This window comes from Erigeron canadensis, chromosome 2, assembly GCF_010389155.1.
Source record: "Erigeron canadensis isolate Cc75 chromosome 2, C_canadensis_v1, whole genome shotgun sequence".
NCBI lineage: Eukaryota > Viridiplantae > Streptophyta > Magnoliopsida > Asterales > Asteraceae > Erigeron > Erigeron canadensis.
In genome coordinates this window covers 7,995,369-8,122,431 of record NC_057762.1, presented here as the reverse complement: position 1 = coordinate 8,122,431, position 127,063 = coordinate 7,995,369, and the positions used below count along the sequence as shown (strand labels likewise).

General features: G+C 33.2%; 12 protein-coding genes and 1 long non-coding RNA gene across 21 annotated transcripts; 6 read left to right on the top strand and 7 right to left on the bottom strand.

Annotated features, from left to right (window-relative positions):
- Nucleotides 1-6,485: 6,485 nt before the first annotated feature.
- LOC122586756 (chloride channel protein CLC-a-like) lies at nt 6,486-10,248 on the top strand. Its single transcript, XM_043758744.1, has 6 exons — nt 6,486-6,861; nt 6,957-7,157; nt 7,238-7,415; nt 7,676-8,208; nt 8,654-9,797; nt 9,917-10,248. Exons 1-6 carry the CDS (start codon nt 6,671-6,673, stop codon nt 10,022-10,024), a joined length of 2,355 nt encoding a protein of 784 aa, XP_043614679.1. The 5' UTR covers nt 6,486-6,670; the 3' UTR covers nt 10,025-10,248.
- A 40,968-nt stretch (nt 10,249-51,216) lies between these two features.
- LOC122587457 lies at nt 51,217-52,818 on the top strand. 3 transcript variants are annotated; one of them, XR_006322149.1, is made up of 3 exons: nt 51,217-51,256; nt 51,390-52,063; nt 52,377-52,818. It is a non-coding gene; the product is annotated as an uncharacterized LOC122587457 (long non-coding RNA). The 3 variants fall into 3 exon arrangements; XR_006322148.1 differs by lacking the exon at nt 51,217-51,256 and having other exon boundaries at nt 51,274-51,767; nt 51,903-52,063; XR_006322147.1 differs by lacking the exon at nt 51,217-51,256 and having other exon boundaries at nt 51,274-52,063.
- Nucleotides 52,819-58,898: 6,080 nt separating this feature from the next.
- LOC122587639 (protein ALP1-like) lies at nt 58,899-60,269 on the top strand. Its single transcript, XM_043759811.1, has one exon. It carries the CDS (start codon nt 58,899-58,901, stop codon nt 60,267-60,269), a length of 1,371 nt encoding a protein of 456 aa, XP_043615746.1.
- A 954-nt stretch (nt 60,270-61,223) lies between these two features.
- On the bottom strand, nt 61,224-62,263 carry LOC122587638. Its single transcript, XM_043759810.1, has 3 exons — nt 61,969-62,263; nt 61,483-61,867; nt 61,224-61,386 (listed from the first exon to the last, which is right to left on the bottom strand). The coding sequence occupies exons 1-3, from the start codon at nt 62,261-62,263 to the stop codon at nt 61,224-61,226; spliced, it is 843 nt and encodes a 280-aa protein (XP_043615745.1).
- Nucleotides 62,264-63,275: 1,012 nt separating this feature from the next.
- On the top strand, nt 63,276-67,543 carry LOC122587455 (F-box protein CPR1-like). Of its 5 annotated transcripts, none has more exons than XM_043759633.1 (3): nt 63,276-63,617; nt 65,372-66,573; nt 67,191-67,543. In XM_043759633.1, exon 2 carries the CDS (start codon nt 65,428-65,430, stop codon nt 66,535-66,537), a length of 1,110 nt encoding a protein of 369 aa, XP_043615568.1. In that variant the 5' UTR covers nt 63,276-63,617; nt 65,372-65,427; the 3' UTR covers nt 66,538-66,573; nt 67,191-67,543. The 5 variants fall into 5 exon arrangements, with proteins under 5 accessions (XP_043615568.1, XP_043615570.1, XP_043615569.1 ...); XM_043759635.1 differs by lacking the exon at nt 63,276-63,617 and having other exon boundaries at nt 64,715-66,319; nt 66,413-66,573; XM_043759634.1 differs by lacking the exon at nt 63,276-63,617 and having other exon boundaries at nt 64,728-66,573; nt 67,279-67,543.
- A 1,129-nt stretch (nt 67,544-68,672) lies between these two features.
- On the bottom strand, nt 68,673-69,564 carry LOC122588536 (blue copper protein-like). Its single transcript, XM_043760670.1, has 2 exons — nt 69,259-69,564; nt 68,673-69,147 (listed from the first exon to the last, which is right to left on the bottom strand). Exons 1-2 carry the CDS (start codon nt 69,440-69,442, stop codon nt 68,783-68,785), a joined length of 549 nt encoding a protein of 182 aa, XP_043616605.1. The 5' UTR covers nt 69,443-69,564; the 3' UTR covers nt 68,673-68,782.
- Nucleotides 69,565-69,899: 335 nt separating this feature from the next.
- Nucleotides 69,900-73,966, bottom strand: LOC122588535 (triacylglycerol lipase 2). The gene is made up of 9 exons (XM_043760669.1): nt 73,598-73,966; nt 73,402-73,515; nt 71,562-71,702; nt 71,349-71,459; nt 70,904-71,047; nt 70,780-70,820; nt 70,606-70,685; nt 70,432-70,527; nt 69,900-70,345 (listed from the first exon to the last, which is right to left on the bottom strand). The coding sequence occupies exons 1-9, from the start codon at nt 73,793-73,795 to the stop codon at nt 70,023-70,025; spliced, it is 1,248 nt and encodes a 415-aa protein (XP_043616604.1). The 5' UTR covers nt 73,796-73,966; the 3' UTR covers nt 69,900-70,022.
- Nucleotides 73,967-84,978: 11,012 nt separating this feature from the next.
- LOC122588504 (uncharacterized protein At3g27210-like) lies at nt 84,979-89,081 on the bottom strand. The gene is made up of 3 exons (XM_043760636.1): nt 88,737-89,081; nt 86,112-86,192; nt 84,979-85,637 (listed from the first exon to the last, which is right to left on the bottom strand). The coding sequence occupies exons 1-3, from the start codon at nt 88,882-88,884 to the stop codon at nt 85,219-85,221; spliced, it is 648 nt and encodes a 215-aa protein (XP_043616571.1). The 5' UTR covers nt 88,885-89,081; the 3' UTR covers nt 84,979-85,218.
- A 6,366-nt stretch (nt 89,082-95,447) lies between these two features.
- LOC122587111 (ribulose-phosphate 3-epimerase, cytoplasmic isoform) lies at nt 95,448-100,002 on the top strand. 2 transcript variants are annotated; one of them, XM_043759191.1, is made up of 9 exons: nt 95,448-95,606; nt 95,714-95,847; nt 96,703-96,707; nt 96,814-96,876; nt 96,965-97,071; nt 97,157-97,254; nt 97,408-97,500; nt 97,596-97,637; nt 99,666-100,002. In XM_043759191.1, exons 1-9 carry the CDS (start codon nt 95,450-95,452, stop codon nt 99,819-99,821), a joined length of 855 nt encoding a protein of 284 aa, XP_043615126.1. In that variant the 5' UTR covers nt 95,448-95,449; the 3' UTR covers nt 99,822-100,002. The 2 variants fall into 2 exon arrangements, with proteins under 2 accessions (XP_043615126.1, XP_043615127.1); XM_043759192.1 differs by having other exon boundaries at nt 95,694-95,847.
- A 1,701-nt stretch (nt 100,003-101,703) lies between these two features.
- On the bottom strand, nt 101,704-102,817 carry LOC122589964 (calcium-binding protein CML38-like). Its single transcript, XM_043762292.1, has one exon. The coding sequence runs from the start codon at nt 102,664-102,666 to the stop codon at nt 102,232-102,234; it is 435 nt and encodes a 144-aa protein (XP_043618227.1). The 5' UTR covers nt 102,667-102,817; the 3' UTR covers nt 101,704-102,231.
- A 7,977-nt stretch (nt 102,818-110,794) lies between these two features.
- Nucleotides 110,795-112,534, top strand: LOC122588646 (probable adenylate kinase 7, mitochondrial). The gene is made up of 4 exons (XM_043760802.1): nt 110,795-111,198; nt 111,566-111,706; nt 111,876-112,010; nt 112,106-112,534. The coding sequence occupies exons 1-4, from the start codon at nt 110,887-110,889 to the stop codon at nt 112,256-112,258; spliced, it is 741 nt and encodes a 246-aa protein (XP_043616737.1). The 5' UTR covers nt 110,795-110,886; the 3' UTR covers nt 112,259-112,534.
- A 1,003-nt stretch (nt 112,535-113,537) lies between these two features.
- LOC122590076 (epoxide hydrolase A-like) lies at nt 113,538-116,595 on the bottom strand. The gene is made up of 3 exons (XM_043762410.1): nt 116,122-116,595; nt 115,414-115,658; nt 113,538-113,846 (listed from the first exon to the last, which is right to left on the bottom strand). Exons 1-3 carry the CDS (start codon nt 116,584-116,586, stop codon nt 113,600-113,602), a joined length of 957 nt encoding a protein of 318 aa, XP_043618345.1. The 5' UTR covers nt 116,587-116,595; the 3' UTR covers nt 113,538-113,599.
- A 503-nt stretch (nt 116,596-117,098) lies between these two features.
- LOC122587411 lies at nt 117,099-123,592 on the bottom strand. 2 transcript variants are annotated; one of them, XM_043759574.1, is made up of 9 exons: nt 123,433-123,592; nt 123,083-123,165; nt 121,045-122,323; nt 120,683-120,959; nt 119,541-119,765; nt 119,281-119,454; nt 118,487-118,675; nt 118,289-118,402; nt 117,099-117,791 (listed from the first exon to the last, which is right to left on the bottom strand). In XM_043759574.1, the coding sequence occupies exons 3-9, from the start codon at nt 122,265-122,267 to the stop codon at nt 117,465-117,467; spliced, it is 2,529 nt and encodes an 842-aa protein (XP_043615509.1). In that variant the 5' UTR covers nt 122,268-122,323; nt 123,083-123,165; nt 123,433-123,592; the 3' UTR covers nt 117,099-117,464. The 2 variants fall into 2 exon arrangements, with proteins under 2 accessions (XP_043615509.1, XP_043615508.1); XM_043759573.1 differs by lacking the exon at nt 123,083-123,165.
- Between the last annotated feature and the right edge of the window lie 3,471 nt (nt 123,593-127,063).

Below are 127,063 nucleotides of genomic sequence, written 5' to 3'. Positions count from 1 at the left end.
GTCTTATTGTTCTACACTTGGAATTTGGAAAATATCTATCATTATGAAGATGATAGTGCATCTTTCATTTTGATAAGTAGTTAATACTCTCTAATTAATTTACTTAGGAAAATATAATTAATGGAAGATCGAAGCAATAGAACCAATAATTATGATATATCGTTGTAAAAAGGACTAAAGGAGTAAGAAAGCCAAACTAGGATGGACCAACTCGTAGTAAAAAGGACTAAAGAACTAAAGGAGTAATGAAATACAATTTGGAGGTGTCCCAACTCATTACAAAAGAAAATGGATCATGTACTTGGAAGGGGGACTCATCAGGTGTATTCTCTGTTGCCTCCAGAGGCGAAACTAAGATTTTCGGTTAGCGGGGGTTGGGATGATAAATTTTGTCTTAACATTTTTAACATGTAAATTTATTCATATTAATATAATTGTAATACACATTCAAACATATACTCAAAATATAAAAAACTGGCAAAAGGGAGGGTTTATATTAAAGTTTTGAAAAATATAAGGTTGTAAGCAAAAACTCAAAATTATATATCAGTACAACACAAATAGGACCCACAAATCAATGAGTCATTGTCTCTATCATTTCATCTTCTGATTTACTGTATTTCAATTTTCACCATTTTTTCTTTTAAAAAGCTCTAATTTTTACCATTTTTTGATTTATTGAAAGGGGCTAAACTATATAAAACATAACAAATCTTGGACTAGACTATAGAACTTTCGTTATATTTCTGGCTATTGGGGGAGGCTTGGCACCCCCCAGCCCCCCTTGTCTCCGCTCCTGGTTGTCTCGGCAAGACATGCTATCATTAACTCCTCTGCCCGGACCAAAGAATTCCATCTCAAATGGAGTAAATGGGTTCCTGGCAAAGTTAATATCTTTGCTTGGAGAGCAGAAATGGACCGTTTACTGACTAAATCTGCACTTGCCAAAAGAAACATCCAGGAAAAGAATGGGAAAAACCAAGTCATTCATGCAATCATTCTCATGGTTTGTTGGTGTTTATGGAAAGCAAGAAACAAATCCCGTTTTAACGGTGTTACCCCCTCATGGCGACGAATAAAAGAGGAAGTAAAAAGTCTTAGTTTTCACTGGATTAAAACTAGAGCAAAAATTCAAAATTTAACATGGGAAAATGGTGTGAATCCAAGCTATAATCATGGTGATTTCCAATGTGCTAATACATAATGGCAGCCATTTTGAGTGAAGATGGGGAGTGTTTTATTACATTTTGTATCTTGTTATGGGGTTTTCTTATCTTGTGTTTGGGACATCATCTTGGTCCGGATTTGTACGGGGAACTATCAAAAACGAGCTAGGGTGAAAACCAGTGGCGCAACCCCTAGTCTCGGGGATTTTTTCCTAGGCCGCTAGGTTTTTTTCATCCTTTTTAGTTCCCTCAGAGTTAAGTTCCGGACAAAATGGCGATTATTTGTAGATCAATGGTGGCTAATTTGTAGTTTTTTTATCTGTATGTATTTTTATCATCCGTGTGTATATATGTACCATGGGGCTATATAGCAACTTGCTTGTAGTCTTCTATTAATAAATCGATATATCTCTCGGCCTTAGAAAAAAGGATGGACCAAGGTAATTCAAAATCTCCGAATTTGATGTAATTATTTTTGCTTTAGTTGAGCTCTTTCAATTGGTTTAATTAATGAAGTTTTGTGGTACTTCTGATTATAGTTAGTGATTGAGCAACGACTTTATATATTGGAGGTTTTGAGTTCAAAACATGTGAATGACATTTGAAGGATTTTCACAATAAAGTCTTACAGTGAAGCAAGTTTGAGTCCTACAGAGAGGGCAGAGTTTTATCTTAATTAAATGTCGTGCCTTCGGGCGGTTTAGTTGGGAGTTTCTCCTTCTACTAGGTATTGAGGGTGAGGGGGCTCTCTAGCGCGGACCCGGTTAAGATAACGTAAGCTAGATCTCTTGTTACGAGTAAATGATCCACACCTTTCAAAAAAAAAAAAAAAGTTTTGAGCAAAAAAAAAAGTTAAATAAACTTTATTATAGTAGAAAATAAGAGGAGGTCTAATAACATGTTTTATGTTTGTCCTAAGACCAATCTACCACTTGCAATTCATGTTTATCCAAAGGTTGCATCAGAATGATTAAGAAAGCTAATATAATAAGTTGTTGTATAGATCTTACTTTTGATAATTTGATTAGTAACTTTCCCATAATTAACATAAGCATCAAGCGCATATCTGTCACTTATTTATTTATTTTTTTTTATCTTGTTTTGACCTTAATGACAAAGATAATGCAAGTAACTATTAAAAATGGGAGATGATATTAGTACCATCTAATTTGATAGATCTACTATATACATGCATTATTTACTTGTACAATGTGCTGTTTTATTTGTACAGTACGGTAACTTAATCAAAATCTATGATACGAATATCAATTCTTATTAAAAATGGAAGCTTTCATCAAAGATATTTTGATTAACATAGTAAACTAATCTTTATTTAACCTTTAATAATTAGGTCGGCTACTTTTAAACATTTTCTATACTTGTCTTTATTGAAAAAAAAAACTATTAACAAATGTCACCATCTCCATTGTTGTAGTTGCCAATCAATAAAGTAACATCATAAAATATGACCAGACTAGTCCCTTTAACCAATATTCCAAACTACATCAAGTCATCAATCCACTTAATTAATTAAGGGTAAGAGTTCCTCCAACTCCATACACTTGTGTAAATTTGTTACCTTGGTAACCTCCAAAATTCCTAATATGAGTGACATGTTGGGCAACATGATCATTTTCGTTTTATCGTTAAATTCTGATAAAAACTAACCCGATCCATTAAGAATAACGTTGTATACTTATATTAATGTATTATATACTGGCTTTTGCTAATATATGTTGTTACTTAGTTAAATCAATAAATAAGGAAGGGCGGAGACATAGGTCATAAGTTCGATCCTCATCCCATGTAAAGGTTGTAGGGTCTTTTCTACCATTTAAAAGTTATACCAATGAAACATACATTTAAAACAAAATCAATTCATATAATTTTCAAGGAATAATCTATAACACAAACAAAAATATTTATGGTCAAATTTCGTAAAGTTTGACTTTGAAAATTTAAAAGTGGACAAGATTAGTGGGACGGGGGAGTAATAAATACTTTTCAAAAAATAAATATAATATAATAAACAATCTTATTTGATAAAAGATAATTATCATTGAATTAATTAAAAAAAAACTTATTACTTGACACTTTTTAATAAGTTATTCATTATATGTTTTTCCTAATAAATCTAAAAGTTGAAATTTAAGGTCTCTTATAAGATTATATTATGAACTTTCAAATCTTAATTATTGTATTATAATTTGCTTTTACATAAGTTATGTTAATTAAAGTAAATATTAAAAGTTTAAGATTTTAATTTCCTAAATATTTTAGTTTTTAAATTTGTTACATAAATCCAATATTTGTTTCAAATATTATTATTATTAATAATAAAATTCAACCATGATTTTAAAAAAATATTGTGAAAATTTCTAAAGATTTAATTATAAGTACATATTTCGAAACCTCAATATATTGATGTGAAATTAATTTTAAAAATTTCAAAAGGTTAACTATAAACACAAAAAGTAAACTCTTAAACCTTAAGGAAATCTATCAGGGTATAAATCACACTTTCGAAGTTTGTATGAGTGGATAATTAAGAGGGTTTTCAATAATACTAGGTTTCATCTCAGACATGCGTGGTTCAAATGCTAACTACTTTTGTTTTGTTAAATTTTCTTTATATGTATATTTATATAAACATTAAACTACGTGAAAATTGTAAAAAATGACTAATATAGTTACACTAATTAAAGAGAAGTCAAATCTATATAGAGCTCTTATTTATATTCCGCTAAACAAATCTGTTTATATTGAATTTCAAACTATCACTTGACACAATAATTTGAAGTGTTACTAATTGTTTATAGAAACATAAAATCATGAAATTTTATGTTTTTTTTTCTATATAAAGACATACATTAACAACAAGATACTAATTAATTTACAACTTTGGCACCATGATACTAATTATTCTATTTTCAACATTTTTTATATATGGTTGTCAATGTATGATATTATGAAACGATAACTTGTCACTAATTAAATATGTTATTACGCATATTACGCGGGACAATAATCTAGTATTTAATATATGAATGAATGCTAAAATTCATTTGTTTTGATTTCTTTAATATTAGTGTTAGAAAATGATTTAGGATTATGTGCTATCCATATTTAATCTAGCACAAGACTCGTATATGTATATAACATTATTATCTGAGATCCTCAGTCTTCGGGTTTTGTTCATTTCTTTCCTCTCTTATCACAAAAAGGGAAATAATCCACCAGATGTCAACACAAGATGTACACATGACATAAAAAAGAGTATTATTCAAATTCAAATGTCAAAACATGATGACAATAGATGATATACATATCTTTCAATATCTAAAAAGGACCGGATATGGCATTTTTAGCGTGTTCTTGCTTGTGGGTATAACTTACAATCCAAACTTCCTCTACGCATCCTCATTGACTACTCTACAAACAAAAAACAAGTTAATGATAGTACCAACAAACACGAGAAAAGATCTGAGATTTATCCTTGTATAAACATAAAAGAACCATATATATCTAGGTCATATGTAAGAGATCATAGATTGGAAACTTGTTATCAAAACCTCTTTGAGGGCCAGGAAAAGAATTTGAAAACAATCACGAGATATATTGATAAGACATATATCTAAATAAAATATCTTTCTTTTTAAATAACATGAAAAGGAAAAATTCATATGTGTCTAAACGAATTTGTGTAAACATAAAAGAAGTTCCTCCAAATGAAATTTGTTTGTTTGTATAAAACAATACCAACATGTAAGGAGGTGGTGTTTATTTTGAGAGTTTTGATATGACAAAACGATAATGAAACCATAACTAAGTGTTTGTTTTATTGATATATGTTTTAGTAAACCTTTAAAACATGGATTCATGTATACCCATAATGAGTGGCGGATTTGCTTGCCGAATAATTTCATGATACTTAATAGTGTAAAATTATATTAAAAAATTAAAATATATCATTCTGCGGTTGTTAATTACCTTTAAACTAAGAAAATACCTAAAAATAATACTAAAAAATAAAATTTTATAATATTTGTAAGATTGCCATGACACCACCTCCGCCACTACACATAATATATGATAGGTTGTATCAAACCAACCACCATCTAACATCACAAATTTTAATTAGAAACCAAGGAAATAAGGATAAAAACAAATATGAAAAGGTCCGATGATTATATGGTCCAAGAAAACCGATTGGATGATAAATATGATCCTCATGGGAAATTAAATTCAAGCACAAAAAGTGGGCCTACTTTAGGCGGCCACGTGGACCAACAGCAGGATACATGTTCTAATCATATCTGTCTTGATTGAATCTGTAGCTACCTGAAAACGATTAATTGTTTAAGTTCAAAAATGTGACCTTCCATATTCCCAAGAGCCGTTTTTCCCTAGCCATCCGATTTCCCCATCAAGATCAACAAGATCACAATAAATCTCGGATGATTTCTTTCATTTGCAAGCAAAAATGTCCATAAACATTATTGACTAAGCAAAATGTTTTTGTATCAATGACTAAGCATATCTCTATCCACTTTGGTTCAGTTTAGTTCTAAGATGTATGTATTTGACCAATATATCATGCCAAATACGTTTAGTTCTAAGAGCTACATTCATCATTTACTCCCTGAATCACCACATCACGAGACTCACAATGGTTTGGGCACGTGGTTGAGGTACGAACCATTGCGTCCTTGCATAGAGTCGTTATAGATGCATGTACTTAGAAAACATATTTAAAAGCATGTTGTTTCATATACACAATCCCAAATCAGATCACCCACTATGTTATTGTGGAGGCTTATCAAGAGCTCATCTTTTAGCTGAAGTAAATAGCCATTGAGAAAAAAAGACCAAAATTATACGATATAACAACTATTATTAACTAACATTAACAATTAACAAAAGAACATTTTTGAAAATAGAGCAAAGTTGTAGCAACTCATAGCTCAACAAGCCTGCATGTAGTGTTCCAAAACTTTGGGAACAAATGCTTAGTATACCATAGTCTTAACATATGTAAAGTACCAATTATTAAATTGAATACATACATACACATACACATGGTGGAGTGTCCTAGAAGTGCCAATATACAATTCGTTTGGATTATTAGAGCATTATGTAAATAAAAAAAGCCACTTTGCTTCACATATTACCAAAAACTTGAATCAAAATCAAGTGGTACATTTGGACCCATAATTGTATATTTTATAGATACACTTGTATTTGATGTTACAAATTTCACTACCCCTTATCCTTAGATCTGATTAAAAAGGTTCACCTTTTGGTACCAAGTCTATAGTCACAAAACACCCATGAGGCCAACACATGATGACTGCATTATATGCAATTCATTATTATAACTCATTCAAACCTATAAATAGCACATTCATAGAGAGACTAGTCTGATTAGAGCAGAGGAATACAAATAGTGTCAGAATTCAAACTAAATCTATACCTCTGCAAGACTGCAACTTTATTTAAAACCAATGGAGAAAGATGCAGAAAAAGTGGCAGAGAATTCCAAGAAAACAGAACAAGCAACAAATCATCAACAAGAAACTGACCCAGAGAGCAATTCTCTCCAACAGCCACTTTTAAAGAGAAATACAACTCTTTCTTCAAGTCCATTAGCTCTCATTGGCACCAAAGTTTCCTATATCGAAAGCTTGGATTATGAGTAAGTGTCGATAACGATTTTCAGGTAAAGAAATTCTTGAACAAGAAAAAAAAAAAGGACTAACCATTTACTTTGTTGTTAATGTAAAATGGCAGGATCAATGAGAATGATCTGTTCAAGCATGACTGGAGAACCAGATCACAAGCTCAAGTGTTGCAGTATGTATTCCTTAAATGGTTATTTGCTTTCTTGGTTGGGCTTTTGACAGGTGTCATAGCCACTCTCATCAATTTGGCTGTTGAGAACATTGCAGGATACAAATTACTTGCTGTAGTCCAGTATATAGATGATAAGAGGTATACTACCTTTATACAACATATATATATATATACACACATATGTATAGGTAGAGGCTCAATTATGATTGTGATTGCAGATACATGATGGGGTTCTTGTTCATGACTGGGGTGAATTTCATTTTGACACTAAGCGCAACTCTTCTAGTTGTGTTTTTTGCACCAACTGCAGCTGGTCCTGGCATTCCTGAAATTAAAGCTTATTTAAATGGTGTTGACACTCCAAATATGTATGGTGCCAGCACAATGTTTGTTAAGGTAAACTTATATATTCTACTACTTGTTCTTGAGTAGAAATACAATTTCACTAATCACTTACGAAGTTACGATCATCTAAAAGTTGAGACCTTTTTAGATAGTTTTACAGATCACTAGTGAATAAGTCGAAATCAAAAATGAAAAAAAGAGTAATCATGCATGTTGTTGATCTTAGTATTGGGATATACTCATATACTTTTATGTACTTAGCTTAAGTTAATAATATATTTTCCTTTCGTGGTTTTGTATGAAACATATAGATCATTGGAAGCATAGGGGCAGTGGCTGCAGGGTTGGATCTAGGAAAAGAAGGTCCTCTGGTTCACATTGGTGCCTGCATTGCTTCTTTACTAGGTCAAGGTGGCCCGGACAACTACCGACTCAAATGGAAGTGGATTCGTTACTTCAACAATGATCGTGATCGAAGAGATCTCATCACTTGTGGGGCATCTTCAGGGGTATGTGCCGCTTTTCGGGCCCCAGTTGGGGGTGTGCTTTTTGCGCTTGAGGAAGTGGCAACATGGTGGAGAAGTGCTCTTTTGTGGAGAACTTTTTTCAGCACAGCAGTTGTGGTGGTTGTGCTTAGAGCTTTCATGGAGTACTGCAAATCTGGAAACTGTGGCCTTTTCGGTGAAGGTGGGCTGATCATGTTTGATGTAAGTGGTGATTCAGTGAAATACCATGTTATTGATCTCATCCCTATCACTGTTATTGGAATCATTGGTGGAGTTTTAGGAAGCTTGTATAATTACCTACTTCACAAGGTCCTCCGTCTTTACAATCTCATTAACGAGTAAGGCTCTCCATACTTTATATCATTAGGTGTTTGGAATTGCGTTTTGGAAGTGATTATTGCGGCTATAATAGGTTTTCAATGTTTGGATAATCTGTTTTTGATTATCTAGATAAGCTGCAAACCGATTATCGAAGAGTCTATCTATCCTTTTAGTACAAATTTACTCCCAATTTCAAAAGAAGTTCTGTTCTTTTTTTTTTTTTTTTCTCACAGAAATTTTTATTTCATTCCGTGTATACACTTCACACAAATCACAGTATTTGATTACTAAAACTTCAAAGAGCAAAAATACATCCAAACACTATCTTTGCAGTCAACTTGATTCTGCTGATTAGGCAGCACTTACTTACCTTCAAAGTCGATAGCATATAGTCAAATACCCTCTAATTCTAGCCTCAGTGCAATTAATACTCTGTTCTAACTTTGTCATGTTATCTTACAGGAAAGGGAAATTAGCGAAAATCTTACTGAGCCTCTCAGTCTCATTGTTCACATCTGCATGCCTATATGGACTTCCATTTCTCGCCAGCTGCAAACCATGTGATCCATCCATGGTGGATTCCGTATGCCCAACTACAGGAAGAATGGGAAACTTCAAGCAATTTAACTGCCCGAAAGGACATTACAACGACCTTGCGACTCTCCTGCTGACAACAAATGATGATGCAGTACGCAACATCTTCTCCACCAACACTCCCAGTGAATACAATGTATTTTCCTTGGTCATTTTCTTTGCACTTTATTGTGTATTGGGACTCGTCACATTTGGTATTGCAGTCCCCTCTGGTCTCTTCCTCCCTATCATCCTCATGGGCTCAGCTTATGGCCGTCTGCTTGGCATGGCAATGGGATCCTACACAACCATTGACCAAGGTCTGTTTGCCGTTCTTGGTGCAGCTTCATTAATGGCGGGTTCCATGAGGATGACGGTTTCCCTTTGTGTGATATTTCTCGAGTTGACTAATAACCTTCTTTTACTCCCTATAACAATGCTTGTCCTACTAATTTCCAAAAGCGTTGGAGATTGTTTCAACCCAAGCATATACGAAATCATACTAGACCTTAAAGGGTTACCATTCTTGGAAGCTCACCCTGAGCCATGGATGAGAAATATAAACGTCGGTGAGCTAGCCGACATCAAACCACCAGTGGTTACCCTATCTGGAATTGAGAAAGTGGGTCGAATAGTTGACGTTTTGAGAAACACTACACACAATGCTTTTGCAGTTGTAGATAATGTATTGGTGCCAAGTGTGGGTCAGGTAAGTGAAGTGCATGGGCTTGTTTTGAGGGCTCACCTATTGTTAATACTGAAGAAGAAATGGTTCTTACAAGAGAGAAGGAGAACAGAAGAGTGGGAAGTTAGAGAAAAGTTTACATGGGTTGATGTGGCGGAAAGGTGGGGAACGATTGAGGAGGTTGCGGTGACAAAAGAAGAAATGGAAATGTATGTAGACTTGCATCCGATTACCAACACAACACCTTATACAGTAGTGGAAACCATGTCGGTTGCCAAGGCATTGGTGCAATTTAGACAAGTGGGGCTTCGGCACATGCTTGTTTTACCAAAATACAACGGGGGCGGGGTAAGTTAGCCTGCCATTTCCTTTAACAGCGCATAAACATCGTTGAGTAATATAATGCTTAAATCATAAATATTGCAAAGAATATTGTGTCTCACCTGATGTTATCGTTCTTCTTGCAGGTGCCACCAGTGGTCGGGATCTTGACAAGGCAAGACTTGAGAGCCCATAACATTTTGACTGCATTTCCACATCTTGAAAAATCCCATGGGAGTAAAAAGGGTCGCTAAAAATGGCAGTGAAGCAGATCGGTTGATATGTCCGTGTACTTTCTAGTACCAATTTTGTATTCTTTGATCAAACTTAAAGAAGGTACCATACGAATGTAAAATGTCTCCATTAGTAACATTAAAAGATTGCGTTGTTCAGCCCATTATACATCAAATAAGTTATTCTTGTAATCTTATAAATTTTGCAGTCAGTTATTTTTAGCTAACATCTTTTGCGTTTGACACATATCTTCCCAGATAAGTAATTGATCCTCTTGCATTTGCTTTTGACCCCACAAAGAAAGAAATTGATCTTAAGGGAAGCTGTAGACATTGCAAACAGTAAAGTCTACAACTTCATTATACTATTTCACATCACCAACATTGTTATTGGCATTGTTCGTTAATTGAGTCATAAAATGAATTTATATCTCCTATCATGAAAAACGGTATTATCATAGATAACCACAGGCAACAACGTGAAATAAATCAAAAACAAACCTGGAGTGACAATCCAGTTCTTTCATATTTGATCCAACTGAAGTGCCTAGTGGAATTTAACTACACAACACAAGAGTTTTTGGCTATGTTTATAGTCGACAAACTTCATGTAAATTAAGCTAAAATGTGTAGTGAACCTTTAGGTCGAAGGGAATGTAGGTATTTAGAGAGAATATAGGTATTAGAACATGCAATAAATAATTGGTCAAAAGGTTAATATTTCATTCCATGTGGGGGTTTATATATGCTTATAATTTGCACATAAACCCCTTAATTAATTACAAGCAAGTACATGACTAATTACAAGACAAACCCCTTAATCTAAACATTCTAAACACTAAGGACATAACAAAGTCTAATTTACAAAACATGCACTACTCAATATAAAGTTAACAATCTCCCCCTTAGTGCTGTTTTGTAAAGGATCAACGATTGGCTCTTTTCTTCTTCCTTTGCCGTCTATTTCGCTTTTTTGTTGATGATTCGGGTTTGTCGTGTAGAAAGGTTTGATCTTTGAAAGCTCGTTTTTCGTACTTGTATTTTGATTCCTTCCAGTATTTGTAACACCCCGACAGCGGCGGAAAACTCGGGATGTAAGATAAAGCACATGTGCACATGGATGTTACATAGGAATACTAAATGAGTGCATAGAATAACCATAAATAGTCAAATTCATAACCAAACAAGCATAGTAGTAGTCATCACACACAAGTTCAACAAAAGTAATCAAATCAAGTACGATAAGTTCCCACGCAGGGGAAACGATTAGGCATATTGCCACCAAGCATAAGTAAAAGCATGTGAACTCCAATCCTAAATCCTGAAGTCTGCTAAGAGTCCCATGCTACCAATCCTAGCCACGATTAGCTTGATTACCTGAAAGGAATACTTAAACGTGTCAACACAAAGGTTTGTGAGTTCGTAGGTTTGAGTATAAACAAGTAGTAAAAAAGCGTTTTATGCCGTCAATAGAATTCAATTGTAAAGTAGTATGTAATGGCTAAAGATCAACTTGCACATAAGTAAGCGAGCACACACAATCCTCAACAGGACCGGCTAAAAATATCAATCGAGCACACACAATCCTCAACTGGACTGGCTAATAGTATCAATCGAGCACACACAATCCTCAACAGGACCGGCTATTAGTATCAATCGAGCACACACAATCCTCAACAGGACCGACTAACAGTATCAATCGAGCACACACAATCCTCAACAGGACCGGCTAATAGTATCAATCCAGCACACACAATCCTCAACAGGACCGGCTAATAGTATCAATCGAGCACACACAATCCTCAACAGGACCGGCTAATAGTATCAATCGAGCACACACAATCCTCAACAAGACCGGCTAATAGTATCAAGTAGTCATATAGCCATGGAGTAGTAAAAGCAGTTACGGCATATATAAAAGCATAGATAGTATTCCTTTCACCCCAAAATATAAGTATGGAAAATGGGGCTACGAAGACTCACAGTGATCTGCTACAAGCGTAGTTCTACAAGCACAGAGTATGAGCACAGATATAAGTAAGATATATCTATTTGAATCCAAGTATGTCTTGATGTCAACCTAATCACAAATCATTGAGCATAGATGGATACATGTATTAGTTCTTGTGATTAATTATTCACTGAGTTATCCTTGATGAACTGATGATTTGGTCCCTTAAAGATCTTTGAACGTTTTGACTCAAAAGTGTTGTACATGAATTGGACCCGAAATGAATGTCTTTGAACTCACGCATAAGTACTTATCGTAATAATGAGTTGTATGAGCCTTTAAATAGTGAACTTTAGACTTAAGAACTCAATTTAGTTGTTCATAGAATTTGTATTTTAATAATCAAGATAAAACATGTCTTTATTGTACTTTAATTAGGGTTTGCACTTCGTACGTTGCCTTAGATCGAATTAGGAACTAGCCTTGGTGTCAATGATCAGCCCTTGAGGTGTTAAATCGAGTAATGATGTTGTTATGAACTGTTTTGATGTTAAAGGATAAAGTGTGGAGTGATATAGAACAAGCTCAAGTTGTTTAAGGAATGAACAAAGTCGTTCTAGTGTTTGGAAGGCAAGATCGTCCCTCTGACTAGCCAAGATCGTCCCACTGGCTAGCCAGGATCGTCCTGGATGTTCCTCAAGATCGTTTTAGGTGCAAGGGGGGGGGGTCAAGATCGTTTCTCAAGATCGTTTTGGCCACCAAGGATGAAGATCGTCCCATTTTAAGGACATGAACAAGTCACAAGATCGTTTCACGATCAAGTGTTTGAGCTAAACCAATCCAAAGGATCGGTTACCCATTAAACATTCCAACACAACACAACATCACACAAGAACAAACGATCACGAAACAAGAATTGAGAAGGCTGCCAGGACGATCTTAACAAGATTGTCATAGGAGATCGTCCTAGGAGATCGTCTTAGTCTCCAGGACGGCTGAAAACAACACTTAATCAATACACGAAGATCCAGATCGATTCCGGGACTTGTTAGAACATCAAACTAGTACATATATACATAATAACACTAACCATTAACACTTTTAACGATTTCAAGACCATCTATAACACAAATAAGACGTGGCACATTATGAACAAGTTTTCCCTCATTTTCAAAAATGGGTTTTGTAGATTTAAGCATGTTATGACCCAAAATTCGTGCATAAAAAGGTTACTAAACACATTTAGACACAAACCCATTAGCTTTTAACACGTTTTTCATATCAAAAATGGACCAAATCATCAAGAACATAAACTTGAAAAAGTACACTTTTATTTTGATCAAAAACTCAAAATTTGTTGTTGTTACTTGAAATTTGATGCTAGAAATATGTTTTGATTATCACAAGGAAGCTAAAAGTACAAGAAATTTTGGTTTAACAACCCAAAATCAAGAGATGGATTTTGTGTGTGAAAATGGTGGCTGCAAGAGTGTTTTAGAGAGAGAGAGGTGAGATGAAGAAGATGGGAGAATGAGTTTCTCTCTCTAAGATATTCTATTTATAGTTTTCCAATATTAAATGAACCTAATAAATGTAGGGACTATTTGTGAACATTTTTGGACTAGAACTTTCTTAAATACGATCGTTTACGACTCGAATTCTAATATTTTATCATAATAAATCATAAACTCGTCTTATAATTCATGATTTAAGATTGAATTGACCTTCACGTGAGTACATATCTTAAGTCTAAGGCACGTCAAGAACTTAGATAAACTTTGTGAATTTTATTTACTACATTTCTAAGACGGTTGTTACAGTATTTCTTAGGCACAAAGTGATATTTTGGGTCATCAGGACGATTGGGTGGTTCGATGATATTGTCGGCAAAATTAACTGGGGGCATGTTGTGAAGACCTTGCTCATTATTTGGTGAATATCTGACCCAAGTCCCCAGTGGATAATGAATCACACCTTCTTGTACTTTAGGCCATCTTGCTTCTTGAATTCGTCTTGACCTTGTTCTGTGATCCAATCTTGTTTTTATCTTCTTGATCACCCTTTCAATTCTCTTCCTTTCTTTGACATTATCTTCAAACTCAATGAGGCTTTCAAAAACTGTGAAACACTGTCTCAACGTCCCATCAGAGTACTTACAAAGTTCTTCACGTCTGATGAAGATTTTGTGTCCTTGATCACTAATGAATACAAATCCTCTCGGATTATCAAATATAGCACCAGTATTGAAATTCTCCAGATTGATTCCTTGGATTCTTTGATTGGGCACAGTAAGGTTAACTTTCTTTCTCCTCTTTTCAATTGCCAATTGGAAGTCATTTTGAGTCTCACTAAGGACAAGACTGTCCATATATCTCTTGACAGCGTAATAAGCTTCTTGATTCTCAGGATCCTGTTGAACAAGCTTACTTCCAAAGTGGTGAAGGAGAAAGATCAAGTCATCAGCAGACAGTAGATTAAGTCTCGCTTCTCCGAACATGTACTGACGCCCGTCTTCTCGTCTAACAATAAACCACATTAGCCCAGGAGGTCTAGCAAACCCAGGTTCATGCCATTCTTTGAAGTGGAAACCAATTACTTCAACAATTTTTAGCTTGAACTGGTTTTTCCACACTTTGTTTGCTTTGTGGATTTTGGCTTTCAAGAGATCTTCTAAGTACTTATTTCTTTGATGATCAAACTCGTATGCTCTTCTTGCTCTTAGTTCATCAATGTTGATCTTTTTCAGCTCTTGTTTTTCAGAGAAGATTTGAGAAGCCTTTTCTTCAAGGAATTTTGTCAATTTGAACAAATGAGGATGAATGGTAAGATAGTTGATTCTACTTCTTTCATTTGATCGAAAGCCTCCTTCATTATTTCGGACTTGTGATGCTTTAGGGTTGATATGAATTTGAGGGTGATTGAGATGATGAATGATTTGGTCAAAGTTCAATTGATTGAGTGAAGGTTTTGGTTGAGGGACTTTTGGATAATTATCAAAGCTTGGGGGAGGATAATAACTGAGGGATCAAGACTGAGGCCTCGAGACTGAGCATCATCTCTCATATCTGAATCACGAATAACATCTGTTGCAGCGCTAGCTCCAGCCACTGACTCTTCAACATTAACTTCTTCCGTATGTTCAATGTTCTCCCCCTCGTGTTGATCCTGGTCATCAGGATCATCACGCTTCCGATGAGATACTGCAGCTGTTCTACAAGAAGCTTCTAGGTCGGTTATTTTTATAAGTGTCGCTTCGAGTTGTGCCTCTTTTAAAAACAGATCTTGAGCTGCTTGATCTTGAATAAGTTTGAGTTGGTGCATATGATCAAAGCGAGCTTGAATAGAGGCTTGGATTGCAAGATCGTACGAGTCGGTTTGTCCATCAAGAGAAATAAGGTTAGCAAGAAGAGAATCATAGAGAGAGTCAAGATTTGCACGGCTTTCGGGAGGCATAGGACCAGAAAGTTTCTTAGGTAGTGAATCGAAAGAAGAGGAAGAAGGTGATGAATGAGGCGAAGATGGTTCAAAGGGTAACGTTGGTTTTGGAGGGCGAGGATTAGTATGTCTTTGATGAAGGAGGCCTTGAGCATCTAAGGCTGCAACAGCTTCACGCTCTTCTCGATTAATCGGAATATTAACTCTTTCGGAGATAACTGGGGGCTTATAGCGTGAAACAGAAAGAATGGCGGCAGCTTTACCTTTTTCAATGCGGAGCACTTCGGCTTGTGTTTCGGGAGACAGAGGAAGACCTTGAAAGACCGACGTAGATGTCGTTGTCACAACTATAGGCTCCGTTGGGTTTATAGTGTGGCCTGAATGGTGTGAGCCACCAGGGCTTCCCAATGATTTATGAAGCGATTGCTCGACATTGGTTGTTTCAGAACGAATTGACTTAGCACGAATGCCGAGCACAATGTTCCGGTTGGTGGGACTACCGGAGTCTCCTAGAGAGCCCGTTGGATTGGGAGTTTTACATCAAAAATGCAAGGCATGCCTTGCTTCTTCAAAGCTCAACTCCGCAGCGCCTGTCAAGGTTACTTGTGGTATGAACACATAAACAGGACTTCCAGACACTCCTTGAGACGGTGGAACCACCGACTCTCGGTCTGTTCAAGCAACATTCAAAGAATGTGCGTGCGCAGAAGTATGTGTCCTAGGGGATCTAGACTCAATTGTGTGAGCAAATGAAGTTGGGAGAGAGGCAGAAGTCTCCACTGCTTCAATATCAACATCCTCCGAATGAGAAGTCGATAGTGGATGCAGTTGGTGCTTGTGCAATGATGAAACTGGATCCTGTTGAGAGGATCCAGAGTGGCGAGAAGGTGTAATATGCGAGGTTGGGGAGTCCTCGGCTTCTATCCTAGTGGTGGCATCCTGGTTAATTGGTTCAACTATCGGAGGGCCATCGTTTTCTTTATGCCCTATGCTTAACCCGGACCACACATTCTCTCCATTATGTTTTTCAACCTCACCCTCAGAACCACCTTGTTCCTCTGGAATATCAAACAAAACCTCATTCAAAGGAAGATCATCATACATGTCATCATGATGTGATGAAGATTGTTCTTCATGAGATTCCTCAGGAATAGGGAGAAGAGGAGTTCTCACACGGACAATAAATTTAGGAATTGGGTAGAGCCTTTCGGTAGATGAACATGAAGATGGTGAAGAAGGAGTTTCAGAAGACGAAGATGAAGGAGTAAGTGGGGAAGGAGCAGTGAAAGCCGGAGTTGTTGTTGATTTAGATTTTGATTTGGAAGATTTGAGGCGACGAGACTTATGTTTCTTACTTGGTGGAGCAAATGATTCAGGTATGTTGGTTGCAGAAGAAGAAGATGAAGGAACAGATAAGCCAGGTGCTGAAACATCTCCAGACCCCTCTTTTCTTTTCCTAGACCTATGACCCTCTCTTGGCGACCTATGCGGGCGTGGGGAAGGCACAGCTCGGTGTTGAGCAGCCATACGCTCGTCTAAATACTCTCTGTAAATCCTGAGATCAGGATTATCTAATGGCACCTGGCGAAGCAGAGGTTCAGGGATAGGCATGAAATCAATGGATTCGATCCTGTTATTGGTATATACACTTCGGAAGCTTGAAATGAAAGCACGTCTTGAGGCGGGAAATCGTTGAATGTTGTCGTTGTTGTTGACAAAGTGCTCCAAAATGACAGACAAGAAACGGATGAAAGCAATGTATTTCTTGTTGGCCGTGAATTTTCCATTTACTTGTAGTCGGAGATGATCAAATGCAATTGCAGCAAAGTCCAGATGTACATCGAAAGCAATTCCAAAAAGATATGCAAGTGTGGCCCTTGTGAAATCATCCTGACCTTTGCGAGATGGTGACAAGCAATTGTTGATGATGGAGCATAGTGTGTGCCATAGAGGATGAAAGTTCTTCTTTCTAATGTTACTCAGTGAAGAAATTTCTCCATCATAACCTAAATCATGAACACGATGTAGCATCTCAAATGTTGGTGGAGTTTCAACAAAACTTGTTTCTCCAGGTCTAGAATCAGCAGCAGGAAATTGTAAAATAGTACGGAAATCATTAAGATTGAATGTAAATTGCTGAGAAGCACCATCAGTAGTTTGGAGAGAGAAACGGAAGAAGGGACAAACTCTTCCTCTTGTGGGAACGAATTCGATGGTTCGCCACATTTGAAACAGGAGTTCCTCTTCAATGCCTTCGGCGGTGATGGTGAAAACAATAAACATTGGGTGATATGTAAGCATAACCGGGATCATTCCATATGACATTTAAATGGAATCATGAGACGAAAATTATTTGTCATTTGTTTTGTAGCACCATCTTGAAGAAACTCCATTCTGAAATTAACAAGAATATGAATGGGAAACATTGTTTCCAAGGTTAATTTAATCACAAATGATTCATCTTACACTGTTTATTCACAAAAGATGTAAAGGTAGTACAACAAGGCGTTCGATACCTTACTTCTTAAGGAAAAACAATGTAAGATAGTGAACAGTTTAGTTTATTGAAGTAGAAAGAAAAATAAATTGATCATACACCCTGTTTTACAGAAGATGCAAAGACAGTACATCAAGGCGTTCAATGACTTGCTTTTAAAGAAAACCCGATGTATGACATAAGTATGTTTGAAAGATATGAATGATTATACAACCTTTTTCACAAAAGATGTAAAGGTAGTACATCAAGGCGTTCAATACCTTACTTCTTAGAGAAAAAAGATGTATAATCAAAAATATAAGCAAGAAGAAATGTGGCAACCAATATGTGTGAACTCAGATAGATTTATGAACATTAGATTGATCAAAAATGAAATGATGTGAGAACACAATGATGTGAATATGGTGAAATCTTATGAAGAATAAGATATGATGATGGAAAATCATTTTATTGATATATGTTTAGAAAAAAAAAATTGGACAGAGTAACATTTCATAAAAATGAATATTTTAAGAATCAATACCGCTATGATATACCGGTATTTTGCAAAGCATCAAGATATCAAATAAAATACTTGATATCGATGCACTTGCGGAGATAGACAATCCATATAATACAGACAAAGCACGATATAAGCAGATAAGCAATCATAAATGATAAATACGCATGTAAAGTAATTATTGCACATAGAGTAATCACATAACAATTAAGCATGAAGTAAATCAGAAATGAAATAGGAAAAATAAGATACCAAAATACGCGACTAAGATAAATGACACAAGAAGAGCACGTAAGAGTCAAGTAATCACCCCTGGAAAATAAAATCATGAAAAACTATGAAAAACCGGTAATAAAGTATCAAAGGATATGAAAACCGGTTTTACAGAATCAAAAGATATAAAAAAAACCTGTTTGTACAATGGATTAGGTTAAAGGATTTGGAAGTGTTTGATGGGTTGGACGGCGATTCCCTGTTGGTAGGAGTCTTCCTCCCTTGTACGCTGGTTTAGATATGTTTAGATCTCTTAGGGTTTTGCCCGTGGATCTTGTATGTGTTTCTTTAGGGTTTTTCCCGTAAAGAGTATGATGATAATGATTAGGGTTTTTCACATGATGATCATGATGATGATCATTTAGGGTTTTTGGTATTTAGGGTTTTCCCCCGTCATAAAGATCATGTCTTCTCTCCTTTTTTCCTCCTCCTTTTATAGTGCAAATATGACTTGGAAGGGAGGAAATAGGATCAGAACGAATCTCTTATTGCTGATGGAGATTTCCTCTAATTTAGGAAGTGATATGACAGCCTTTATTCGTGCTTATCCTTCCAGCTAAGGTTCTGCGCAGCCTGGGTGTAGCACCCTGCGTGTAGTCTGCGTCTAGGTGTCTTTCTGGGTAATGATGGTCTAGGTGGGCACATCATCAAGCCCCCCAGTCTAATGGGGTGACTCTGCAAAGATCGCCGTATTAGACTCCTAGCCTGACCTCATTTCCATGCTCTTGCAGTCGACTAGTGCAAAATAGAACTCCTAACCCCTTAACAAGTAAGCTAGGGTTTCAGAGATCTTATAAGGCAAGTAGCTATAATATCACCAGATTTAGTTTCGTGGTGTTGCTTTGGTTGTATAATTTGTAACCTGGATGAGTTGTGAGAGTCATGTCTCCGTGTCTCCTTGAGCTTCGATCCCAGGTATTCAAGGTGTATGGTTGCATAACTTGGTTTGCAATCCATGTTGCTTTTCGTATGATTTTGTCTTTGAATAATCCATCTATCTTTTGACAGGCTTCGTTCTTTTGGCGCACCGGTTCCATATTGTTCTTTCGTTCGTGACGAAGGTGTTTTCTCCCAGGGTGACGAACCTGGGGACCCTGGTTATATCTGTGTAATTCGATGCAAAAATGTCAGTATTCTGCTACAATAGCTTATGTAATTTCTTCTTGATGTCTTCTCGCTTTCAATAGTGATCAACTATTTAGAAGAGGTTGGGTTTACAAGTATCTTGTTGTTATCTTGTGTTTTCCCAGGCTGAGGTGGTTGCTGGCTTTTCTTCTGGGGTTCCTTTGCTTGATCGGATCATAACTTTCATTAACTCGTCTACCTCATGCAGCTTTGTCTTCGTTTTTTCTGGTTGTGCCAACTTCATATTTTTTTGCTTATTAAGGTGATATCTTGTGATGAATTCTTGTCTCCCCAGGGTGAGAGTCTGGGGAACTCCAGCCATGTCTGCGTATTCCTAGGCAGCAGATCGATGTAATATCGAGAAATGTCTTCTCAGCAACCACTGGTCGTCCTCAGTAAGAAGTGCAACTCCACTTTCTTGTTGCTTAACAAGCATGAGTTTATTCTGATAGTAAGTAGAGTTCTTCTGCTTTGGTTTGGGGCAATGGATAGCAAAGTATCCTGTTTGACCACAGTTGAAACATTTCTTTTCTTCAGGTTTCTTTTCAAGTATCTTCTTCTCAAATGACTTTGGAGCGTCATATTTCTTTTCAGGTCCAGTATTCTCAGACGGAGTGTGAAACCTTGGAGATTGATTGTTACGAGCATAAGAGGACACTGATGATGTACGAAGTTGATTATTTGTAGGTTTCTTGTTGAAATACTTCGACTTGAAAGATCGGGTGAAACATGCCAAATCATTATACATTTGTTGTTCTTTGTCATCCAACTCAGAGGCATTGATATTACAAGAATCAAGATCTGGAATGATATCTCCTGCATTTGAATTGAAGAGTGGATGTGTCATTCTGTTAGCAACCAAAGCAAGAGGATCTGGAATGAGTTTTTCACATGATGAGGCTTGTTTTGCCATGACATCACAAACATTGAGCTTCAACTTCTCATATAGAGTGTGAATGGTAAGATCCTTAAAATCTGAATGTTGGTTAAGTTGAGTACCATACTCATGCCAAACTGGATCAAGGTAGTTCAAGAATTTGATTTTCAATTCCATCTCAGTCTTCTTAACCTTCTCTTTTCTTAGAGCATTGATGACAGTGCAGAAACGTGTGTAGGCATCTAGGAGAGATTCACCCTTTTCTTGTTTGAAGGTTTCATAGAGATGAAGGACATTAGAGAGACGAATGGTGGACGATAGATCAGATCCTTGAAGTTGTCTTTCTAGTTCATCCCAGATGTCTTTTGCAGTGTCATATGAGTCTACATTACAGTAGATATCATTTGGAAGGGCCATGTAGAGATGATGTAAAGGAAGACTATCACCTTGAGATCTATTTCTTTGAGTAGTATTCCAACTCTCAGGTGGAAGAGGTTCTTTGGTGACTGGATTGATGTGTTCAACTGGACCATCTTTGATTGAAGCGAGAATATCAGTTCCCAGAGATTGTTTCTTAATCTAGTTCAAGAATCTGTTCTTCCAGAGTGGGTAGCAATCACGATACAAAACAGGAGGCCTTGATTCATTACCAAGAATTAAAGAGTCTTGAGTAGCCATTGCACAGTAAAGAAAAATGATTGTAAAACTGAAAAGTTTGGGCAGAATAACTTTTACAAGAAATAGATGAAAAAAGAGCACAAATACCAGTTTTGAAGTAAATCAGGTATCTCAACACACATCAACACAACATAATGTCAACAAAAACCGGTTTTGGGTAATAACTGAACTAATACCGGTATTTGATATAGAAGAACAAATACCGGTTTTCAAAGGAAAATTTGAGCAGAAACACGGTTTATCAAAGTGAATAATAGAAGAAAAAATATCGGTTTTGGAGTAAACAAGGTATTTACACTTTCAAACTCAACAACACAGTCACAACCTTTACTAATACCGTTATTCAGTGAATAAGAGCACTAATACCGGTTTTCGAAAAAAACACTTCAAGATTTTGACAAGTTAACTTAATGATGAATAGAAGAACAAATACCGGTTTTGGAGTAAACCAAGTATTATTAAAGGTAAAGTAGATAAAGTATCTAATCAACTAACTGATACCGGTATTCTGATGGTCTTCAGAAAAACCGGTTTTCGAGAGATTAGTTATTGATTATGAGGAGTTATTTATTATTGATGAATAAAGTAACTAATACCGGTTTTGGTGTAAACCAGGTATTGTGATTAAGATCAACAAGTACAGAAGGGTAAGGAAAACCGGTAATGAATCCCGGTTTTAGAACATGCAAACCGGTAATGAATTCCGGTATTATAACTGCTATTAGGGAACCTGGAAAACCGGTATTGAATCCCGTTTTTCAGAACAGTGGATAAAAACACAAGTTAGCACGAACAAAGAACAAAATCAAGCCATGAATCTTTCACACGATGTGATTTTGCTCTGATACCAAATGTAAATTAAGCTAAAATGTGTAGTAAACCTTTAGGTTGAAGGGAATGTAGGTATTTAGAGAGAATATAGGTATTAGAACATGCAATAAATAATTGGTCAAAAGGTTAATATTTCATTCCATGTGGGGGTTTATATATGCTTATAATTTGCACATAAACCCCTTAATTAATTGCAAGCAAGTACATGACTAATTACAAGACAAACCCCTTAATCTAAACATTCTAAATACTAAGGACATAACAAAGTCTAATTTACAAAAATGCACTACTCAATATAAAGTTAACACTTCAAATAAAAAAAAAGTTGGAAGGTAACCAGGGAGCTACAGGGCAGAATATATCATTTCGGATAAAGTGAACTCGTAAAAGAAAATTGGAATTGAACATATCTGTTTGCATAGCAAGTAAAAAAGGTTTGCCGCACCCAAGATAACCCATTTCGCTTGCAAAGCATCATAGGTACACCGTCCCCAGAAGCATATCAATTGCAAAGTATTCTCCAATATAAAACAGTACAGGGGAATGGGACACGGTTGAAGGAATACAATCACATAACAGGTTCAAAACCAATGCCACAACAAAGGACCCATAACAATGTGATTCGGACACTATATAAGTACCATTTGGTTTTTCTTATCAGTTTCACAATAAACTTATATATATATATACATATATATATATAGGGGGACAATCAAATAAGAACAGTTTTAAAATAAGAACGGTGAGAACACCTTAAAATCATCATTTTGATGCATTAAAAGTCCATAAAACTGACATAGTGCATGATTATCATTATTTAAGTGTTTAACAACACGTTGATTCATCAAAAACGAAAAAATCACTTTTTTTTGTTGGATGCATCATTCTGATTAATATGCATCCAAGATGGATGCACAAAACAAAAAACATGATTATTTCAATTTTGACGGATGAATGTGTTGTTAATCACTTAAATAATGATAATTAGTTATGCACTATGTTAGTTTTATGGACTTTTAATACATCAAAATGATGTTTTTAAGGTGTTCTCACTGTTCTTATTTTAAGAGTGTTCTCACCGGAGTGTTACCCTATATATATATATAGGGGTGAGATATTTTGAGACCACCTCTTATTTTAGGACCAACTAGGACCATTGATTTTTGTACACCATCATCATCTACTACGATATACAAGACTTTTTTGTAAAAACACTAAGATTTTCCAACGACGGACCCACAGAAAAATCATGTGTAAGTTAACTTACACATCATGTGTAAGTTACTTACACATGTGTAATGATTTTTCTGTGGGCCCGTCGCTGGAAAGTCTTAATGTTTTTACAAAAAAGTCTTGTATATCGTAGTAGATGATGATGGTGGTGTGTAAGTTACGAAAATCAATGGTCCTTTTTATGATTTTTTTTAGTTGGTCTCAAATTATCTTTCCTCTGTATATATATCTATAATATAACTAAAAGAGGGGGTTGAGGGTACACTTGGCACCCCTAATCCCCCTCTTTTAGCCTAATCCTCCATCCTATATAAGTATATATATATGAAGTGTATATATAAGTTTATTGTGAGTATATATATAAGTTTATTGTGAAACTGATAAGAAAAACTTATAACCATACGGTTCACTGGTCGAGATTGACATCAAAAAATAAATAGATGATGGTATATTTGTAACTACTTGAAAGTGTAGTGGCATGAAAAATATCTATATAGGCAATATGGAAAAATGCTACAGAGTGTATTACATTCTTTTAAAACCTTTTGTATTAGATCGATAGCCTTTTTATATGTAAACTTGTTAGCTAAAAGCTAATATCAAATCAGTTTAATTTTGTGCATTGCCTTGCTACATATATTGTGATTTAATCATCATATATAGAACTGTATATATACTATCATTCGACACTCATGTACATCATAATGCATTATCAATTCATTTAGAAATAAGTGTCCCATAAGAACACTAATTATATCTATGAAATTGAGTTCATCACTTTGGTACTCATATACATCACAATGCGATATTAGTTCATACACTTTATACTTGTTAGTCAGGCAGACCTGAACCCGAACCCTGCTGCTGCAGTTCAAGGCCTGGTCAACGGGGCACTAAAGTGATAGCCCCATACGAAGTTACCCATTCTGAAGATACATTGAGTAATTGAAAGCTCAAGCATGCACAAGTAATTAACTAAAGCACATTTTACTTTATTTAGGTCCTTTTATTTTTAGTAGTTGTCCATTATTAAATTTGTCAAAAACTAGTTTTATTTTTATGTCTAGTAAGGTAGTGGGTAGTTTATTTAGTGGTTATCCTTTGTATATATTTGCAAATGACGGGAATGAGTTGCAGTTTTTGTTGGTTTAGTTATATCATTATCTCTAAGTATATATATAAAAGAGAAACCTTAAATCAAAAATAGAGAAGTTTGGACCCTTGAAAGAAGTTTAACCTTTAATTAAAACCATTAGATCAAAACGCTGATGTCATATAACTTTTTAGAAGGTGGTGAGCTTTGGAGCTCCATCGTGATTTATTTGTGGTGTATCTGTATGAATTAAATTAGGTTGGTTTGTTTGCCATGTGATCAATTCGAATGGTGTTGCTGTATTTCGTTTTGTTAATTTGTCAATTTTGCAATCCCATTCATATCGTCAATCAAATTCCTATCATACGTTGTTACAGTTTTCTAGTAATTAGACATGGAATGCATCGTGAAACCACTACCTAGTTTTTAAAATTCACGATGCATCACTTTTATTCTCGTGTGCATCATAATACGATATCAATATATTTTATGCCCTCAAAAGTTTTTAAACAAATGAACAAAATTTACACACTGAAAATAAATAAGTATGTGTGTATCATACCTTTCATGATGTAACATGTTTGCCAAATGACATGCCTCTAGATTAGCATCACGTAGTCCTCCTCAATTGTGAATTTTGATTTGATTTCATCCTTACTAAGAGAATAGCATATTAATAGTTCCAAGGGTACTTGGTCCTTGGCTATTTTGCACAAAGAAAGAAAAAGAAGTTAATAAGTAAACATCAACTAAAGGATAAAGTTTTTTCAGTCTTAAGGTTTTTTGGAGCCTTAAACGAAATCAAATTTAGGGGGCCTTAAACGAAATCAAATTTAGGGGCCCAAAAATACTATGTACTTCTTAGTTGAAAAGAGGCAAAAGAAAATTATGTGGTTATCTAAGTTAAATATTAAAGTGTGTGATGGTTACCAAGGAGAGCATGTTGAGACTTATATCGATGCTAGAGCAAATGACAAAGGATGCATAAAGTTGTACCTCTGTCTTCTTCTAATACCAGTGGTGACATAGTACGTTAAATTCAGTCTTTTCTAATTTTTAATGAAACAATGTATTTTATAAGTACATTTCTTTTACTACTCTCACATAGATTGGAAGACTACTCAAGATTTGGAGACTTATGTTACAAAGTCGTTTAAGAAAGGAGTCAAGTTTGATTACAAGCCTCCCAAACTCAAGCTTCAAAATTCTGAAAACCTAGTAGATAAGTTGTCAGCGGACTATCGCTATCAAATAGTGAGGCATCATTTTATCATATGTGAGTATGCTAATTACCTCTTTATATGACACCTCGACTTTTCGACGTATGTGGTATCCGATCGTGATAGCGATGATTCCATAAGTTATTTGCCTGTTTACCACACTTCAAATGAAGCTCGTTTAATCAATTGTTCCCGAGAGATGAATGAGTGTAAGATTTTTTTATGGGGATCTAAAAACTATAACTTTGGAGGACACATGTGTGGGATATGAACTCCGACGGGGAAAGATAAGCATCAATACCCCTCGAATTTAATGGGAAGTACATACGTCGGAGTTGAGTCCGAGGGGTATTGGTGTATCTTTCCCCGCCATTGTTCATATCCCACATTTATGTCCTCCAAAGTTATAGTTTTCAGGTCCCTCATAAAAAAAAATTATACCCTTTCAGTTCTTAGAAACAATTGTAAAGCAGCTTCATTTTTGAAGTGGGGTAAACATACAAATCACTTATGGAACCATCGATATGACTATACAACACCACATACGTCGAGAAGGCGAGGTGCCATACAAATGGGTAATAAGCATGCTCAAATATCATAAAATGATGACTCACTATCTGATAGCGAGTCCCTTGACAACTTATTTACTGGGTTTCCAGACTTATCAAACTTGAGTTTCAGAGTCTTATAATCGAACTTGACTCCTTTCTTAAAGGTCTTTGTAACATAAGTCTCCAAATCTTGAGTAGTCGTCCAATCTATATGAGAGTAGTAAAAGAAATGTACTTATGAAATACACTCATTCATTAAAAATGAGAAAAGACTAAATTTAACGTACCATTCACACCACTGGGAATAGAAGAAGAAGAAAGGTACAACTTTATGTCTCCGTTATCATTTGGTCTAACATCAATATAAGTCTTCAACATGCTCTCCTTAGTAACTATCACACACTTTAATATTTAACTTAGATAACCACATCATTTTCTTTTGCCTCTTTTCAACTAAGAGCAAGTACATAATACTTTTGGTCCCCTAAATTTGATCTCGTTTTAAGCCCAAAAAACCTTAAGCTCGTTTTTAAGCACCAAAAAACCTTAAGCCGACATTAAATAAACTTTATCCTTTAGTTCATGTTTACTAATTAACTTCTCTTGCTTGATCTATTTTTTGTGCATAGTAACCAAGGACCAAGTACCCTTGGAACTATTAATATGTTATTCTCTTAGTAAGGATGAAATCAGATCAAAGTTTACAACTGAGGAGGAGTACGTTAATTCACATTCAAGTCCCTTATTGGAGGGATTACGTGATGCTAATCCAGAGGCATATCATTTGGCAAACATGTTACATCATGAAAGGTATAATACACACATACTTATTTATTTTCAGTGTGTAAATTCTGTTCATTTGTTTAAAACCTTTTGAGGGCATAAAATATATTGATATCGTATTATGATGCACACGAGAATAAAAGTGAAGCATCGTGAATTTTAAAAACTAGGTAGTGGTTTCACGATGCATTAGATGTCTAATTACTAGAACACTGTAACAACCTATAAAGTGTATGAACCATCTAAACCACATTGGTTATAAGTAGTAAGCGGGGTGACCTACGGTATAAATCGAGGGAGAATTTTACATACATACTTCATACACAAAAGAAAGAAGGAAAGAAAATATAAAGCTAGTTAGCAAAAAAAAAAAAAAAATATATATATATAAATACATGCATACACAAACAATGATAAATACATGCATACATAGGAGGTAGATAAAAGAAGCTGACAAGTGTTAGATAGAGATAAACAACTACATCGTCAACGGCAATCTATCAATCTATCATATAAAATATAAAGCTAGTTAGAAAGAAAAAACATATTTACTTTATATAAAAAACATAAATTATATACAAAACATATACTAATACTACATACATATGGAAGATACTTTACAATATATATTACATACTTTAACACCACATATTTTTTAATAATAATTATAATATACTTAAACACATAAACATATTGGAATAAGTATTCTAAAATGTACCAAACTTTGGACGAATGTCTATAATAGGAAATAACTAAAGTTGTGTATATTGTATGTAAACAACTTTAAAAAATGTTTATTATATATAAGAAAACATATGTAGCAACCATATAGAGGTGCCACTTGTCTGATTTTAATTGGTTGAACACATTTTCTTCCATACAATGAACATTATTTTCGAGTTTTTACGTACAATACACATAACTTTTAGTTATTTCCTACTATAGACATTCGTTCAAAGATTGTTACATTACAAAATACTTATCCCAAACATATTTTATAAAAGAAATAATTATAAAATTATTCTTAAACAGATAAAAAAATTGTTTCTTTTTTTCTTCTTGGCTGAGCAAATTAACCCACTATCCTAATTATTTTTTTATCACTTTGACAAATGTATTTCTAGTATTATCATCACCAAAATTCTAATAAAAATTAAAACACTTAAGGAAAAACTTAAAAGAAAGAGAGAAAGAAAGCCAGCGGTGATGGCTGAGGTCAGCCGTGCTTAATGGTAAGCAGCGGCAGCAGTGGTGGTTGGCTGTTGTCACTAAAAAAACATAACAAAATTAACATATTTGTACCACTATATTAGAATATGAAAACCCTAACAAGAAAAAGAGAAAGAAACGACGGCAGAGGCGGCGAAAAAAGGCAGCGGCGGAGAGAGGTAGTTGATGTGGTGGCTGTTGTGGCGGGTGAGCGGCGGAGGGAGGCAGACGCGTCGAGAAGTTGTCGCCGGAGATGGGTGGTGGAATGTGGGATCAGGTGGGCGGCAGTGGTGGTTTTGATGAAGATAAGGTGCAGATCTGAAATTTACCCTTTTTTTAAGATCCTGTGTCGCCGAAAGTATGTTGACTGAACAGTAAAAAAAGTGACATAATTTTGTTATTTAATAACTTTTTAGAGACCAAAATATGTGAAATTATTTTTGTTGTAATGAGTGTTCTTTTTACTATAAAAACGAAGTAAATATAGATTAAAAAAACGCTTACAAGTCTTGATGGTATAAACAATAGATGATGAAAACGATGAAACCTTGTTGTTTTTCCTTGATTAAAATCGAATTAGAAGAGAAAAATTGTGATTTTTTCTAGAGAGATAATATAGTTGTAAAGAGATGTTACAATAATACAATATATGAGGTCGTGTGCATATATTTGTTGGAAAGAATGAGATAAATGAGATGGGGTGGTGGGTTTGATTTTCTGAAAATACCCAACCATAAATGTTATATCAAAATGGTCCTTTTTAGTTACTGAACAATCGTGAAACGTTTTAAACACTACCAAGTCTTTAATAAATTATTTTAGGGATTAGTTTCTTATAATGTAAAAAACTTTAAAAGAATGTGTATAATAGAAAATAATTAAAGTTGTATGTATTGTATGTAAACAACTCGAAATAATGTTTATTGTATATAAGAATTTTGTTTCAACCAATTAAAATCTGACAAGTGGCACATGTATATGGTTGTCACGTATGTTTTTTTACATACAATAAACATTTTTTCGAGTTGCTTACATACAATACACACAACTTTAGTTTTTTCCTACTATAGAAATTCGGTCAAAGATAGTTACATTACAGAAAACTAATCCTAATTATTTTATGAATGGATAGAAAACAATTGTTATTCTTTTATTTGAAATAGAAGGATTCAAGATAACCGGCAATTAATTTTCAAATACATGACAATGTATTAAATATTTTAAAAAAGGTTAAACCCAACATAAATGTAAGGGTTAAGTATCTCGAAATGTAAGTGTTTTTGCAAATTTTTCTATTGTGTCTATTCATAAAAAACTTTGAACATTTTATGTAAATATCTCGCTGAATTGAACGTATAATGTAAAAATGCATGCGTGACAACTATATGAGCTATCCACGTAAAAGTTTTTTATTGGTTAACATAAAAACTTTATATTAAGTGTTCAATTTAGCAAGATACTTACATAAAATGTTCAAAAATTTTGATGCATACACACAATAGAAAAAGTTATAAAGTTACTTACACTCCTAGATACTAAACCCTAAACCCTAAAAGTAATTATTAAATTAACATTTACTTCTTATCATAATAAAAAAAATTACTTAAAAACTTTGAATAGCGACTACAGACTCTTACTATTCGAACTTTAAAAAAAATAGTGAATTGTTGCTCGTAACATTCCTAGAAGAGACTTCCTTTGTTATTTGTTTAAACTTAAGTTTACTTTTGAAACAAATATGTTTTAAGGCTGAGCTTGTATATTCAAGTTTTTCACAAAAACTAATAAAATCTTGATCACCGCATAAATGATAAACAATACATGGAAAAGTTTGATTTTTCTACCTAGAGTATGATTACCAAAAATATTGAAAACTTTAGACATTGGCATGGAATACTTGTTAAAATACATTTATCGATATTTTGGGGCCGTGATCTAGGAAGAATAATCAAACTTTTCCATGCATTATCCGTCATTCATGCGATGAAAAAGCGAATTTGTTAATTTTTGCAAAAATCCTGAATATTCAAGTTCAGCCCTAAAGGATATTTGTTTCAAAAGTAAACTCAAATTGAAACAAATAACATAAGACGTCCGTTCCATGAATGTTACGAGCAACAATCTTGTGAAGGAGAAACATTTAGTAGTCGAGGTTGTAGTGAAGCCTCTGAATAACGTCGTTCGTATATATTTCCAACAACACACAAAATTCTTTACTGCAAACTTAGTTTGACAATATTGCAAGATATTTTGGTGTTGAAGCGACCATAAATAGGGACAGAGAAATGACATTTGAATTGCATTAGGAATTTCTTTTCTCAAGTCCATCCCAACCAATATTTCTAATGAGATATTATTCTTTTAACTAGTTTAATTATAAATAGGGATAAATATCTTGGAATGTAACAAACTTTGAACGAATGTTTATAGTAGGAAATAATTAAAGTTGTATGTATTCTATGTAAACAACTCGAAAATAATGTTTATTTTATGTAAAAAAAAATGTATTCAACCAATTAAAATCAGACAAGTGCACCTCTATATGGTTGCCACGTATGTTTTCTTACATACAATAAATATTTTTTACATTCCAGTTGTTTACATACAATACTAAACTTTAGTTATTTCCTACTATAGACATTCGTACAAAATTTGTTACATTCTAGGATACTTATCCCATATAAATATTACTAAACTTTCTAATTTACTTCATGTGATATGCATGTGTATAGTAATGGGACTTTACCATCTCTGCTAAGGTTTATTAGTCATGGATAACTCCATGGAAGTTGTCCTAAATAAAGAAGGTTATCCTAGACTTGGTAAAATAAGGAATTACCAACCATGAAACAAGCTTAGTAGGACTAAATACAAGTAAAAATTAATGAATGCCACCAACCTTTATTTCCATCTCCTAAAATTTAACTCAAATCCACTCCTTACATATAAAGAATCAAAACACTTTGTAAAGGCATCTTAACTTTATTTTTTCATTCTATGATCTATTCGGCAAGTATAGTACCTTCAATTTTCTAATGAACAAATGGATGTTTCGCGTCATCAAAAGATCCAACAAACTGTTAGAATATAAACACATAAGACATACAAGATCACGAATAAGCGCAATGGAAGAAATCGAAACATATATGCAATCACATTAATTAACAAAGAGATAATTGAGACGTGTACCTTATATGCAAAGATCCAATTGAAATAATAATAATAAGATTATTATTAATACTTTAGGGTTTAAAGCAAAACCCCTCTACGATCGCACACTAGACACCCCGTATAATGTATGCTAGTACCCCGATCACGAACCTAAACACCATTGTTTAACCCCTTTATTCGAAAAACCCATGGAACAAAAATATTGATGTCGACTAATAAAAGTGAACACCATAATTAATGCCTAGCATTAATATATATATATGTAACATATGGTTTTTGAAGTCTCAAAACCAAAACCCTTTAAAACAGTTCGGCCGAAACAAAGAAGGAGAAGAGAGGAGGATTTTGTTTATGTGAAGGAATGAATGAAAAACCTAGGAATTAACCCTTGTATTTATAGGGTAATTTTAGGTTAACATTACTTGGAAATTAAGCAACATCAAGGCTATGGAAAGCCTTGATGAAACCGTCCCATGTTATAGACCTAGATCCAAACCCACTTTTCAATTTTCACATTTTAATCCTTCTAATTAATTAATTAAATATAACTAATCCTTTAACCATGTTTAATTAATTATTTCGTGATCAAACTAATTAATATATTACTTTAATATATCAATTGTTATTATCGAGTTACCGTGTCATTTCGTGTGACCCCGTAGGCTTAAATTATTCTTGGACATGCGACTTATAATAATATGATCATATGCCAACAGTTCCCACTTGAGCATGTTATTATAAACGCAATAACATTGGTTGGCGTCTAGCAACACTCCAATGCTCCCGGATATATTTAAGAATAGATTCTTAAAATTTGCCAAGTTGAAATGATTTAGTCTTTAATATCCCTTTGTTCAAATACCCTTGTTAATTATGAATATGGATCAATGTCATTTCATAATTTAACGATTATGTTTCTCATTTCTACAATTAATCAAGATTACCAAATTAGTCAAGAGTCCTCTTGAGTTCATTTGGGTACGGCCATACAAACATCTTAATTAATTAATGAGGGGCCCAAATGGTATCATACTTCAGTTGCAAATTGAAGGAACAAATCCTGTATTGACTACAAGTGTCTGGCCATGTCGTTTCTTAACATTTCTGAAAATAGCCCTTTATTACCGCCTTGTTCAGGACAGTTAGGAACTATATCAAGAAATGCAATCCACACATGCATAACTCACTTGTATCTCAAGTCAAAGGATAAATAAAGCAACCATTTCACGAATTTCATTTAATGACGCCGATCCATAAAATGATAATTCGTTCTGTGGGGTAAGTCTAATCTTCACCTTTTGAATATCATGTGAGTTTAGTACGATCCACCATCTTCAAAATATTCCCTTAAATATTTTCACCAATCTCTCACAATTGTCTTACTTTAATTATATTCCCATATAATTAATCGACAATAGACATTTAGAATATCGAACTAATATTCATGGATTTAAACATGCAAATATAGGACACAATTATTATAAAATGAAACCATTTATACCGCGTATAAAAATTCATTTATGAAAATAACAATTGTTTAACATTCCATTTTTTCAAACACCAATCACAGATTTACATGATATAACTTAGCAATAACTATGCCCGCGGCATACTTATTAACCTTTCCTTTTAACAATGCCTTTGTAAAAGGATCCACTAAGTTATAATCTGTGTGAACTTTGAGTAATTTGATTTCACGCAATTCGCTTTGCTCACGAATGTAGTGATATCTTCTCGGGTAATGTCTGGCACCTTTCTGAACCGCAGGCTCATTGGCAATGATAATTGCTCCCGAATTATCACAGTACAAATCCATAGGTGTGTTATTTGAGGATTATCATATTAAAATCCAAAAATAAACTTTCTAATCCAGACAACCTTCATGTCGTCTTCTCTGAGACGGCAATATACTCTGATTCTGTTACATACATAGCAACTGTGGTTTGCTATTAGCTCATAGCATTCCACCGTGTCTTCATTTAAAAATGAAGACGTATCCCGACTGATATTCTTGAAACATCTTCATCAGTCATGAAATTCAACATCACAAATTCTATTACCATTTGAATTTTGATCAGGATTTCAACCATACACCAAGAATAATTCTTTAGTAGCCCGCATGTACTTAAGAATACTTTTCACAGCAGTTCATTGATCCACTCCGGGATTTTGCTGATATCGGCTAACAATATTTTGAGCGAACACAACTTCAGGTCTAGTGCATCTTTCCGCATACATGATAGATCCCACAACCGAAGCATAAGGAACTCTTTGCACACGCTCCACCTTTTCAGGTGTAGAAGCACCGTTCTTGCTAGATAAAATAAGTCCTTCTTGCATAGGCAAATTCCCGCGCTTAGAATTTTCCATCTTGAATCTCTTCAAGATCTTATCAATACAAGCACTTTGACTTAATCCAATCAACCGTTTACTTCTATCTCTATAGATTTTGATTCCAAGTATGAATGCTGCTTCACCCAAGTCTTTCATAGCAAAACACTTTCCAAGATAAGATTTAACGTCTTTCAACATTGGAATGTGATTTCCTATTATTAATATGTCATCGACATACAAGACAAGGAAAGTAACATTACTCCCATTAGCTCTGCGATATACACATGGCTCATCAGGATTCTTAACAAAATCAAACCTTTTGATTTCTTCATCAAACTTTTTATTCCAACTTCTTGATAATTGCTTTAGTCCATAAATAGACCTTTGAAGCTTGCATACTTTGTTGGGATGTTTTGGATCGACAAAACCTTCAGGTTGGTCCATATAGACTTCCTCGTCTAGAAAACCATTCAAGAAAGTGGTTTTGACATCCATTTGCCATATCTCAAAGTCATAGTACGCCGCTATGGCTAAGATGATCCTAATAGCTCTAATGTCCGCAACCGGAGAAAAGGTTTCCTCATAATCAACTCCAAAGAGTTGAGTATAACCTTTCGCCACAAGACGAGCTTTATAGGTGTGTATATTTCCATCCATGTCGGTCTTCTTCTTGAAGATCCATTTACACCCAACGGTTCTACCATTTGGTGGAAGATCAACCAAGCTCCAGACTTGATTGTCTTTCATGGATTTCATTTCCACATTCGCAGCTTCAAGCCATTTTTCAGATTCCGGATCTGATAATGCAGCATTGAAATTAGGAGGTTCATTCAAATCTCCTACCACGTGTTGTTCAAACTCAATCATAAGATTTAATCTATCACGAGCACGTATAGTCCTTGAGGACTTACGAAGTGGAATCGCTTTATCTTCAACTTGAAGTTCATCTTGAGATTCATCTCTTTGAACATTTTCCCCCCCAAGTTGAAGATTGCTAGTATCTTTAGAAGTTGACACATCTTCTTGATGCTCATCAAGTTCAACAATCCTCCCACTGTCTTCTTGAGATATGAGTTTCTTTTCAAAGAACTCAGCATATCGATGAACCTTGACAGTGTTTTCCGTAGGAAAGTAGAAGTAGTAACCCATCGTTTCCGTTGAGTATCCTACAAAGATGCACTTGACACCACAAACATGTAGTGTCTTGTCAACTTTCTTGGTTGGAACCATATTGAGAATGCATGCAGCAATCTCTAGAGCATATTCCCAAAATAAAATGGGAAAGTCTTAAGGTTCATTGTTTTATCTCACCATGTTCAACAAGGTTCGATTCCTCCTTTCACATATACTCTTATATATATAGGAGTAAGCTCTTGGATAAATCCACAAGCTTTTAGATGATCCTTAAACATTTGGCTTAAGTATTTTTCATCTCGATCCGAACGAAGAATCTTGATGGTTCTTTTTGAGTTGATTCTCTACTTCATTTTTAAATACTTTGAATGTTTCAAAGACTTCATGTTTATGTTTAAGCAATTAAACATAACCATAATGACTGAAAACATTCATAAAAAAAAAAATGATGAAGTATCTAGTACCTTTCCTTGACACATTCCTAAATGGGCTACATACACCTGAATGTATTAGTCCAAGTAATTCCTTAGCCCTCTCCGGTTTTATGCGGAAAAGGTATTCTTGTCATCTTGCCGAAAACACAAGGCATGCATTTGTCAAATGATTCATCATTTGATTTTAAGATCCCTTTAATTTGAAGTATGTATTTCTTGCTAACGACAACACATTTATCAAATGATTCATCATTTGATTTCAAGATCCCTTCATTATGAAGATTTCCAATGTGTTTCTTGCTGACGACAATCCCAAAAAACACGCAATTTATCAAATGATTCATCATTTGATTTCAAGATCTCTTCATAATGAAGATTTCCAATGCGTTTCTTGCTAATGATAATGTCAAATACATGCATTTATCAAATGATTCATCATTTGATTGTAAGACACCGTCCCTTTGAAGTCTTTAAATGCCTTTCTTGACAAAATTAAACAAGATGACTATGTCAAAGATAATTAGAGTCCAAGTTAAACTTGACTCTTTGCTATTGAATTATTATTTGTATAACAACGCATATAATTCAATTTTGAAGATACTTGAAGCACTTGTCAAACCAGCTTGCTTCTTCTTCACATTCAACTCAGCTAGATACTTTAGCCGTATGCTCCTTTTGCCAAAAGGGTCTTTTAAGGTTTTGAGACAAACACAACTTGTTTTCTCTTACCAAAAATCTTGCCCTTAGCTTACGGTTCTTTTGCTTTCCGAACCTTTCCCCCTTGATCATAAGAACTCGGGATATAGCAGATTTCTTTGGAAGCTCTTTCTCATACTCAATTAACATGACATGAAGTTTAGCTGTGGTTTTACTCATGCTATGCATATTACAATTGCGCACGCACTCCTAAAAAAAATTTCCCTTTTCAGGTTCATGTCAATAGTAATATGCAGATGATAAACATAGTTTAACCTTTCCAATTACCCATGAGTACCTCTCCAACTAGAGTACTTAAGGACTAACCGATGTTCCATGCTCGTGTCGCAAGTCATGAAGTTGATCAACTAGGTCGAACAACTCCACTCCGGCTTGCTTTTAGTACAAAGACTTGAGTTTAGTGAGCATATCATATGAAAATGAACGCTCAAATTGCTTTTGAAGGTCGGCATTCATGCTTTCCAACATTAAACAAGCAACCTCATTGTGTCTATCGTACCGAGCATTGTATGCAGCCAAATTTCAAGTTGAAGCATTCGCTCTCGGAACAACGGTGTCTGCTCATCAATGACTTGAACCCAGTCATTGAAGTTTGGCTCCAGAAAGTCTTTTCCTTTCTAGCATCGACCTGAAAGCCGATTGGTGTATGTTTTGAGAAGGATTTGTTGTTGCCATCTTCAAAACAGACAAAAGTTCAATTATCGGTATTTTTGATAATTAATCCTTAAGAAATGTAATTTTACCCTTGTTAAATTCATCTAACAAATTACTTTCACTAAGGCTAGGATCCAACTTGACATACAATCATTTCATCAGTTGATCTGCTAGAAATGACGGCATTCAAAAGGTAATCGAGAATCGATAATTGCATTCATGCAAATCCTAGGTTTATGGGACTCACAACAACACTGTAAAGGGTTATTAAGTGTTTTGTAAACATGTTTTGTCCCATCTTATGCCACGGGTTAAGGTCTCACCTCTTAACTCGTTTTAAGTCGCCCAATTAAGAACATGTAGATAGTCCACCGCTGTCTCACAACGAGTGGTAATCCACCTTGAAGAGATACAATTCACCTACGTCTCACGTAGAGCAAAAAGCACTGGCAAGTGTTCTTAGCAAAGTGGGTGGCATTGACATAACTTTAATGGGTAATGCATTTGATGTGAATCAAAAGTTTATGTTTTGAAGACTCATGCATAATCTTCAAAACATAATATTTAATAAAATCTTTTGTATAGTCTTACAACACAAGAGAGCTCGGTAGCTCCATTTGAACGCACAAAGAAGCGCAAGGGCAAAGGTATGCGATAAACGCGATTTAAAAACCCGCCCTTTTAGAAGGTTAGCGCACTCTGACTTATACCTCTCTTAGAGTTTGTTCAAATGGGTGAGCCGGTGTATCTCAAGGTTGCAAGACTCCAATTTTATTAATGAAATCTCTATTTCGATAGTTCTTAGTCAAGTTTATTTTCAAAACCAATTTTTGCATCACCTTTATACAACTTATAAACAAAGTACAAAAATTAATAAACTTACTAATTACCGAACTATTTAATCAAGTAACAAGTTAAGGTGGGCCACTTAAACATGGTTACTATGGTTCATGCAAAAGTTCAATCACGGCTCCCCCTTCCGAAGAAGAGGACCACATGCATCAAGTTACCTTGAATGCGTAAGCCTTTAAACAAAACAAGTTGCACATAAAACACAAAAACTTGCTGTCTGGAAATTTCCAGCAGCTTGATGACCAGTTTACACCTGTTTCTGGTCCGATTCAGCTTTCGACTAAAACTACAAAGTTGTAGCCCTATGTGTTGGGCTTCTACAGTACAAAGCACAACTCCTAACTCATTACAGATTATTTTATATGATTTTTCTAGTAAACTGTTGCACATCAGAAAATTTACACGCAAAAATCACATTGTCACATAATTATCTAATAATTAACCCTAACTATTGGATCAACATTCTTTGCATAATATAACTCTTTATATATCCAATAAAATCACAATAAAATTTTGCATGAATTTCATGTGATTTTACTATTTTATTTAACAATAAATAAAACGATACACGTAATCATTCAATTCATCACATAATCAATTCACAATTCAAAACTTGTTTGAGGGTTTCAATCTCCATTGAACAAGGTTAAAACTTTTAATTAAACAAAACCATAATTTTTATTTAATTAAAAACGAAATTAATAATTAATTAAAATAAGAAAACCACTTTAATTAATTAATTAAAATTCAACCAACCCTTAAACCCCCCTTCAAGTTTTGATCTTTGTAATTAATAGATCACATATGTGGCTCGTGATACCACTGTTAGAATATAAACACATAAAACATATAAGATCACGAATAAGCGCAACGGAAGAAATCGAAACATATATGCAATCACATTAATTAACAAAGAGATAATTGAGATGTGTACCTTATATGCAAAGATCCAATTGAAATAATAATAATAAGATTATTATTAATACTTTAGGGTTTAAAGCAAAACTCTCTACGATCACACACTAGACACCCCGTATAATGTATGTTAATACCCCGATCACGAACCTAAACACCATTGTTTAACCCCTTTATTCGAAAAACCCATGGAACAAAAATATTGATGTCGACTAATAAAAGTGAACACCATAATTAATGCCTAGCATTAATATATATATATATATAACATATGGTTTTTGAAGTCTCAAAACCAAAACCCTTTAAAAGAGTTCAGCCGAAACAAAGAAGGAGAAGAGAGGAGGATTTTGCTTATGTGAAGCAATGAATGAAAAACCTAGGAATTAACCCTTGTATTTATAGGGTAATTTTAGGTTAACATTACTTGGAAATTAAGCAACATCAAGGCTATGGAAAGCCTTGATGAAACCGTCCCATGTCATGGACCTAGATCCAAGCCCACTTTCCAATTTTCACATTTTAATCTTCCTAATTAATTAATTAAATATAACTAATCCTTTAACTATGTTTAATTAATTATTTCGTGATCAAACTAATTAATATATTACTTTAATATATCAATTGTTATTATCGAGTTACCGTGTCATTTCGTGTGACCCTGTAGGCTTAAATTATTCCCGGACATGCGACTTATAATAATATGATCATATGCCAACACAAACAAATGGGTATTCAAAGTTAATGAGCATTAATTCCTCTTATATTTCTCAATCAGCGAAAATGGGTATTATGGCAGGGCTTAGGTTAACAGTATCACTCTTTATGACATACACGAAAATAGGTATGTTGGCTGGGCACATATCATCTCCGTCAACAGGCTTGAAAATAGACATCATTTGTCTCATGTATTCAAACCTAATGCAGTGCATTGATGAGTCACTATCGTTCATCTGATTGATAAATAAATTATTTGTACATCACAAACATTTTGAATCTAAAAAGTTAAAAGAAGAATTGTGTTTTAAAACTATTTTTAGAAAAAATTATTACGTAGCATATCTATAAATTTTTTTTTAAAAAAGTTTTATTTTATTTATGATGTCATATATCATATTTAATATTATAATATTTTTAAAGATAAATAGCTCACTAAATACTTATTTTTAATTCATATTTTTTGCTTCTAACTTTTTTTAATGTTTTGCTATAAGTATATGTAATTAATATATATGAAAATCAATATTGATTAACTTTTTATAATAATATAATCAAAGTTTACCCGATATTTTAGTTCTTTAATGTTAATATTACAATTAATATTTTAATAAGATAAATCACTAACATAACATCTCAAAAAAGTTAATAATATATTCACGTATTGCTTGGGGTCTGAGGATTGAACGTTAAAAGAATAAAGTAAGAAATTTACTATTAATTGAGTTAGCAAATTAAAAATATACTACTTTTTTGTCTATTCTTTATTTATAAACTTTGATTAAAAATATATATCTTTTTGTTGTAATATCATTATTTTCAACATATAGTTGTAATATCATTATATATATCATTTATATTTAAGTTTATACGGTCATTTTATAACAATATGACATACATAGTTTACTAAGTATTTTCAATAGAAAATACTTTTTTAATAGTAATATAATTATATTTCAACATGTATTATATAAAACTACTAGATTATTGTCCCGCGTAATACGCGAGTAAATATAGTTTTATACTTACATACATCAAAAATATAATTTTTTTAAAGTAATAATTAACGAATTAAAATATTTAATTTCACTTTATTAACATTTGATTTTTTGATCTTGAAAATTTCACAAACATTTATTGTATTGTTCATTAAGTCTTACTGATTCAATAAATTATTCAATGCCAAAAGTTATTGCTTATCCATGTCATCATAAATATCTCGATGTCATTCGGATTTTCATGTCATGTCATGAAAAATGTGACACATGACACATTCTTTCGATAGTGCCAAGATATACAACCTTCTAAATTGAGTTGCAAGGTTGCCACCATTAAGCCAATGGTTATTCCAGAATGTTTTCTTATTTTCACTCCTTCTTTAATAACATCTTAAGGGGTTAGCAATCGAGTGTGCCTCAAGGAATGAGGAACATATATTTGTCTATGTATTATTACCATTTGTCTTACATAGGAACGCAAACTCAGAAACATGAATCACATGGATGATTTTAAACCTCATGGCATCCAAGTTTTGAACCATATGTCATATTCATGATATATAAGCATGGATGGAGTCCGACTCCAATTTGGTACAATGTAATCTTTGTTAATGGTATATTTGTATTTTTTTTCCCTACAAAATATTAATAAATAAAGAATACGTACAAACGTTGACTTTCTTGTCATAAGCCTCTTATTTGAAAGTACATCACTTGGTTGGAAACATTAGTCTTGAGATAAACCTCTCTCTTGGTAGAGTAAAAATTTTGAGAGTTTTGATTTTTAATAGAATAGGGAAAAAAATGTTTTTCTTTTTGTTTGGGTAAATATACACTACATTGATAATATTGTATGTAAAAACGTTATATTTTTTTCAAATTCTTTTATAACAGTAATCACAATAGTCATGCATATTTACAAGCTAAATCATACATCATTAATTTCGATAATTTATTTTACTTTGTTAAAAAGAGCGCAACTTCTTCGTCACCACATGCTCCAAAATTGCTGATCAATGTTAAAAGTTGATGTTCTCAAAGTTTTCACTCACCTAAGCTAAAATTGGCCTTCTCAACACTGTCGTTGATAATTTGACTAACCTGGACATTAGATATCAGGTGTTACGACATTATTAATATTCAATTTTACTTTATTATGATTTGAAATATAGCTTACTATTTTTATTAGTAGAAAATTAATCTGTATATTTTAAATGAAACATATCTTAGATATTTCAATTAAAATATGCTTTGTTATATATATATAAAATATTAACTATTATTCTATTGGATAAGATATAAAATAAAGAGTATTATTTTATTATTATCTTTAAAAATATATTAAAAAAAAAACTTAATTCATTTTTGAAGAAGTATGGACCATTATATGAATTTTAACTTTTTATTTACATCTATTAGATCAAATGATGATGATGTATACCTTATTTAACCCTTTGATTTTATTTTATTTTATTAAATTTAAGTTATTATTACTTCCTTATATAAGTTGTAGACATTAATAATTAATGTTTTTAATTATATAATTATGAGAACTAATATTTTTGTATTTTACATCATTTTTTTATCTTTAAAATTAATTTTAAATGTTATTTTAATAAAAAAAAATTTTTTTTAATGTAATACGTTTCTATTAAGTTATACGAGAGCAAGTACTCGCGCGTTGCGGCGGTAAAATGATGAGGGTGATAGGTCATAAAGTATGATAGGTCATAGGAGGTTATATGTCATAGAGTGTCATAGCCAAATGCCTTAGTCGTACGGGCTCCACCCTCGGATTTAAAAATTCGTCGAAAGTATATCGAATGACATCTCTAATGAAAGAGCATGAAATTTTAAGAACACCCATATAGTTTTTATAACCTATCGATGTACGGTTTTTGAGATAAAAGATTTTGAAAGAATTAGAGGAAGAAAATGATTTATGGAGGAGAAAGAAAGTTGTATGCATTGAAGTATGGTACATCATGCATTATTATGTGTATATTGTTGAAATTGAATGTTGAAAGTTGAAAGTTAATTTGCTTTATAATATAGTATAGATTTTGTATAGGATTTTTATCATATAACGAATAAAATTTGGTTATAAGGATTTTTGTATAAGATTTTTATCATATAACGTTTTTATTAAATCAATGTTTTAAAAAGTGGACCGGAGTCAAACCGGCATTCTTAATAAAAAAAACTAAAAAACAAATATGGATTCTATAGTAAGCTATCACAATTATATATCAGGAAAATAGTTTTATGAAAATTGCAATGATATTATGAATAATTTTAAGTTTGATTAACACAACATGCGATATATAAATTGATAATTAATTTGCTAAGTAATTTTAGTGTATAACTAAATTATCCGGATGAATGAAAGATATTCAAAGAAACGAAAACCTTATTTAGCGAGACCTTTAATAAATGTTGTATCCAATTTTCAAAACTGTGGTTAAATAACGCATAAATATATATGAGAAACAATGACTAAGGTTTGTTACAAAAGCGAACTTTATGCCTAAAAACGAACTGTCTGATAACCGTTAACCAGAATTTAATCGAAGACTAAAATAACTTCATGTTTTCTAGTTGTTTAATTCTTATCTGGTTAAATATTTGTCAACTTATGATATTTTCAAATTTTAACATGTCATTTATTATATATGTTTCCCGCGTATTATTCGGGTATTAATCTAGTTCGGATATATATTAGCTATTAATGTATTAATATATTGAATATATAATAATTAAAACTATTGGGTAAAAAGTGTAAATTTGTGATGGAAAACCAAAAAGTGTAAAATTAAATTTAAAGGGGTATTTTTTGTATAATCATAAAAAGTATAAGTATTAATATTATCATTTAAGAAAGATAAAATAATTAAATTTGATCTAATGGTTTCAAATCAAAGATATTTTTCATCAAAGGGTTCTTGTTTGTTTAGGAATGAATTTATCACCTTGTTATATATATATTAATAGATTAATAATTACAAAATATGTTATTATAAAAATTTAATATAGTTATCTCACGTATTACGCGGAAAAATAATCTAGTTTTTATATAGAAAAAGATTGTAAAATTGAATTTCACTTATACGTATTTATTGCAATATACATTTATACTACGATTTGATCTACCAACAATTTTAAGTACATCATAATTTTGAAAAAGTGCATCAACATGCATTGGTGCATCATAATTTACATAAAATAGATCAATATGTATAAATTGGTGCATCACAAATGAATCAATATGCATAAATTGATGCATCATAATCAAAATAAATGAATCAATATTCATAAAAAAAAAGTATAAAAAGGTGTATTAACCCATATAAAAAATATATATTTTTGATGTAAAATATACAGTGATGCTTTCAGCTAACAAAGATTTAAAAAAAATTGATGCACAACTAACATCAAACATTTTTTTGATGCATAAGTACTACACTTTATGACAAAAACAAACATTAAAAAAGAATTGTAATAGTTGATAATAATAATAATAATTTTATCAATTTCTAATGGAAGTTATGTTTTATAAAAAATAAATAAAAATAAAAATAATAATAATAATTAAGAGTTATAAACAGATAAGTAAAAAATGTAACATAAAATTTTTCTTACATGTTGACTTTTAGGTAAACTACGTGTACGAAAACAAAACAAAAGCAAGTTTCTATTTTTATTATAGTGAAGATGTGGTTAATTATTTGATATAAAGAAAAATACTAGCATTAGGCGTCGGACGAAACGAAAGGTTTGAAATTTGATGTAGTTGAATAAGATTTGAAACGTTTCAAAGTTATTATATATATATATGACTACTATAGCCAAGAGAAAAAAATCATTTTAAAAGTAGATCTTATCCATTGAAAATATAAAGAAAAACAATCTAAGCCCTTGAAATAAAAAGTCAAAGTCATGGTTTTATAAATATAGAAACTTGGTCAAATTCCTGCATAGTCTACGTGATTGACCCTTAAACATAAAATTTAGATTCAAATTTTACTAATACATGGAAAGTATATTATGAGTTTATGTTGTATTGAGTTCATAATTTCGCATTATAGATGGAAATAAAATTTCGATGAAAGAAAAGAAATAAATTATTCAAAAGTTCATGCTAATCAACTTCACTTTTTATTATTATTAACTACATTGGTGCCCGCACAATGCAGCGGCGGTAACGGCGACGGTGATGGTGTAATTAGTAACGTAAAAGTAATTTAATTGCGGTCGAAGATGTGATGAATTGTTGCGTGAGATATGAAAGGTGGGAGGAGGGGGAAGAATTTGAGTTAGGGTTTTTGCTATGTGTTTCTGCGTGAGAGAGAGATAAAGGTTGAATATTTTTTCAGGGCATTTTAGTCACAATCTATAAAATATAAATAAAGATATATTAAGATGGAGGGTAAATGTATTATTTCAAGTTCTTAAAATTAAGGAGGGGAAGGGGTTTGTTTTATAAAGGAGTATATATAGTTTTAATAGTAATTGTGTTTTTTAGACAAAGTTTCTTAATGGTAATTACCTAAGTGATGGTGTAATTAGTAACGTAAAAGTAATTTTATTGCGGTCGAAGATGTGATAAATTGTTGCGTGAGATATGAAAGGTGGGAGGAGGGCAAGAATTTGAGTTAGGGTTTTTGTTATGTGTTTTTGCGTGAGAGAGAGATAAAGGTTGAATATTTTTTAAGGGATTTTAGTCACAGTCTATAAAATATATATAAAGATGTATTAAGATGGATGGTAAATGTATCATTTCAGGTTCTTAAAATTAAGGAGGGGAGGGGGGTTTGTTTTATAAAGGAATATAGATAGTTTTAATAATAATTGTGTTTTTTACACAAAGTTTCTTAATGGTAATTACCTAAAACTATTAAAAACTTTAAATAAAATTAAGTAAATATATATAACTCGGTTTCGAGTATTGGGTTTTTTATCTTAAGGGGTTTTCCATGAGTAGTGGTTGGAAACTCAGCAAATCATTGATTAAAATTGTCTCCAATACGTCTGAATCGAAACTAACATTACAAATATATAAATGCCCAATCTTCATTAATATCACATTTAAGTCTAAGAATGACAAAAATACATGCATCTGATGGAGAATGTGTTACTCGAACTCATTTTAATAGGGGAATCTCTGAGTTGACCGAAGGATGGGTACGGGTATAAAGATGTAATTTCATTCCCCGACGAAGATGGAGACAGAGATGGAAAACCATAGATCCCCGATCTCCATACCCAAACCCGAAGAAACTATATATTTTTAATAAAATCACATTATGTTGTTTAAATTTATAAGAATCACTTAAGTATAAAACTTCTTTATTTAAAACTTTTTATGTATGACACTTTATATATCATTTATATAATTTTTTTAATATGGAATTTAACGTAAGATTATTTTATCTATATTACTATATAAAAATTATATACCCCATGTTGAAAAATTTACATTTTTGGGACATGCGAAATTATATATATATATATATTGTTGGTAGAACATAGAGAAAAAAATCATTGTAAAAGTAAATCTTGACCATCGAAAATAGCTAACTAATCAATCCTAGCCATTCAAATTATAAGTCTATAAACATGGTAACTTTCAAATTTGATTAAATACAACAGTTCAACTAACGAAAGGGACACGGCAAAACATTTATAAAGTTTAAAAGTCAAATTACAAATAAGGTAAGTCTTAAATTATATTAACAATGCAACTATATAAAGACACGACATTTCTTATTAACCTTTGTCAAAATTCCTAATTAATACTTTCTATCTTTATAAATAAGTGGAAGATATTTTCCATAACATTATAAATACCAAAAACTTTTTCTTCGCATTTCAAATCATTATATTAATTTTCTAGCAACAACATGAAGATCGAATGTTTATGTATTTTTAATTTCACATTCATCATAAGATATTATTGTATTATATATTTATAAATATGTTATTATTCATGTATTTTTATAGGACTTTAAAAACATCAAACACTTCAATACTGACAAGAAAAATGAAGTTTCATTTCACTTGAACGACGACATCGACTTGGAGGAGGACCTCACCTTTTCAAGTAATGAGGATTCGAAAAAAGAAAGCGATGATTCATTGACAAGGAAGCGAAAGCGTGAGGCAAACTTGGAAGCAATGAAATCGCACGAGGTTATCGATGTTTTAAGATGTTAACTTTATATATATTCCACGTTTCATTTATTTTATACATTTGTTGTTTTGTTTGTAGCCTCATTTAAGATGTTTTAAGATGTTAATTTGTTGTTTTGTTTGTAGCCTCATTTATTTTACAATCGAACCCATGACTTTTGTCTTTAGAGACAAAGGCTCCAGCTACTGACCCAACCCAGTTGGTTCATAAGGAAAAAAAATGATTGATTTTTCTAAACATACAAATTCATACAAGTTGCCTAGAAGTACTTCATAGTGGACTATTCGTTTATTAGTTTGGAGTATTACGAGAAGACAAACTAATTATCATGTATAAATATTTAAAAAATCACACTTTATTAATCACAATTTGACCACCTGTAATAATCACACGGATTGTTATTACAGATAGTTTATGCTAACTAAAAAAATTTCCATGCTGAAGTTTATAGCTAAATGAGAAAAACAATAAATGTTTAAAAAGAAAATGAGGATAAAAAATGGGTATTCCGGTGAAAGAAAATAAATAAAAAATCAAATATTCATGCTAATTGGTACTAATAGTCACCTCAATTTATTTGGTGTTAGTGTCTTGTCGTGATACATCTATCATCTCAATTAAAAAAAAAATATCAACCATAGATCCATGTTAAATTCAATTATAAAAAAAAAATTTCTTTCTGAAAAGCTAATACTACATCATTCTATTTTATCCCAAGAATTTCCTCAAATGTCTATATCAGTCTTTCAAAATCTTTTATGTTATTTTAAAGATCTTGATTGATATCAAACTTGCATTCAATATTCATATAACATAAAATTTTGGATTTTGATAATATAAGTAGGTACAAAATAAAAGATATTAAAATCGGCAACTAATGATAGATTAAATCAATTCCATTTATTAATTGATACTATACTATATAGTAACTGATAATAAAGTCAATAGGTTCGGGTCAATGGTTTTGGGTTGGCGGATAAAAATTTTCAAACCTAACCCAACACACTAGAAGTTACTTATGAAAACGGATGAACGTAATAACGGTTCACTTCACCAAATGTCGACTTAAAATTTATAATGCACGGGTAAATAACTTTACATAGAACAACTACTAGAATAAATATATAAATATAACTATAATATAATTATAACGAGTTTAGGCTAATGGGTTCGGGTTGGTGGGTTAAAAATCACAACCAAGATCTACGAGCCCGTCAACCCGAAGCCAACAACCAACCCAAAAGAAATTGAGTTGGCAAGTTAAATAAGTTGGTGGGTTGATTTCAAGTCACATGGGTCGGTGGGTTGGCAGGTTGACGGGTTAAATAGTTTGGTGGGTTGATTTAGATAATATAAGTTAGTGGATTAACAGGTTGATTTCACTAAAAATAGGTTGTAGGTTGTGAGATCAAATGAGTTGGTAAGTCAACCTATTAAAATTAGGTTAGGGGTTGATCTTTTAACCAAAAATGTTAACTCGACCCAACCCAAAAAACTCAAGTTGACAGGTTAACATATCAGAATTCAAAACCCTAACCAAATTTTTGGGTCAATTTCAAGTCGAACTTCGGATAAGGTTGAGTATTGACAATTTTAATACTTATCAAACCAACTGTATATATATTACATCAAAAAGTATACAAGATTTAAGACTTTATTTTAACATGCACTCGATTTAATACAATTTTGTATTTTGGGGTAAAAGTTCTAAGGTTTATTTGATAACCCGGTCACCGACCGGGTATTAATCTAGTTATAATAAGTTATTAACGTAAAGACTTCAAAAAGTTGAGTTTACAATCCGAAATCACAAGGCTATTTGTCATCATACACTATGCTTTTAACTTCCGATTTTGAAAAGTCTTCGATTATTAGCATCGGGGTGCATAATTATGAGGTGCAGCATTTCGCGAATATTATTGGATGTAAAGCTGAATCCCTTCCGTTTAAATATCTTGGCATTCCTATAGGAGGTTGTGCAGCGAGGGCCAAATTGTGGGACCTATTGTGTCTAAATTTCAAAAAAGATTAGCCAAGTGGAAGGCAGGTACGTTATCAATTGGTGGGAGATCAACGCTCATCAGTTCAGTCCTTGGTTCGTTAGGTATTTATTTCATGTCTTTGTTTCGTATGCCTAAGAAATTCAGCAAGTTGCTTGATTCTATAAGATCTTCTTTTTTCCGGGGTGGATCTCCAAATCATCGAAAAATTGCTTGGATAAAATGGGGAGATGTGACTGCTTCTAAAGAGGATGGTGGCGTCGGGTTTGGTAGTCTAGATGCTATGAACCATGCCTTGTTATACAAATGGAGATGGAGAGCTTTATCTAATCCTCAAAGTCTCTGGGCACGTGTTCTTGCGGCTATACATGGAGGAGATTGTTTCAAAAACCTTTCTTTCAAAAATAAAGGCGTGTGGGCTCGCATTGCAGCTGTGGCTCAGGCTATTCATGGAGTTCCATCTATTACTTCTAACGTCACTACTCGAAGTGTTGGAAATGGCCAGCCTACTCATTTCTGGACTGATGTTTGGTGTGGCGATAGCTCGTTTGCGGTTAGTTTTCCTAGGCTCTTTGCTATTGAAACTAATAAAAGTTGCACCATTAGTGAACGATGGCATAATGATCACTGGATTTGGAATTGGCGACGAGATTTGAGAACTGATCGCAAGTCTCAACTTTTACAGGAACTAGTGAATAGACTCCTGAATGTCCTAGATAACGAATTGGTGGATAAATGGGTTTGGAATCTTGATGGTAACAAAAACTTCTCTGCTGCTCAACTTCGAATAAAGATCGATCAAGCTCGATTCCAGAGTTCTAATAAGTGTCCCAAAACTAGTTGGAATAAGCCACTGCCAAAAAAACTCAATCTTTTCCTTTGGAGACTTCGTAGGAATTGTCTCCCCACTAGTATTAATCTATTTGCAAGAGGAGTGGATGTTTCTAGTTTTCATTGCCTACAATGCTTAGCTGGTGTGGAAGATACGAAACATATTTTTCAGCTATGCCACTTTGCTTCAGAAATTAGAAATCTATTTAGCTCGTGGATACACCTCCAAATCCCCGAATTGCCTCCTAAAGAAATGCTTAAGTGGTGCTCGGAGCTGCATATTTCAAGTAAAGCTCGTTACAGGCCCTATTAATCAGTTGGTGGTGGCTCATTTGGAAATGTCGGAACGATACTCGTCATTCCAACGCTAAGGTGCCAAGTGAGGATGTTTTTAACTCTTTGGTTTCAGTTTCTTTTCTCTGGATAAAAAGTCGTGATAAGAAGAATATTACCCGTTGGGATGATTGGTTGGTTAACCCTCTTGCTTTGGTCTAGATTGATGGTTGCCGCATTCTTTTATGACTCTAGGAGTACTTTGAGTACATACGTGTTTTTAATTCGGAAGGTGGTTGTATTGTTATTTCTTTCTCTAGACAATGTATTTTTCTCTTTCTCTAGACAATGTATTTTTCGACATCTAGCATCTTGCTTGTTGGTCGTTTTCATTAATAAAAGTCTCTTTTAGCCATTCAAAAAGAAAATATATATATATATATGTATATATATTTCAATACTGTTTATTATAATTTAGCCCTGATAATCGATTTATCTTAACCATAATTTATTTTATACTCACGAATCATGTATGAGGCATATTCGAGTTTTTTTATGAATCAATCTATATAGTTACCGTACATCGTACGGGTATTAGGACTAGTAAAAATATATAAAATATGTATTTGTATAATGGAATACTAATTAAAAAATATATCCATGAAGAATGCTAAAACTGAACCGTAACCTTAGAATTCAAGTCGAGTAAATGGGTATTTTTCCGATCCAACATCCCTAATAAAAATATTATAAACAATTTGTGATGAAGGCCATAAATAAATATTAGTAGAATATATAAAAGATCACAATAATTTGTATTCTTGTAACATATAACAGCCTAAGAATGATAATAGTTTGTTTTATAACGTCCTGAGAATAACATGTATTCTTGTAGAATAAGCATGTTTTTAGATTGCATTAAATTCTTAGTAATTTAGAAAATAAGAATGATAATAGTTTGTGAAAGTATTTATCCCATATTGTAGTTTTTTATGAGCATATACTGTAGTAGATATTTCATAAAATCATCATCCTACCCGCTCCGTTAGCAGAATCGTGGGAGTCGGTAGGGGATTGGTTTGTGTTTGGCCCCCCTAACCAGCCATGATATTCCATAATTAGGCTGATTTGAGTACCTATTCAATGGACTAATTTTTCCACCTAATATATATATATATATACATATATATGTATATATATATATAGATATATATGTATATATATATAGACACCTTATATAAACAAACTACCATCTACTCAAATTAAACACTCTACCTTTAAATTCCCTATTTTACCTTTATAATTTACATTTTCTGAAATACTTTATTCCTGAACTTCCAAAATACCCTTAAAAAAACCTTATGCATCTAACTATCTATCATTGATTTTTTGGAATAGAGATGTTTGTGCGTTTAGGTAATGGATATTGTGGTATGTTGAGATCGTTCATTATGTATACTCATGTAGATTGAAAGTAGTTTTTTTTTCCAATTCCAGTTTAATCTTTATAACGCTGGATTGATAAAAGGTTAGTTTAATTTCTATATTCGATTAAAATTATTAGCCAGATCACGTGTATTTCTATTCAATACAGCCCATTGTTTTTTGTTCATGATACCCCACATTTATCGGCCTTTTTTTTTTCCAGAGGTGCCGCTGCAACGCGCGGGTATCCCTTTAGTATATATATATATATATATTGAAAATGAAAGGATCACTAGTGGTTATTAAACAAGGACCAGACACTTTTAGACATTGGGCTTTATCGGACAAAATGGATTGTGAGCCTATGGGGTTATTTCTTGCACATAAAAACCGTTGCATCATTATTTATTAATTTTGATTATTATTGTTGTTATTATTATTATTATATGTTGAAGTAAGTTATCGTTTTATGTGAAAATTTTCTATCAGGATTACTAACAGAACACAGCTTCGACAAAAGAAAACCTGGCCGGCTAGAGTCGATCAGTTACTTGACGAGCAGGAATTCAAAGCAGATTTGTTGTTTAGAGAATTGAAGTCGACTACAACATAAGATGGTTGACGTCGATCATATACCTGATGCCATTCTTTGCAATATATTCTCCCGCCTACCCACTAAGCCAATGGGGCGGTGTAGATGTGTATCTATGCATTGGAATAGGCTGATTTCAGATCCTTCTTTTATGATGTCAGGATCATCAAGGATCTTTCAGCATAATCATTTGGGTACGTGTCAAGGATGCCTATGGATGATCACGCACACCATCGATACTCCTAAGTATGATGTGTGGGTAAAGAATGAACAAGGTATTGATAACTTGTCGTCAAAAACATGTTCGTTCACAATAGGTCTGCAACTCAAGTCTCATTTTGCCTTTGGTCGAAATATCAAAATTACTGAGGATGGAAGAATTGTAATGAATGTGTTAATGGATGCTGCAGAACAATTGATCATCTATGATACATCAAAACAGTCGTATGAACTGCTAAAGAGGTCCCCGGGTTTTCTAAGGGGCATGACATACAAGGGGAGTCTCATACAACCTAAGAATATATGCCGTGTTTGATATCTCTTCTTGACAGTTATCTTATACGTATCCAAGGTAATTTAATTTTTTACTTTTTCTTCTTATTTTCTTAATCTTTTTTTACAGTAAATTTGGGGGTTTTTTTAAAGTGGTTTTAGAGCTATTCTGGGTTTTTATGCTTATGTTTGATAGTGATTTAGGGGTTTAAGATGCTTAACTTTTTATAGTGATTATGGTGCCTTTTTATATTTATATTTTTACAATGATTTAGGTATGATCATTGCTTACGTATTACCATGTGATGCTCTATTAGTGAAGTCAGTCAATCGCCCAATAAATACATCCTGATTCTTTGTTTTGGTATATATTATCACACTTGCTATTGTAGGTCGTTATTGTTGCTGTCATAGATTTTGCTGCTTATTCACAGTTTGCTGCTGTTTTGCTGTCATGGATGTTGGTATTTTGTTGCTTATTCACAGCTAGAGATTGCGAAGTTACTAGCTCCTCATTGATTTCACACTTGACGGGCAATTTGAGATGGCTATATTTAATGACTTGTCTTGATAGGTAGTTTGCTGCTGTTTATAGTTTACTTCAGATTGTGACATTTAGAATTGGTTTGGGTTTAACAAGTTTAAAGTGTGGACAGCTATTCTCCCGTGTTATGTATTTAAATCGTCGTTTTTGTTGCCATGGATCATCATCACTTTTGGTAATGGATGAGCTCATAGATGATTTACCAGACATTTGTATTCTAGTAATGAAGTTTATAAAGGACTTCCTGTGTATTTATTTTTGATAAGTGAAAGATATGATTTTATTGATCTTGTCATGATGGCTATAATTTAATGGTTCCTGGATGCATTCAGGAAGTTAGATCCAAAACTGGTTTTCAGTCTTAATCCTTCCGTCTATATCTACGTATTAACTCTGTGATTTGTTCTCTAAATGGCTACTGGTCTTCAGTCTTTATGCCTCCGACTCTTGTGATTAATGAAATTGAGCAGATTATGCGAGGTTTTTTATGATGTCAAGGCATGTGTAAACGTGGGAAGGCTAAAGTGGCTTGGGATTCTGTGTCTTCCTAAGCAAGGAGGACTTGGTATTAGACGCATTGAGTCCTTTAATATTGCACTTATATCAGCCCATGTTTCTGAAATCATTGCTCGTGGAGAGACTCTTTGGGTGCATCTAGCAATGGATTCATTCTTACAAATTACGAGGCCGGAATTGATGATGGACGCAATGCCACTGCTTGGTTTGATCATTGGAGTACCTCATCTCCACTGATTAATTTTCTTACTGCTAGACAGATTACTAGTGCCGGATTCAACCTTTCTTCGTCTGTAGCAGATATTGTTGAGAATGATCACTGGAAATGGCCCCATGATTGGAATAGCTTATGTCAACAACAAATGTTCCTATTTTTGGTAATTATCCGGATACTTGTGTTTGGAGAGATCAAAATGGTCATTTTCATGACTTCTCGGTTTCTTTGGCTTAGGAGGATATGCGCCCAAGAGCCGATTCAATTTTTTGGTATGATATTGTTTGGTTTGCATGTCAAATTCCAAAGCATGCTTTTATCTTCTTTTTTTTTAACAGTTAGTCGGTATTTGACCTAACTGTATAATGATTTTATCTTATGATTGATCTTTCACAAGAAACTAAAAACTCAAGACTGGATGCAACCATGGGAAGTTCAAGGAAGTGATTTCGGTTCTCTTAGATGGCCTCTATGTAATTCACAGCCGGACTCGCATGAGCATTTGTATTTATATTCATACAACTTGATTTCCTTTTGTTGCGACATCTGTTTACTACGCGTGGAAGGAAAGAAATGCTAGGTTATTCAAAAATACGAAGGTGTAGGCTAATCAGTTGGCTGATGCTATTTTGGCAACTGTTAGACTAAAGTGGATGTCTTTTCGTTTCAGAAGAAAACAACTGGAACGATGGTTTCAACAATGGAGATTGCCTACTTATTTTTTATGTCCAATTAAGTTCACTGTTTTACTAGTCGTTAGGTACTTTGGTTTTACTAGCATCTTGGCTATTTGTAAGCATATTGGTGCGTTGTACGGTGTAAAAGTCGATTGGTGCTTTGCATTGTCGCCTGCTCTTAATTTATAAAAAAAAAAAAATTTGGGTAATCCATCTACTTAAAAAAACTAGATCCAAAACCGAAACAAAAAAAATATAACAACAAAAGAGAAAAATAAAATTTTTTACATAATGACAGCAAAGATTAATTATGAACATAATTAAATAATATAGTTATTAAAAACTTACGCTATAATTTTTTTTCAGAGTTAATTGCAAAATTGGTACCTATGGTTTACACATTTTAGCAATGGGGGTACCTTTTCAAGTATTATTGAACGGGAGTTCCTATTTTGAATTTTTTTTTTTTTGCAAGATTGGTCCCTTTTAAATAATGAGTGTTGTGAACTCTGCACATGACCATTACGTACAGGGGCAATAATTAAAAGGACATAAAATTTGTGTAGGGAAAAAAAGTTATAAATTGAACCATCTAATATGTATTATATGTGCATTATATTATTAAATTTATATTGTCAAAATTTATTTTTTTTATCAACGGTATATGGAAACTAATTTAGAAACATCTTTTACATTAAAAAAAATAATATTAAAAAGGGATGTGGTTCTAGACATCAAGAAACAACTAGATCTATACCTAGTCGTTGCCCGGGTTCAAAACGATATAATTAAAAGTTTACGAAAGATGTTGAACTTTAAATATAAACATACAATATATTAACAAAAGTGAGAATATCCAACTTTTATTAGTAACACGTAACATAAAACGTTGCAAACCAAAACATAAGATAACTGAAAAACAGTCAAGTTCTAGGTTTTTAAACAAATAAACTGACGGTGCAAGAAGTTCATGGTAAAAATATAAGGCTATGTACTTTCGAACATATCATTAGAACCGTCAACTTCTATAGTAATTTCAACCATGATTTATAAGCATCATCAATTATCTATCATTAATTATCTTATCTACATTTTCAGTAGTATTTCTAACGTTGGAATCTCCGCCTTTCATTGCATCATCATTAATCATGTTTCATTCACGGGAAGTGATCCCTACACACAACAAATTTTCCATACACAATAATTATATTGAATTAGTCTATTTTACCCTTATACGAGTATTTAATTTTAATATATCACCATTTTAATTTTCATACATACAATACAGCTAACTTTATATTTGTCCTCTTATCGCTTATCTTAACAAGATATCTATTTTTTCAGTTCACCAAATAATACATCGCATATTCACACAATATATGAATACATAATCGCTTTCATTAACATACAGGACCACAAACAAATTATATACATGACAAGATTCTATCCTTATTTGTAACCCAATTTCTCTTGATGCTAGATCAATTCAAAAATCAATAAACCAAATTAAATTAAACAACTTAAAATTCTATATCGAGTCACATTACAAGATCACATGTTTATCTTTCTTTGAAGCACAAATAGATAACCCATATCCCTTTGTACCATAAAATTCTTGTACACTTTTTAGTAGATCATCACGTGATTCAAATTTAGAGCTAGCAAGATATATTTCTTCGCTTTGAATTGTTCTGTCAAATGAGCGATCCTGTTAAATGAACTTAAACATGCAAGTGTTACACTGATTGACACACAATTCTTATAAATTTAAAATAAACAAAATAACAAATCTAAGTATGTGTAAAATAAGATGTTAACATCATATGGTATAAAATGATAAAAACACATATACTAATTAATCATAATGGTATGTGATAGACTTATATCCATAATTAAACATACATCTTTTTAAAAGATGATAAAAACACATCTAGATGTATACTTTAAAAAGATCGTACCAAGTAATCACTTTTATTTATTGATTGTGCCATTATTATGGGATCACAACATATTATTCATTATAGCAAATAAAATTGATTAAACATGAAAATAAAAGCCGTTGAAGGAAAAACATAACCTGTGTTTGTGTCTCCACATTACTAATGAGGAAGATAACCTATAGGGTTTAATTATAAAAGAAGTGGTTTTAATGTAATAGGGGTAAAATAAAAAGGTTAAATATTGAAATTAGTTATAAGGGTAAAATAGTCTAATAAAATACAATTATTATGTATGGGGAATTAATTTTTTTGTAGGGATAAGCTCCCTTCATTCACCAGTCTTATTAAAAGGTTCCTAATTTGTGAGTTTTGAGACCATGTATTATTGTAATTTTGATTGAATACATAATTGTCGTAACAACAAATATTTTGTAATTGAAGTAAATATCTTCTAATTAATAAGATAATGGGTTTTATTTTTTAGTATGGATTTGGTAGTAAAAGTATATAGTTGTCTAATTTATTTAAATATAATATAGATTTTGGTGGGAAACTTTTTCTTGTTAGCAAAATAAATTTAATGAAGGTATTAGTTAATATTGGGGTTTGCTAAATACAACCCTTATTGTTTTTACATTTACCATGAAAATCAAGGGGCAAACTTTTAATATGAAAGGTACAGTTTTTTTTTTTATGCACGTTAAATACAGCCTTTATTTTCTTTTAATAATTTCAATTTGATACTCGTAATAAAAAACCTTTTGAATGTAAATGCCAATGTGTTGTACAATTTTTGAAAGAGAATGGTTGTATCGGATGAAAAGTATATATAAAATATGAAAAATAACATAATATATTTGTAAGTTTTTTTTTAACATCAGTGTGGTGATATATATGTAAGTATTTTTGTCTTTAAGCTTTAGCTCAATATCCCTCTTATATGAGGTATTGTGTTCAAGCCTTGGAAAAGACATATGAATTAAGTCCTTTTATGTAGGCTTGATTTGGGTACTCAAGTTTAAGTCTAAGGGGCAGGATTTACCCTTATTAATCGTCGTGCTTTCGGGTAGATTAGTAGGGGGTTTTCCCCCATCGTATATTTGAAATAAACATTTCTACTTCAAGTGAGTTCTCTAGCGTGGACCCAATTAATACAACGTATGCTAGACCTCCTGCTGTCGAATCGTGACACGAAGTTTACAGCGAAATTTACATTATATATATATATATTAAAAGAATAGTTAACCGAGCTTTTTAAAACCCTCTTCAAAACCAAAGCTATGTTTAAATATTGTCACGTAGGATTTTATCATATGTGGCATCTCCATAGTTTTCCCCCCCAATATTTATAACATTTTTATACATTAAATAAATTAAAATACCACGAGCATGGTACCCACTCAATGCGGCGACGGTGGTGGGGAAGGCGGTCTAATGGTGTCGGTGATGATACTATTGGTGGTGGTGGCGGTGTCAAGTGTTGTAGGTTGTTGTAATTGTGATAGTATAAATTTTTAGAAGATAAGGGCTTAAAGTGTTAATTATTAAAATAAAATTTAGAGTGTAAATTATAATTTATTAAGGTCAAAACATAAAAAATCAAGGGTAATTCTGCTAATTTAAAGGTAAAATTACGTAAAATAAAAAGAGGCTATTTCTTTTATAAAAGAGTCAAATAAAGATTACTGAAGATTCATATAATTTTGGAAACAAAATCTTAAGCCCAATTAATTTTTGGAAAAGATCCGGTACATAGATAAACAATTGTAAATATCAAATATGAACCAAAATGTTATAAGTTTTGAATGAGATTAACATATAAAATCTAATTATAGGATTTCAAAAAATTTATTTTTTATTAAGAAACTTAGGGTTTCGTCAAGGTGTATTGTTGCTAAACGAACTTAGGGTTTCGTCAAAGTGTATTAAATAATTATACATATATCATAAAATTTAGAGAGTAGGCTTTTAATATAGAAAGATATAAAATGAAGCCCTAAAAACTTCATTTAACAATTATCTCTTTTTTCTTAATGTAAATGCCGACGAGATGTTTTGTACAGAAATTCATTAGCTATCTCAAGATTTTTGTTAAGACCTTTGATGTAGATAGTAAATACATTTTATTAAATATAGGAATTATGGATTTAAGGTAAAGGTTTATCTAACTATATTGTTGGTTGGAAAATTGTTATTGATTTTTTAAAATTGGAATCTTTTATGTTATAACTTCTTTGGAAGTATATCAATATAATTTTGACTTTTTTGAATATATAATTGTCGATTTTAGATTGGTTAATATTTAAGGTTTATATCTTCTAGTTATCTAAATTGTTTATATTTAGTATGGATTTTAGAGTCTTTTTAGTGAAAAAATCTTTCTTGATAGTAAATTAATTTTTAAAAGGGTGAGTTGTACTAATTAAAAATTAGTGCAATTTAGACTTTTTTTTTATGTAATTATCGACTTTTAAATGCAAGTCTGCAATTTTGATAGGATAGTTCGAAAGTAGTTTTCGAAATGACATTTTACTGGTACATAACTCAATGCAAGTGGTAATGGTATGAATGTATTGTATTTTTAATCTCTTTTTGTCATATTCGATTTGAACCCTGTGGTGATTTTGCTTTATTCATTAATACGTTGTTAATGTTCTATCATTCTTTATAAGACCCCTCCTTATAGTGCGTTCGGCCGGCGTCGGACGCGCGGCGTTGGCACGCCGCTAGTACCACCGCCGCGTTTTTGAGCGCGTTTTCGCCGTTTCTTCCAATAATAGACGTGCGGCATAGTGAATAAGTGGGTCCCGTTTTGTTTGGAGCCGTTGCCAACTAAAAAAAAAAAACGTTTTTTATGAATTTTTTTTTAAACCAACGGCTAGTTGGTATTTTTTTTTTATTTTATTCTTTAAATTTTTATTCCTATTTAAACTCCTCATTACTACCATTTCGAAACACACACAATCTAAACACATTCTTTCATCTAACTTTGAAAGCATTTCCATCACACAGTACTACCAAAAATGTCTGATTCATCATCATCATCCTCTAGTGACGATTACATATCAAACGATTACGAAGTACTCAACAATGCTGTTACGCAAATGAATGTTATTTTCAATCCCCAAGCCGTAGGTGCGTGTCTTAACGTTATCTTTGATGAAGAAGAAAACCAACACCAAGAAGCGTCAAGTTCTTCAAGACCCAAGTTTACTAGAAGGGTGATCTCGCGAGATTACGTGGGTGCCGCAAAGCTTTTATATGATCATTACTTTGCGCCTAACTGCACTTACCTACCTGATATGTTTCGTAGAAGGTTCCGAATGCGAAAGGATATGTTTCTCCGCATAGTGCGAGACATAAACTCCTTTCAAAGCATAGAACCGCTACCGAAACACTTTCAGTTCTTCCACAAAGGGGCGACAGATGCTACTAGTCGTCCCGGTTTCAACATTTTCCAAAAATGTACTTTTGCTATACGCCAGTTAGCGTATAGCTTTAAGGCTGATGCTTTAGATGAGTACTTGCAGATGGTTCAAGATACAGGCTACCAGTGTTTAGATGCTTTCTGCAAATGTGTGATACAGCTTTATCAACAGGAGTACTTAAGAAGGCCTACAGAAGCCGATGTCGAGCGGTTAACAGCCAAACATGAGCAGGTTCATGGTTTTCTGGGAATGCTTGGTAGCATAGATTGCATGCATTGGGGTTGGAGGAACTGTCCAGTGGCATGGCAAGGGCAGTACACCCGGGGCGACAAGGGACATCCAACAATCATGCTTGGAGCGGTTGCTTCATATGATTTGTGGATCTGGCATGCCTACTTTGGCCCTGCTGGTTCGAACAACGACATCAACGTCCTCAACGAGTCAGATTTGTTCGACGATTTGCTACAAGACAGGGCTCCTAAAGTAGAGTTTTCGGTTAATGGGGAGCAGTTTACAAAGGGATATTACCTAGCAGATGGTATTTATCCAGAATGGGCGACTCTTGTTAAGTCATTCAAGTGCCCGATGGACGCAAAAACCACCAAGTTCAAAAGATACCAAGAAGCTACAAGAAAGGATGTCGAGCGGGCATTTGGGGTTCTTCAAGGACGTTGGCAAATTATTGAACAATATGCGCGGCCATACAGTACCAACAAGATAAAACGGATCATGTTATGTTGTGTGATCCTGCACAACATGATCGTTGAAGATAACGGGCGTGCAATTACAGAGTTTGAAGAAGAGTTGATAGCTAATACCACACTCTCAACTCGTACGTGGACTGAAAGGTGTTCAACGCAGCTTCGTATGTACGGGGAGCTTCGCGATAGAATTGCTCACCATTCACTCCGCAATGTTCTGATCGAACATGTTTGGAACCTCCCGGAACACGGCCGTCAACGTTGATGTCTAGTTTTTAATTTGCTTATAATGTCGGTTTTCATAATTTATTTATTTTGTGTTTTTTAGTGTAATGTTTAATTTTATAATAAATGTAATGTGTTTGTTTTTAATAATAAAGTGTGTTTTAATAATTTTGTGTAAAAGAAAAATGGAATAATTAAATAATAGATGAATAGTGGAAGAAGTGGGTAGTATAAGGAGGGGAGTGTTCTTGGGGTGTTCTTGGAGAGAGAAAACTGATGAATAGTGGAAGAAGTGGGTAAGAAGTGGGGAAGAAATGGTATGTATAAGGAGAGGCCTAAGGCATCTCCTTATAAGAAACCGCTTCTAACTCACGTCTAACACTATTTATCAGTTTCTCTCTCTTATAGACACACCAAGAAACACCCCTCCTTATAACCCCCATTTCTAACACTATTCATCCATTATTATATTATTTCATTTTTATTTTTCACAAAACTAAACAAACACATTTATTTATAATTATAACACATTTTATTATTAAAAAACACATTACAACACTTAAAAAAAACATAAAACACATTAAATTTATTTGAAAACTTAAAAATTAAACTAAAAAACATAAATTGTGAAAAATCACATTATTAGGAAAGAAAGAACTACGCATCAACGTTGACAGCCGCGTTCCGGGAGGTTCCAAACATGTTCAATTAGAGCATTGCGGAGTTCATGATGAGTCCTTCTATCGCGCACCTCCCCGTATATACGAAGCTATGTTGAACACCTTTCAGTCCACGTGCGAGTTGGGAGGACAGTATTAGCTATCAACTCTTCTTCAAACTGTGTAATTGCGCGCCCGTTATCTTCAACAATCATGTTGTGCAGAATCACACAACATAACATGATACGTTTTATCTTGTTCACGCTATAGGCCCGGGCTTGTTACTCAACAATCTGCCAACAGTTTTGAAGAACCCCGAATGCTCGCTCGACATCCTATCTTGCAGCTTCTTGGTATCTCTTGAACTTGGTGGTTTTCGGGTCCATCGGGCATTTGAAAGACTTCACAAGAGTGGCCCATTTAGGATAAATACCATCTGCTAGGTAATATCTCTTTCCAAACTGGTGGTCATTCATCGAAAACTCTACTTTAGGAGCCCTGTCTTGAAGCAAATCGTCGAACAAATTTGATTCGTTGAGGACATTGATGTCGTTGTTCGAACCAGTAGGGCCAAAGTAAGCATGCCAGATCCACAAATCATATGAAGCAACCGCTTCAAACATAATTGTGGGATGGCCCTTGTCGCCTCGCGTGTACTGCCCTTGCCATGCCACCGGACAGTTCCTCCACCCCCAATGTATGCAATCTATGCTCCCAAGCATACCCGGAAAACCATGAACTTGCTCATGTTTAGCAGTTAACCGCTCGATATCTGCTTCCGTTGGCCTTCTCAAGTACTCGCGTTGATACAGGTGTATCACACACTTGCAAAAAGCGTCTAAACACTGGTACCCCGTATCCGCCATTTGCAAGTACTCGTCCAAAGCATCAACCTTATAGCTATACGCTAACTGGTGTATTGCAGAAGTAAATTTCTGGAAAATGTTAAAACCGGGACGACAAGAAGCATCCGTCGCCCCTTTGTGGAAAAACTAAAAGTGCTTCGGTAGCAGTTGAACGCTGTTAAAGGAGTGTATATCTCGCGCTATGCGGATAAACATTTCCTTTCGCATCATAAACCTTTTACGAAACATGTCGGGTGGTAAGTGCAGTTAGGCGCAAAGTAATGATCGTATAAAAGTTTTGCAGCACCAAGGTGATCTCGATTGATCACCCTTCTAGTCAACTTGGGTGCTGAAGAACTTGAAGCTGCCTGGCTCTCGTTTTCTTCTTCGTCAAAGATAACGTTAAGACAAGCGCTTATTGCCTCGGGATTGAAAACTGCATTCATCTGTGAAACAGCTCGATTGATTGATTCGTATTCGGTTGACTCGTAATCAGAGCTAGAGGAGGATGATGCTGATGAATTAGACATTTTTTTGGGGTGGTGTGTGCTTGAGATGGTTTAAGATAGATAGAAATATGTATGTTTGATAGTATGAAATAAAAGGGTAGTGTGATAGTTATATATATAGGAGAAAAAAAAGAAAAAAAATTACAAAATTCAACAAAACTAGCCGTTGTATTTGATAACTTTTGAATTTTTTTTATTGGCAACAGAAACAAGACAAGAGGGACCCACAATCTACACTTCTTGCTGCGTTCGATTTTGGAAGCGTTGCTCGGTGCTAGTAGCGTCGAACGGGTTTTGCACGTCGGATGGCCTTCAGACGCAGCACCAATGTCCTATAAGGACCGACCTAATATCACTAGTTGCTATTTTGCGTCTTTCATCATAACATATTAACATAGCTAAATGAGTAACTAATTCGCATCGTCCCTTGTGAGTTGTGATATCGCTAAATAATCGCTAACGTTTGCTCTATATGCTTTTGAAGATCATGGCTTAACCTTTCCAAACTTAAGTACTCTTTACCAAATAATTAACTTACTTTATATTAGCATAGTTCCTTTAAACTAACATTCATTATAATAATAAAAAAATAAGTTAATGTTTTTATAAATCTTCTCTGATTCGGTGAATTATTTTTGTGATGAAAAAATAAAAGTATGATTTAATGTAACCACAATATAGTTGAATATATCTTTAAGAGCGTAATCATACCTAATGTTAAAAGCCTACTAAAGCCCACTATATATACAGACCTTTAACCTAGGCTATCCCGACTTCACGGTAACCTGCTACTGCCTATTTTTGACCGGAAATTGTCTCAATTCCGGTAACCTGCATCTACCTTTTGTGTTCGATCTTTTTTCCCCTTATGGTTTTCAAAATACACTACTAGAAAAATAACCTTTAATGACACCTAAATTATGACACACACATTTTAATGACAAGCAAAAATGTGGGTCATAAAAATACTTTCATTGCCGTGTCATCTCTAATTAGTTTGTTTAAAAAAGCTTATATCTTTGCTAATAAAAAAAAAAACCTAACTGTTCAAATCGAAGCCCAGATTTCCCCCAAAATCGAAAAGAGAGAGAGAGTGTGTTCCTATTTAATGGATTTTATGATTAAATCTCAGAAAAATAACTTCAATCTCAGACTGCTTTTATGATTGTTGTTGTCGTCGTTCTTATATATAATAATATATATAATATCAATCTCAGTTTCGTCTCTCTCTGAACGTTGCTCACCATCGGATTTGTACATCTCTCTCTCGCGCCGTTGGATCCCGTATATCTCCGTCGCTGTCACCGCCGTCGGTCTCCGTCAGTCGCGGCCAGCTCTCCATCGTTTTTTGCGTTGTTGCTCATTGTAGATCACTGTAAGTCTTTCTATTTGTAGATTTCATGCTTAAACATTGTTATATATATATAATCTCTGTGTGTGTATGTAGGTAGAGTATATGATTAAATATATATGTCATATTATTGATCTCTCAAGAAAAGTATAATACACACTGCTTGAATGAAAATACACAAATAAGTTGAATTGTAGACAAAGTGTTTGATCTAATGCCTAAATGAAAATAAGTTACGTGTAATCTTAATTTTATCATCTGATCATCTTACTGTACCGTGTGTAACTGCTTGTTACTTTGTCCTATATGATGAATAATGGGTGTTAGCTTGTTAGCTGATTATCGGACTCAGTAGTAGCAAGTTTAGGTACATTGTTTTCGCTCAGTCTTTACTAGCTGATGTGTATTGTTTGTTCTTAAGTAGGTCAGTAGTTTCGTATGTGTGGTTAGGGGTTATGGTTAGCTGCTGGTTCATGCTTGTCAATGATGAAAATTCATTAGTCATACTTTATAAATTACGTAATATATCTCATTTAGCTCATGTGTTTTCTTTTATTATCTAGGAATCTTGGATCATTTCCTACCCATCACTCCAGCGATTTTTCAAAAAGTTATATCACGTAACTTCATATTATTGTGCAGTTTATATATGGTACAGCACAAAAGGGAAGTTGTTATGTGCCAGAAGTTTTAGTTGTCTTGTAATATTTAGAGTGTTGTGTAGTATATCAATAGGCAGAGAGACGATAGAGTCGTGGGTCAAGTTTAAACAGAAAGCCACCAGATTGCAAAGATGGTGTTTGTGTATTGAATTCCCCTATTCCAACAGAAGAGATAGGGCTCGCCTTCACCATGCCCAACCAGATTGCAAAGATGGATATTTGTAATTTTATATAAAAAAAAATTAAAAATTTGAACCATGACACGCAAAAAAGGTGTCATAAAATAATGTCATAAAAGTGTGTCGTAAAAGGGTGTCATAAAAGCGTGTCATAAAGCTTTATGACGGGTCGATTTATGACACCAAAAAGCGTGTCATCTGACCCCTTTTATGACACGCAATCGGTGTTATTAAAGGCATTTTTTCTAGTAGTGATATGTGTATATATGTAATAATATAAATATATTTATGTATATGTATAATGGAATACTAATTGAAAAAAAAAAAACATACATGAAAAATGCTAAAGTTGAATCGTAACCTTAGAATTCAAGTTGGGTAAATGGGTATTTTCCGGTCAAACATCCCTAATAAATATATTATCAGCAATTTGTGATGAAGGCAATAAATAAATGGTAGAATACATAAAAGATCACAATAACTTGTATTCTTGCAGAATAAGCATGTTTTAAGAATAATAGTTTGTGAAAGTATGAGAAATTTATCATATATTGTATTTTTTTTATGAGCACATATTGTAGACTTGTAGTAGTTATTGCACCAAAATCATCATCTTGCTCCGTTCGCTGCCCCCCTAACCAGCCATGTTTTTTTTATAACCAAGTTGATTTGATTACCTATTTAATGAACTAATTTTTCCACCTAAATAATAAAAAATGTAAGATGTATTTCGAAAATGAAAGGATCACTAGTGGTTATTGAACAACAAGGGCCAGACACTTTTAGACATTGGGCTTTATCGAACAAAATGGAGTGTGAGCGTATGGGGTTATTTGTTGCACGTAAAAACCGTTGCATCATTATTTATTAATTTATGATTGTTATTATTATTATATGTTGAAGTAGATTATCGTTTTATGTGAAAATTTTCTATCAGGATTACTAACAGAACACAGCAGATTTGTTGTTGGGAGAAGTCGACTTCAACGTAAGATGGTTGGCATTGATGATATACCCGATGCCATTCTTTGCAATATATTCTCCCGACTACCAGCGGAGCCAATGGGGCGGTGTAGATGTGTATCTATGCATTGGAATAGGCTGATTTCAGATCCTTCTTTTATGATGTCAAGATCATCAAGGATCTTTGTAAGTTGTAGCGGGCCAGAGTCATCTACTCCTATATCTATTAGTATGTTAGACGAAAGTAATGGTTCAGTTACACATTCAGATTTTTCGATGTTCAAGGAGATTCCCACTATTAAAAACTGGGCTGATAGAACTATAGAATTTATCGGAACATTCAGTGGAATTATTATATTGTCCGTTAGGGATTATATTGGGTGGGATTCGGAATTAAATAGCTTTATGGAAGAGCGTATGATCTTGTACAATCCGTTTACCGGTGTATATGAGATATTTCAAGATCCTTATTCCCCTTTACCCGGTGACGCGCTTGCATATGGATTTGGTTATGGTGCAACCCCAGATGAGTTGAAACTTATTAGGTTGAGAAACTTTAAACTTTCGAACAGAAATTACGATACTTGTGATGTATTCAATCTTAAAACACGTTCTTGGAGCCAGCAAGAACTCATTCAGAATAGTCAATTGCAAATGTTTGCGGGTACCATAGGCACTTTTCTTAGAGGATATTTGTATTGGATGGGTTCATTGAATATGGTGGCACTTAATGTTGACAAGATGGTGTTTTCAAAGATGCAGCTACCAGATTCGGCTATCAATCAATATAATCATTTGGGTACGCGTCAAGGATGCCTATGGATGATCACCCACACCTTCGATACTACTAAGTATGATGTGTGGGTAAAGAATGAGCAAGGCGTTGATAACTTATGGTCAAAACGATGTTCGTTCACATTAGGTCTGGAACTCAAGTCTTATTTTGCCTTTGATCGAAATATCAAAATTACCGAGGATGGAAGATTTGTAATGAATGTGTTAATGGATGATGCAGAACAATTGATTATCTATGATACATCAAAACAGTCGTATGAACTGCTAAAAAGTTCCACGAGTTTTCTAAGGAGCCTGAAATACAAGGAGAGTCTCATACATCCTAGGAATATATGCCATGCTTGATATCTCTTCTTGACAGTTATCATATACGTATCCAAGGTAATTTAATTTTTTACTTTTTCTTCTTAATCTTTTTTAAAAGCAATTTTGGGGGTTCTTTTGAAGTGATTTTAGAGCTATTCTATATTTTTTGTATGCTTATCTATACTTCTATATCTATACTTCTATACTCCTTTATATATACTTCTTTATAAAAAGAATAACACTCTCTTTCCTAAATGTTGAATGTTACACATGGCGAAATTACACTTATACCCTCCTTATTCCCTACTCCTTGAATACACACAGCCCACCCCTTGAACACACACAATCCACACCTTGTTAGTATATGTATAGCATTGTGATTTAAACATGCTCCATTCGGGGAAAAACTAGGTGTACATCGGATGATTTTGTAATGTCAATTGTATCTGCCGCAACGCGCGGGAACCATGCTAGTGTTTTATAGTGATTTTGGGGTTTTGATGCTTAGCTTTTTATAGTGATTATGCTGCTTTTTTATCCTTATATTTTTACAGTGATTTAGGTATGATTGTTGCTTGGGTATTACTGTATGTTGCTATTTTAGTTAGTCTAGGATAAGGTATAAGTTGGTCAATAGCCCTATAAATACTTCCTGTTTTTTTGATTTGGTATTATCGCACTTGCTATTTCAGGTCTTTATTGTTGCTGAATTAGTTTTGCTGCTTATTCACAGTTTGCTTTTGTTTTGCTGTCATGGATGTTGGTCTGCTTATTTCACAGCTAGAGATTGCGAAGTTGCTAGCTCCTCATTGATTTCACACTTGACGGGCAATTTGAGATGGCTATATCTAATGACTTGTGCTGATATTTAGGCTTACTTGTCTGGATGGATATAGGTAGTTTGCTGCTTTTTATAGTTTAGTTCAGATTGCGACATTTAGAATTGGTTTCGTTTTACCAGACGTTTCTATTCTAGTAATGAAGTTTATAAAGGATTCCCTGTGTATTTATTTTCGGTACGTGAAAGGTATGATCTTATTGATCTTGGGATTGCTGTACCTTAATGATGTATGATAGCTTCCTGGATGCATTCAGGAAGGGTTTAGCAGCATAATCATTTGTTGCTAAAAGGAATCTTTGCTATGCCATATGATTCTACTGTCAGGGACTTACATTGGTGGTCTAAAGATCCCCACTTAAAGCCGTTTAGGCCCTAAACTTTAGGGTTCCAAGTGCAAAGCCTATTTAACCGATTCATTTAGTTAGTGGCTTATAGTTTGTTTACTTGCGAGGTCAGTGCATTGTAATGCCACAACTGTTGATTGAAAATGTTTCTCAGTTGGTTTTCTTCTCAACCTCGTGGGAAAAACAAAGTCATGCTTGTTTTTAGGGTCATGGAATACATGGTTTTCTTATATGTATGCGACTATGCGTCATATTTCTTGTTTTTTAAGATATATATGGCTTTCAAAAACCTTTTATTTTTACTCGTGTTTATTAGAAAACTAGAAAGTAAAAAAATAAAAGAAAAATTCAGCAAGACTTTGTTTCCCACAAAAAAAAAAAAAAAAAAAAAAAGTGGGTCGACTAGCACCTGTTTGACCCGAATATCTAAAAATGACAGTGTTTGAATCCGCACCCGTTTCAACCTGAACCTACTTTCACCTGTCACCCAAAACCGCTCTACCCGTCCATTTTCAGTATATGACATAAGTTTGTAAGCAGCGCCGCAGCCTGCAGCGGCAGGACCAAAATTTTGGTTCAGGGTTGGCTGAAAATTTTACAAAACACTAACAAGTGACAAAATAATACTACTATAATAGTAAAGCTAAATTACACTGCCGTTAGTTTTCTTAGGGTGGGTCATGACAAGCTCTACCCTCTACATGGATCTGCCCCTGTTTGTAAGCCTATTTAGTTGGTTAATTAGGATTAAGTCAAAAACAAAGTTTTTACCATTAGATTTATTTATCTATACTTGAAAACTTATTAAATCCTACAAGATATATACACAATAATTATAACTATTAAAACGTTTATGTGACAACTTGATGTTTTTATGTAAATAGCATATGTGAATAAATTGATTCCCATATAAACAAATCAAGTTATACTTCTATAATACGAGTAATATTGATATATACTCCGTCTTTTAATTTCAACATAATTAAACATATCGTATAACAAATTTTATTCTATTTCTCAATGCGTGTATACAGAACAATATTAATTAGACATCAAAACAAATAGACATAAGAATATCACTAAGGCCATTCTTTTTCCTTTAAGACAAGATGATCATCAAGGAACTAAATACCAAAAAGATAGTAGCGGAAACAATTGATCCCGAAATAGATGATGAATCCGAAGTTGAAGATGGAGTTGATGTTGAAGCCGGTGTTGTATTTGATGACACCGATGGTGATGATGCACCAGAAGAAGAAGCCGCGACTGTAGTGATCTTCACTTTCATACCCTGACCACAATGTCCACTCGTACCACAAGCAAAGTATCGAGTGCCCGCCTTAGTTAACTTCACTACACTGTTGCCATCCGACATAGAATTCGTTGCAGATCCCACATCACAAGACTTGTATTCCTTCTCACTGCCTAGCTCTGCAACACTATGCATTGGACTATACTTGAACACTATGTGCCCAAAAATCAACAACAAAAAAAAACACATCAATTAAAAACCACTAGAAAAAAAAAAAAGACTTACTTTGAAAGTGATCAAATAATGTAAAGTAGCTTAATTACCTAGTGTGTCCCCAACCTTGAACGTTTGACCCGAAGCCCAAGTGTCAAAATCCGTTGATTCCTCCCACCCTTGCTTCCCTCCTACGATATGTTGCTCGGCCGAGCCTTGTGTTGATAACAAGAGCAAAACACCAACACAACCAACGAATGATAACATGTTATATGAACTCTTCTCCATATTCATTTGTTTTGGTCAATTGATGATTAGTGTAACTTGTTATCTATGTATATATATACTACAATGTTGTACCAAATGGATACGTAAATTTTAAACTTCTTTTACCAATCTGCCCATGGGATTGGTGGTGTGTTGTCACTCATGGTATGATTGTAATTTCATTATCTTGAAGATATTATTAATTTGACGGATTTGGTATGTATAAATTTTATATCATGGACAGTTAGATAAATTGTGATCTAAGCAAAATATTTGTTAGGTTGTTGAAGACTTTGCTTGCCTTTCAAACTTGTCATATATGAATATATATGTTATACATGCTTTAGGTTGATTTCATTATCAACATTCCATGTTCCAAAATCCTTTTTTGATTAGTTTTATCACATAAAGTATATTGAGTTTTAATTTTTTTTTGATACAAATGAAGGAAATTAATACTTATAGGGTCTGTTTGGTTCGCAAATTATCTAAAATAAAATTTGTGTGTGTGATAATCTATTGATGTATATATGGAGGGTGCTAAAAATTTGCTTATTTTTGTTGAGGAAAAAAGAACCACAATTACATTTAATTTCAATATCGATTTCTATTGATTACGATGAAAGAACGAGATAATTTTGTCATAAACAACATCTTTAGCCGTTACGCCCATGATAAAATCAGCATGGGCATAGTCCTTGATATATTGGACACTAAGCTTTCCTTCATCGTGCAACTTGAGATCATCTAGCAAAGTAGCCACGTCGTTGGGGTCTGAAAGGGAGTCTTGGCCTCCATAGGTGATAAACAAAGGGAAGTCATTGGGTATGTTTGAGAGGTTATAGATTGGAGGCTTTGGTACTCCATAGTGTTCCACATTGAAGGCACGAGTTCCATAGTCGTATTTTGCCAAAACCCCGTCTCTAACAGCTGAACATCGTTTAGTTTATGGATCAATTTCAAAGATGTTGAATGTAATGTGTATTATATTTATGAACGAATATGAACAAACTTACTTTGTGCTAAATGAACAAAATTCTTAGTCGAGGTAGACTGAGGCTCGTTCCTTAAGAAGATATCGACAGTTGAGGCATTGAGGCAACAATTTTTACCTTCAAAATAACCATGATATGATATAAACTTTGATAAACTTTTCTATACAAACATCACTTATTCGAAAATTAGTTCACCTGTAATAGCAGACATTAAGTCATAGCAATCAACCTTTGGATCAGCACATAGGACCTTAAGAAACCGGCCCACTTCATCACTGAGCTTAAAACAACGTAAGGAAAGTAAATATATTAACTCCATAGATGTGTATTGTGATCAAGAACGAAAAGGTGAAATTGCAGTTCCTTTACCCTTTTGGATTGAACTCGGCAAGACCAAATACAACAGTAATCTGCAGAGAAATTCACATATTTTTAACTAAATGTGATCTGTAAACAAAATGTCCAAATTGTGCTGATAAATGTACGAATTTACCTCACCGACAAAGTATTTTGCCGCAAGAACACCAAGAGGAGTGGTCATATGACTCAAGTACGCGATTGGGCTTAATAGTGCAGCTGATTTTATCTTGTCTATTTGTTTACCCTCCGAGAAAGATGCCAATGCAATCAAAGTTCCCTATAAATGAAGCTAAATAATATCATAAAGTTGTACTCTCTTTAGGGGGTGTTAACATTAGTACATAAAGCAGTACAGAAAGCGACTTTTTATAACACACTACGAAATGACTGTCTCAACAATCCGCTATCAGCTAATTTGGGGTTAGCCCACTTGGTAAAGGCTCGTGTATGTTGGGGAGAAATCCACGTTTTAATTCATGAAATTGGTGAATGTAGAAATATGTCGTTCAAAAAAAAAAAATCCCGCTACTAAATGCATACATGGCGTTCCTACTTTTATTACTAGTGAAATGGTTTACCAAGGAATGTCCGACGTAGTGAATCTTTTGGCTAGTTTGCTGAAAGACGAAAGCGATAATAGCAGGCAGATCACGAGAAGCAATTTCATCCCATGTCCAATCCCAAAATTCCTACCATATGTGACAAATTAAAAATTTTATAGCGTTTATCATATTAAAACAGTTTTGGGATAATGGGGAAAAATGGTATAAAAAACATAAAATTGTACGTACGGGTGAGTCAGGATCAAGAGAAACGTGTCGCCGACTAAATGAGGTCCCCCTAGTGTTGGCTATCCACACATCAAAACCGTTATCGGCCAATATGAGAGCTAGAGATTGCTCCGGAGAATTTAGCAACCATGTCATGCCATCCTGCATCCATAACACATATTTTTAGATTATATATGCACCTAGCTAGTACAAATTTGACTTTTTGGATGACAAGCAAAAAAATCTTTATAACTTTGGTTGTAAATGGCAATTGTAAATAGTAGAGGGGGGAGAAATTTCAAAGTCTACGCTTAAGTCTTTAACTGCTTAAAGAGTCAACTCAAGGTACATCACGGGTTTTTTGGAATTATTGGGCCAAGGACAAAATGCAGCCCATAGAAATTGTTATGGTATATCAAACTATCAAGCCATCAATTTTTTGTATAAGGAATTCTTTTCCTTTCAGTAAAAGGTGTTTGAACTTTTGTTTTTAAAGATTCTACGTTCTACCCTTCATTCACTTTTTCAGAAAACTATTCATGAAAATATGCTAAAAGATAGGAAAATGTCATTTATATATCTACTACGAAAAACACGAAATATAATAATCATCATATCTACTACGAAAGCCACCACAAGGTAATTAAGTAATCTTACGTCCTAATGTCCGTCTTCATAAGAGTTTTTGAATTCGAGCATTATATTCCTAGGTTCTTGAAAGTAGCTTAAAAAAAGGTTTGAAAACAATATCAAAATATATCGATTACATCGTATACATATGATGTGTCAAGCAATGGACATTAAAAACCTCGTCTACTTATTCGTTTTATATTCCTTTACAATCTTGAAATTTCTAGTTATAAACCCTTAATTTGATAACCGCGGAATCAGAAAAATGTATAGCTCCAAATTCGGAGGCTAATATCGAAATCCAGACAAAATGAAAGGTAATGAGGTGGCAACACGTATGCATTCTGTTTTGTTTGTTTTATCCTAAATTCGATACATATGTACATGGGACGACACGAGTAAAAGCAGGATCCAAACAATTTCTGTTAATCACGCAAACACATGTGTGTTTCTTGTTTGTTTCACACACGTTGGCCGGCTATTTCGTGATTCGACAGCGGAAGGTCTGGCATATGTTGTATTGACCGGGTCCGCGCTAGAAATAGAAATAATTATTTCAAATATCCGATGGGAGAAAATCCCATGCTAATCTGTTTTAAATAATAATAATAATTACACGTTAACATATAAAACCCTTTTTTGTCAACTCTCAACACTATATTATACTTGTAATCCATTTAATTAGCATACTCCGAAGAAAAAGCAAATTATGAAAAGACATATGTGATCATTGTAACTTAAACGTCACGACAAAAAGCATTTTTGACGTTTATAAAGCACGGGATTACGAAAGTAATTAAACTAAAGTTGGTGTATGTAATTAATCATGCAAAATGATGCCTATACATACATACTACTATCTAGATGCGATTTTGAACAGTCAAATTACATTATATATAGTAGTCAAGCCGTCAAGGGCGTAATAATCTATTTAAGAGGAGAAATGATATTTGTACCACAAATTTTAATAAATTTACTACACATTACAACTTTTTGAACACATTATACAAGTTATTAAAACATGTGTGTGGTAGATTTATCAAAACTTGTGATACGAATATCACTTCCCATTTGCGATAGGCAGGTTGAAATGTTTAATTTAATTGTGGTACAAGTTTATTAGATATAGAAAACGTAACTCTTTTTATAAAGTGTATATATATAAAAGAAAATTAAAAAGAGATAATTGGTTAGTATAGTACGTATAAAACAATATACGAGTAATAATTACCACTAGAACTCCATGTTGTAACAACACGGGTTGCCTGTTTTTTACCCCTCCATCTCCATTTCTACCCTCTGGAATCCTTTGAACACTCAATATGTATCCATCTTCTGTTGTCACCTACAAATACACACAAATTAATATGTTTCTGTATTACATTCAATAAAATAAACTCATTGTTATTTAATCAGTAGTTACTTACATCAATTTCTTGACACTTATAGCCATATATGATCACTCCAGAAGCACAAATTCCAAGTGGCGGCGGGTTCGTGATGATCAAACCATCCGAACTAAGTTTTCTTGATCCCAAAGCTGGGTTGGGTTGTTGTATTAACAACACTACACAGACCCATAACAATAAGTTGATAGTTTTCATCAATTTAGAAACAACAAGCATGACTAATTAATTAATGAGTGAAATTAACAACGTAGGATTATTCTGTTAAATATATATCCTGGTACATAACAAAAGTGTTGTATTTATTTATAGGATGGATATGATGGAGGGATGGTTAATGTCAGTGTGTGAACAATATCTTTGAAATTTGAAGGTCTGCTTTCTTAACAGAATATGGGCAATAAAAGGGGGCTTTTCTTTCTTTCTTTCTTTAATCCGATTGATAGAAAAGGGGAAGATGGTTAATTATTAGTAGAATTTAGGAACCACTCTAATCTACATCTATATTTGGGAATAATAATTTGTGTTTTTATTCGTTCCCTAATTAGTATCTAGCTGATTTTGTTCAATGTATATTTACAATTGAATTAATTAAAGGATAAATATTATAATTAATAAATGAAAAATGCTAAACACAAGACTTAAGAATTGTAGTTTTTTTTTTTTTTTTAAGGGTGTAGATCAATTGCTCACAACAGGGGATCTAACTTACGTTGTCTAACCGGGTCCGTGCTAGAGAGTCCCCCCGCCCTCAATACCTTGTTGGAGGAGAAACCCCCAACTAAATCACCCGAAGACACGACAATTAATTGGGATAAAACCTTGCCCACTTTGCAAAACTCAAACATGTTTCACTGAAGGACTTTTTGATGAAATTCCAAAAAATGTCTAAAAATTTATGCAACTTAACTATAGTTCGGGTTGTATTTAGTAAAACCTTAAATAAATTTATTGATTTTCATAATATTTGAAATTATTTTTAACATTTATTAATTTGATCTAGATATTACTTTTAGAGAAAATGCTAAATACATCTGTGGATAAATATACATTTTCAAATCTAAAGCCCGTCCCTAATAGATTGAACGAAACTCTATTTTCAAATCAAGTTTTTTAAAACTATTTACATATGATGTTTATATATGTTGAACAGGGTGTTATTACGTCATATTATACATACAATTACCAGCAAAACCTTCTTAATTGAATAAGTTTTCTTGAGAATTATTTTATGTATACTTGCATAACTTTTAACTTACCTGTCATTAAATTCAAAATAAATATTTAGATTTTATTTTCATTAATCTGACGTGCATTTTAAATATATATATATATAGGGTATATATATATTCTACTACACTGAATAACTAAAATGTAGTGTGAACCAAAATTTGAAAAACAAGATCATGTAATAACTGAGTTAAACCTAACAATTTTGACCCTTAGATGAAAACCATGAGCCAAAATTCAAAAATTATCTTTGAATCTTAGTCATTGATTTTCATTAAAAGGTTGAGAAATGAACTCAATTTTCATTAATATTTCCAACTTGACTCAAGTTAGAAAATAAACTTGAGTAAACTCTCACCCATAATAACTATATTCATTTGACTCATTACTTGACAAAGAGTATTCAATTATTTTATCAAAATGTACCTTTCGCTTTGTATGAAACTTAAAAAAATGTCCTTAAATAGAGATAACATGCTATTTATCAAAGTGATGTTTTCAATGGAGAAATTTACGTACGTGTTCATATATGATGTATGAAGTTTTGTTTGAACGTTAAAGGGATAACATGCTATTCATCGAAGTTATACATCACTCGGAACGCGAGAAGTGAATCATTGTTAACATAGAGGACATAAAATTGAAGTATGGTTTATACATATATCTGTCTCAATATTAATAAGCCTGATATTTTGACACTTTTTTTTTTATCCTAGTGACACTTCTCAAAAAGTGTCTCAAAATGCATCCAGTAATGAAGATATGAGTTTTTCAAGTTAATATATTACTAGTACTATTTATTTGAGATTTATGTGTTTTTTTATGTCTTAAATGCTACTCGTAACTCTTAACTATTAACTCGTGTCCTTGAGCATTAACTCAATGGTTGAAAGACCATCCCTCCATACATGAGGTCTTGTATTCAAGCTTTGGGGAGGACATAAGGAAGTCCCTTTATGAAGGTTTGGCTTGGGTTTACCCAGGTTCAAGTCTGAAGGGGTAGAGTTTACTCCTATTAATCGTCGTACCTTCGGACGGATTAGTAGGGGGTTTTCCCCCATCTGGTATTTGAAATAGGCATTTCTACTTCGAGGGAGCTCTCTAGCGCGGATTAATTTAAAACAGCGTATGCTAGACCTCTCGCTGTCGAATCGCGATACGAAGTTTTCAGCGAAATTCACCTATCAAAAATAAAAAACTACTAACTCGTTGTTTGATTGATGGGCTCTCTTAAATCTATTTGAATATTCATTCTAGGAAAATGATACAGAGACAATCTCAAACACCTTTACTAGATAAACTGTACGTTCAGGTAAAACTTAAAAGAAAAAGTAATTGATCATCATCATATATAGAAAATAATTATGTGTTAAAACGAAAATTTCTCTAAGAAAACATGCTCAAAATCATTGAAGGTGCACTTAATTTTTATGACACCATGAAATAGATATTGATTTCTCTTCTCTTTTCTGGCAGGAAACATATTCATTGCTCCTCCTTATAGTAATAATTCATTAAACTTTTGACTAATCGCTACCTTTCACTCCTAAAAAGTAAGTTAAATCATTTTTCTTTTGAGTCATGATAAATATGTCTGTCAATATATACTACAGGGGCCTTTGGGACAACATCTTACGATATGAACATTTGTAATCTAAAAGTCTAACTTAACAAAAAACAATAACAACAACAGGACTCAATCCCTGCACGGGGTATGGGGGAGGTGAGCTGTAGACAGTCTTATATCTACCCAGAGGTAGAGAGACTGCTTCCATAAGGACCTCCAGCCATCAGAAGTAAAAGTCGGCAAGAGTGAAGTGTTTAGATACCATACCTGTCGGTCGAGAAGATCATAAGAGAAAATATCTGTCTGTTGAGTCCGGCTACCTTGGAGGGTAGCAAATATGCGACCTGCCCAAGGCTTAGCACAAGTTCGATAATACATATACAATAGGAACCATATTGAACATACTAAACAACATAAAATGTAGGAAAGCTCATAACCAAGACAAGATATATACATAGAACATAGCTCCTAGTCCTACGGCCTCCTAATTAACCTACTCCTAGTCCTTTCACATAAAACTCCAAACCACTAAATTAAACCTAGACACCTAGTCCTCGGTCATGTCCTCCGACAGACAAAGCAATTTTTGGGGGCATCAGACACTAAAGTAACCTCCCCCCTCGATTTTGGCCTATCGAGACTCAAGGCCAAAACCACTACAAAGGTCACAGAGAACCAAAGTCTAAGATAAAAAGTCTATATAAAGTCTACAAAACCTATTCCCATATGCCTTTCACTCATAGGTCCACGTCCTCAGGCAGAAAGCTTCTATGGCACGTTGGGAATTCCGTCTTTCCACCTCTGTCGGTCTCCCTCTTATCATGTCGGGTCCGAGCCCTCTGTAGCTTCGAGTTACATTCGTTAAGCCCATTACTCTTGACCAACCATCACTAACATCCTTGGGCACTACAGTATGGGAAAAGGAGTCTATCTTAGTCACACAAAAACCTACCCTAACCTAATCCTCTACTCTAATCCTAGTTCTCCATGCAGTCCTATCCAACGCTAAGTCCTTCCGCAAGCCAAGCTCTTTTAGGTCCTTTGTTATTCGTTCCTCCCATCTCATCTTAGGCCTTCCCCTTCTTCGTATGCCGTCAACGTGAATAGCTTCGGCCCTTCTTTAGTGGTGTTGTTTGGTCTCTTCTCCTAACATTGCCAAACCATCTCAAACGTCCTTCTCTTAGCTTGTTAATGATGGTCCCTACTTCTAGTTTGGATCTAAAAACTCATGTGGAGATCCTGTCTAATAGGGTCTTCCCACAAGTCCACATTAGCATCCTCATCTCTGCCACCTCCACCCGGGATGCGTGGGTTTTCTTCATCAGCCAGCATTCTGAACCGTATAACATAGCCGGTCTAATAGCCACTTCGTAGAACTTGCCTTTCAGTTTTAGCGGGATCCTCTTATCGCACATAACTCCAGTAGCTTCTCTCCACTTCATCCACCCGGATTGGATCCGATGTGTCACGTCTTCGTCTATCTCCCCCGATTTGTGTATCATCGATCCTAGGTATCTAACAGACTCTTTTGGGTGCAATATTCGCTCTCCAATGCGAATATCCTCATCTCCAGTTCGTCTTATCTCATGCCTATCGAAGTCACATCGCAGGTACTCTGTCTTTTCTCGGCTCACGCACAGGCCATTGTCTTCAAGGGCTCTTCTCCATTTCTCTAGCCTAAGGTTTAGCTCCTCCGTCGATCTCGAAATAAGCGCTATGTCATCTGCAAAAATCAGGCACCACGGTAGTTCCTCATGTAGTCCACTCGACAACTCATCTAAGATCAAGGTAAAAAGATAAGGGCTAAGGATCGAACCCTGGTGTAGGCCCATTCCTACCGAGAAAAGTTTTGTGTTCCCCACAGGGGTCCGAACACCGGTCCTCGCCCTATCATACATGTCTCTAATAACACTAATGTATCTCCCAGTAACTCCTTTCGCTTGAAGCGTACTCCAAATCAGCTCCCGTGGTACCCTATCGTAAGCTTTTTCCAAGTCTAGGAAGGCACAATGTAGTGCCTTTTGTCTTTCTCTAAACTTCTCCAAAAGGCTTCTAATGATGTGAATAGCCTCCATTGTCGACCTCCCTGGCATAAAACCAAAATGGTTCTCTGCCACCCTCGTAACCTTCCTAAGCCTCATCTCGATCACTCTCTCTCATAGCTTCATGGTGTGACTTAGGAGTTTTATACCCCTGTAGTTACTACAACTTTGCACGTCCCCCTTGTTCTTATATATAGGTATAACCTCACTAAGTCTCCATTCTTCAGGCATTTTTGCACTTGATCAAATCTTGTTAAAGAGGCTGGTCAACCAACTTATCCCCGCGTCCCCCAGGCATCTTCATGCCTCAATAGGAATTTCGTCTGGGCCTACTGATTTGTTTATCCCCGTCTTCTTTAGGGCACACCTTACTTTCTCTTGGTTGATCCTCGTAGCATCATCGTCTTCGTAGTGTGTATCTGGGTGTGTGTCCTGGTCCTCTCCTCCTTCACTTCGCCCCGACCCTTCCCCATTAAACAGATTGTCGAAGTACCCTTCCCATCTTTTCCTAATGTCTCCCTCATTCACAATGCTCCGTCCGCGTTCATCTTTAATATAAATGACATCCCTACGTCTTCTCTCCCTTGCTTTAGCAATTCTGAAGATCTCGTATTCGCCTTCTTTGGAATTTAGTTTCTTATAGAGTTCTTCGTATGCTCTTTCTTTTGCTCTAGCTACACTCCTCTTTGCTTCTTTCTTGGCTTCATAGTACCTTTGCCTTGCCAAGGACCAGTCTTCATTTGTCCCGTTCCGGTGGCTTTTGACAAGCTCTTTAAAGCAACTGAGTTTTGACGCGACCTTGGTCTGAACCTCTACGCTGATCCACCAAGATTCCCTACCCACTTTACGCTGTCTTCCAGTTCCTTTAGTTACCCCTAGCACCTCCTTTGTCATCTCCCTCATACCCTCCGCTAAAATTGTCCATAACTGATTAGCTTCCATATGCGAACCGTCTTGAATCTCCCTTGTGAACCTTGTGCTAGTCGTCGACCTAAACGTCTCTGCTGCGTCACCCACTAGGTTCTTCCATAGGATTCTTAGCTTTACAGACTTCTCTGTCCTGTTTGCCCGTCTACTCAAGAGCAAATCTATGACCAACAGTTTATGTTGGGAGTATCCAGCCTCTTTAGGGAGGACCTTGCAATCTTTGTATGCCCTAAAGTCGCCCTTACGCATCAGAAAGTAGTCGATCTGAGTTTCATGTGAGCTGCTTTGGAAAGTAATAAACTGAAACTTCCGCTTTCGGAAGAAAGAGTTTGCGATAACCAGTTCGTGTGCAGAAGCAAACTCCAATATCGTGCGTCCGTCATCATTCCTCTCACCAAAACCAAAACCTTCGTGTACACTCGCGCAGCCGTCTGTCTCTACTCCTATATGTCCGTTTAGGTCTCCACCTAAAACTAGACATTGGTCATCGGGGCAACCCCTCACAAGCTCATCTAGTGAGTCCCAAAAACTGTTCTTTTCCACCACTCCCAGGCCCTGTTGTAAAGCATACGCGCTAATCACGTTTATCGTCTCCTCTTGAATCACCAATCTCACCAACATCAACCTATCACTATGTCTTTCCACGTGCACTACATAGTCTTTAAGTCGTTCTGACATGATGATACCTACTCCATTTTTCCCCGAGTACCATAGCTTGTATCCATAATCCACTTTAGTACTTTTTCCCGTCCACCTAGTTTCTTGAAAGCAAGCAATGTCAATATTACACCTAGTCAAGGCCTTTCCTAGTTCTAAAAGCTTACCAGAAAGGATACCTACATTCCAACTCCCGAATCTAAGCCTAAAGGTTCTTTTAACTCTAGCCTTAACCCCCCTATGTCTGCCCGCCCCAGAAACGGAAGGACATGACCTTACGAAACCATAAGTAAGAGACAACTTGAACTAAAATAATCTACAAAAAATAATACCAAAATAACTAAAATACTATAGAAATTGTTAACTAGCACGCAACACTAGAACTACTCCGTAGATCTGCACTAAAAGATATAACAACAGTAACTATAGCCGTAAATCTACGCTTATTTATATGTATAGTATATATAGATTACAGCAACAACAATAATAATAATTAACAAATTATTATTAAACAATACAATTAACAAATTAAAAAAATGTAATAATTACTTATAATTATATATATAAACGGGATTAAGAATAAGAATAAATAAATTATATCTAATGTACTGATGTCTTCTATTTTCTAACTTAACAAAAAGAAATAACAAAATAACAATAGATGATTGAAGGTGTACGTGTATAACTGTATAAGTGTATTATTAAGCGTAGCGAAATCAAGGTTTATGAGAAAGTCAGCGAAGTTTCTATTTCCCGGCTTGAATCTCATTCCTTTCCATTCCTCGTGAGCCACTGATTTCTCCGAAACAAGAGATCAAAGTGTCTTGTTATTCAACCAAAGAAATAAAATATACCTAGCATAGTGCCCAACTGCCCATGTATTGCGAGGGGGGAATAGATATCTTCAGTTGGTCGTATCCAACTGATAATACACTCCCGAAATACATGTGTTGAGTCCGTAAGTACAAATCGGACATTATATAGCTCCAAAAGCACACCTCTTTTCAAGAGTTAAAACGGGTACGAAGTCTATATCTCTTAGAATTGAAGTCGCCAAGCAAACATATTAACTTTTCTTTTGGAACCATTTTAATTATTCCAAACCGATGGAAAGTCTTCTGTTGGTAACAATGTCTTTCGTATAAACTTACGAATATTGTTAGTCGAGAAGTTCGAATTTCTAAGTAACTTCCATCCCCACTCGTCTTGGTGTTCACCAAGTACCACTCCATTTAACAACCAACAAAGGTCTGCTTTTGAATGTAAATAATTGATATAAACCTTAAAACCTATTCTTGTTGTTTGTTTAAAAAGAATGGTTTAATCACTTTATGAGACTCATAAAATATGGGTTTCTACTTTCTAGCAAACATATTACCCTCATTTTATTTTTTCTAAATTTTCTTTAAAATCCAAACTTATTCCATTTCCGTTACTATTAATGTTTTAAAACTTGGTACTTTAGTCGTACCGGTAACGGTTTTACAGGTGGAAATTACCGGTAGAGTTATTTTAATACATTTTCTTTTATTAAAAATGTTACAAATTTTGTTACAATTCAACGAAAATATTTAAAATATAATTACAATAAAAAAAACAAATAGTTATTTCATAACTATAAGTTTTAAAGTTCACAAACAACAAAAAATAAATTAAAGTATCAAAAAATAATTCAAGTTTTTTTAATAAAAAACCAATAATAAGGAATAGTGAAAATACCGGAAAAAACCCGAGTTAATTATACCGGATGATCGACCAGTGTCTGGTCTGGTATTACCGGTAGAACAAGCCGGTACCCATATTTAAAACATTGAGCAAAATATAGCACATTTAAATTAATAAATTATTAACGACCTTTGGACAACTTTGGAATATAACTTCGTATTGAGGCCCGTGTCCATCACAAATGGGCCGGACCATACTATCTTGTTTAGTGCAAGTGTGCAACTGTACAAGTATGCAACCAAAAGTGATTTGCAGCAAGCCAGCAACATTGTGGTAATGACTACTGAGTCAAATTTATAGAGGGTAAAAGAAAGGACACGGATAGGATAGAGCCACTAAAGCCCTGTTGTTTTTTTACTTGGATATACCTAATAATTAACAATTTAATGCATATCTCATGTTTTTTTATTTGATAAACAAAAATAATCGTTAATTAACTATTCTTTATTTAATACATACAAACATTATTTATACATTATGTCACTTAATACATTCAGTACTTAATGATAAAAAAAGCCCAATGATAGAAGTTTTTAAGTTTTGAAATTAGAGAGAAGTGAAAATACGCTAAAAGTGAAAAGAGATAAACATACCAAATCATGCAAATATGCAATCACAACCTAGTTATAAGATGGGTATGTATATACAAAAAAATAAATAAATAAACAGGGTAAACTCTATTACCAGTAAATGAATTGCATAGTTATTTTATTTCTTAAAAATTCCAAGTAAAAGTTGATGTATGTATCAACTATAAGTCTAGTGGAACTATAGTTACGAAAACCTATATAATATATACATACTAAACTTAAGGTAATTAGTAGTTAAAACTCATACTTCATCTTGCTAAACAATAGTTGAAAACACTAACAAGCAACAAAAACTATCAGTTTCTTTCAACGGGTAGAACATAACATATGACCTTACTATGCAAATGCCACACATGGCATGCTTGGTGTCAATTGTCCAAATTAAATTGTAAGTATACACTAACACTCTTACTATCAATAAGAAAAACCCAAAATTTTATCAATATATACACTACATCATAACTAACAATGTAGCAATGCAATTTAATCGAATCAGATATTTATAGGGTTGAGTGTTCGTAAAGAATCTATGTTGTGTATCTAATTTATCTTCAAGAACTTTTATATATAATATGTATTTCGTGTATAGACGTGGCGTCTATGTAAGTTGTCATGTCAAATATCAAATATTTAAAAATTGAATATACAACATAAAATCTTCTAGAATTAAATATATGTTATAGAATTTGTTTGATAGTTGCATACATATATATTTCCATGTACTTTACAGTAAGCATATAGAAATTAAATCGCATTAGTTTATGTTTATAGATTCTGAAACAGAACCTAACTCTGCCAATTCTGTTTATGTTGGAAATTTGAGTGAAAATATGTATTTTTCATAACTTTGTGACACAATTGTATACATATGATTGAGTAACTTATAACGAAAACTAGATTTTAGACTCATGTTCAATACTGAACACAGACTTATGACATCATCAAATTTAGATGTTCATACATGTAAATCATAAAAGTTTATAACTTAGAAATTAAAGATATACGTAAAAAAGTAACTATTCAATTCAAATGCCAAAAATATTACCAACTAAAAAGTAGAATAAAGTAATAAAAAAAAAAGTAGAATCATTCAAGCATATCTCAACTTTTCATCATTTACAAGACTTCTTTATAAGCGACATTTGTTGTAGTGTTATTGATATGTATGTCCTCCCATCTTTGTCACATATTAATACCATGAATCTCATTTTCAACTTAATTCGATACTGCAATATATAACTTTCCAAAAACCAAATTAATTATTAATTTAGAAAAGCTTTTCAAAATTGTCTCGATTAATATAGGGAAATTAATATAAAGTTGTCATGATAAAAGAAAGTCTACTAAAAATTACATGTTTTAAGCATCCACAAATCAATAAACTAACTCAATAACTTATTTTCATAGTCAATAAGAAAATATTATAGTACAAAAACAAATACATTTGGTATAATAAAATCTGGAGATCATCAAATTTTAATAAATATTCGAGGAGTAATTATTAAGAATGCATACATGCGAAAGTAAATACTCATACCAATGTGATTTTGAGCCAGTATCCATAACTTTTAAAAGCTCTGTGTATTTATAAGTACTCGAGCAAGCTTTCAACCAAAGAAAGGTAATAAAAAACCAACTTATAAATATCCATAATTGTCAATAAGAAAATCGAAAAAAAATTCTCACAACATATTCGCTTTTCAAGCTTCTTACGTACATGCTCTTTATCATGTTGGTTTTTGAAGCTTCCTTTTTAACTTCTTTGTTAGTTTATATATTTATATTATCAACTTAAAAGATATGTTTCAGAAGAAAAATATAATTACGGATAATATAAAGAAAGAGGTTAATGAATAGGAGTAGATTTACATCAAGGTAAAGATTAATATATAATCATATACGTGATTATTTTTTATTAATAGATACCTTGTTGTAGAAAATTAGTTTCTTTTTAGTATCCATTTTATTTTTCTAATAATATTAATCAAATCAATATATAGCTTTTTTCAATAATAGTGTTTATCCAAAAGAATGCACTTTTTTTAGGCATAGAGATCGACTAATTCTAACATTGGATTTAATAATATGTAAAAATAAAATAAAATGATGAGATCAGCGAAAGTCTGATGAAATTAAATGATGTAATTGGCCAATATGTTATTAGTTCAACTGTCTTATAGTATATATTAGAATTAGAATTAAGATTCTTTAAAGGGTTTGTAGCCATTGGCGAGGGCTTTACAATGAACTAAAATGTGTCGAAATAAGGTAGTGTGAATGATATGTTAATGGTACGTGTTGTCTAAATTCATATTGAATTCTAGATTCGAATTATTGGTCTTTAAAGGCGATTTGTTTAACTTTATGTGTCGATATATGATATGTTGTGTCCAGTGGCAAAAATGCAATAAAAAGTAATCCATAGCATAATGTTTTTAACAATACCTTTGTATTCAAACAAAGTTATGAACTTATGATAGCGAGTACTTTTCGATGATTATATTTAGCGGGTTTTAAAGGATTTTGGTGGTTTTTTCTTTTTCTGTTAGTGTAGAGGTCATAGACTAGAATTATTGAGAGCAAAAATGGTAGATAGTGAAAGAAAAGAGCAAAAACAGATTTAGAGATAAATTAAATTTAAATTTTAGATTTTAACTAGATATATATGGAGAATGCATAAATATGATTGTTATTTAACACACCCTTTTATGCCACAAATAACCAAAACTCAGCCAACTTTCAGGCGAGACAAGTTTCAACCAAAAATCTTCAAATACATATTCCCTCTAGCTAGAAAACATATACTCGTATATCTTTTAGTAATCGATCCCAAGACAAGTTACTTGGCTTTACATATTAATTTCTTAATATACATTCGACTGTTGATACCTCATGGCTAGCTCATCACGCCATAACAGGGTTGGGGTTGGGACTCGGGCTCAGGCCTATGGCCGGGCTCATCATCTTTCTTCCATTTGTTGATGAGCTACGGCTAGAAATTAAACTTGGAAAACAATTCTGCACAGACCTCCCAAACTTCTCTCGCTTTGTCTTCGCCCTGTTAGCACCATTTGCCATCACTTCACTGCCATCCACGAGAGGGCTATGCACCTTTGAGTTCAGCCCATTTTTATTGGCTTGTTCACCATTTTCTTCGGAGTCTGAATCATAGGTACCTCTTTGGCTATCATTGAAAAGGTCAGATAGTCTCATTTTCTTATCTTGGCCATTTGGAGATGGCTGATATGGGGCAGAAACAGGAGGTTTGTTTCCTGCGGAGAAGTTATGGTGAACCGGAGTATTGCCTCTTGATGGGGTAAATTCTGCACAAATAGTCAAATACCGCTACTTAGAGGGAGCCCACTCGTTCGGATATTAGAGGTTACAACTTCGACCCAGTTACTTATGAAGAGGTTGAATTTAGTTATGCTACTTCAAAGGGTCAAATATAATGAAAAGAAGCAATGACAGGAATGGGCCAAATAGGTCAAACATGTTGATAATTGCCCCAAAGTCTACATTGATCATTTGATTGTATACAACCCTACTAAGTGGTTGGGCTGAGATGTTGATCACTATTGACTTTTACATTTTTAACAATATCAAGACATTTATGTCTTTTTAATCATCATTATAGCTCTTTACTCAAATGGGTGACCTGATATGTGCTAACATACAGTATGTGTTTAGAAATTACACATATGATCCTTTATTCTAAAACTTGTTGCATTCAGCCTAACCCAACGAAATCTATCTAGACGGGTTCATTATCCACCTCTAGAAAGAATGTAACTTACCACCATTAACGCTCATGAAATCATCATCGCAGTCTGAGTCTAGCCATGCTTGTGAGTCGAAAAATGTCTCCTCTTTACTTCCTGCATTGATATTACAGATACATTAAGATTCCAATGTCACAAACAGGAAACAAGAAGTCTCCTCCAGCCAATACTTTTGTCATCCTTATTCCTTGAATAACAATATCATAAGCTAACTAAGACAGCCAAACTCAAGCATTTTTTGCATTGGTGGTTACTATATACAATATACAATGCAACATATTAAGTACTATCCTTGGCTTTTTTTACTAGTGTAATCACGATTTTGTTGTCGCGTAACATAGTAGATGATGTAAAAAAAAAGATTATGTGGATATTGATGCACTTGTTCCCCCAATGGAAGTATAATGGTGGGGATTGGGGAACATACAACATAAAAACAGAGGCCATGGGTTCAAATCCTATCTCATTCATCATAACGTTATACGATTTACCTTTTCTCGTGTTGGTTAGGACTAGTCCATGGATGATTGATAATTAGCTAGTTATCCATTTTATTTTGTGGACTCAAGATTACTCCATTGAGATCATCTAATCATACAACTTTTATTTTGTCTACAAGCATATATATTCTTCCATAGTAAAGGTCAAGAAAGACACATAACTTATAACTAAGAATTATTGTTCGTGACAAAAAAATGTTCGGTGGGACATTCTTCCCATATAAGGTTCCATCGATTGATATTCCAGTTTTTGTTTTATAGTCAAATTATAATATAATATTGAGAAAAGTGAGTATGGGGCTGTTATGCATTCAACTTAGTGAAATCTCTCACATACAAATATTTTAATATTTTGAATAAATGTTCCTTATGATTTTTATGATTTAAAAAAAAGTATGTGAGAGTTTTTCACCCAATTTAAGTGCCTAACAACCCCATATTCCCTTCTTCTTATAGTATTATTAAACCACGAAATAAAACCAGCAAAGCATAATAGAAGTACTAATTATATACTCAATGTAAAAAGGAATTTAAGAATAAAACAGTCATTCTGAAACCACAAAAACATATAATGTCCTGAACCAGACCCTACCATTGTTGATATCTCAGACTTTTATTACAGAAATATATAAAGCTTGTAACTTTGAAAAAAATTATTATTTTTTTTTCAACAATACTACTTTGTAATCCACAAGCAGTACATATCTTGTAAACAACTTTAAGAATATGTCTTTTATATCCATAGCCAAACTAAGCAAAGAACAAGACAAATATATACATAAAATAGAAAAAAGTGATCAAATTTTGAGCATATTAGACAAAAGGTCATAAGATCATTAGGCCTTTGCCAACCATGAACCTCTTCCTTCCTTTTTTTCACTGACACATCAATTTTTCTCTCTCCTAAAACACATCTTCCTCATTCACTACCAACCCCACCTCTTCTTCACCTCTTCCTCAAATACATATAATATATATATATATATATATATAAGCTACACACATACATATAATTTATGCAAATATGGTCCCACTTCTCCCCGTCGAAACACTTCCACCCATCGAAGAGTTTCTTGGAAGAGCTCATGGAAGAGCTTTGTGCCAATGGCTTCCTCATCGAAGAGGTGGTCGACGAATTGTCGACGTATGCGTTAGCAAAGGCCTTAGAAATATACAGAAGTAGAATAAATCAACTTGATACATAATTATTACCTACCACAATAAAAATTTTATAATTCTGAAAAAAGAACATCTATACATGTATAGTATATTCCAAAAAAGCTTCATTATAAGTACAACAACTACAAAGATGTACCAAAAACATAAATTAAATTAAGCTACATATAGGAGGAGTTGATATCTGGGTATTTCATCAAAAATAAGCAAGCAAACCAAAATATTAAAAACAAAAATCATATTAATTACTTCATCATTTTAAAAAATTATCTTATACTCCACGTTTTCACATCACCTAATTATTTTATTAGATTACACCATAATTCAGTTATAACAATCTCTATAAAAGCACACCTAAACCTCCCTAAACAAAGCAACCAAAATATTAGGCACCCAGAAAGCAAACTTAACTTATTAACATCTAAAGTATCTTAATATTTAAAAACAAAGATTTTGCTAACATGTTCATACGCTTTTATATAAAGAAAAGATTTTGATAATAACAGTCATAAGATTTTCATATTTATTTATTTATTTTGATAAGTAATTATTAATGCATAATTAAATGAGATTTTATATATTCAACACCAATTATTGAATTTTCTAATAAGAAGGTAACTACATTATATTTTTAAGATAACATAAAAACCTCAAAACTTCGGTGCTACTAAGTCAAATTTATAAAACAAAATTATATATGTTGTATTAGAATTATTTAATCGCTATCTTTTATTTACTTTTGTAAACACTTTAACTTAGGTGCTACTGACTGGTAGCACCCTATAACTTTTTTTGTATTTTTATACGTGGATTCCAGAAATATAAATGTATGAACTAAAGAAAGCCATCAAGATCACAAAAAACCAGAAAAACCAAAAAAAAAAAAAAAAGTCAAACAAGACAGATAAAGAGGGAAAAAAAAAAACAAACATGATATGGATATGGATATATGAGAAAAACATACCAAAATCTTGAAAAGAAGTGGTCTTAGCAGCCGTATTGATTATTGGTGGTTTGGTATCATTATTATTATTAGACGGATGACCATACAACATTTGTACTTTCATTGCAGCAGCGGATGTCTTTTGGTTACTTGAAACACAACCACCCATTTCAATACTTATTCTTACAACCAAAAATGTTAGTAAGACAGAAAGTACACAAGTATTAAAAATAAAAATGTATGGTGTGATTTAGCGTTACGCTTAAGATAAGATTATAAGGACACGAAGATTAGAAGAAGATATGATTATTGATTATTGATGATGATGATGATGATGAAAAGAGAAAACAGTTGTGAGTAAAATCAAGATGAAGATGATTGATTAAAAGGGAAGTTGTTTTGTTTTTGTTTTAATAACACCAAATAACCAAAGAGCAACTTGGTCCCCTCTCATTGATGTTTAATTTATTATTTATTTATATTAAATAATGGATGGTTTTTATTTTCTATTTGTGTTACCCTTGATATTGACATTCCTTGACTTCATACGCAGCAAGATATTTTTTTCTTTTTCACTAATTATATTTTACCTAATTATGACTTTTTTTTAAGCATCCAATTAAATTTTGATTTCACCAATCCTATATAGTTATCATCAAAAGTGTTAGTAACTTAAAAATATATATATTATAAATATTGTAATTTAAGTATAGCTTGTCTTTATCTGAAAACTTGAGTTCAAGTTCAAGTATCGTGGCTACTAAGTTTTTGGAGGATTTTTTCATGAAATATCCACTTTGATGTAATATAAACTCAGTTAAGACAATATATTCTACATTGAGTGGTCTAATTCTTATATAATGATTTGAAGTCAACGCGTCAATATATAAAAAAACAAATCTTAAGTATTAACTAGCCAACCTAGTGTGTTAGACTATATATATGGTGATTTTTGTAGGTGGTTTAATGAGTAAATATTTAATCTGGATTTTCATATGTGGTTCAATAGTAGAAAAGATAACTTAGTTTGTTAGAATATTATTTTTGAAATAAAATGAATTTCAATGAAAAAGCGTTACTATTTTGAGTGTATCACGTCCTAAGAAAGAGTCCCACAAAGAGAAAAGGTGGCTTCATTTCCTATAAATATTCCCGTAAACCTAAACTTGCTCACTATCCTTACTGATAAGGCACACAATCGATTATCATATAAATGCATATTTGTTTTCTTGTAAGATATGTTTGATATTTTCAATCATTAAAATTTGAAAAAGAAAATTACAGTATAATAAGTTACTCAATTACATAAGTTAACTAAATTACATAAATGAAAAGTTTGAAAATAAGATATTACTTTAGTAGATATTATACTTTATCTTAAATAAAAAGTTAAAATAAATATAATATAATTTTGTAAAAAAATTATTGATATGATGATGTTTAAATTGGTCAAAAGTGTGAAACTACCTCTATATTAAAAATATATATATATATATATATACAGAGACAGCTCCAGCTTGGGGGCAGCGGGGTCAGTTATCCCCACTCCAATTTTAGTACAATGTAATTTTTCAAAATTTAAATGGTATATTTATAATTTCCTTGTAAAAGTAATAAAAAAAATAAGTAGGAAATAAATATAAATGTTACATTCGTTGTCAACTTGTCATAAACTTATTATTTGTATGTCATTGGTCATCAAATATTAATTTTAAAATAGATTTTTTCATTAAGAGATTAAAAAAACTCGAGTTGTTTTGATTTTTAATATAAAGAATGAAGTATAGTTTAGAGAAAAAACTTTCGTTGTTTGGGTATGTAAATGTGTAGTATATTATAGTGGAATTGTTTATAGAAAATGTATTTTCTTTTAATTTATTATATATATTTATCACAAACAATTAATTATAATTATCATAATGTAGAGAATATATATATATAAGCTAATTTCAGTATATCTAAAAAAGTATATTTTTTTAGGTTTCTTGTATTATATGATTGAATACGTTTTCATTTAATAAGATCTTGTTTGATACGTGTGGTTATTATTTATTAAGAAAAACTAGTATTTTTACATATGAGTATAAGACCTGGTGTAGATAACAAATTCTTTTGAGGGTCCATTTTCTATTTTCAAGCTAGGACTCCTTTTTTGTTTTTTTTTCTTTCATTTTCGGATACGACTGTTATAAATATGACAAATAACTTTTAATTTTGCCCCCTCGCAAAAAATTTCCTGGCTCCGTCCCTGTATATATATATATAGCATGGTACCCGCGCAAATGCGGCGGCGGTGGCCACAATGCAATGGTGACGGGCGGTGGTGGCGACTAACGGTGGTGACGACGAGTAGTGTGGGCTATTATGTATATCTAATTAATATAATGGTTAATATAGTTATTTTAAAGGTTGATGAACTAATGGTGTTTTTGTTTCATTTAGAGTGGGGTTGTATCGTATTTAGGATGTATTGTTTTAATGGAGAGCAATTTTGATATTTTCCCCTCTGTAACTTTCAACAGGGGGTCTATTCTTTTTAATAAGGAGTATAAATATATATCACAAATAACTAATATAAAAATTCCGACATATCGACTTTCTTATGTGTGAATAACTTTTTACTTACATAAATCACCTTATCATGATTTATATATCTAGTAGTGTATATATGTTAGTGGGACCTTCATATATTCACATTCTCAATGTAACTAAAACTAGCTAGGTAATAGCAATTATATATGGAGTTGTATAATACAAGTTGAATAAGTTGATGTAGCATGTGAGGTGAGTGAACGTAGCCAATGCCATGTGAATAGCACTAGCGCGGCCACACCGGGTCTAAACCGCGGACACATGTTCTTGATTTCATACATTGTTTGCAAGCCTACAAAATAATATTATCTTCAGTTATGAAACATGTGTTTTCTTACTAAACAAAATTTTACATGTATTATTATATTAAATAATTATATCATTGGAGTATCTAGCTACTTTTTCTTTTCTTCCACAAAAATAACAACTTAGTTGTGGAACATGTGTTTCATACTAGAAAAAAAGTATGATTATTAATGGTATAGATTTGTTATAGTAATAGATAGTAATTACTCGTAATAGTTTTCCTTTACTTTAAATTGACTAAAAGTAGCAGCTGCCATAATCTCTTCCTCTAGGAAATATGAGGGAGATAAAAGATAAACAATTTAATTCTAGTTTAAGATGACGAGACCGTTTTCAAAATAAATTCGACCATTTTGTAAGGAACAACAATTGAACCTGTAACTATTTTTTACAATAAAAAGTGGTAAACAATATATTAAAAAAAAATGTTTTCTAATTTCCTATTGAAAAGTGAAAAACAGTATTTTTTGTTTTTTTGGAAATGCTTTTTAAAAAATATGATTTGATCGCATTTCTTCGAATAAACACGCATATCTTTATATTTATTCCCTTATAAAAAAATGTCTCTTTTTATTTTAGGTAATTCTATCTTTGAATTAACAGAATTACCTTTGACTTTTTATGTTTTGTCCTTAATGAATTATAATTTACACTCTAAATCTTTATTTTAATAATTAATATTCTAAGCTCTTATCTTCTAAAAATTTTCACTATCACAATTACATTAACCTACACCACTTGACGCCGCCACCACCACCAATAGTACCATCACCGACACAACTAGACCGTCTTCTCCACCACCGTTGCCGCATTGCGCGGGTACCATGATGTAGGACTGTAAGAGTTTAATACAAATAGTTTTTTTAAAAACAAATAGTCATTGTACTACGTGTTAAATTGGTAGTTTGGTAGTAGCAATCAAAATCAAAATACATAACAGATCATGCCTTCTAACATCATTTTCATCCATGAATAGTTAGAGAAAGACGCATGCAAATAGCATGATTTGACATTGTTTATGTGTGACTAATAACCGCATAATTAATCCCTACAATTTCATTTTTTAATACTAAAAATTTAAATGTTACCAGTAAGTAACGAAGACGACGTTGGTTGGTTATCAAACACCATATATAGCATTTAAGTATCTTTCATCTAAACTAATATTGATAAACAAATTATCATCTACCCTTTTCAACTCTCTACCTTTAAAATATCCAAAATACCCTTAATTTTTAATACATTCTTAACTCACACACTAAATCTACCCAATATATCCATAAAATATTTTACATTCATATTTATCCAAAGTATCTATCTTTTTTATTTATTAATTTAAATTTAAATATTTCTACCTAATATCTGTATAATATTTTTAATAAAGTTATTTACAAAAGATACATCACTTAACTATAAAATAACTACACTGCCATTTACATCAATTACTTTTAGATTAATAACCACATTGTTACCATCACCACTATTAGCACCACCCGTTGCCGCCATTAGCACCATTACGTAGGTACTCATCTCGTTTGATTTATGTTTTGATATTGCAATTTGTAATAAGGAATTACCGCAAAAGAAAATATTTAAGTATTATTTTGTAATTTAATTTGTATTTTCAGAGTCGAGTCGATTGCTATCTTTCTTTCTTCTTTCTCACAATAAAAATGATAATAATCAACTTACAAAATTCAGCTTATTCGGTATGTACTTTATGATGATAATTACTAATGCATGATAGATTAATAGACAACCTTTTAATCACTTGCTCCATTTAATAGGGAAATTTGAACAGTTGAACAAGTGACAAGTCTTACGAAACTCTTTAACTCTCTGATATATCCAACATTAATTTAAAACTTCGAAAATTTGCTCTTCTATTATGTTTTTTTATTTCTTTTTATGTTTTCTGATGAAATTTCCAATAGAATTTAGTAACATACGCGACTTATTTTTCTGACATTAAAGATTTTTGACTATTTTTAACGGGTTGTAAGAGTTTATGCCATTACTGATAGTTATCATTTCACATTGAGAAAATAACCTAAATACCCAAAAATCATCTTAAATATACCAAAATACCTTAATATTTATAACAGTCAAATTTTGGTATTTCAAATTTTGCCAAAAAATCATATTTAAAAAGCCAAAATTTTATCCAACAAGTCAAAATCGCAAACCATATTTGCGAATCTCCAATCAGATTTGCGATTTAGGCAAACTCTCCAATCAGATTTGCGATTTGGCTCCTTTATGCGATTCTCCAATCTCGTTTGCGATTTTGTGGGTATTTTGTGAAAACTCAAAAATACTAGGGTATTTTGGTATATTTAAGATGAGTTTTGGGTATTTAAGTTATTTTTTCTTTCACATTTAGTTGAACAATTACATTTTTATAATTTTTTTGGATATAAAAAGCTTTTGAAAATTTATAGTATCAAACATTGATCGGTATATTATATTTATTTAACCCGTAACAATGATAAAATTAAACTATAAAATTTTAGCGGGCTCGTAACCCGAAGTGTCCCTATTACATGAGTAGATGTGTAGTTCCGCTTAGACCATCATTATTCGTGAACTCCAATTGAGATTGTGGAATAAAAAATTAATAAAAGTGAAAGATTCCTTACAACATGTTATAATGACATTGACGAAAGTCCCACCACATGGATAAAAAGGACACAAATTTAACCGATGGAATGACAAATAAGATTATCAACAAACAACAAAAACAAAATTTAACCCTAGATATATATGAGTCAAATTGAGAGGGCTGGCCGATCCCACTCTTTACCGATTTATTTGATTAATAGCAATAATTTTTTATTATTATTTCATTTAAAGTTTTTTGTTTTATTATTATTATTATTATTTTGTATATTTATTTATTTTTTTATTATAAACATCACTTTCTATTAAAATTAATAAGATTTACAAGAAATTAATGAAAATATGAGATACTATCCGGTTTTGCACTCTTTTAACTATTACAATATTTAAGCCCATAAATATATGAACACCAACACATGCTCCAATGTCTTGAGACACGGAAAAACTTTCAGATTCGTTTGAGCATGGTCACCACATCCTTCTCAATGTCTCCAAATGAAGAAATGGAGAGGGGATAAAACCAAATATAATATTTGCACGCTTAGCCTTATAATTATATCGTGTACGTTGTGCAGCTTTAGCACCGTACAACTAGGCAAAAGGTCAACCATACTAGTTTATGTCCTATTCCCCAAAAGAAACTTTTTAATACTATAAAATTAGAGAGCAAAAGCAAATGCGTTGACGCTATCAAATTGATGCATACAACAAGCCTTTCATCTCATGAGTAAAACAATATATTTGTTGGACGTAGGGGGTTGTGTTTTTTTTCTCTAGTAAGCCCAATATCAAACTTTTTACAAGTTGAAACCCTAAACCGAGAAAAAATGTGATCAAGGTGTGACGCACGACATTATGTCGGTGTTTAATACAAATAATACTAGCATAGATATAGCATGGTACACATAAATATCCCTGGAGATACCCTAGAATAATTTAAGCACGACATCTTAATAGAAATTATAATGACACTTAGCCGATAGCATAGAACACACTGGGAAGGTGCTTAACATTTATACTTTGTCACAAACTAAGAACCGATGTCGAGAAGATAGAGTAAAAATGGATTCAACGGATTAAGTAACACGAATGAATTCTCCACGAAGAAGTGATCTCAGTTCGAGTGAAATATATAGTTTTTTCAGTTGGTGAACAAAGAAAAAGAAAAAGAAAAATAAAGAAATATAAATAGTATATGAAAACAATATACAAAGAGTATGAAAATAATAAGAGTAGGTAAGATCATCAACATCCTTCCTTTGGTCAAAAGTATCGAGTCACGAATCTGTTTCAAACCAAACCCAGAACACAAGCCCTCTTTTCTCCCTATCATCATCATCAATCATCAACGCTCCTTTTGCTGCCTGTCATCAGGTTCTTATTTTCTAATCTATATATACTACTTAACTATCTTTGCTTATAGCTATTATTAAGATTAAAATAATAATAATAATATTAAAGATTTTGTGAAACGGAAATAGGAAAAATGCCAACATCATCATCAGTTGAAGCAAAGATTGCACCCTCGATGCTATCTTCAGATTTCGCCAATCTTGCATCGGAAGCTGAACGGATGGTCAGCTTTGGTGCTGATTGGCTTCACATGGATATCATGGTAACTTTTATTATTATTCTCTCTCTTTTGAACACTCCTTTTTTAGTCAAGTTTCATCCTTTGAGCATTAAATTATCTACCTTAAACCATAAAAAAGAAACTGCTCACTGCCCGCGGCTGATTTTGAGCCCCGATACCTGGACGGTGTAATGGGGAGGTTAAGATGTAGGCAGACCTTACCTCTACCTAGGTAGAGAGGCCGCGGGTTCTACCTTAAAACATTTGTTATGTAATTTATTTCATTCGGGTAGAGGTATGACTGTCTGCATCCCACCTCTCCTATACATTGCCTTTAAAAGGATTGGGTATGAGTTGGTGGGTCGGTGTCTACCGACAATTTAGCTTAAACCATGTTGTTATTGTTGTTGTCTCTCATGTTTGTTATACAATTTAGCTTAAACCATGTTGTTGTTGTTTCCGATCTCATGTTGGCCGAGCGTACCAGTTATTGGGGTCGGTGTCTACCGACATTTAGATAAATAATTTGTCCCATGAGACGTGAAATAAAAATTATCTTCTTGTTGTTGACGCAATTGTTAGTTACCATTGATTAGGAATCCTGGGATGTAAATTGTTACAACGTAACTTTTACTCGCTTCATATGTGGCTTTGTCATATATCTCTGAATTCTGTGTTTAGTCTCATGGTGAAGTCCCTACATTAGTTTTTAGTGATCATGGTCCTGACATGGCCCTTTGTATTCTACACTTGTGAAATTAAGTTGTGTGTTTCCATTACTTGTAACAACTGTAGCTCATGGTCAGTAGTTTTTGTTTGTTTTTCCTTGTTATTCGATTACATTTCTTCTTTTTGGTTTTTCTAGTCGACCCTGATAGAGTGATATTTAATTTGCAGGATGGGTATGTTGCAGACTCTACTACGGCTCTTCTGTTGTGTATGTTTATTAGAAACTATCTTACAGGTGTATGAATGACTATTAACACCCACATCCTTCATTTTCTGCAGTCATTTTGTTCCAAATCTAACAATAGGTGCTCCTGTCATTGAAAGTTTGAGAAAACACACCAAGTAAATACCTTATTTTAACCATGCTCAATCTTCCTTAACTTCATCACTGATTTATAAAAGAGTGGGAATATATTTCTCTCTTATGCAGAGCGTATTTGGATTGCCACCTTATGGTAACAAATCCTATTGATTATGTTGATGTATTTGGGAAAGCCGGTGCTTCAGGTTTCACTTTTCATGTAGAGGTGTCCAAAGGTGGGATTATAGGTTATTTGGATTGCCCTGTTTCATTTTTTGTTATTTTGATTTGGATTACGCAAAAACATGTTACTTGTCCCAGATAATTGGCAAGAACTTGTTAAAAGAATTAAGTCCAAGGGTATGCGGCCTGGCGTGGCATTAAAGCCAGGAACACCCGTTCAAGAAGTGTATCCCCTGGTATCCATCTTCTGTTTCTAAAGCAATTTGTCATTTGCATTAAAGAACCTTCTTTTTTACATAACGTGTGCTATATTGGAGCCTGGAGCTAGATGATGTTGTGGCAAATTTTGTGAGTAGATTAAGATATATTTTTTTCCAACTGTTCAATAGCTTGAAGGGGCAGATCCTGTTGAAATGGTTCTTGTTATGACTGTGGAACCTGGATTTGGTGGGCAAAAGTTCATGCCTGATATGATGAATAAGGTACATCCACACACGAGTGTTGTTTATAATAAGTTTGCTAAAATTTACATTTGAGTTTCTTAATTAATTTCTGTTATCCTTCAAACTGTTTTTAGGTACGCACGCTGAGAGAAAGGTATCCGACACTTGATATAGAGGTTAGTCATTTCATACATGCTCCTCTGTATTTACTTGCTTGTACATATCTTGTTACTTCCCCCTTTCCCATTTTTTGAGAGCAATTTATATATCTTTTAAATTCTTTGTCAATCTGTGTTGGTAGTTTGTGAAACTAGCTAGAGACGTTGCGTAATTTTGGTTAAACTACCTTTGGTTCTGCTCTATAGTTTAAAAGTAAAAGAAAGGGGTTATCATAACCTAAGAGGGTAAATCTGTATAGATATCTATACATTTGTAACAAGTTGCTGTCAGCACAATATTTCATAGTCTATGTAATCTGATATGATCAAACAAAGACTTTATTGGCAACCTGTTGAACTTTGAGTCTGACAAGCATGCTCATTAGATTTCGGTTATATTTTGCAAGATAGGCAGGGTTTAGGAAGTTTTGTTAAGAAGTTAAAGGGTTGAGAATTGAGTTTAGCACAAGCAAACGCCAACAAGCATTTGTTTGTGGTTGGTCTAAAGTGTAATTGAATACAAGTGAAGACAAAGTGTAGTCTATAGGTCTTCAGGGATAAGTAGCACATTGATATGCACTTTTATCTACCCACTTATACAACTCACTCAAACCCATCTTCACAATTTCTTCATTATGTTTCTTGTCAAACGCTTTTTCCTTGTAATCCTATATCTCCTAGTCTTCTGCTCTTCTCTTCTAATTGATCTATTGAATGAAGTTGAAGTTTCTTTTATTTCCTCATCCACTATCACAGCAACTTTCTACATACCTTCCCATTTCTATTTTTATCCATCAGTCACCACCCGTCCCTCCTAGTGGTCTCTTTTAGCTCCATGATCTGGTTTACTGACTTTTTGCCCCGTAAGTCATAGCATGTTTGATAGTCTCCGTATGGAATTGACTTTCCTACTTTACTGCATACTATTATGTAACTTAGTTATTGGCTAGCATATCCTTGTTTCTAGCCGCAAATGAGATTGGGTTTAATTGGATATTCTAGCTCACATTCAGGTTGAGCTCTTTGACTCGAACTTTGTCGAGTTTTAGTATCATTAGCAAAAAGAAAGAGCTTGAAACATAAGAAGAATCGAGCTCAAGCTTTTCGAGTGCCATGTCATATGTAAGTACTGATACGGAATAGTGATGCATATGCAGTTAGTACTACAAGCGATTCGAGCTTATCTAAAGTTATCTGAGATCGTCTGAGTTAAATTATGTCTATCTTGTATGTCAGTCATATGCTTATCAACCTTGGTGTAAGCCTTTCCTTTCTGATGTTTGTGAGCTAATGTAACCTACTGTATATTTGATTTGGCTGGATAAGGGAGTACGCTGAGGTTAAAGTCTGCCTTAAGTTTTAAGGATATTTGAACTACTAAGCTTCATAATAAATGTCTTAGATAGGAAGAAGAGCTTTTTCGTCTACAGTCGGTTTTTGTGAAAATCTGGTAATAAGAAATGTTTGGCGGAATAGCTTCATGTTTAAGAAAAGAGGATTGTTTAAATCTTTCCATTAAAAAGACACTTCAGCAGATTGGGAACTCTATCTTCTAAATTTGGTTTGAGGTTATGCCGTTATAGTTCATTAGTTTTATTTGTTTTTAGTTATAAGTATAGTTTTTATATTTGAGTTTATGGGTATTACTATGAAGCATTGAAGTTCAAAACAAAGCTGAACAATGAGCCAATGAGGTCAATTCTGTAGAGCATGAGACATCATGGGCATATCTTTCCAAAGTCATCTCATTAAGTAAACAAAGCTCTTGATTATGATGGCAGAATACCAAATTTGATGTACTGGTTGGTTATGGAATATATGAGGCTAAATTTTATATGTCTAGTTTCATTGATTCTTCTCTGTAAGTTAAAAAAAAATATGTAATCAATAGGTTATAATCATGACGAATGGTTGGACTCCATTTCTCCCAGGTCCACAATCTCTAATTATGATCTGAAACAATTTTATCCAGCCAAAGTCATTAAACTTTCTGCTAAACATTCATTGGGAGTAGTAATGTGAAAACCTTTATATTTTGGAATGCAGGTAGATGGTGGTCTAGGCCCTTCAACCATTGATGCAGCTGCTGCTGCTGGTGCAAACTGTATTGTTGCCGGCAGTTCAGTATTTGGAGCTCCAGAACCAGCTCAAGTTATATCTCTACTGAGATCAAGCGTAAACAAGGCGCAGAAGTCTGGTTGAAGCACATACAATGATACAAGTAATAAACTTTCTAAGTGAGTGAGGTTTCGGTCCCCGAGACATGATAAATTTCTGAGTTGCTGGTTTTCTTTTGTTCCATACGTGGTGCGCTCATTGTACTATTGTACTGTATATGTAAAGTTTTTGATTGATTCGTCAAATAATCATAATTATTGCTTAATCGTGGCTTTGATTCAATATATGTAATGCTTGTAGTTACATACTCATTAGATACAAATGCTAGATACGGTAAGAAGAGGTACTTAAATGACAAATTACCACATGATCCTATTTTCCATTAGACCAACGAGCAATTGGCCTAACGCTTGTTTGTTCATGTCCCTTAGGCCTGGATGGAAAAGTGTTTGTAAGTCTTTGCCTCTATAAAAAAAAGCGTTAAATCTTCTTAACTCGAACGTTAGTGACATGTTAGACGCATAAATGGACAACAAAGATGTTTTATAAACTGTTAAAAACATTTTGGTTGGAATGTTAAAAAGTTATTAATATTGATTTATAGGAATAAGAATCATGAAATATGACCAAATGTCTATAGTAAGAACAAATTATAGTTTTAGACATTCATATTGACAACTTGGTCGAAACATTCAATGTGACCGACCAATAAAAAAAGAAAAATGATAAATCTTCCTAACCAAATAGCCTAATAATTCTCTTAATACATTAAGAACGTGACATGTGGTATTTACTAATTCTTTTTCCTAATTTTGTCCCTTGATTTTCCACATGTCATCATATCCTAGTTAAGAGAAATTAGGCTATTTGGTAAGGAGGATTAATTATTTCCCATAAAAAAAAAATCTTAGTTTGTTTCTACCTATATACATCTCATCATGTTATACTTAACCCTAATTTAAATGCATCTTTTGTAAGACATTAATTGATAAATTTTAATTTTGTCCTTTTGTGTTAGATATCTTCATATAAGTTTCAAAGTCATCAATATTTGACCTATATGAAAAGTTTGTGGTTATGGTTTATTTCTTTCTCATTTTCAAGAAAAAGGCAACATTGCTGACTCGGAATTCATCCACCTATTGGCACATTCAGGACTCAAAGAAAGACTAATTGGGCTACCAATTGCTATGTAAATGCGTGGAAAATTTTGGATTTGTTTTATAGAACAAGGGATGGTCAACAGATGATCTTGTAAAACAAGTATATCCGGGGTTGTGACTTGTGAATGCCAGACTTTGCCAAGTAGTTTAAGCTGGAGCCCAGACCTCCGGGCTTTTGTAGACGTGGACTGCAACTCCAAATGACTTCGGAACGCTAAGGTTTGACCCCCTTTTGGATTGACCATTTAAAACAAAACCAACATTGTTTGATAAAGTATGGATGCGAGTATGCAACATGGAAAGGCTGGGACGGGAAGTTTGGTCTTTAACTTGTCTGGAGACAGGCTTATGCAAAACCCGGAGTTGGCAAGAATTTTCCCCTGTCAGTCACTAGGGTTAGGAACGCCGGGTCTACTTGGTTTACAAAATCATTCGTTGACCGCCTTGTTCTACAAAAAACACCCCCTTCAATTCATCCAAAAAATTCATATGCACGATTACATACCTATATACACAACTACTAATTTATAATTACATTTGACCATTTTTTGCTTTGCTTTGCATTGCATTGCAATTAACCATTTAGCTTAGCGTTTCATGACACTTGCTGATCCATGGTCTGTAAGGAGTACTAGTTTACAGTTACACACATTCTCTAGAGGAGATGAGTAGAATATGCAGTTTTAACTTTTACCTTTTCTAGTCTGTTACTTGTATGTTGTTATGGTTTTATTTATTGGTTTAGAATTGACTGCTTTTACTTGCAAACAAAAACTTCTATGAGAAAACAAATTCGTCTGCTATAAACGTCAGATAAGCATTACAAGAAGCCATAATAAGAATTTAGTGCATCTGCCACTCTACAAAAAAAAAAATATCTGTATCTACAAAAATTACAGGTGAAAAATGCAAATAACTTGCAATTACATATATACAACTCAGGCAACTATATTAGATATACTATATATACAGCTCAAAATGAACAATGCAAGTGATTGAAAAAATGCTCAACATATGAATCAATATAGATAACCAACCCTTCGTAGAAGAGTTGGCCACCAGCTGCCACTTTCTAGGAGCAACCTAGGTTCGAATCTTGCCAGAGACAGAATTGAATTTAAGTGGTTGAATTACCTTGACACTATCCCTGCTGGGGGTTATGTGGGTACCAATTCGGTACATGGGATCAGACGGTTCCTATCAATCTACCGTTTTTTTTATGAATCAATATAGATATCATCATATCAACAATGAAAAACAAAAATACACGCATATATATCTCGCAATTTCCATCATATCATATCACCCAACCTTAGCTACCATATGGATCATCAAGACATCATATACTGAAACTCATAAAAATCAAGTACACCATTGCCATCGAGATCAAACGTCGCAATCATCAGCTCACACTCATCAACCGTTCTCGAATCTCCTAACTTACTAAGCATTCTCTTCAAACTTTTAGGTGTTATACAACCACAATAACCATCCGTTTGATCATCTTCATACATTTTAAAAGCCATTTTCAAGTCATTCATTTTCTCTTCATCATTTGCACTTTCCACAACTTTAACCAAGTCCTCTAAGCTCAACATTCCGTCGCCATCCGAGTCTATTAACTCTGCCACGATTTCCGCCTCCTCCAACGACAACTCGCCGCCTATCTTCTCGACGCATATTTGGAGCTCTGGTGCCGATATCTTCCCATCACCGTTCGAGTCCAAATGTCTAAATACACGTTCGTATTGTTGTACTTTGTCCATAAGACACAAAAGAAACTCAATATATATGACACTAATAAGTTTGTCTAATTATATATCTATATATATACGTACACACACAAATATGAAATATATATATATATACGTATTGAATTATACTCTTGTAGTTAAAGTAATGAAAAAATGAAGTTTGTTAGAGCATCCCTAAAGAGAATGTGAGTTTATTTATATTTTATGGTCAAATTATATTGGGATAACGAGAATATTCAAATACCCGGAGCTGCCTCGTCTGACAATTTATCATTTTCTTCCAGAAATAATGAAACTACTTCGAAGAGGACCCTCTTTTTATATATTTGAAAGTTCTAGACAATTTAACGTTGTGACATTTTAAAGTCGTGAGTATCGTAAAATTAAATAACTTTTTTGGAATATTTGTGTTTATACAAGGAAGAAAGAAAACCAAAAAAACCGTTCTACTGGACCACTCAATCCGAAACTGAATAAACCAAAACCGAAAAACGAAAACTCAAAAAAATTGAAACGGAAAAACCGATGTAAAACGGTTCAACTATTGTTTTTATCTTTAATACCCGCAGTCAACCAACCTGAACCGAATTTACTTACTTTCTTTCTAAATCTATAATCAGCTTCAAATGTTTTAAATGTTAACAATTTGAAAAGAAGAAAGAATTATTATTATTATTATTATGGAGACTTTAACTAGCCTTGAAAGACGCGTACAAATCACAGGGGATTACATTGTGAATATTGTGATATCGTGAATACATCTTTAAGCCCTTATTTATATACTATAATTTTGATAGATAAATAAAGAAATAAAATCAAACAGAATCGGAGCTTTGATCGATAGCTTGTAGCCAAAGTCGAAATCTTCTTATTTTGGGAACCGCAATCTTCTCATTCTAACACTTCTGATATATGCTACATATTTTTAAGTAACATTCAGGTGTTTGTGAGCCAATGTGTCTGCAAGTAAAAACTGGACACCAGGGCCGACCCAATCATAGGATTAGGTTAAGCACAAGCCTAAGTCCTACCAACTATAAAGGCAACTTAGACCTAAAACTAGGAGCCTGGGAGTATATTGATTCTTTTCTTAAGGTTAATGTTTTATTATAAGGCTTTCTTCCATCTAATATTTGTGAAGTGTGAACCGTTAAACCATCATAATTTTTCTTGAAATTTTAAATTCCATTAATCTCCTAGATATTTGAAAAGTCTCCACCGCTCATAATCACACGTGATTTGAAATTATAAATTAGTTATGTTGATTATCTCCCATATTTAATTCTTTATGTCTTGCTTTATCCAATCTCTTGCTTTCTGTGTAATCTTTTAGGGCACGTTTGGTTCACATGAATGTTTTTGTAAGAAATAGAATCTGTTAAAGGAATTGGAATCTGATGGAATGAAATTTGATGGAATGTTTTTCATATTTTGAAGATTTAAGTGATGGAAGGAATGAAATTCCTTTCTCCATCCCCATGGAATGGAGTAATCATTAAATGAGAGAATGTTTACATTGCAACGGAATGATATTCATTCATCATTGAACAACCAAATGCACTAAAGAATGAAATTCAATTCCAATTCTATCAAATTCTATCAGAATCTGTGAACCAAACGCAACCTTAATTAGCATTCCATCTGTTATTTTCGTGCACCACTAATGGGTTATTGATTTAAAACTTATCTTTTTGCTTTTTATTCCTCGCACTAACATATAAGTGGATGTGACATATCTTTTGGAAAATGATTGATCCTTCTAAAATTTTAGCTTAATAATTCTCCTAATAGTCTAAAACTTTGACATGTGTAATCTACTAATTATCTTTCTTCATCACCCTTAATTTTTCCATATGGCTTCATCCTTAAGAGGATTATTAGGTTGATTAATTATGAGGATCCATCATTACTCATATCTTTTACAGTACAGTTGCTAGTAGGTAACAATTTCACGGAATAAAACTTTAGTCACTATTTCACAGTAGGCAACAGACCAGTAGAAGGCAAAACCCAATAGTGCAAGCGATTTTCACATTAGTCATCTACTTTTTTTTTCTTTCTTTGTTTACATTAGTTTCTAATGCTAATTAATTAGGCTCTTAAATTTAATATCGTTTAAGGCCCTAAAAAACTTGAAGCCTTAAAAAAATTTTTTTCTTTTTTTTCTTTCTTTGTTATCATAGTGGACATTGCCGCATTAGACGCCTCTAGAATTGCTTGAAAAGCCGGAAATTCTTAAATAGAAACGAGAGCGATTTACTATGGAATTGGAAAAGATGAGGTCATGTCAATGACATGATCAGGGTGATTTTTGAGAGACTGACAATTTGGCAAAGTCCGTTCACTTTTTGACAAAGTTTCATAGATTCTTTTTATAATAGACTGAAATAGTGAAATGTGTTAATCACTTCTGCTTTAAAATGTAAGACTAAAATTTACATTTGCAACCATTAATTTCATGTCAAACAATTTATGACAATATGACATAAACACCTTTGTTTCAACATGGTTAAAATTTCCAACCTTGTGAAATTTTATTATAGTTTCACATTATCCTGGAGGTAGATATAGTCTAAAGGATAGTTAGAATATCATGGAATTTATTTAATACATATAATAACTAATAATTAAAAATAATAAGAATAAATCAGTTTGAACTTTGTAGTTTTGTTTAAATGAAAAAGGAACAAGGGAGGAAGGTACGGGCAATATGTTTCGAGATTGAGAAGTACATAATATATACATGGAAAGAGATGCAAAAATGTCATCAGTTTTGATTGTAGGAAAATGTTAGATGTAGCCCAGCCTCGGCTTCATTTAACGTGCATAAAAAATTTGTATCTTCCATATCAAAAGTCTACCTCTGAATTTTATGGTAAGTGTACAACTAATTAATACACCTTAAATGCAGTCCTAAGGGCTACGTTTAACAAAACCCTTACGCATTTTTTTTATTCATCAACAGAAATATTCAATAGCTCATCATGAATCCTTTCGTGGCCTCCATCAACATTTTATCTGGTTAAGTTCGAACCTCAAAACCTCTTATAAAAATTCAAAGATGTTAATTATTAAGGTAATGTAAAGATGATTAGGAGTACAATCAAATATGATTTCAATATATTAAGATTCTTTAGTCTTTTGACATTTAATTTTCATATATGGTCCTGAAAAATCAGGGCCTTCCAAATTATTAGGCTTAAGAATTTTTCAATGGTGTCTTTGGAGCTGTGTCTTTGGTTATTAACTTGTTTAAACTTTCAAATGCATAAAATATATGTAAATGTTTGTGTTGTTTGTGTGTTTATTTCCTATAAACTAAGGATGTGTTTTTGGAATTACACCCATTTAAGGATGTTTGTATATATGTGATATGGAAATGTAAAGATATATAAATATGATTGTATATAGGGTATAATTATAGATACAAACTGAAGTACTTAAGAATTTATAAGGATTTCAAAGGTTTTTAGGATAAAGTGTGACAACTAAATACACTTAAAATGTAAAGACATCTCTAATATTAGAGATAATCTAAAACATCGATTTTAGTTACTTTATGCTTTTATCTTTGAGCAAGTAATTGAATTGGAGGCGAGAAAACTTAAAATATGATTGTGATTACATTTTTGAACTAATCATTAGATTATTCTTTTATATGGCTATGTTTGGCACAAGCTTTTCGAGAGTTTTTCAGAAGCTTTAGCATTTTATTTTAAACTAAAAGCTCCTAAAATATTAAAAGTTTTGTTTGAATGCAACTAACTTTAGCTTATATTTGAAAGAAAAAGCTCCAAAATGAAACGCTACTTGAAATAGTGTTTTATGAGCTTTAGCTTTTCGAATGAGCTTTTAATCTTTAGAACTACACAAATACTTCTTGAAGTTGCAGATACAGCTATCATACCAAACACTTTTAGAAAATAAAAGTTACAACTTACAACTATAACTAAAAGTTACAGCTTACAGCTTGGACTAAAAGATACAGCTACAAGCTACAGCTACTTTTATCAAACATAACACAAACTAGATTATACCCATACGTTGTGTGGGTTTAACTGAAAACATAAATAAAATTACATTGACTGATAGTTACATTATTATTCATAAATTATGATATAGAAAAAACTATTAGATAACGACGGATGCAAACAATAAAGTTATACTTTATGAATATATGATAAATGTCAAATATCTTAATGCATGACTAATGAAACATAAATATTTATAAATCATAAAAAAAAATTTGTGATATATATTTTTTAAATATAATATAATATATACTTTTAAAAAAAAGTAATAATATAATAAACAATCTCATTTGAAAAAAGTTAATTATATTGAAATAATAAAAAAACATAGTATAATCAATAATGCATATAAACATCTTTATACTCATATAGTAAATTTGAAAAATAGATATTATAGGGAAAACCGTGTGAGATTATAGAACATTTAAACGGTGATAACTATGACTATGCCCTAGAACAATTCAACAACTATGACTATGCCCTAGAACAATTCAACAACATTGCAGGGGAGAAAAGATAAATATTAATGATTAGGATTATGATTGATGATAAGTATAAGAATAGATGATTAATATCATACATGACAATATAAATATAACAATTTAAATGAAAAAATGACATCTTATTAAAAATCCAATATGACAAAAAACTAAAAGTACGTGTCAAATAAAAAAAATATATACTCTTTTAGTTATATAAAAAGACTAGTATATTTTTTAAATATAATATAATATATACTTTTTAAAAAAATAATAATATAATAAATAATCTCATTTGAAAAAAGTTAATTATATTGAATTAATAAAAAATATAGTATAACCAATAATGTATATATTAACATCTTTATACTCATATACTATGATGCACTGAAACTTCAAACAAGTAGCCATACCCGTTTCAGAAACTCCATGGAAATGTTTCCGTATACGAAACACGAGTGAAACTTTTCCTTGAACTTTCCATAGATACCGAAACGTTTTTTTGAAGTTTCCATACTGAGTCTAGTTAATATTAGAGTTTAATGGACTTTTCATATTCCAAACAGACTATATTATATACAATTTGATCAACATTCGATTTTTTTTAATTTCAAAATCAATTATTAAACACTAAAAATTCGATGAGTAATAACTGATCAAACATATATTATACAAATACAGTTATACATAATATCTAAAGTCTCAAGTCTGTCTATAAAAAAATTGATATATTTTAAATTTATATGTTTTTTATTGCCGTACCCGTATCTTGCATTTTTTAGTTTTGCCGTTTCCCGTTCCCGTATCGTTCCCGTACCTCTTTGCCGTACCGTTTCGGTGCTACATAGCTCATATATAGTAATTTTGAAAAATAAATATTAGAAAAGATAAATATTAATGATTATGATTATGATTGATGATTAGTATAAGAATAGATGATTAATATCATACATGACAATATAAATATAACAATTTAAATGGAAAAATGACACCTTATTAAAAATCCAATATGGCAAAAAACTAAAAGTGTCAAATAAAAAAAATATATACTATTTTAGTTTTATAAAAAGACTAGTGCTCAGGCCCTTTCTTTGGACGAGCAGTCTCAAGATATATAAATTTATAATAATAATTGTGAAACAAAAAATGTATGACCAATATCACAACTTAATGAATACGAAAGTTAAAGAAGAAACATATGAAAATTAACTCCATATAAATATTGATTTCAGTTTACCTTTTTTTTTCCCCAACTTTAGTTAAATAAAAAGAGAAACAAAAAGTGTATGATCAATATCACAACTTAATCAATACGAAAGTTAAAGAAGAAACATATGAAAATTAACTCCATATAAATATTGATTTCAGTTTATCCTTATTTTTGAACTTTAGTTAAATAAAAAGAGAAATAAAAAGTGTATGACCAATATCACAACTTAATCAATAAGCTAAAGAAGAGACATATGAAAATTAACTCCATATAAATATTGATTCCAGTTTACCATTTTTTTTCCCAACTTTAGTTAAATAAAAAGAGAAACAAAAAGTGTATAGTATATAAATGTGGTCTTATTTTTTGTTGTTGCAAAAAAAGCCAACGTAGGTTTTTTCTTAGGCTTGAGAATATGTAAGAGTTTTTTTAGGTGATATATATATATAGATAATAATAATAAAGATTTTTTATAAGATTTTTTTAATTAAAGGTCGGCCATTTTTTATTAAATAAATATTAAAAAAACAGAGAATTAATAAGAAGAGAGTATTAGGCTAAATGAGGGGAATTAAGGGTGTCAAGTATACCTAAATCCATTTTTTAGTTATATTATAGATAATAAAAAAATGTTGGAGAAAATAAATAATTATCTACCTTTTCATGAAAATAAAAAATAGTTTTGAAAAAACTTGTTAAACATGTTTTTCAGCTTTTAAACGCATACTCGGTTTTAGAAATCACAAACACCCTTCTAAACATGAATGGTGTACAAGTAATGTAGTAGGATCGTAGGGATTGAAAATCTTGTCCGTGTCGAGCAACAAGTGTCATGTGAACCACTACTTTACATGGGTCTCCGCTATTTTTTCGGAATAAATACAACTCATCGGGTTACACGTGTCATTCCTACCAATAAATATGTCACTTGACTTTTCTTACTTTTCCAACTACAACACTGCACAACAACTTTCTACTAGTTATTATTACACCCTTTATCTTTTCTTATTTTCTATACACTGAATTAACTTTCCTTCTTTTAACTCTGAATTACCTTCTATTGTGATAATCAGTAGAAAAAAGAAGAAGAATAAATAAAACATGCTATAAGTTTAAGTAAACATCTTTTTCTTTTTTTATATTGCAAAACCACTAATAAAGATATATAATTTCATTGTACATGTCTTTAGTTTACTCTAGATGTTATTTGGTCTAGAAAATATGTTTAATCTCAAACCAAATCATGTTTATACAAGCAGATAAGATTTTCAATTAAAAAAAAACTCAAATAAAAATATCAATCTGATACAAAATTACAAATTGTCTAAGTAAATAGAATTGATAACTTCAATTGTATTCAACCTTTACAAAAGTAAAGAATAAAAAAATATATATAGTTTATAGATGGATGAATGTCATTATATCTATTCATATTAGGCGACTCTTCTAACTTAGATATACGCATTTTAATCGAGATATCACATGGCCATTTACAAACTTATTTTTGGTTACCTTTTTAAACTATACCTCGTGAGGTCCAAACATAAAGACCTCTTGTAAAAATCTGAAGATATTAACCAATAGCCCATTTTAGCAATGGTTCATACATATATATAAGTACAATATCATCCATGTTTTATACAAACAAAAATTTAATATATCATGTCTTTTCCGACACGAGTAAAAACAACTGTTATTTTTATTCATGATTTCTAGGATGTAAGCAAACAAATGAAGTCTTGTTCATTCATTCATATAACTCAACGAAAGAAAAATATACTGATAGATAAATGAACTTATATAATGTTCATCTTCGTTCATTTAGAAATTTGAATTGTTCATGTCATTCCTTCAAGTTCATAATCAACTCAACACAAACATACATTTATAAGTTTTGTGATTCAATTTAAACCGTTAAATAGAAAAAAGTTGTATGAGTATAGAAATTAAAAAAGTTCATGTATTAAAAATTATCTCGGTGGAATATTGAGCACGATTTTGCAAAGAAATAACCCACTTGTTTTTTAAAACATGGATATAGATTGTAACTAGAAATAGAATAACATGTATGTTAACTAAAAAAACTGAACAAACAAACAGGAACGAATGGTCACAAAACATATTAAATTTTCATGAACATAAATGGAGTGAAAATTGAAAGTTTATTCATGTTTGTTTATTTAACGAACGACTTTTTGTTAATGCTTTAGCTCAAAAGTCAACACGAGCATACTTCCCACCGAACGTGTTATCAACTGCTTGATGAACGTTCATTTCATTTACAACCCCTATTTTGAGGAATCCATCCAAAAAATGTCCAATATTCACAATTGAGTCAGTATTACAACTAATCAAAACTTTGAGGGTATAAAATGAAACTAACACAACAATCTCCACTCTTTACTCTTTAGACATGGTCCTTCCATTTCATTTGTCCTAAAAACAAATCAACACAATTTTTTTCATAATCAAAACCCTAATTTTCCATCCTGCCACTAAAACCCTAGCCGCCATGGCCGCCGTGGTGTGTCGTCTGAGAGCAGCACTCCGATCAGGACAAATCAGCCGCCGGATGTACGGATCTGCGGCTCAGCTGCAGTACGATTACGAAGAGGATTATAATCACTATGATAGCCAATCAGAAATGGAGGATTCTTTAGGGTCGGTTTCGGGTCGGGGCGTACAGTGGGTTGTAATTGGGGATCCGTTTACAAATAGACAAATTTATGCTGAAAAGCTTTCAAGGCTTCTTAAAGTACCACATATTTCCATGGGTACACTTGTTCGTCAAGAATTGCATCCTCGTTCTTCTTTATACAAAAAGGTTATTATATATAATTCATTTGTGTAAATGTTTGATTTTGTAATTTTTAATAGGGTGAGAAAATTCATTTCCTTGAAAAATTTTCGGTCGGTTTGATTTGGTTTTCATGATAAAATCAATCAACAAAAACCGAATCAAACGTAGTATAATTATTATATAGAATTAATATGCTCAAAGTGTGCAGGTTTAAGCTTTGTGATTGTAATTGTACATATTTAAGAAATATCGAAAAAACCGAAAGTGAACTGTCAAAAGCCAAAACCACATACATTTTTATATATTTGGTTGTAAATTTTGTTAGTATTGGATAACTTGGTTTTGATTTTTCAACATATATATAGCTTATAATCCAATTGTTTCAAAATAGATTGCGGATGCTGTGAATCAAGGCAAGCTTGTGCCGGAGGAAGTGATATTTGGTTTGTTATCGAAGAGGCTGGAAGAAGGTTTCTACAGGGGTGAAACCGGGTTCATTTTAGATGGAATTCCTCGATCAAGAATGCAAGCCGTAAGTTTACTAGTTCAGTTGTGTGCTTGGTGATTGTTGTTTTAAAGTTTTTCCAATTGTATGGATGTTGTTTACACATGTGAATTTCAGTTTGCAATTTTCAAGTATCGCTCTTAATACTAGATGGTGAGTGTAACTTGATTTATGTCTGTTATGTTATGTCTAACAGGAGATTCTTGATCAAGTTGTGGATATAGACTTGGTTTTAAATTTCAAATGCACGGAAGAGTCTTTGCAGAAGAAGCTTACGGGATATCAGGCTTGTGGTTCTTACCAAGATATTCTTAGTGGGCGCAACTTGATGGTACACTTAAAAATCTCAACGTTTTTATATAAACGGCTTGAGTTATTAGCATTATGTGTGGATTTATGTTTGATGTGTCATGATTTATATTGCAGAACAAACAATTAGAGGATTACTATAAGAAACAACAAAAACTTCTAAACTTCAATGTGGCTGGTGCACCTGGAGAGACATGGCAGGGACTTTTGGCCGCCCTTCATCTTCAGCATGTGAATGCTCTCAGCTCTACACAGAAGTTGAGTATATAAATCTTGAACTTTTGGCCTTTTTGACCGCTTTATGCATGGAAAAACAATATATATAAGTATTGCGAGTGTAATATAGTATCGTGGATTTAGCATTTGCTAATATACGCCGAGTTTAAATTTTCAAGAGAATAATTTTCTTGTCCATTATACTCACACCCGAGTGTTATCGTATTTTTGTATTGTCTAATGTAGTCTCAAGACATTACCGATGAGCATCTTGTCGGTTTATCAATTTTGTGTCTTACATAAATCAAGTTTGCCTTTTTTAATTACAAATATTCTCCTTGTAACCTTGTGCGGTGAGACTCAATGGATGGCATTTTCATGATTCAATTTGGTTAAGTTTGATAGATTCAAATGATAATAATTGAATTGACTTGGATTATTGACCTCTCAATGTACGGCATAGCCCACTTTGACCAATAGTTGCTTTTGATATGATGTCACCAAAAATGGACCTTGACTTCATCATAATGCAATGAAATGATATGTCCACTTCATGGAAATTTACAAGATTACAATGGATACGTTTGATTGAAGAATGAACGCTTTGATCTCAATAAATATCTATTCAGATGAAACCAAGTTATATAATTGGATTCACGATCTAGCAGATATCGTATATCGCATTTGAAACCATCAAGAAAACCGGTTAGTCGTCAAACATTTACGACGATTCAAACCTGTTTGAGCCTATCTCAGAGCATGCTAGTTTCAAATGCATTTTATCTATATTGTACTAGTTGCGTTGTCAGACTTGTATGCGTTCGTCTACACACGTGTTGAATAAATCAGCATAAGCTCTATATCGTTATATGGCTAAAATACAAACATAACTTTCGCTATTTCTTGTGCATTCTCAATGCTTTGTTTTGAATTTGTTTTTATCAAAACTCTTCCCATTTTTTTGCCAAAGGAAAGACCATTTCAGACATAAGAAAAAATGTTCTGACCTGAAGTTGAGCCAATACCAACCCATTGGTCCATAAAAGCCTACAAATAACTTTCCGAAGACCAGGATGAAGTACCATGCTGTCCTTTTAAGAAGATTGGTCTTCAAAACCAAACCGGGTCAAAGCAGAACCAAACTAAAAACCGGGTCAGGCCAGGTTTTGCGCATCTACACTTAGTATTATGTGTATCAAGTATCTATTCAAATCATTCCAATTCAATTTAAGTATTTATCGTCATTCAATCCAAACACATATCTTCTATTTTTCACTCACAATACACTATTCATTAAACTATGATTATCGAGTTATATGAGCCAAACATCAAAATGCGACTAATATACAACTTAACCACCATTTATATCTGAAAATATATCATTCCGATGGATGGTTAAAACTTTCTAATGAAATCGAGAATAATATCGTTGATTTTGTCAGGTTTCTCTTGGTTAAGGAAGTGACCAACACCTTCTAATACAACAATCTGTTGAAGCAGAGGAACATCCGTCTTGAACCCATTTCCATGTATATATGTCTTGGCCCCCGGTGTAGTATACACCAAATCCTTATTTCCTACTACATATATCACTGGTACTTTTATTTGTGTTCCCGTCCATGCTGCAGTAAGTTCCCAGTTCCTGCACCCCCCCACATATATCAACAAGAAGTTGTCAATTCTAATAATAGACAGATCGCTCTTAAAGGCACTTGATCGACCAATCAGAAATTGTATGCATACATACATACATACATACATACATATAACTATATAAGTGACGGAACCAGGATTAAAAGTAGGGATAAAGGCATGGGAATGTACCCAACTATAGCAAAAAAACTATGTAATGTACCCTACTACTCGACTTGCTATTCAGTGTAACCAACTACATTTTTTGGGTTATTCAACGCAAACAACCGGATACACAACAAGTAGCAAGTTACCACTTGCATTTTTTATTAAAAAAATTCACGAAACAAGTATCAATGCAGGTGACTATTACTTTTTCTTTCTCATCTGGGCGGATGGCGATTTCCCCCAATTCACTTTCTAACCCTAACTAAATTCACCTACTAGCTCAGCTAAATCCACCGATTAAACTCACAATTAACATTCCCACCTTCCTTGATATCTACAATTAATTATTGAAATTGAGAGAGAGTGAATGGCTAGGAGAAAATTATCCGGTTAGAGAGGGAGAATTCCAAAGAAGAGAAGAATAACGTGGACAGATTCAAGCAGGAAGGCACAGATCATCATCAAGAAGAAGACATCAATCTAGAGGAAAGTTGGTCCAGAACTTCTCTCTTCAGATTCTCCTTCGTTGTTGATCAAATCGAGTTGAAAAACATAATGATTTGTTCGCGAGAAGATTCTGAACACAGTGATACCTTCATTTGTCCGATTTGTGAACTTTTGTTGACAGTTGAATTTTCCGGCGAGTCTCAATCGGATTAATTTTCGGTCAGGGTTTGTTCGTGGCTTGATTCTGAGTATTTTGGTGGTAATTTAGTGGTCTAATTCGAAGAAACGAAGGTTTATCGGCGTTTGTAGTTTTCCGGCAAGGTTTTGTGCAGATTCTGGCCACCGTGTTCTTCATATTTTCTCCAGAAATTTTCCAGAACTAGTGAGGATGATGATGATGATGATGGAAACCAGATAGAAACCTATTGTAGCAGGTTGCTTGTGTTGAATAACCCAAAAAACATAGTTGGTTACACTGAATAGCAAGTTGAGTAGTAGGGTACATTACATAGTCTTTTTACCATAGTTGTGTACATTCTCATGCCTTTATCCCTTAAAAGTAACCCATAGCACAAAATTTTTTTATAACTAGCCTCGTATCAGCGTAATATAACGATAACGACTAGACTAATACAATTTTTAGCAATTATAAAAAACCTTTGAAAAAAAGTAAGACTTTTTGGCACTTTGATAGTATTCATTTCTAATTTAGTTGCACAGGTACGTCTTTACGACTTGTATATCTAGGAAAATATTTGGAAAGTTCAATGTTTGTTAGTGTTACATTAACTCTTACTCCATATTTGTTTGACTCGTATTAATAAAAAAAATATATCATTTTTTAAAAAGAACTAAACTGTATGAATTTAACTAAACCATTGTCTATATAGTTCCACCAATAGTAACATAACTAATTATTACCACATATGAAGTACCAGAAGGTTATGTAGGTAGGTACTTACAGGTCTAAAGCCCGATAATAGTTCAATGGTCCAGTGAACCCTTTTTGGTCGAACTTTTTAACATTGTAATCAATATCTTCCTCGGATAACCAAGGTGGTAACTGAGGACCAGTATTCGGCGATTTAGAACCGAAAGGTTCAGACTTAGGTAAGCGAAGAGGCCCAGGTCTGGTTTCAGTAAGAATGCTTTTGAGAACATGCCTTGTTCCATAGCTTTTTATCTCCTCTTCCATCACTCCAGGATCCTGCACACAAATTATTATACATATATGTATATGGATATTGCCGCCTTGTACATGATATGTATCGATTATTGGGCGGTAAAATATGACATCAAAGTGAAAGAGTCTTCTAACTATGTCAAAGTGTGAGTTCTCTACGATATAATTTGATTCTAAAGGTAAAGCTTGAATTATAGAACTACGTACACTTCATTTTCAAATAATTTGCTTGTGAATCATGTAAATTAAGTTATTTTGAGAAGTCACATGAAGGTCATGTCAGTGATTTCATAGGTATTTTTTTTATTTTTTGGGTAAAAGGTGAATTTTATTTCATAGCTAGGTGCGAGTCATTAACAATTAGATTCCTTTGTTTTACGAGCCGACTAATCTCATTACCAACACTCAGTTTGCGAGTAGACCAAGTCATCGCTATAAAAGTAAATTAGTAAGTATTGGACATGTATAATTAATGAAAGAGATCGACCTGAAATCTGCAAATATAGTAATCTTCACCAAAGAAAGCTCGCAAAGCTTCAACCGGTTTCATCTTAGGTGACCTTGGACAATATGCAACAGACATACACACGTACGCCTTTACTTTATCAGGCCTAAACATACACAAATACCACCCTATCATCGCTCCCCAATCGGTCGCCACAAGATAAACCGCCTCTATACCCATCGAGTCTATGAGAGCCAGAAGGTCTCCAACCATATGGAAGCAAGTATAGCTTGTGGCCAAAGGTGGTGCGTCGGTGTCACCGTAACCACGTAGGTCCGGCGCAATTGCATGGTAACCATGATCAGCTATGGCTAGTATCTGGTGGCGCCAAGTGTACCATAGCTCCGGAAAGCCATGTAGGAAAAGGACTACAGGTCCATCACCCTTCTCCGCTACATGCATGTTTATTCCGTTCAATCTCACCGTTCTATGCTCGAGTGTTTCCATTTACAATTTTTTGAGTAAAAACAGTTTTATCCTGGTTAGCTTTTATACATATCAAACAAAATAGGCTCTCGGTCAAGACGACTTACATCTCATACACCACTAATAATATTGTACATATATAATATATGTTGTATAAATGATTACACATCAAGTCGGCTATCTTTGTATGTAAAACAGATTCAGGTTTTGATTGACACAAACCTTGACACGCATTCCGAATCCTTCAGAAATAACTATCCTAGTCAGTCTTCTTAAGTTTCACAAGTCCATACAAGTAATATAATTCTTCTTTACAGATTGACAAGTGTAGTTGCCATTAAAAAAAAAGTGAAATAAAAATGGACTGAGCTTGTGTCAAACTAAGGCTGGCAAAGGGTTAGATTCACCAAAACCAAGGCAAAACCCAAGACTTTGAGCTTGAACCATAACATTTATGGGCCGAGCATATCCAGGATTGGGAATGGCTCAAATAAAACTTCTGCTTTGTTCTAATTATGATCTAGGACAATAGGTTTAACAAATATCATGCCAATTAAGTAGCCAGAATAAAAGTGCGCATTTTACATCCATATACTTTCTAACAGTCCCAATACAGTGCATGCAAAATTACAGAATCGCACATTACATACACAGTAATCGTAGAAAAACCGAGACTGATACATTAAGAGTTATGATTTCATAGAAAAGAAAAAACGTCTTCATAGTTCGTAAACCCACCAATGAGGCCATAACTCCCACCCTATAACAAATGATAATCTGTCCGCTTATTTCATATACTTCCCGATATATTTACATTTCCGGTTACCTTCAATCCAACAGTTTCAACATTTTTTTTATGTATTTCAGATTTTCATATCCCATGAAACCCACGTATATAACTATTCATTCATCCATACCTCTTTAAGGAGTTGATACCGGATGCTACCCTGGTAGCTCGTATCCTTTGATCTCCAACTGGGCTTTGTTGGAGCAGGTGATCCGCGAGAAATGTTAATGATAGCAGTCAAGGGTGAACTCAGTTCATCAAGTTCATCGTCACTCGTGTTTGACTTTCTCAGGATTGACCCACTGCGAGACAACTGATTTCTGTTTACATCATCTCCTAATACGTATTTTACCGAAGAAGCAGAAGGTGGCTGATATACAACCGGTGCTGCTGCACATGGGAGACTGGTGACACAATCTTCATTGCTCTCAAATGAATCCTAGTAACAAAGAAAAGGAAGCTCTTCGGTTAACCTTAATATTAATTTACAGGCAAATTTTGGTTTCTTGAACAGAGCTTCCAAAATTGGATTGTCCTTTATAAAGAACACACTTCATGACTGGAACTCTGGAAGATTATTAAAAAAAGTATATTTTAACTCTGGAAGATTATTGAAAAAAAGTATATTTTTTCTTTAAACAGTATGTATCTTCTGTTAAAGATTCTATACAAAAGTCTGGCCATTTATATCCAAATATGAGGTAAACTGAGTACCTTGCATAAGGTGCAACCTATTAGGTTCTGATAATTAAAATTTTACAATCGTAACAGTCAAAATGTGTCTCTCTTTGAGAGGAAATGTAATGTAATCTACTGATTAACCAACATATTATTAACATTGTTACATTGCTTATCCAAAAGTTATTCACTTAAGAGAAATTAAAAAAAAAAAAAAGAAAAAGAAAAGCCATAAGCGCAATGTTGGTAAAAACGAACCTCTGAATCCAGGGCCTGAAGCACAACCTCAGGAATAGGGTCTGGGCAAAACTCATCTGGGACGAAAGTATCAAGTATCCTCTTTATTATTAGTGAACCAAAAGCAGGGCATACCTGTAAAAATAATTCAAAGACTTAAATCAGTAACTAAATAATTAGCAGAGGTTAACATGAAGTTTTGGTTTTACGGACGGAAACCTCTTTTCTGATGGAGCTACTCAAAAGCATATCTTTGGGAAGCATCATGAGGTCACTCAATGCATTTAGAAGATGAAAAGATTTAAATGATGCATCATTGTTGGTTCTTCTGTCATCATTTTCATCTTCAAACGTATCATCATCATCAATACCAAATAGATCTGTGAGCCACCTTGACCAGTTTCCTATCTGCAGTTGACCAAAAGAATACACATTAAAACTTTCACAGGTACTTGGCATGCTAATAAGTAGCATGATTCAATCGGATTTCAATGATTATAATATGTTTCTGTTGACATAACTCAATGATAATTTAAAACAGACCAGCTTGGGAAATCATGAAATAAATTCAACACAAATTTTGATCCATAATGAGTTACGAACCAGCCCATGCAAAGGTATCGCTGAACTGCAAGCCTGGAACCAATCCTTTGGGCCCAAATTTCGACGTCTGGGGAACTGATTTCAAGTTTCCCTTAAATTTTAAGGTTCATATGCTTGTATAGCTTCAAAGTTCAAACATATTTGGGTAAGGCAACATCAGTTTATTAGGCGCATAATTCAAACTTCAATTCTAAACTTTAGGCCAAAGCTGCCAAACTTTTTCCTCCATATATGACACTACATAAGCCTAGCATATCAAGCCCAGCATATCGATGTGTATCAGATCAAGAAGCTAGCCAATAAGTTCATGGACCAACGGGAGCACAAATACAGAGCCTCTAGTGTGGTTCTATTTTGGATCACTTGACTCATGGAATGATAATATGCCAGTGAAGTTAAAATTTACTCACCACATTCTTCAGTTGTGCACCAGCCCCGAAGCTTGCTTTACCTGATGAAATAGGAAGGACTCTGGCATCACTAATTGGGTCAGATACAGGATCAGTTGGAACCTCATCAGCAGATTCACGAAGAATAGCGTTAAACATAGCCACATCTAACCTAGGCATACACTGTTCCATCACCTAACAAAGACCATAAAAATATTTTTACTAAAAAACATTGGCAAACAGCTTAGTACCGAGTAAGAGGCAGTGATAAATGAAATTACCAATCTAGAAAGTACAGGCAAGCAACCACAGTCATGTCCTTCAGCCCGAACAGGACAAATCCTTTCACAAGCATCCATGAAAGCAGTCTTCCAAAGCTCCATGGAGAAGTTTGCTTGTTCTTGATCACGTTGTCTGGATGACTTTTTAGAGGATTTAGTAGATTCAGAATCTACTACTCTAATGATAGCCTTAGCAGCAGCAGATTGCATATATGGAGTAAGAGTCTACAAAATTTTAAAAACTCAGCATCAAGTTAAGGAACATGATATACTCTCCTAAGAAGAGGCTATTTCGACCCATTTGATTCAATATGGAAAAATATTGCTTTTATTTTGTCTCTAGCAACTAACAGGTCAAATGAGTCAAACATGTCAAAAGTTTCCAACAGAGTATTTAATTGGTAACAGCCTACTAAAGCTTTCTATTCAAAAGAAATAAATTATTAAATTAGTTTATAGCTTCGGTAAACATATCCAACAAATTAATTCTTTTACACTGCATTCTTGAGTTTTTATTAAAAGAAAAGAAAGGGGAAGATTGGATAGGGGGGGAAAGAATAGAAGATTACATTCAAAAATGTCATTCTCGAGTTTGAAAGGAAACTAAAAGAAACCTGCCTGCAACCACCCCCTTCCACCTGCAACCACCCCTTCCACCTGCAACCACCCCTTCCCTGCAACCACCACCTACAACCACCTGAAACCACCACCTGCAACCGCCACCTGCAACTGCCACCTGCAACCACCGCCTGAAACCACCACCTGCAACCATCCCTTCCACCTGCAATCACCCTTCCACTTTCTTTTCCATCCAAATCAGGCCAAAATGGCCAGAAAACTTTTGGAGGAAAAAACCCTGATTTTTCCTTCCTTCCACTTTCTTTTCTTTTGGAAAAAAAACTCAAGAATGCAAAAAGGTAAAAATTCCTATCTTTCCCTTTCCTTTAAAAAAAAAACTCAAAAATGAAGCCTTAAAGGAACTAAACAAAGGGGAAGAAAAATAAAAATTTTGTAGGTCAACTGCAATTTTGACCTGTTACCCAACCCATCAACCTGCAATTTTCCCACCTCGAATCCTCAATGATATAGAGATAAATAAAAATAATAATAATCTCCGTGAAAGAAAGTGATGATGCAACAACCTGCCACCAGACTGATTCAATAATTCGCGAGAAAATCCAAGATTCTACTCTTTCCAGGGCCGAGGTAAGATTACAAGTGTTCTCCCATTCATTGGGAATATCACTAATACCACTTCTACTGTCCTTTAAAGAAGACTCTTTCTTCCATTTGAATGAAGAGTTTTTGTCCTTATTTCCCTTTGTGATGTTCTTTTTGTTCAACTCAATATGCTCTTGCTCGAAAGTATTGTATATAATTGCTCTCAGTACAACACAATTTGACATCCAAAAAGTCAACCTGTGTTAAAAAAAAGGCCAAGCTTAATTTAAATATATTTCAATGACATCAAGAATTTATATTTATATTATCTATAAAACAGTACCTCGGGACATCATTTCCACAAGCTTTTGCAACCAAAATTAATCCGGACACAATACTTCTTGCTGAACTTGCTCTCCTAGATTGCAACTTCTCTTTACATGCATGCAGATAGAGCCTAGAAAGACGTCGAGCCGGCGCATGAACTTTATTAACTGAACTCCCGTGCTCTGCAACTATTGAGTAAAGACCAGATTCAATAGCAGCCGCTTCTCTAAGCTCCCCTTCAAGATTTTGTACTCTGTGTTCCAATTGTTGCAACTTGCTAAAATCTTTGACTTTTTCCCCTAACTTGCTAGCCCTCCAAGATCCATTGCCATTACCTGAGTCCAACGGATAACGGGCAGACTTGACCTTTGTAATTCCATCTCCGCTTAAATTGTCAGAATCAAGATGTACATTTATTTGATTTCCTTGTTCATTTTGAGTTTCGTCTGATATTGGCACACTAGATTGTCGACCACTCACATCATTAACCCTAGATTCCATGGACTTTCCAGAGCCTATGTTTTCATTTCTTTCAGCGGCTGATTCAGCAACCAAGACCTCTTTTTGAGAGTCTGGACTCCCATTAAACTGTGAAGCTAACGATGTTGTTGCAGCCATGGAAGACTGTGACGAAACATCATCATCAGTAACAGAGATACTCTCAACATCTTCAGTGTTTTCTTCATTTATCAAAGATTCTGAGCCGTTTCTATCCATTGACGAAGATCTCGTACGGCTATTCTTCTCAACTGGTTCAATCTTTAAAAAAAGCATTGGTTGAATCGTATTACTGAAAGTCCTTTTGCAGTTCACAGGTACGTTTACAATCAAACCATCTTTCACAACACCATACTCTGCAAAGTCCACAATGGCAGTGGCTAACAACTGGCCTTTTACTGTTTTATCCCTTCGTGGTTCATACATATTGAACTCGATACAATTCTTCAAGAAAGTATCACTATCCTTGATCAACATATCTCTCAACAATGTCAAGCGAAGTTTAAAAGATTCATTATATTCAATTTTACCATCACCAACACCAGAAGTAGCAGCAAGGAAAGGGGCAACTGCTTTAGTAGTCCCCGAATATTTGTCACCATATTCCCACTGAATCAAAGCAGAACGAAGTGATCTCAGCGACTGAGATGGAGGCCATGGCTTAATCTCTATAATCGTAATTATATAATCTAGTTGCACAGATGGGCTTTTCCTGGTTTTTGTCTTCATTCCTTGTACCATTTTTCGCTTCTGCCCTCGTATTGAATGTCCGAAAATGCTAGAGAATCAAAGCAAGCCTATATGTAATAAACAAACAGGATACAGTATAAATTTAAAGGTAGAAAAAGTTCAAAATCATATTTACAGGCAACCTAAAACTAAAAGACTAAGACCTCCCATCTAAGAGGCATGAGCCTTTACCAAGTGGGTACATTGGCTTGTGATGTTGAACAATTAGAATTTAGATAATCAGTAGAACTAGGGAATAACACAGTGGGACATTAGGTGGAGGTGTCAAACAGGAACATGCGTCATGCGTTGTGTGGCCTGCACATGTTGGTACCAATGCGGTACCGAGGATCAAGGGTTTCCCTCCGATTTACCCTTTTTTAAGAAAAACATGGTGCTCGAAATGGTTTTTTATATGATTTTAGTGCATGCAGTTGTAACATAACACTTATGTTGGTGTATTAAGTGCGAAAAAAAGGTTTAAGAAAAGCATTCAATTAAATCGAGACCAAATTCAGGGTATTTTTTTTTTTTTGGAAAGACAGTAATCTGATACACCATTAATAATCTCCATGGAAAAAACCCCGCAAGACTCAGCCAGGTCTCGAACCCCGGTCTATGAGTAATAACACCTCATGCCTTCACACTAGTTCCCGGCAATTGCCAGTTCATCTAGGCCTCATTGGCAAATTAACTAAAGGGTACTTACTGTGCCAATTATTTTCGGAGTGCGAACAGTTCACACATACTTACAATTTGAAATTGTAAACCTACAATTATTTGAGTATAAAAAATCACATAATTCTAACAAAACAGTAACAATTTATCATTTCTTTTATATTTGGCATATCATTGATTTTGTCAAAAGCAGATATCACCACACATTTATAGTGGTAGCAAAATCCACAACCTATTTAATAAATTATAAGCTATATATATAAGCTTCAAAACTAAGCTAAGCCAAACACCCCATAAACTTAGTATATAAGTATATATCATATACTGATTAATCAAAGTAACCAAAACTTTAAAAAATAAAAAAAAAATGGTGCAAAAAAAAAAATTGCGCAACAGAGAATATATAGAGAAATTAAAAGGCATCAAATGTCAAGAAAAATGTATCTCAGTAGAAAATTTAAAAATGTAAAAATTGCAATTAAGTTAATGAAAAACTTACATAGTATCAAATGGGTAAATTCTTGAACAGGGAACAAATATTGTCCGAAGGAAATGTTTGGTTTGAGGGATTAAAGATGTGAGCTAAAAATGGGAGTGAAAGGAAAAAGAAAGACCAAAGGACTGTTTTTGTTATAAACATATTTTTCCTACTGTATTTTGTGTATCATAACTCGCAAGTCAAGTAATGAGAATGGTTTTTTAATTTATTTTAATCAAAGATTTCAACAAAAAGCAATGTTTTCAATATTTTGTCCATCAAACTCCATTTTTGTCAAAAATAGGACGGTCCAAAACTTTAATTGAAGGTACTAAAGATGATAAACAATTTCATTTTTATCAATTAATAAATTATCAATTTAAAAAGATTCATATATGACAAACTAGAAGATAATTGGTTAGATTTAAACCGGTCATTCGGAAAGAAGCATTGTAAGCGGCAACACTTTTTTCACAACTTTATGTTGCAATACGATAAGAGAATGCCTCAACTTTTAAGTACAATAAGGAGACTTAAAGAAAAACTCAATACAGATTTGAAGTTTAAAAAACGTTTACAAGTGATTATAGATTCATTTGTACTAGACAATATTAGAGCTTTGAAATATTTTGGAAATTATTAAATTATATTTCCGTTGGGACCAATATATTGCCATTAGGATTTCAAAAAAGTTATTATCTTATTATTTATATGATTGAGGTTCAATTTTATATTAGCCTCAAGTTGAAACCGGACAAATTATTAATTTTACCAAGATTATTGAGTATTAATTTATAGAAGTTTATGTAGTGAAGTTGTTCAACTTGGTTTATTTATATTGGATTAAGATTCTTTCACATTCTTCCTATCTTGATCTTTCAAATTGTTTCGATTCAAAGGAATTTTAGTCCATTTACATTTGTTAGTTTACATTTTATAATTTAAATAATTAAAAAAGAAAGAAGATAAGGTAATTTTTCATTCATAGATTTTGATATAATTTGATGGAACTTGAATTGAATTTATTTTTCAATATGTTTCATTGTTAAAAGATCAATACATTGTAATGTAAATATTTCTTCATTCTCCGTTCCTTGGGTGTGTGAAAAAGATTTTTATTTCTTCCGTCAATTAAATATTTAAAAGACAAATTCAAATTTTAATTTTTTGAAAATATAATGTGAACTAGTGAATAAAACAAGCTAAATGTTATGATGTATTCAAGTAGGTGTAATTTGTGCATTATCCTGGTACGGTGGATTTGGGAGAAAACCATTTGCATGGTTATAAATTGTTACTCGTAGTAAATAAACTTAGTGCAAATATATGAATCTACTTTTCTAAATAGTGGAAATAATGTAAAGCGAGTCATGTGTTCACGTGAGAAAAGTAAAAGGGAGTAATATGAATGAACATGGAAACATGGAGGAATGGCAACTGGGTAGTTGAATGATGTATACCGCTGTGTAATGAGTAAGGCGTACTCGAGGAAGTGGAAGGTGAATCTCACGCTCTAACTACTCCATGGCAAGTTGTCGGTGTATCAAAGAGTGTTTGGTGGGGTTTGGCGCGTGGATTTAAAAGTTTGAATTAATTCGCTGATCAAGAAGTATGCTGTTTCCAACTCACCATTTCTTCCCGCTCGGTCCCATACATTTGCGTTTGGTTTGTATATTAAAGAAAGAAAAAATATAAACACTTTGATAGATAGTATTAAAACCTTGGTGAGTAATAGGAAATTTAAATAACAATAAAATCTAAATCTAAATTTAATGAAAAGGAACCGAACTAAAACTAAGGATACAATAAAGACGTCATATTGGAGTCTATTTTAAATGTTTAATGTTCTGTATATCAAAACAAATTACATATGTGATATGTTGTTTGAAGATAGTTGTATGAAAAGATAAAATAACATGTAATGTAAGTGTGTATAAGCATTTAAGCATAAACCTCATTGACTCTTACACCAGAATATGACAATAACTTGCATAACTCATGTGTTAATTTTTCATAGACCGTGTCATATATTATTATTAATTAATTATAATATTAAGAACATACGATATAAGTATATAACTGTCATTGGGGTGTTAGCCTAGTTGTCAGGGGGTTTTCCACAATGTGGTTTCCTCCTGGGGGTCTTGGGTTTGAATCCTGCCACATGCAAATGTGGTGATGAGAACTTAGCAATAATATACTCATCTAACACATGAAAAGCAAACTCTTTAAGGCATTGCCAGAAGTCGAACCGGCGTAGACATATTCGCGTAGAGAATGTTAGCCATTTATCTATGGATGTCTTTCGAAAGAATAAAACAAAATGAAGATGTACTAACTTTTATCAATAATTATAAATAAAAATTTTCATTTATGAAAATGTGAACTTGTTAAAATATTAGAATATGGATCGAAATTTCAAAAAATTGTTTTGCTAATACAAATTAAGAAATTATGAAATACGTTTTAGAATTAATTCATAAATTTTTTTAAATCATTTAGATGTGAAAAAAAAAATAATTATAAGATGAATCGAACTTAAAAGTTCGTTTGATTAAAAATTCATTATAAACAATTTTACAAATGATTTTTATGTAAAAAGTTATTTGTCAGATTGTTTACAATTTTTATTATGTAAATCATTATATACAAATATAATAGCAAACAATTTTCAATTGAAAAAAATAGTAGAAAATGTAATTTTCAACATTATTGATCCAATTTTTATTAGAAATTAGACTTGTAGATAAGATTGCAAAGGCATAAGGGAAAAAGAAGCTATCAAATTGTTAAGGATACAGGTAGATAAGAGTGTGTAATTAACAATGTGGTGAAGTTTAAGGACTAAAATAGTCTTTGACTAAAAGTCTTGTCAAAGATAACGCCAGCATTCTGATCTAAGGGTGAAAAGTAAGGCATGATATTTAATGGAAGGTCAAGATTTCTTTAATTTTATATTTAAAGGTTCTGTTTTAATATATATAATTTAAAAGAATAACTAAAAAATAAACCAGTTAAAATATCCGGTCCTAGAGCCAATAGTTTAGATTCATAAAATACTTGTACTTTTATTATAAATTTTTCAAAGTAAGTTTTTGATATGCAAAGTACAATAATATCATGCTCATAAATTATAACATGTATCTAACATTTTCAAAAATAAAAAATAGAAGAATAAAAATAAACACAAGTCAGGGTGCGGTGTAAACAACATGGTAATTGTAAATTAAATCGATAACCGAATTTGAAAATGTTAAAGGTAATAATCACCAAAATACTACCAAGATGAACCAGCCAAAGGAGTTGGTGGATCATTGATAAGATTTTAGACATTGGGGTATTCCATTAAGGTTTGAATCTCACATTTTATATTTATAGGGATGGATTATTGTGAGGGTTTTTTGAGAGTCTTGACTTTGATCTCAAACATTTATAGTTTGAGTTCCGTAATTGTCCAATTAGATGTCAATATGGTGTTTCAAATGCAAACTAATAACTCGATAAAGTAGTAATATGATGAACCACCCCATTTCTTCATCCATACGAACCTGAAACCTAGAAGTGGCATTTTTACTAGACAATAAAGTCTAATGTCAGGATATAAGGTTATACTACTGTTAGTCTGTTATAGTATGTTTTTAACATCAAGTAT

What these genes read in the sequence shown, in the direction of transcription:
- LOC122586756 (XM_043758744.1), top strand. Translation starts at nt 6,671, where the DNA reads ATGGAGAAAGATGCAGAAAAAGTGGCAGAGAATTCCAAGAAAACAGAA. An exon ending in CAGTATATAGATGATAAGAG is followed by an intron (nt 7,158 to 7,237) that starts GTATACTACCTT and finishes TTGTGATTGCAG; the next exon opens with ATACATGATGGGGTTCTTGT. An exon ending in CTTTACAATCTCATTAACGA is followed by an intron (nt 8,209 to 8,653) that starts GTAAGGCTCTCC and finishes GTTATCTTACAG; the next exon opens with GAAAGGGAAATTAGCGAAAA.
- LOC122587639 (XM_043759811.1), top strand. Translation starts at nt 58,899, where the DNA reads ATGTCTGATTCATCATCATCATCCTCTAGTGACGATTACATATCAAAC.
- LOC122587638 (XM_043759810.1), bottom strand. Translation starts at nt 62,263, where the DNA reads ATGTCTAATTCATCAGCATCATCCTCCTCTAGCTCTGATTACGAGTCA. An exon ending in CCCGACATGTTTCGTAAAAG is followed by an intron (nt 61,868 to 61,968) that starts GTTTATGATGCG and finishes TTTTCCACAAAG; the next exon opens with GGGCGACGGATGCTTCTTGT. An exon ending in GCGGTTGCTTCATATGATTT is followed by an intron (nt 61,387 to 61,482) that starts GTGGATCTGGCA and finishes GCTTCAAGACAG; the next exon opens with GGCTCCTAAAGTAGAGTTTT.
- LOC122587455 (XM_043759633.1), top strand. Translation starts at nt 65,428, where the DNA reads ATGGTTGGCATTGATGATATACCCGATGCCATTCTTTGCAATATATTC.
- LOC122588536 (XM_043760670.1), bottom strand. Translation starts at nt 69,442, where the DNA reads ATGAATATGGAGAAGAGTTCATATAACATGTTATCATTCGTTGGTTGT. An exon ending in CAAGGTTGGGGACACACTAG is followed by an intron (nt 69,148 to 69,258) that starts GTAATTAAGCTA and finishes TTGGGCACATAG; the next exon opens with TGTTCAAGTATAGTCCAATG.
- LOC122588535 (XM_043760669.1), bottom strand. Translation starts at nt 73,795, where the DNA reads ATGCTTGTTGTTTCTAAATTGATGAAAACTATCAACTTATTGTTATGG. An exon ending in TACAACATGGAGTTCTAGTG is followed by an intron (nt 71,703 to 73,401) that starts GTAATTATTACT and finishes TTATGGATGCAG; the next exon opens with GATGGCATGACATGGTTGCT. An exon ending in GCCGAGTTCAATCCAAAAGG is followed by an intron (nt 70,686 to 70,779) that starts GTAAAGGAACTG and finishes TTTTAAGCTCAG; the next exon opens with TGATGAAGTGGGCCGGTTTC.
- LOC122588504 (XM_043760636.1), bottom strand. Translation starts at nt 88,884, where the DNA reads ATGGGTGGTTGTGTTTCAAGTAACCAAAAGACATCCGCTGCTGCAATG. An exon ending in CACTTCTTTTCAAGATTTTG is followed by an intron (nt 86,193 to 88,736) that starts GTATGTTTTTCT and finishes ATATCAATGCAG; the next exon opens with GAAGTAAAGAGGAGACATTT. An exon ending in TTTCATGAGCGTTAATGGTG is followed by an intron (nt 85,638 to 86,111) that starts GTAAGTTACATT and finishes CTATTTGTGCAG; the next exon opens with AATTTACCCCATCAAGAGGC.
- LOC122587111 (XM_043759191.1), top strand. Translation starts at nt 95,450, where the DNA reads ATGAAAATAATAAGAGTAGGTAAGATCATCAACATCCTTCCTTTGGTC. An exon ending in CTTTTGCTGCCTGTCATCAG is followed by an intron (nt 95,607 to 95,713) that starts GTTCTTATTTTC and finishes AAACGGAAATAG; the next exon opens with GAAAAATGCCAACATCATCA. An exon ending in TTCAAGAAGTGTATCCCCTG is followed by an intron (nt 97,255 to 97,407) that starts GTATCCATCTTC and finishes ACTGTTCAATAG; the next exon opens with CTTGAAGGGGCAGATCCTGT.
- LOC122589964 (XM_043762292.1), bottom strand. Translation starts at nt 102,666, where the DNA reads ATGGACAAAGTACAACAATACGAACGTGTATTTAGACATTTGGACTCG.
- LOC122588646 (XM_043760802.1), top strand. Translation starts at nt 110,887, where the DNA reads ATGGCCGCCGTGGTGTGTCGTCTGAGAGCAGCACTCCGATCAGGACAA. An exon ending in GTTCTTCTTTATACAAAAAG is followed by an intron (nt 111,199 to 111,565) that starts GTTATTATATAT and finishes GTTTCAAAATAG; the next exon opens with ATTGCGGATGCTGTGAATCA. An exon ending in CTCGATCAAGAATGCAAGCC is followed by an intron (nt 111,707 to 111,875) that starts GTAAGTTTACTA and finishes TATGTCTAACAG; the next exon opens with GAGATTCTTGATCAAGTTGT.
- LOC122590076 (XM_043762410.1), bottom strand. Translation starts at nt 116,586, where the DNA reads ATGGAAACACTCGAGCATAGAACGGTGAGATTGAACGGAATAAACATG. An exon ending in ACTATATTTGCAGATTTCAG is followed by an intron (nt 115,659 to 116,121) that starts GTCGATCTCTTT and finishes ATTTGTGTGCAG; the next exon opens with GATCCTGGAGTGATGGAAGA. An exon ending in TATTATCGGGCTTTAGACCT is followed by an intron (nt 113,847 to 115,413) that starts GTAAGTACCTAC and finishes GGGGGGGTGCAG; the next exon opens with GAACTGGGAACTTACTGCAG.
- LOC122587411 (XM_043759574.1), bottom strand. Translation starts at nt 122,267, where the DNA reads ATGGTACAAGGAATGAAGACAAAAACCAGGAAAAGCCCATCTGTGCAA. An exon ending in TGCCTGTACTTTCTAGATTG is followed by an intron (nt 119,455 to 119,540) that starts GTAATTTCATTT and finishes GGTCTTTGTTAG; the next exon opens with GTGATGGAACAGTGTATGCC. An exon ending in TTCAGGCCCTGGATTCAGAG is followed by an intron (nt 117,792 to 118,288) that starts GTTCGTTTTTAC and finishes CTTTGTTACTAG; the next exon opens with GATTCATTTGAGAGCAATGA.